The sequence below is a fragment of the Ornithorhynchus anatinus genome, chromosome 3 (genome assembly GCF_004115215.2).
Source record: "Ornithorhynchus anatinus isolate Pmale09 chromosome 3, mOrnAna1.pri.v4, whole genome shotgun sequence".
Classification (NCBI taxonomy): domain Eukaryota; kingdom Metazoa; phylum Chordata; class Mammalia; order Monotremata; family Ornithorhynchidae; genus Ornithorhynchus; species Ornithorhynchus anatinus.
In genome coordinates this window covers 20349146-20471785 of record NC_041730.1, presented here as the reverse complement: position 1 = coordinate 20471785, position 122640 = coordinate 20349146, and the positions used below count along the sequence as shown (strand labels likewise).

Sequence of the window (122640 nt, the reverse complement as noted above, 5' to 3'; positions counted from 1 at the left end):
ATAAACTAATGAAATGGGGGCTGGGGGCGGGGAGGGCTGGGGTTGGTTTGTGTACAGTACTTCACAAGCATTTTCACAAGCATTTTAAGAGAGAAAGGGAAGAATTTTAGGTGGCTATCTCTTCATTTGAGGTGGTTTTGGGGGAATACGGAACTCTGAAAGAGAAAGAAGAACACTTTGTTACCTATGAACTGAGCCTTCAGAGTATAAAGTGAGTGGAATCAGGATCTGATTTAGCTAGTATTATTAGTTGGACTAGGGTTTAGGTTATTTTTAGGATTAGATTTCAGATTAGTGGTAATGTTAGGGATAGGTCTGGGGCCAGGTGAGCATCCATATTCTCCTGCTGTTCATTTATTCATTCATTCATTTACTTGTATTTATTGAGAACTTACAGTGTGCAGAGCACTGTACTAAGCACTTGGGAGAGTACAGTCCAACAGTAAACACACATTTCCTGACCACAACAAGTTTACATTCTAGACAAGGAGACAGACATTAATGTAAATAAAGAAATAATAACAATGTTGGTATTTGTTAAGCACTTACTATGTGCAGAGCACTGTTCTAAGTGCTGGGGTAGATACAGGGTAATCAGGTTGTCCCACTTGAGGCTCACAGTCTTAATCTCATTTTACAGATGATGTAACTGAGGCACAGAGAACTTAAGTGACTTGCCCACAGTCACACAGCTGACTAGTGGCAGAGCTGGAATTCGAACACATGACCTCTAACTCCCAAGCCCGGGCTCTTTCCACTGACCCACATTGCTTCCCTCAAATTACAGATATGTACATAAGTGCTGCAGGGCTGGGACAGGGGAAGGATCAAGGGAATAAATCAGGTTGACACAAAGGGAGCGGGAGAAGAGGAAAGCTATGATCGTGAGCCCCATGTGGGACAGGTACTGTGTCTCACCTGATTATCTAGTTTCTGTCCTAACGTTTCATACAGTACCTGGCACATAGTAAGCACTTAACAAGTACCATAATGATCATACCAGATTTTGGTCTGACTTTCTGCTTTTGGGGTGTGGTGATTCTAATTTTTGAAATTTCAAGTTAGGGACCTGATTTTTAACCCTCAAGGTGTAAAAGGTGTTGATTTAATCTGATATCTTGAACAGCATATCAGGGAAAATAAGGTTTCAGGGAAAAAAGGGGAAAACCCAGCCCCAAACTCTGTAGGAATGTACAAGAGACCCAGAAGTCCCCTGAGGTTGCCTGCCAAGAGCTGGAGCTTACTGGGATAACCATCAGGAGCTTGTCAGAGAGAGACTAAGGCCAGAAGGAAAATAGAGAAGAAAATAATCATTAAGTGAGTGGAGGAAGATAAAGAGAGGATAGAGAGAGCAAAGAAGGCTAGGGAGGAATTCTAATTTTTACTGTTACTATTTATTCTGGTTGTACTTGAAATAAAGAGCCTGGGCTTTGGAGTCAGAGGTCATGGATTCGAATTCCGGCTCTGCTACTTGTCAGCTGTGTGACTGTGGGCAAGTCACTTAACTTCTCTATGCCTCAGTTACCTCATCTGTAAAATGGGGATTAACTGTGAGCCTCATGTGGGACAACCTGATTACCCTGTATCTAGCCCAGTGCTTAGAACAGTGCTCTGCACATAGTAAGCGCTTAACAAATACCAACATTATTATATCACAGTGAGGGGAGTTTCATAAATTTGCATAGTAGAGATTAACAAAATCATGTTGAAAAACTGATTTTAAAATAATTTTTAAGAACTTTGTATATGGTCTCCAAAATGTCCTCAATATAATCACTTGGGTGGGTCTCTGAATTTTATTTTCCTCATGTTTGTGTCTCGTTCTGGTAGAATGATAGTAGCTTAGGGAGGAACAATATTTCTCTGACACCTGTAGGGTTGTAGCTAATCTATTGACACAGGGTGAGAATAAAGAGGAAGAGAAACAAACTTTGCTCTCTAAAGTATGACTGAATTTCCTCTTGAACCTAGTTTAGCTAATTAGTGGTGCAATACTTGTTCATTGGAGCGTAAAACATTTTCTGGTAATCAGAAAATTCAGATCTCAAATCCGATTTCCTGCACCAATATCTAACTAAACACTCATCTCAATAACTAACTTGTGTAAAGCTCTATACCAAGCTCTAGGGAGAATATAAGAAAAGTCCATTTACATCTGGTCCGTACTTTGCAAGTGGCTCACAACCACAATCTGACACACTCAGCAGAAGTTCAACATATTCAAATTTAAAATGTCAAGGCGACAATCAATCGATGGTATTTACTGAGCCCTTCCTTGTGTGCTGTGTACTGTACTAAACATTTGGGAGAGTACAGGACAATGGCCTTGGTAGATGTGATCCCTGACCCCCACAAGGAGGTTACAGTCTACAGGAAAAAGTTAAAAATTCAACAATTCTAAGCTCTGAAAAGAAGATGACCTGGCAGTACAATCCTGCCTAGATCAATCAATCAAGTGATCAGCTTGTATGTACCCTAGCACTTAGTACTGGATTTGCATGGGTCATCAACTTCTGAAAAGCAGCATGGCTCAGTGGAAAGAGCACAGGCTTGAGAGTCAGAGGTCATGGGTTCAAATCCCGGCTCTGCCACTTGTCTGCTGTGTGACTGTGGGCAAGTCACTTAACTTTTCTGTGCCTCAGTTACCTCATCTGTAAAATGGGGATTAACTGTGAGCCTCTCGTGGGACAACCTGATTACCCTGTATCTACCCCAGCACTTAGAACAGTGCTCTGCACATAGTAAGCACTTAAATGAAGTGAGTTGACCAAGGTCATACAGTAGACATGTGGTGGAACCTGGATTAGAACCCATATCCTTATGACTCCCAGGCCCGTGCTCTATCCACTAAACCACACTGGTGGAGATGGGATTAGAACCCAGGATGTCTGACTCCCAGGTCTGTGCTGTTTCCCATAGGATTTATTGCTTCTCACTCCCTTTCCAGAGTTGAAGTCATGGAAAATGAAAGGCTTTTCTTAAAACAATGAGATAAACAGATGAGACCTGTGGACATGTTTTAGGGGGTATGTTCTGGCTTCTTTCACCATCACCCTGTATGCACAACTCTGTTTATCCTGAAAGGATTTCCAAATAGTTAATGGAGTTTTGGATTTGGAATTCAGGAAACTGTTTGACCAATGTAATAACTTTAGGCAAATTATCCAACGGCTTTCTGCCTCAATTTCTCAGTCTGTAAAATGGAGATTAAAGCTGACCTCTCTGTCTCTCTTTTCCCCTTCTGGTCACACTGTTTCCATCTTCTCTGCTTTTGGGCTTCCCCTCCTTCCCCCCACCCACACCTCTACACATACTAGTGGCCCCACCCCCTGTTCTGTAGACTGTTCTCAGTTCCTTTGGAAGTATGTGTCAACCTACTTTGTTACAATGTACACTTTCAAGTGTTTAATGCAGTAAGCACCCAGGATATTCAATAAGTATGATATTATTTATCCTTTGTCATTGTCCTCTAGAAAATATGGCCACCGAAAAGGACACACAGATGGTACCTCATGTATGTGAGAAGTCTGTGTTATCCAATCAGTCAATCAATCACCGTATTTATTGAGCATTTCCTATGTGCAGAGCACTCTCCTAAGTGCTTGGGAGAGTACAACAGAATTAGTAGACAAGTTTCCTGTCCATAACGGGCTTACAGCTTAGGGTTTACAGTATGGCTGGGACTATTGAACTTGTGTATCATTAGTGTGCTTGTGAGAAACTCACCCTCATTTCTAGAAGTCAGGTGGTGTGCAAAATGGGCTTTGCCAATGGAGCATTAGGTGTGGGGCTAGATTAATTATGACCAGGTGAGAACCTAGAATTTGGCTTGTGCAGTACTCTGCCTTGAGCACCACAGAATCAATTCTTCCATTTAGTCACATTGGAGGATCCTTGCTAGACGGTGAATGTCTTGTGGACTGGGATTATGTCTTCTCTCTCGATTGCAATCTCCCAAGTGTTTAGTACAGTGCTCTGCCCTGAGCAAATGCTCAGTGAATGATATCGCTTGATTTGCGATCCACTACACAAGTTGCTCCTAAAGTACTCTTCAGCCCGGATTGGATAAAATGTGCCAACCCAGAAGATCACTGACTTGAGTGACCCTAACCAAGTCTAGAACAGTGGTCTCAGGGGCAGCCCTGGGCACCTCTTTGCCCAGGTGTGACTCCTGGGAGCCCACATTGCCTCAGAGAGGGGGTATCCTATGGGAGAGAGGAGGAAGGGTGTGGTTTGCAAAAGAAAGGTTTGACTGGTTTACAGATGTAACTGGGCCTCCTATCTGATCTACCCACACTTAGTAGAAGGGGTTGAATTAAGACTACCAGTAAATCTTACTGTCAGTCATATGATGCAATCTGATCCCAGCCTGGCAAGGATCCTTCATTTGCCGCCCCACCCCGTAGACTAATTACAAGGCCTACCCCACCTTTTCTGTCCCCTCTCTCCAAGACTGTTGTAGGGCTGTCTCTTGGGAGACATCTGGTAGAATTTCCAAGTTTTCTCAGAAGTGCCATTCATTCATTCAATAATATTTATCGAGAGCTTACTGTGTGGAAAACACTGAACTAAGTACTTGGGAGGGACAACAACATATAGATATATTCCCTGCCCCACTCAGGAGATCTGGGTTTTCTAGCCCCTGTTCGGCCGGGAGAGGAATAACATGGGCAAAGATAGTGCTTTATAATGTTCTGTACCCCTGCCTATTTCCTTGCTTGTTGCATTTGGTGCTCCAGAGAGACCACAATAAGGGAGGGATGAGAGACTATGGATGATGCTGTGCAAGCCATGAGCACCACAGACAGCACTTGACAGAAGTGTTTGGGTCTGGAGTGCTCATCCATTGTTCCTGATCAGTGACGGAGGAATTTAGCATAATTCTCCTGCACTACAGCAAAACTCCCTGAACCTAGTCCTAGAGAGAAGCTGAGAAGAAAAGTAAAACAATTCACCTGATGCAACATTCGAGTTCCATTCCTGTCCAGGGAGAAATGGAAATGAAATCTACTTCTTGGCTTGTGACACTTTGGAAGTAATCTGTTTAAAATGCCTCTGGAGAATTGTTCCCCAGCTCGCTGTGAGGACCATAAATATTCCTGCTCTCAGCTCAATCCTTTTCAATGCATCATTTCCAACATTTCTTTCATATTTACAGAGAGATTAACTGAATGTGTTTCTTTGTCATACTAGCAGTGACACATTTATTTCTTGCGGTCTCCTGAGCTGTGGATGAAAAGATGACTTAGCTCTTGGGAGTCCAGCAGAACAAACAAATTCTCAGTAAATCTGAGAATCGTGTAAACTGGATTCATCAGAGAGAAGAGAAGTTTAACTCGAGGTTAGGGATGTGTGAGATCCAACCATTGCAAATCAAGATGGTTAGAACCAGGCAGGACTGAAGAACTTCACTTGGCTGGTTGGTTGGAGTTGTTTTACCCCACTGGATGCTAGAAATCTACTGGATTCATGAAATATACAGGATCTATCATTCACTTTTAAGCCTTCAGCATCTAGAGACAATCTTTTCAGGTTAGTATCTGTTACAATTGGGCTGTGGAGAAAGGAGAGAGGAAGTAAGGATTGTTAAACTTCAGGCCACTCTAGAGGTGGTCAGGTAGCTAAAAGGGGAAATCAGACTGGGAAACATGAACACATCTGGGTGGAAACAACTGCCCCATTTTTTTTGTCCCCACTGCTTATCTATAGTGTGGTGTTGAGTATAGCTTCTCCATTACCTCAGTTTCCACTATTATTTGTCTCTGCACAGCCAACGCTGAGGATACTCTTCTAAACATTTGGGGATGGGGAAAGTGATGGTATTCTAAAATGGAATATGAGCCTAAATGTGAGTATTTGTATACACACACACACACACACACACACACACACACACACAAAAACACGTACCCTGTCGTTCTATTGTTGGGTTACACAAATGATAGTCTTCTTTCGCCCTGTTCCTTCTCCCTTCCCTTCTTCCTGTTTTTCTTCTAGTGGCCTCTCCCCTCTTTTTTTTTTTTTACATTTTGACATTTTCCTGCCTTTAAATACACATTCTGATTTCTGGGCAGGAGTTTATTTTTTGGTTATTGTTATTTGACTCCCTCCTTTTATGTGTTCCTATTTTGACTCCGGCATTTTTCCAAATGTTTGGGAAAGTCATTCATTCATTCATTCATTCATTCATTCATTCATTCATTCATTCATTCAGTCATATTTATTTAGTGCTTACTGTGTTCAGGGCACTGTATTAAATTCTTGGAAAGTACAATATAACAATAAAGAGAGACAATCCCTGCCCACAACTGGCTTCTTCCCAAGTTTTTCCCAAAAGTTGAGACTTTTTGCAAGTATTTTTACTTCGTTTTCGGGTACATCTGACACCCTTTTCCACTGTTTCTCTGCCTTTTCAAGTCATTTTCCTTTCTTCTCAACTTATTTCTCCCATGTCTTGGCAGTATTTTCTACTTTCACTTGTTTTTCCTGTTATATCACATACACATCTTTTTCCTCCAAATATTTCCCTCCTTCAGCTTTCTCTCTAGTTTTTGCTCTTATAATCCTACATTTTCTCTATTTATCCATTTTTCTAGTTGCTCTCTCTTTCCCCACACCCTGTCCCTTGGGATCGTACTCTCTGATTCCTTTCCAAAACCAGCAGCAGCGTGGGCAGATGAACTGGAAAAAAAAAACACCCCTTTTTTTAATGGTACTTGTTTAACACTTATTATGTGCCAAGCACTGTAGTAGGTGCTGGGGTAAATAATCAAGTTGGGCACAGTCCCTGTCCCTGATGGGACTCTCGCTCTAAGTAGGAGGGAGTAGGATTTAACCACCATTTTACAGTTGAGGTAACAGAAATTAAGTGGCTTGCCCAAAGTCACGTAGCAGGGAGGATTAGAACCCAGTCCTTTGACTCTCAGGCCCGAGCTCCTTCCACTAGGCCAGATTGCTTCCCAGCACTTTGGGTACTGTCAGTTACTCCCCTTTTCCTGATATTTATTCATTTCTCAAATTCTCCAATTTCATCCCTTCCCTTACTGTTAGCATTTATTCTTGCCTTTTACCTCTTTCCCTCCTTCCTCAGTTCTGATACTTCACCTCACTAGTAATCCTCCATTATCAGCTATTTCCCTCCTTCCTTTTGATTGTTATTATGGCATTTATTAATAAAAATGATGGTATTTAAGTGCTTACTAGGTGCCAAGCACTGTTCTAAGCACTGGAAGTGCTTGTTATTCATTCATTCAATCGCATTTATTGAGCATTTACTGTGCACAGAGCACCATACTAAATTCAATCATTCATTCAATAGCATTTATTGAGCACTTACTGTGTGCAGAGCACTGTGTTAAGCGCTTGGGAAGTTCAGCAACAGATAGAGACAATCCCTACCCAACAATGGGCTCACAGTTTAGAAGGGGGAGATAGACAAGAAAACAAATCAAGTAGACAGGCATCAGAGAAGCAGCGTGGCTCTCTTCTTCACTCCGCTGCCCGGCTCATCTTCCTGCAGAAAGGCTCTGGGCATGTCACTCCCCTTCTTAAACACCTCCAGTGGTTGCCTATCGACCTCCGCTCCAAACAAAAACTCCTCACTCTAGGCTTCGAGGCTCTACATCACTTCGCCCCTTCCTACCTCTCCTCCCTTCTCTCTTTCCACCGCCCACTCCGCACGTTCCGCTCCTCCGCCGCCTACCTCCTCACCATCCCTTGGTCTCGCCTATCCCGCCGTTGACCCCCGGGCCACGTCCTCCCGCGGTCCTGGAACGCCCTCCCTCCTCACCTCCGCCAAACCGATTCTCTTCCCCTCTTCAAAACCCTACTTAAAACTCACCTCCTCCAAGAGGCCTTCCCAGACTGAGCTCCCCTTCTCCCTCTACTCCCTCTACCGCCCTCCCTTCACTTCTCCACAGCTTAACCCTCTTTTCCCCCCATCTCCCTCTGCTCCTCCCCCTCTCCCTTCCCATCCCCTCTGCACTGTACTCGTCTGCTCAAGTGTATATATTTTCATTACCCTATTTATTTTGTAAATGAAATATACATCGCCTCGATTCTATTTAGTTGCCATTGTTTTGTCGAGATGTTCTTCCCCTCGACTCTATTTATTGCCATCGTTCTTGTCCGTCCGTCTCCCCCTCTTAGACTGTAAGCCCGTCAAACGGCAGGGACTGTCTCTATCTGTTGCCGACTTGTTCATCCCAAGCGCTTAGTACAGTGCTCTGCACATAGTAAGCGCTCAATAAATACTATTGAATGAATGAATGAATGAAAGAGCACGGGCTTGTGAGTCAGAGGTCATGAGTTTGAATCCTAGCTCTGCCACTTGTCAGCTGTGTGACTGTGGGTAAGTCACTTAACTTCTCTGTGCCTCAGTTCCCTCATCTGTAAAATGGGGATGAAGACTGTGAGCCTCACGTGGGACAACCTGATGACCCTGTATCTACCCCAGCGCTTAGAACAGTGCTCTGCACATAGTAAGTGCTTAACAAATACCAACATTATTATTATTATTATTAATAGCATCAAAACAAATAGAATTATAGACATTTGGGACAGTTCAGTATAACAATAAACAAATACGTTCCCAGTCCACAATGAGCTTCCATGTGTCAGACCCTATTCTACAATTGGGGTAGATACAAAATAGTCATGTCAAACATAGTCCCTCTACCCCATTGGACTCCAGTTTTGGTAGGAGGGTGAACAGGCATGCAATTCCCATTTTAAAGATGAGGAAACTGAGGCCCAGAGCAGTTAAATGACTTGCCCAAGGCCATAGAGCAGACAAGTGATAGAGTCAGAATTTGAACCGAGGTCATCTGAGTTCCAGGCCTGTCCTTTATCCACTAGACCACACTACTCCTCATTGGAAGACATTTTTTTTCTCAGTTCATACATCGTGTTCTCATTTTTTCACAGTGGTCACTTCCCCCCTGCTCTTTGGGGTGGTCCGGGGAGGTTGCAGTTTGTAGTAATTTGCAATGCGCTCCCCTCCAATCATTTCTAAGTACATAGGCATTTGTAACGGGGAGGGGGCAAGTTGCCCACAGGCTGGCTATCTTTTTCTATAGCTAGTTTTTATAGGTGTGTGTTGTATGTGCAAAATATTTTATACTTTCCCTGTATAGTTCTTGAGTTTGATACCTCCCAATTACATCATCCAGTGTGGAAACCATGGCATCCAACCCACGAGAAACACTATGAAGAATTCTAGTAGATTAAAATATTTATTAAGTGCTTATTTTGTACAGAGCACTGGAGAGTCCCCCCTTTTTCCTCTGCTCCCCCTCCACTCCTCTCCTCCCACCCTCTCCTCTTCTCCCTTCCCCTCCCCTCAGCACTGTGCTCAGTTGTATATATTATTTATGACCCTATTTATTTTGTTAATGAGGTGTATATCTCCTTGCTTCTATTTATCTTTATGATGTTGTCTTGTTTTGTTTTGTTCTGTTTTTCTTTGCTGTCTGTCTTCCCTGTTTAGACTGTTAGCCCATCACTGAGATGGGATTGTCTCTATTTGTTGCTGAATTGTACATTCCAAGTGCTTAATACAGTGCTCTGCACATAGTAAGCACTCAATAAATACTATTGAATGAATGAACAAATGAATGAGTGAGTGAGTGAGTGAGTGAAGGGAAAGAATACACCAGTGGAAATTAGAATACACCAGAGCCCGAGCTTGGGAGTCACAGGGCATGGGTTCTAATCCTGTTCTGCCACTTGTCAGCTATGCGACCTTGGGCAAATCACTTAATTTCTCTGTGCCTCAGTTACCTCATCTGTAAAATGGGGGTGAAGATTGTAAACCTCACGTGGGGCAACCTGATTACCTTCTATGTACCCCAGTATTTAGAACAGTGCTTGGCACACGGTAAACTCTTAACAAATACCAACGTTATCATTATTATTATTATTATTAACAGTTTAAGTGGGGAGAAGGGATTGGAGACAGAAACACCAGGAGTGAAGATTCATTAAAACACAACATAAAAGGATGAACAAAATAATCTCAAAGTTTTGGAGGCGATGGAGGGAGCGGCTTTTATCCCTTGCCCCATGTGAATGGGATATGCCGGGAGCCGGGACCCTGGGTGGTGGGAAGGAGAGGAGCAGTTACCCCAGAAGCTTTTCTCTGTGGCAAAGGAGGAATGGAGTGCGAGCAGGAGAAGCTTTTACCCCGATCCTGGTGCATACAGATAACGCTGACAGCAAGGACCCTCAGTGGAGGGAGGGAAGGTGGCGGTTACCATGTGCTTTTCTCAGCGGCAATCGAGGGGTCCGAGAGAATGCGGGAGCCGCTTTTATCCCCGGTGTACAGATCAGACTGGGAGCAGGGACCCTTGGTGGAGGGAGGGTAGGTGGTAGTTACCACAGTGCTTTCCTCGGAGAAGATGGAGGAAACCTGAATTGAAATAGCAGTGGAAGAAATCAAAATTAGGAAACATCTTCCATCTTCTGTCAGTTGTAAAAGCTTTTACAAGTCGAAGGATCTGCATCCCTTTCTGTCTTTCTGCCTCTCTCTCTACTTGTTAATTTCGATGTGTCTATATTTCTCAATTTCAAGATGGCCCCAGTAGAAAATACCAAAATAACTAAGATTTAATAAGACTTTGGTTGAAAACAGAGCTTTTACAATTCTGACCAACTGCACTGATCACCTCTGTCAGAGAGATAATCTTTCCAGGTACACTGCCTGGCAGAGGGGTAGCACGGTTGTGAACATTTACCTGGATGGAGACATTTAAAATAAATAAAACCTTTACTCGAGGCATCTCTGGACTTGTAGTTCTTCAATCTTATCACTATTGTTCAGGTTTCTCCCAATTGTTCAGGTTTCTCCCACCAACCCTAACGAATATGGATTTTGGGAAGGGTAGAGGCAACTCTTGAGGGAAACAGAATCTGGAGTTTGTATTTCAGAACCCTTTAACTCTTTTTACTGATCAACTGAATTAATGTTTACAGAGGCTGGGCTCTTGGATTATTTTGTTAATGAGATGTACATCACCTTGATTCTATTTATTGCTATTGTTTTAATGAGATGTACATCCCCTTGACTCTATTTATTGCTATTGTTTTTGTCTGTCTGTCTCTCCCGATTACACTGTAAGCCCGTCAATGGACAGGGACTGTCTCTATCTGTTGCTGATTTGTACATTCCAAGTGCTTAGTACGAGTGCTCTGCATATAGTAAGCGCTCAATAAATACTATTGAAGGAATGAATGAATGGATCAATATAGTTAAATCCCAATAAAACATGTTTTTTTTAAAAAATCATTTCAGGCACATAGCTCTTGGTGTGTCACCACCTGCAAAAAGTCAATGGGAAATAAGAAAAATGTCACCGAATTCAATCTCTTGGGACTTTCGCAAGACCAGAACGTTCAGATATTTTGCTTTGTGCTGTTTTCGTTCTGCTACATTATCCTCTTAATGGGAAATCTTCTCATTCTCATCACCGTTGGATGCAGCCATCTTATCAACCAACCTATGTATTATTTACTGGCTCACTTGTCTTCCGTAGACATGTGCTATACTTCTACCGTTACACCCAAACTGATCGGGGACTTACTCACTAAAAAAAAAGTCATTACTTTCGACAACTGCATGTTGCAACTCTTCAGCATGCACTTCTTTACGTGCATCGAGGTCTTCATTCTTACGGCAATGGCCTTTGACCGGTATGTGGCCATCTGCAGACCCCTACACTATGTGGTCATCATGAGTAGGAAGAAATGCAAACTCCTGATCTTGGTTTCCTGGGTGGGTGGGGCCATCCATGCGTTTCCCCAGTTGTTCATGGTTTTCCAGTTGCCCTTCTGTGGTCCCAATGAGGTTGACCACTACTTCTGTGATATCTTTCCCTTGCTGAAAATCGCTTGCGTGGATACCTACCTTGTGGGCGTCCTGGTTGTGGCAAATTCGGGGATGGTGGCCTTGGTCACTTTCGTCGTCTTGTTGGTTTCCTATGCCGTCATATTGTTTTCCCTAAGAACCCATTCAGCGGAAGGGCGCCGCAAAGCCCTCTCCACCTGTGGATCTCACATCGCGGTGGTCTTCTTATTCTTCACACCCTCCATCTTCACCTACCTGCGGCCCCCCTCCAGCTACTCTGAGGATAAGGTCTTTTCTCTCTTTTACACCATCATCGCGCCCATGTTCAACCCCTTAATTTACACGTTGAGAAACACAGAGATGAAAAATGCCATGAGAAAAGTCTGGTGTAGAAAGGTGTCTTCAGAAGGGAAACTTAATTAGAGACATTCCTTCACTGGGAGTCCACTCGAGAAAGGGAAAGCGAATCCTGATTGAACCTAATTAACCAGATGAAACACCCCTTTGTGGTCCAGTATGTTCAATCGACAATATTCAGTGGAAACAAGGTTCCCAGACTCTCTGTATTCCATATATGACTAATTTGCTTTTTATGGATTCTTAATGAGAAGTGAAAGTGGATATGCCTCCCCCTCTAGGCTGTAGGCTCTTTGTGGGCAATGAACATGTCTATCAACTTTGTTGTACTCTCTCAAGGGCTAAATACAGTGCACCACAGACAGTAAGCGCTCAATAAATACCATCTATCAATTGATTTGGGGAACGTGATGAAACTCTTGGACTATTATCTGGTGTGCATTATATTCTGTGTGATTCTCATTCACTTGGGGAAATTCTCCTTTGGTGCTAAAGTGGTATGAATGGACTTGATTGTAATGTTTTACTCTCCCAAGCATTTAGTACAGTGCTCTGCACAGAGGAAACACTCAATAAAAATGACTGAATGAATTAATTTTCTGCTCAATAGGAAGAATTTTTATCTAAGTAGGTTGTCTTCACCTTCAGAAATGCTTTACTACTCAGAAACTTATCTTCCTCAACAAGCCCCATTTCAAAAGGCTTACCCACTGGTAAAGTAACATGTTTCACAATAGGACTGGAGCGGATACTTGCCTCGAACTAATGCCTTCCTGAATGTTAATTCTCTTACTCAAACCTTAACTCCCTAGAGGGACAGAGAGCTCATAACCATTTTTATGTTTGGACTCTCTACCATTCTCTGGACTGCGATAATAGAAATGCTGGTGGGGAAAAGGGGATGGTCTCAGAGTGTCCCACTGAAGGGCTTCACTAGGTAAAATGTGTGTCTCGCATTGATTAGAGTTAAATTTATAATGTGGCACTGGGATTTTTATTCTGGCTTTCTCTGCTAGACTGTGAACTCCTTAAGGATGGGCTGGTGCTTAGTCACTTTTGCTGTATCCCCATGTGTCTAATTCAGTGCTCTCTGCAGAATATACACTCAATAAATCACTTTCCTGATGATGAGCTTCGTCTCGGTGCCATTGTTGAGTTTCAGGATCTCAGTGCTCAGGACCCCCTTTTACCATTTGATTCTGGCTCATCTAATGCTCTGAAAACTGCTGGAAAAGCTATGTGTGCTTCCTCTAGTAGGATCATGTCTTATAACTACCTAGAGAGTTGGTCAGTTACTCTAGTTTTACTATTCTATACTAGTTTGCTATATTGTATACTGTACTAGTATACTATAATTTACAATACTAGTATACTGTAGTATACTATACTAGTTTTAGTATATAGTTTTACTATGTATAGTTACTATAGATATTTAGATTAGTATGAAAATTGACTGCTCTTAGTGTCACTTTGAAAAGCAGCATGGCCTAGTGGGAAGAACATGAGCCTTGAAATCAGAGGACCTGGGTTCTAATCCTGGCTGTTCCACTTAGCTCTATGAGCCAGGTCAAGCCACTTAACGTCTCTGTGCCTCAGTTTCTTTACCTGTAAAATGGGGATTCGGTGCCTGGATTCCCTTCTACTTAGACTGGGAGCTCCATGTGGGACAGGGATTGTGTCTGACCTGATTATCTTGTATTTAACCCAACATTTAGGGTTGTGCCTGATACGTAAATGCTTAACAAATGTCACAGTTATTACTATTATTATTATTGTCATTAGAAGGAGTAATAATGGTATTTATTGAGAACCTAGTGAGGACAGAAGCACAAGGAATAGTCCCTGTCCATGAGGAGCTAACACTAAAATGGAAGAGATGGATCTGGGGATATTTACCAACAGTAGATTCAAGGGAAATAAAGTGAATGTAAATGCATTGAATTTTGTTTTGTTTTGGTTGTTTTTATGGCATTTATTAAGCGCTCACTACATGCCAGGTACGGTACTAAGCTCTGGCTGGACACAGTCTGTATTCCACATAGGGCTCACAGACTTAATTCCCCTTTTACAGACCGGGTAACTGAGGAACAGAGAAAGTGAAGTGATTTGCCCAAAGTCATATGGCAGAAAATGACAGAGCTAGGATTCAAATCCAGGTCCTTCTGACTCCCTGGCCTGTGCTCTAACCACTAGGCCACGATAATTATATGAATGTTCAGAGGAATATACAAATAATGCTATATGGATGTGTCCAGATATTGTGAAAGTATTTCATTCTCGCATTGGATTTGCCACAACGAGATTTAGGATGGAGTAAGCCCTTTGGAGATGGGTGTTCTAGAGGAGTCCATGTGGTCTCCAAAAGAGGCCTCCAACCTTTGGCCAATAAAAAATGTGTCACCCCATTTCCAGCTAGTTGGAAAAATGCCCTAGGGAGATTGAGGTCCACCAAAGCTCTACCCACCTCTACCCAGTATTCCTCCTTGTCCAGATCCATGAGATCTTGTTATTAACTAGGGAACAGATTGTCCTGAGAGGGAACAATATTACTTCCTGCTCCACAGCTTGGACTCCTTTGCCTGATGTATACAGAGAAGCAGCATGACGTAGTGGAAAGAGCACGGGCTTGGAAGTCAGAGATTGTGGGTTCTAATCCCGGCTCCACCACTTGTCAGCTGTGTGACTTTGGGCAAGTCATTTAACTTCTCTGGGCCTCAGATACCTCACCTGTGAAATGGGGATTAAGACTGTGAGCCCCACATGGGATAATCTGATGACCTTATATCTACCCCAGTGCTTAGAACAGTGCTTGGCACATAGTAACCATCTAATAAATACCTTCATTATTATATATGTATATGTATATTTCACCTGAGGTTCACATTGTACCACTAAAGAAAAAGTACACAGTCTACTAATAGAATAATTAAATTGTCACTTTGATTTTCTGCTCTACTACCAAGTTTTGGATGAATTTCCAGGGTGAGTCATAGGGATGGTGGATCATTCAAGGGCGACAATACTGATTGCTGTAGGAATCCAGAGAAGCGACACTCTTGGTGATATCATTTTACTAATCAATTCCTGGAAAAAAAAGGTGATCTCAGCCTTCTCCCCAGGAGATGAGGATAATGTGTCCTGCCAGGTTGTACTGTGGGTGAATTAGATTTAAATTGCAATGTGAAATGCTATGTAATTAGAACCTAATTGAATTAAAAAACAGATTATTTCTGAGGTTAATTCATGAATGGTATATGGCAAAAACTAGATGAGAGCCTTTAATAAAAATAAAACGAGTCATGCACAAAAACTAAGGTAATTCCTTTTTCTGAAGACTTTACAACTAAGTTCAGCTCCATCACAGGATCAGAACAATTTATGGGGTTTTACTGAATTTAGGTTATCTATGATTTAGACTGTTCCAACCCATCACACTGTGTGCATCATTAAAAGTCTTTGAAACAGTCACCTAGGGGTTGTTAAATACAGATGATTATGCTCTTGGGGCATACCCATGAAGATTTACAAAAGAATTGAAAACCCCTTTGGATGAATGATTATGAATTGCTTCATAGAGTCAGCACAATGGGTTGACAAAATTCCTGAAGAAAAGTGAGGTGATTTAATAGTCTATCAATCAATCAGTCGATTGATTATATTGTTGCATTGTGCTCTTCCAAGCATTTAGTTCAGAGCCTGGCACACAGTAAGTGCTCAAATATAATTGAATGAATGAATTAATTAATGAGTGCTTACTCTGTGTAGAACGCTGTAGTAGGTGCTTGGGAGAGTACAGTCAAAAGAATAACGATCTCTGCCATTGAGGAGTTCCCCATCTACCAGTTTACAATCTATAATATAGCCTACACCTATCAGGTCCATATCTTATTTCCTTTTGTGTACTCTTTTTCGGTTCTTAGTGCTCTGCACATTGTCAGCACTTCTCTAGGCCTTAGTTCACTCATCTGTAAAATGGGGATGAAGACTGTGAGCCCCATGTGGGACAGCCTGATTTCCCTGTATTCACCCCAGCGCTTAGAACAGTGCTTGGCACATAGTAAGAGCTTAACAAATACCAACATTATTATTATTATAAATATTATTGCTATTACAACTATTCTTACTATGACAACTAACTACCACAACTACTGGCAACTCACAAATTATGAGATGAATTTTCTGAGCTAGCTGAGGTTCCTATCAAATAACTAGGTTAATTATTAATTAACTAGGTTACTGTTACTAGTAACTTAGGGTATCCTGGCTCTACCACTTGCCAGCTGTGTGACTGTGGGCAAGTCACTTAACTTCTCTGTGCCTCACTTACCTCATCTGTAAAATGGGGATGCAGACTGTGAGCCTCACGTGGGACAAGCTGATTACCCTGTACCTACCCAAGCACTTAGAACAGTGCTCTGCACATAGTAAGCACTTAACAAATACCAACATTATTATTACTTAGGTTACTATGAGAAGGAGCGTGGCTCAGTGGAAAGAACACAAGCTTGGGAGTCAGAGGTTATGGGTTCAAATCCCCTGTCAGCTGCTAGTCAGCTGAGTGACTTTAGGCAAGTCACTTCACTTCTCTGTGCCTCAGTTACCGCATCTGGAAAATGGGGATTAAGACTGTGACCCCCCACTTGGGACAACCTGATCACGCTGTATCCTCTTCAGCGCTTAGAAGGGTGCTTTGCACATAGCAAGCACTTAATAAATGTCATCATTATTACTATTTAAAATAGATTTCCATACCACTCGATAGAGTGATTTCTACAGTGTTACAGTGGCACAGTGAAAGCATTGCTGTGGTGGGAAAATTTGATGGAGACAGTGGAAAGCGACTTAAATTTGTCAGGGCCGATTGGTTCTCTGCTGGAAATGACAATGTGGCCTGCCCCAGGTATAAAGTACGTCAGCACCATCTGGTGGCCTTTTAGTCACTACTTTGTACTGTGTAATGTCTATAAGGACAATTTTACAATGGGGATTTATATTAAGAAAAAAAATAAGTAACTAGAAACCTACTCTTCTCTACCTTTTTTCCAGACTGAGGTTTAAAGGCAAGGGATGGAAATGAGTACCTTACCAATCAGTGGTGTTTACTCAGTGCTTCTGGGTGCTGGGGGGTCAGCTGTGTGACTTGGGGCCAGTCACTTCTCTGTGCCTCAGTTACCTCCCCTGTAAAATGGGGATTAACACTGTGAGCCCCACGTGGGACAACCCCATTACTTTGTATCTACCCCAGCGATTATGGTGCTTGGTGCATAGTAATGTTGGTATTTGTTTAGCACTTACTATATGCAGAGCACTGTTCTAAGCACTGGGGTGGATACAGGGTCATCAGTTTGTCCCACGAGAGGCTCACAGTTAATCCCCATTTTACAGATGAGCTAACTGAGGCACAGATAAGTGAAGTGACTTGCCCACAGTCACACAGCTGACAAGCGGCAGAGTTGGGATTTGAACCCATGACCTCGGAATCCGAAGCCCGGGCTCTTTCCACTGAGCCACGAGTAGGCACTTAACAAGTACCATCATTATTGACTAAGTGCTTGGGAGAGTACGATCCCTTGTATGGAAAATATGACAGTTGAGAAAAAAATGTATGAGGTGAAAATCTCTTTGCATTTCAGTGACTATTTTATTTAACATCTTCCTTGTTACAGTGCATTTGCAATATTTATGGTTTAATAGGTCAATGGATTGCAGCTGTCCAAATCGAGGGAATTTGAAAAGCTTGGTATTTTTAGAGTAATTGGGACTGACATTTTGTCCCAATTGTCTCAAATTAGGGTAAATCTCAGTCAAATATACATTTTTTATGGTATTTGCTAAGCTCTCAGTGTGTTCTGGGCGCCATACTAAGCACTGGGTTAGATACAAGTTAATCAAGGTGAACACCGTCCCTGTCCCACATGAGACTCACAGCCTTAATCCCTATAATAATAATGTTGGTATTTGTTAAGCCTTACTATGTGCCAAGCACTATTTTAAGAACTGGGGTAGATATAAGGTAATCAGGTTGTCCCACTTAGGGCTCACAGTCTTCATCCCCATTTTACAGATGAGGTAACTGAGCCCCAGAGAAGTAAAGTGACTTGCCCCAGGTCACATGGCAGACAAGTCGTGGAGCCTGGAATTGGAACCCAGATCCTTCTGTCTTCAGGCCTGTGCTCTATCCACTAGGCAATGCTGCTTTTTTGTAATATGCTTTTCATATAATTAGAAATATGGACTATATTGAGATGCTGTGGGAGCTACATGGATTCTCATTATTCCCATTACACTGAAAGAGAAAGACCCGAAAGGCCAGGTGTAAGGATGGATTTGTCAGGCCTAGTGGTGGGGCTGAGACCGAAGAATCCAGAGGGATTTTTGCATTCTTTTTCACTAGGGATTCTGTGGATAATTCTCCAGGGTAGAGACTGAGCCCCAGGAGGCAGTTGGTGGAGTTTTTTGAAACAATAAATTCTTAGCTCCTCAAATGGTTAGGAAAGGATGAAATGTCAGTGTGGACAGGTAAGCAGATTTTATGCATTGTTTTCTTGAATGGGTAGTCCTAACTGTACAGTTCTAGTAGCTGTTAGCTCATTGTGTGCAGGGAACACGTTTACTGACTCTGCATTGTACTTTCCTAAGTGCTTAGTACGGTAAGCACTCAGTAAATGCTATGGATTGATATGAGAACCAATGCAGATTCCAGTGTTGACTCTAAAGAGGATTTGCTCTAAGGATGGTATTCACACACCCCTTACTTTCAAAATGATTTTAATATTTAAATACTTTAACCTTAATCCAATTTCTTCCTTTTTGAGTTTGAGTCCCATTTATTTTATTGCTGAAGAAGCCACAAATGAGAAACGAATTAGAACTCACTTAAAAGTTTCAATATGTTCATGCTTCGGGTTAGATGCATGTGCTTGATGATCTTAGTGCTACCTAACTATCAAAAGTCAGACAGACTGAAGAGGGAACAGCAAATCAGTCAATCAATCAATGAAAAGTATTTACCCAGGGCTTATTGTTTGCAGAGCATTTTACTAAGTGCTTGAGAGAGTATTATACAATAGATTTGGCAGATATGCTCCCTGCTCACAGGACCTGCAAGTGAAAACTAGACGGACACAAACATCAGGGATTCAGGCACAAGATATTTTTATAAGTTCAATAGAACACATTTAAATGAAACAATTTTTTAATTGTTTAACGGTAAAATTCACCATTTTAAATCACTAAAACATTATGACTCTCTGCCAATTGAAAAATTTGGCTGATTTAGTGACATAGCCTTATTTGAGTGAAGAGGATTTGAAAAATAAGATGACAAGAGCTTGGAAGAAGTAGGGGAGACCTGTATATGGAAGAACAGAATTGGAAGAATCCTCAGATATTTCCTGAGGAAAAAAGATTTTCGTTAGTGCAAAGGTGAGACAGTCTTTCCGTTGAGATAATAGGGGAAGCGATTTTCAATACTAATAGAGACTCAACTCCTTAATCAGTTGGCAAACTGAAATCACTGTAATGGGCCTGAGATGCTGCTGAATGTAGTTTTTAGTTTCAGCGCTGTCAGTTGCAAATTCATTTTGGGTGAGGGAACATGTATGAAACATTTGGAAAAATGCCTATAAGCAGCATCATACATTGCATAATGAATCTTGGCGTTATTTAGAATCAATTACTCTTGGAAGGTTGACTAAGATCATATAGAAGTGACAGGTCAAAAAATTGAAGGGCTCTTGCAGAAATATTTTCTAAATTAAAATTCAAACAGAACCTGTCCTCACATCTTAACTGGCAAACTAATTTGGTAGAGTCAAAAGGAAGACACTTCTAAGATATGTCCCATTTCAATTATGTCCAGTTGCATTAAAACAACCACAACAACAACAACAAAACTCCTGGAGACAGAGAGTATCTCAAAGGTAGAAACCATGCTTTGAATGCCTTTTGGAATATCTCTCTGAATACCTTTGAGCCCCTTTACCCATTTGTTGTTCAACAAATGCTGTTGACAGACTATAATCGTATCAGTTCCTTAAAAGAAACTTTCTAGGCCTAAAGAAAGTGCTACTGGGCTGTGGGGCCAAACAAAAGTTGAACAGTCGTAATGAGACTTATGTTCTTAAATAAATCCACTACCCCTCTTTCCTGAAATACAACTGAATCTTCTTCCCTTTTTTTTTTTTTGGTATTTGTTAAGCACTTATTATGTGCCAGCCACTGTACTAAACACTGGGGTAGATACAAGCTAATCAGATTGGACACAGTCCAGGTCCCACGTGGGACTCATAATCTTATTCCCCATTTTACAGATGAGGTAAATGAGACACAGATAGATTAAATGACTTGCTTAAGGTCACACAGCAGACAAGTGGAGGAGCTGGAATTAGAACTCAGCTCCTTCTGACTCCCGGCCCATGCTCTTTCCGCTAGACAACACCGCTTCCTTGGAGGAGAAAGGTAAATGAGCATTGATTTAAAAACCAAATAGCCTCCTGGCTACCTGATTTTCCTAATTCGATCAGAATTAGTGATGGAAGTAGAGAGAGGATCATGAATAAATATCAAGAAAAACAGAGCGTATAAATCTTTACATTTGTACCTCTTTATGTATTCATTAAGCTATTACTATGCGTCAAACAGTGTATTAAACCCTGGTATAGATACAAGGTAATCAGGTCACGCACAGTCTCTGCGTCATATGGGCTCTCAGTCTAAGCGTGGAATCCCCATTTTAAAGTTGAGGAAACTGAGTCACAGAGAAATCAAGTGAGTCTCCCAAAGTCACACAGCAGAAAGTGAAAGAGATGGGATTAGAACCCAGTTCCTCTGTTCCTAGGCCTGTGGTCTTTCCACTAGGTCATGACGCTTCTCTATTTTGTGGTGAAAAGCTAATTTCTAGGCAGTTGCTTGTTTCTAGAATAAGCAGGGACAGAGACACTAGACTGTAAACTTGTTAAGGGCAGGGAAGGTAACTACCAACTCTTTTATATTGTATTCTCCCAAGCGCTCAATGGTAAATGTTCAGTAACGATTGAATCAATCACTGAACTAGATATTTTATCTTATTATCATTGTTTTCTTTATGGAATTTGTTAAGCTCTTACTATATGCCAGGTACTGTACTAAGCGCTGAAGTCATCAGACTGGACACAATCCGTGTCCTACATGGGGCTCACAGTCTTAATCTCCAAGTGTGGCTCAGTGGAAAGAGCCCGGGATTGGGAGTCAGAGGTCATGGGTTCTAATTCTGGCTGCACCACTTATCAGCTGTGTAACTTTGGGCAAGTCACTTAACTTCTCTGTGCCTCAGTTACCTCATCTGTAAAAAGGGGATTAAGACTGTGAGCCTCACGTGGGACAACCTGATTACCTTGTATCTACCCCAGAGCTTAGAACAGTGCTCTGCACATAGTAAGTGCTTAACAAATACCAACATTATTATTATTATTATTCTCATTCAGTTCCCTTGTCTATAAAATGGAGATTAAGACTGGGAGCCCCATGTGGGACAACCTGATCACCTTGTATCCCCCCAGTGCTTAGAACAGTGCTTTGCACATGGTAAACACTTAATAAATGCCATCATCATCAGTAAGCGCTTAACAAATACCATCATTATTATTTTACAGATGAGGTAACTGTGGCAATGAGGTAACTGTGGCACAGAAATTAAGTGACCTACCCCAGGTCACAAAGCAGTCAAGTGGCCGAGTCAGAATTAGAACCCAGGTCCTCTGCACGTACTACCCATGCCGAATAAATAAAATAGAGCTTTTGTCATTTCTTTTACTTTTTCCTTGGGACATTCCTCCTTTCTCACCTTTATAGAATCTCAATTTCCACTTCAATTAATCAGTCAGTGGGATTTATTGAGAGTTTATTATGAGCAGGGCACTATACTAAGCACTTGAGAGAGTACAACACGACAATAAATATGTTTCTGTTGGGTGGCAATCTTTTGCTGTTTGATCTTGGGCAAGTCATTTAACTTCTCTGCGCCTCAGCTACCTCATCTGTAAAATGGGTATTAAAACTGTGAGCACACGTTGGACTACCTGATTACCCTGTATCTACCCCGACGCTTAGAACAGAGCTTGGCACATAGTAAGCACTTAACCATCATCATTATTATTACCTGTAGATTTGTTCCAACAGATCGCAGCTTTTGAATGGCTGAGGACAATCACACAGTTGTGAGGGAGTTCATTCTTCTGGGCTTCACCGAGTCCCCAATGTCGAAGAGAATACTTTTTGTGCTATTTCTCGGCATCTACTTCACCACACTAGTGGGCAATCTGGGGATGACGGGGTTAGTCAGGGTGGAACCCCATCTTCACACCCCAATGTACTTCTTCCTCAGTAACTTATCTTTTGTGGACGCATGCTACTCCTCGACCATAGCCCCCAAGATGCTGGTTAACTTCTTAGCAGAAAAGCAAACCATTTCATTTGGGGGATGTGCTACCCAGCTGTGCTTCTACATTGCTTTTGCCACGACGGATATCCTGCTCCTGGCTGTCATGGCTTACGACCGTTACGTCGCCATCTGCATACCACTGCTCTACCCAGTGATGATGTCGAGGAAGATGTGCTTCCGACTGGTGGCGGGTTCCTTTTTAGGAGGGAGCCTGAGTTCTCTGATCCACACCAGCTTCACCTTCCAGCTATCCTTCTGTCACTCCAACATCATTGACCATTACTTCTGCGATATCCCTCCTCTGTTAGCCCTCTCCTGCTCTGACACCCGCATCAACGAAATCCTGATTTTTGCTCTAGGGAGTTTGGAAGCGGCAGTCTCTCTTTCAACCATCTTCTTCTCTTATTTGTTCATACTCCTAACCGTCCTGAGGATCTGCTCGGCCGAGGGCAGACGTAAAACCTTCTCCACCTGCACCTCCCACCTGACAGCTGTCGTTCTATTGTATGGGACGCTGACCTTCATATACTTGCGTCCCAGCTCCACCTCTGTGCTGGATCAGGAGCCGGCGGTGTCTGTCTTCTACACGACGGTGATCCCTATGTTGAACCCTCTGATCTACAGTCTGAGGAACCGGGAGGTAAAAAGTGCCCTGAGAAGAGTCCTGGAGCGAAAACTGGTGTTTTGGTCTAGGTGCCGATCTGACTCATCTGTGATGCCCAGATGATGAGTATAGGGAATGTGTATAGGGAATGTCTTCTAGATAATTTTCATTCTGCAACCTGAGACTTCCTCTCGAGAAGACCCATGAATACTCCCAGAGACACCCTGTTGATGGCGATGGTTTGGGAAAACAGGATGCTTTGCAAAAATACAGTGGAGGGATTGATTCGTTTATTGATTCAACATTACTGATGGTATCGTTGTTCTCTGAGATGCCGATCACAAATAGGTATGAGACAGAAGTGCCCCAAGCACTTTAGTATGACTAATTGTTCCTCTAAACTCACTTTCTTTTATTGGCAAGAGCATTAGCAATATTGCCTTCACTTCTCCTACTCATGGTACCATCGATTTAATAGGCAAAAGGGTAATTTTTTTGTAATGCTGGATTAACAATCCAAGTGGGCAAGAGTGAGCAGATGGGGGCTTTGATAAGGCAGTTTAAAAGGAGGCAGCTACAGTGTGCCAACCCTGCTGCCTATAACTGGAAATGACATTATTGTGAAAGTTCTCAACTGGCCAAAGTAATAATGGATTAATAATAATAATAATGGACTAATAATAATGGTAATAATGGACTGTGAGTCAGCGCACAGCAGAATCATTTTGGAGAGTTGGACCAGTGCTATGAACTGCTGATTAGCCTGAAGAAAACCAAGGATATGCATCACTGTACACATAGGAAACCCCCATAATAAATATAATGATTACGGTATTTGTTGAGTGCTTACTATGTGCCAGGCACTTGACTAAGCCCTGGGGTGGGTGGATTGAAGCAAATCAGGCTAGATACAGTTCCCCTGTCCCACGTGGGGCTCACAGTCTCCATCCCCACTTTACAGATGAAGTAACTGAGGCATAGGGAAGTGATGTGACTTGCCCAAGGGCATACAGCAACCAAGTGGGGGGGCCAGGTTTGGAACCCATGACCTTCTGACTCCCAGGCCTGTTCTCTATCCGCTACGTCAGGTTGCTTTCCTACACACAACTTAGTAGAGAGAGAACTGAACACGTGGGTTCTAGAGTCTGGAGTTTAAGCTCGTTGTGGACGGGGAATGCGTCTGCTTATTGTTATATTATACTTTCCCAAGAGCTTAGTACAGTGCTTTGTACACAGTAAGTGCTCAATAAAAACAATTGAATGAATGAATGGAACGTGTCTGTTATATTGTATTCTCCCAAGCACTTAGTGTGGTGCTCAGCACACAGTAAGAGCTTATTAAATATGATTGATCAATTAATACTCATCCTAACTCTGCCATTTGCCTGCTATGTGATGCTGGACAAGTCACTTACCTTCTCTGAGTCTCAGTTCCCTCATCTGTAAAATAGGGATAAAATACCTGCTCTAATTTTCTCTTAGCTGTGAGCCCCATGCAATAATGATAATAATAATGTCATTTGTTAAGTGCTTACTATGTGGCAGGCCCTGTACTAAGTCCTGGGATGGATACAAGAAAATCTGGTTGGACACAGTCCCTTGTTCCACTTGGGGCTCACGATCTCAATCCCCATTTTACAGATGAGGTTACTGAGGCACAGAGAAGTTAAGTGCCTTACCCAAGGTCACACAGCAGACATTTGGCGGAGCCAGGATGAGAACCTATGACCTTCTGCATCAGAGGCCCGTGTTCTATCTACTATGTCATGCTGTGGCTGGTTTGATTACATTATATTTGTCTTCATTCTTAACACTGTGCTTCGTGCATAGAGAGAGCTTAATAAATACCATGAAAAAACAAAAACAACAAAGATTTTCATCAGTAACACCTAATTTTACATTGTGTCCAAATTCTGAATCTTAGGAAATACACTAACCAACAACACATAGGTAGCTAAGTAGAATGTGAGCCCATTGTTGGGTAGGGATTGTCCCTATTTGTTGTGGAATTGTACTTTCCAAGTGCTTAGTACAGTGGTTTGCACAAGGTAAGCACTCAGTAAATACAGTTGAATGAAAATGGCATCAAAAAGGAACAGCATGGCTTTGGGATATTGGCAGTCCTCAGATTTATGATACATTTGGTCTCTGAAAACTTTCTCTTTTTAGTGGTATTTGTTAAGCACTTACTATGTTTCAAGAACTCTTCTAAGCTCTGGGATAGATACAAGTTAATCACTCTGGATACAGTCCCTATTCCACCTAGTGCTCACAGTCAAATAAGAGGGAGAACAGATACCGAATCTCCACTTTTCAGTTAAGGAAACTGAGGCACAGAGAAGTTAAGTGATTTGCCCAAGGTCACACAGCAGGCAAGTGGGGTTAGAACCCAGATCTTCTGGTTCCTGGGCTTGTATTTTTTTGATTACACTATGCTGCTTCCCAAAATGAGCCGGAAACAGTTTTCTCTCAGAAAAAAATGTTATCAACAAAAGGATGGTTCCTGAATCAAGTAACAATATTAATAATGATGGTATTTGTTAAGCGCTTACTATGTGACAAACACTGTTCTTAGGGCTGTGGTGGATACAAGCTAATCAGATTGGACACCGCCATGGGGCTCAGAGTCTCAATCCCCATTTTACAGATGAAGCAACTGAGGCCCAGAGAAGTGAAGTGATTTGCTCAAGGTCACATAGCAGATAAGTGGAGGAGCAGGGATTAGAACCAGGGTCCTTCTGACTCCCAGGCCGCTCTATCCGCTAAGCTTCATTTATAAAATGGGGATTAAGACTATGAACCTCATGTGGGACAACCTCATTACCTTGTATCTACCCCAGCGCTTAGAACAGCGCTCTACACATAGTAAGCGCTTAACAAATACCAACATTATTATTATTATTATTATTAAGCCATGCTGCTTCTCTGGTCGGACTGGGTTGGGGGCCCTATTTTTACCCAGGAAGGTAAAGGTGGAAGTTTCTAGATGATTGTAGTCTGAACGTTCAAATAAAAATGTCTCTGAAGTTTTTCTCCAACTAGATTCGGGGCCCTCTTTGTTCCACCTAATGCTCATTGCTTGTATTGGAGCTTCAAGTTGAAATGGACAAAACATAAACTCTGATTCCTTAAAAATGCGTTGGCTTTAGGACAACCCTCTGTGATTCCAACTCATCAGCTATTAGCTCCTGAAGGCCAGAGTTGTATCTACCAACTGCATTACACTCTCTCAGGCCCCCACTACAGCACCCAGCAAATGCTCAGTAAATACCATGAATTAATTGAACTCTTCCCCTACATTCCCCACTGCTTGGAACTCCTCCCCCAGATTACAGATGTCCTTATTTTCGAAGTCCTTCTGAAATCCCATCTCTCCAAGAAGTGTCCTCAGTTCATTTCTAATCTCCTTATTTACATCCCTCGGCTTCCCCATCAATACTTTCCCACCACCTATTCACAACTCATTCTTATTCATTCATTCAGTGGTATTTATTGAGCCTTTACTGTGTGCAAAGTGCTGGTCTAAGTGCTTGGAAAGTCCAATTCGGCAACAGATAGAGACAATCCCTACCCAAAAATGGGCTCATAGTCTAGAAGGGGGAGATAGACAACAAAACAAAACAAGTAAACAGGCATCAATACCATAAGAATAGATAAAATAGAATTATAGATATGTACACTTCATTAATAAAATAGAGTAATAAATACGTACAACTATACACAAGTGCTGTGGGGAGGGGAATAGGGTGGGGAAGAGGGAGGGAGTGGGGAGATGGGGCGGGGAGGAGGAGGAGAGGAAAAGGGAGGGCTCAGTCTGGGAAGGCCTCCTGGAGGAGGTGAGCTCCCAGTAGGGCTTTGAAGGGGGAAAGAGAGTTTGGCAGATGTGAGAAGGGAGGGCATTTCAGGTCAGTGGTAGGACGTGGGGCCAGGGGTCGATGGTGGGACAGGAGGGAACGAGGCCCAGTGAGGAGGTTAGTGTCACCAGGGGAGCAGAGTGTGTGGGCTGGGCCAGGGTGGAAAAGATGAAGTTTTTGGCTGTGTGGATCTCCAGGACTCTCTGGTTGTTGTATCACCATTGGTTGTACTTGGTGAATTCTTGGATGAGTTTGTTTAATTCTCTCCGGACTCCCAGTCGGAAATCCAGCTCAGGGAAGGAGGGTTTGCTGCTGCTTCCTTCTCCTCCTCCTCCACCACCAGACCCTGCCTTGCTGGCATCTGCATGCAAAACTCCACCAGAATATCAGAGTGCCATCCCCTTACCCCCGGCTTCTTCTCCACTCTGGGGGCCTCTCTCAGCGCACCTTTGCTGCTGGATAGAACGTGGGCAGGCCTTGCAGCCTCCCTGGGCAGCAGTGCTCTCACATGAGTGTGCCTGTGTATAGGGGCATACTTCACTTTTCTGTGTCTCAGTTACCTCATCTGTAAAATAGTAATAATGTTGGTATTTGTTAAGCGCTTACTATGTGCAGAGCACTATTCTAAGTGCTGGGGTAGATACAGGGTAATCAGGTTGTCCCACGTGAGGCTCACAGTCTTAATCCCCATTTTACAGATGAGGGAACTGAGGCACAGAGAAGTTAAGTGATTTGCCCAAAGTCACACAGCTGACAAGTGGCTGAGCCAGGATTTGAACCCATGACCTCTGACTCCCCAGCCCATGCTCTTTCCACTGAGCCACACTGCTTCTCTAAAATGGGGATTAAGACTGTGAGTCTCATATGGGACATGGACTGTGTCCAACCTGATTAGCCTGTATCTACTCCACTGTTTAGAACAGTGCCTGTCACATAGCAAGTGCTTAACAAATATCACTTAATAGTGTTTAGCACAGTGCCCTACACACAGTAAGTCTTCAATAAATGCTATTGAATACTTGATTATATGCAAGGTCTCTTTCAAGAGACACATATAAGGCTTCTTTTTAAAAGAGACAGAATGAAGAGAGGAGTTTGTTAGCATCAGGAAAGGTCGGGCCCGGGGACATTGTGCTCCCCAACCGCTCCCCCACTCCGCCCGAGGCGGCCATTTTAGGAAGCCCCCACTCTGCCTGAGGCAGCCATTTTGAGAAGGCCTCACTCCCTCTTCCCTCTTGAGGTGATTCATCTCTCCCGCCCCCGCCCCGGGCGACGACGTCCTTGTTCTCACCATGTTACCTTACCTTAGCCGCCGCCTACGGCCGCCACCCACCCCGGACAACCTCAGGGCCCCCCCCGCCGCCACAGGGTTATTTGGTCATGAGCTCTGGGACTCTCTCGGCCGCTGGCCGCTTGACTTTGAGTCTGATCGGGTAGGGTCGGCTCGTCCCCCGACCCTGGCCATCGCCTGCTTATTAACACTATTGTAGTGTGCCTTACTGTAGCATGTTGCTATATTTGCGATCTCACTTTTTATTGTTTATTGTCGTCAGATTTTGAATTTGATCAGGGCACCCCTTAATCGAGTCTACCCCCGACCCTGGTCATCACCCCTTTTATTAACACGACTATATTGTATCATACTGTATCATGTTGCTATATTAGCACCACTGTATTGTATCATATTGTATCATGTTGCTATATTACCGATTTCGTTTATTACTGTTTATTGTTGTCAGTGCTGCCACCCACCTCTCTGGCCTCTCCATGTCCCTCCTCCCTCCCTCCCCCCTCCCGCCCCTTCCTATCCTCCCCTTCCCCTCTCTCGCTCAGCTCTTTCCCGCTCTCTCCTCTGTCTCCTCCCCCCCTCCTCTCTCCCGCCCTAGAACCCCACTTTACCAGCGCTACCCCTCTTCCCCCTCCCCCTACTCTTCCCCCCACCAAACCCCCTCTTCACCCCCTCCCCCCTTCTCTCTTCCCCACCCATGCCCCATCCCAGTCCTCTTGTCCCACCGCCACCCCTCATCCCCCTCTCCCCGTCCAGGCCCCGCCACCTCCTTCCCATCCAAACCCTCCCCTCCCCTCGCCCTTCCCCCCCTCCTCCCCTTGCACCCACAGCTACTTTCAAGTGTGGCCTCTGGAACCCCCGCTCTATTACAGGCAAGCTACCTTTCATCCATGACCTTTTCCTCTCCCGCTCTCTCCTCCTCCTCGCCCTTTCGGAAACGTGGCTCTCTCCCGAAGACACGGTCTCCACCGCCGCTCTCTCCGGCGGAGGCCTCTCCTTCTCCCACTCCCCCAGACTCACCGGTAAGGGAGGAGGCGTCGGCTTCCTCCTCTCGCCCCGATGCCGCTTCCGCACTATCCCTCCTCCCCCCTCCCTCTCCTTCCCCTCCTTCGAAGCCCATATCATTCGCCTCTACCACCCACTCTAGTTACTTGTCGCCGTCATCTACCGCCCTCCCGGTCCCACCTCCGACTTCTTCAACCACCTTGACCCCTTTCTCACCTTCCTCCTCTCCTTCTCTCTGCCCACTCTGATCCTTGGAGACTTCAACATCCATACGGATGTACCCGACGACTCCTCTGCCGCCCGCCTGCTATCCCTCCTCGACTCTGCCGACCTCCTCCTCCACCATACCGCGCCCACTCACCGACTCGGTCACACCCTCGATCTCGTCATCTCCTACCGCTGCACTATCTCCTCACTCACCAACTCTGAAATCCCTCTCTCTGACCATAACCTTCTCACCTGCCTCATCTCTCACACTCCCTCCCCCTGCAAATCTTCGCTACTGCCCCACAGAGACCTCCGCTCTCTCGATCCCATCCGTTTTTCCAATAGCATCTCGCCTCACCTTGCCGCCCTGTCCTCTCTTCCCACTCTCGACGAGCGGGTCTCCGCTCTCAACTCCACCCTCTCTACTCATCTCGACTCTCTCGCCCCCCCTTTCCCTCCGCCGCTCTCGCTCCACTAACCCACAGCCCCGGATCACCTCCTCCGTCCGCCTCCTACGCTCCTATGCTCGAGCTGCTGAGCGCTGCTGGCGAAAGTCCAAGTACCAAGCCGACCTCACACACTTCAAATTTATCCTTTCCTGCCTTAACTCTGCCCTCTCCTCCGCCAGGCAAAGCTTCTTCTCCTCCCTCATCGACACCCATGCCTGTCACCCCCGCCGATTGTTCCGGACCTTTAACTCTCTCCTCAGGCCCCCTGTTCCTCCCCCTCCCCCATCTCTCACCCCTAATGATCTGGCCACCTATTTCCTCACGAAAATCAACACGATCAGGTCTGAGCTCCCCAAAGTCACCCCTCCGCCTCTCCCCTCCCCCCCAACAACCCCCTCCCCTACTTTCCCATCCTTCCCTGCAGTATCCTCAGAGGAGATCTCCTCCCTCCTCGCAAGTGCCACCCCCTCCACCTGCGCCTCGGACCCCATTCCCTCTCACCTTCTTAAAACCATCGCCCCTGCCCTCCTCCCTTCCTTAACTTCTATTTTTAACCACTCAATCTCCAAGGGCTCCTTCCCCTCTGCCTTCAAACATGCCCACGTCTCCCCCATCCTAAAAAAACCCGCTCTTGACCCCACTTCCCCCTCCAGTTATCGTCCTATCTCCCTACTTCCCTTCCTTTCCAAAATCTTAGAACGAGTCGTCTACAATCGATGCCTAGAATTCCTTAACTCCCATTCTCTCCTAGACCCCCTCCAATCTGGCTTCCGTCCCCTCCACTCTACCGAGACTGCTCTCTCTAAGGTCACCCATGACCTCCTTCTTGCCAAATCCAATGGCTCCTACTCCGTTCTGATCCTCCTTGACCTCTCTGCTGCCTTTGACACTGTCGACCATCCCCTCCTCCTCCATACCTTATCTCACCTTGGCTTCACGGACTCTGTCCTCTCCTGGTTCTCCTCTTACCTCTCTGGCCGATCATTCTCGGTCTCCTACGCTGGAGCCTCCTCCCCCTCCCATCCTTTAACTGTTGGAGTTCCTCAAGGGTCAGTTCTTGGCCCTCTTCTGTTCTCCATTTACACTCACTCCCTCGGTGAACTCATCCGCTCTCACGGCTTTGACTACCATCTCTACGCAGATGACACGCAGATCTACATCTCCGCCCCTGTCCTCTCCCCCTCCCTTCAGGCTCGCATCTCCTCCTGCCTCCGGGACGTCTCCACCTGGATGTCGGCCTGCCACCTAAAACTCAACATGAGCAAGACTGAGCTCCTCATCTTCCCTCCCAAGCCCGGTCCGCTCCCAGACTTCTCCGTCACCGTGGATGGCACGACCATCCTTCCCGTCCCGCAGGCCCGCAATCTCGGTGTCATCCTTGACTCGTCCCTCTCGTTCACCCCACACATCCTATCCGTTACCAAGACCTGCCGGTTTCACCTCTACAATATCTCCAAGATCCGCCCTTTCCTCTCCACCCAAACGGCTACCTTACTATTACGGGCTCTCGTTATATCCCGGCTAGACTACTGTGTCAGCCTTCTCTCTGACCTCCCTTCCTCCTCTCTCGCCCCGCTCCGGTCTATTCTTCACTCCGCTGCCCGGCTCATCTTCCTGCAGAAACGATCTGGGCATGTCACTCCCCTTCTTAAACAACTCCAGTGGTTGCCTATCGACCTCCGCTCCAAACAAAAACTCCTCACCCTAGGCTTCGAGGCACTCCATCACCTTGCCCCTTCCTACCTCTCCTCCCTTCTCTCTTTCTACCGCCCACCCCGCACGCTCCGCTCCTCTGCCGCCCACCTCCTCGCCGTCCCTCGGTCTCGCCTATCCCGCCGTCGACCCCTGGGTCACGTCCTCCCGCGGTCCTGGAACGCCCTCCCTCCTCACCTCCGCCAAACTGATTCTCTTTCCCTCTTCAAAACCTTACTTAAAAATCACCTCCTTCAAGAGGCGTTCCCAGACTGAGCTCCTCTTCTCCCTCTACTCCCTCTGCCATCCCCCCTTTACCTCTCCGTAGCTAAAGCCTCATTTTCCCCTTTTCCCTCTGCTCCTCCACCTCTCCCTTCCCATCCCCACAGCACTGTACTCGTCCGCTCAACTGTATATATTTTCGTTACCCTATTTATTTTGTTAATGAATTGTACATCGCCTTGATTCTATTTATTTGCCATTGTTTTTACAAGATGTTCTTCCCCTTGACGCTGTTTAGTGCCATTGTTCTTGTCTGTCCGTCTCCCCCGATTAGACTGTAAGCCCGTCAAACGGCAGGGACTGTCTCTATCTGTTGCCGACTTGTTCATCCCAAGCGCTTAGTACAGTGCTCTGCACATAGTAAGCGCTCAATAAATACTATAGAATAAATGAATGAATACCATGTTGTATAAATATGTTTTCACTATCCACTCTTTTCTGCTCTGAGTATTTGTAGTTGTATTCATGTTAAATAAAAGATACATATACAGTGAATGGTTAGCTATTTTCTAATGACTGGGGGGAAAGAGAGGCAGATTTGAAAACAGCCTTAAATTTTGTAAATATCATCAGAATGGAACAGATTTATCAATCTTTTAACCACACACATTTATGGATGTCACACCATTACTGGTGTGGGAAATTACTGTGATGGGAAAGTCGGATGGAAGAAAGGATTTAGGTTGTAAACTAAGGTGTTTAGTCTTGGACACACTGAGTTTAAGGGACTGGTGGGATTAACCATACACAGATGTCCTGGAGGCAAGAGGAAATGTAGAATTCCAGAATAGGTGAGAGGACAGGGCCAGCAAGTTAACTTTGGGAGTGATCTATATAGAGGGGGTAATTAAAGCCACAGAAGTAGATGAGCTGCCTCTAAAGAGTGAGTGTAAATTGGGAAGAGAAGGGACTGAGAACAGGGCCTTAAAGGATTTTCATTCATTTGATTGTACTGAGCACTTACTGTATGCAGAACACTGTCCTAAGCACTTGGAATGTACAATTTGGCAACAGATAGAGACAATATCTGCTCAACAATAGCATAAGAGGCATATACAGAGCTACAGAAAGAGATTGAGAAGGTATGGCCAAATAAGTAGGAGTAAAACCTTGTAAGTGAAATGGAGTCATGTTAGTTTTTTTTCTGGAGGAAGTTTCATATGTTTCAAGAAGTTTCAAGAAGCAATGTGGCTTAGTGGAAGGAGCATGGGCTTGGGAGTCAGAGGTTGTGACTTCTAATCCCAGTTCTGTGTGACTTCTCAGATTCTCAGTTTATCAGCTGTGTGATTTTTGGGAAGTCATTTCACTTCTCTGTGCCTCAGTTACCTCATCTGTAAAATGGGGATTAAGACTGTGAGCCCCACATGGGACAACCTCATTACCTTTTATCTACCCCAGCACTTAGAACAGTCCTTGGCACATAGTAAGCATTGAATACCATCATTATTATTATTATATGAGATTTTTTATGACATTTATTAAACATTTATTATGTACTAGGTTCTGGGGTAGATACAAGATAATTAGGGTGGACATAGTGCCTGTCCCACATAGGGCTCATAGTCTAAGTGGGAAAAAGAACTGGTACTGAATCCCCATTTTACATATGAGAAAACTGAGGCCCAGAGAAGTTAAGTGACTTCCCCGAGGTCCCACAGCAGGCAAGTGATAGGGTTGAAATTAGAATCCAGGTCCTCTGAATCCCAGCTTTTTGCTCTTTCCACTAAGCTACACAGCTTCATTGCACAGAACCTAGTATATTTATCAAGGAAGAGGTTTTTTTGTGACTTTCTCGAGTAAGGTCTTGTAGAGGGTTAGGGAGGAGCAGAGGGAAGGAAGTGTGTGTGTGTGTGTGTGTGAGTGAAGTACATGTATATACCTATTTGAGAGGTTTGGACAGGAAAGGGGACAGGGAGAGGGATTAACAGGTGGAAAAAGCGAGAGAATATAGACCTATGAACAGAATGAAAGAAAGAGATTAAATCGGTCCTGTTGGTTGCTTCTCCCCATTTTATGAAACAGCTGATTCCCTGAGAGGAATCAACTTCTTGAGTTCTAATACAGGTCAGCTGTGGAGACTGCCTCTGGGAGAAGCTATAAATTTGTGTGGCCACTCCTCTTCTCATGTTTGAGTTTATCAGTTGGAAGAGAGAGCAGATATCTCCTATGTGAGGTAAAGTCAAGCAGCTCACACTGGAGCAACTTCTGCAGGTGTCCCAGGTAATTACTAAGCTCACTGTGTCACTAAGAGAGAGGGGAAGAAAATATATTGTGCAAGCAGGGCAATATAATCAATCAGTTGCATTTATTGAGCACTCTCTATGGTTAGAACACTGTTCTAAGACCTTGGGAGAGTATAACAGCAGAATTAGTAGACAGATTTCCTGCCCAGAGTGAGTTTCTATTTTAGAGGTGAGCTTAAAGTCTAGAGATCTACTGAAAAGAGCCTGGGATTCAGAGGACCTAGTTCCTAATCCTGGATCTACCACTTGTCTGCTGTGTGACCTTAGGCAGTTATTCCACTTCTCTGGGCTTCAGTTTTCTTACTTGAGACTCCATAGATACACCCTCTGCAGAACATCCCATCTTTGGTTATAATGTTGTTGTGGTATGTGTATCCAGTAGAGTTTTCTTGGTAAGATACAGAAATGGTTGGCCACTGCCAACTTCCACGGAGTAAGAACTGAGGTCTCTACCATTGTCTTTGATTACTTTATCATCTGCCTTTGACTCTTTGACTCTTTCCCATGCAGCTGCCGTCCAGCACAGGTGAATTTAGCTTAGACCTTCTCACAGTGGGTAACCCTATTTGGCATAGCTGTAAGTTTCATCAGGGTATGCCAACTCTCCTGTCATGGTAAGGTCTCAATTCTCTAAAATAGTGATTAAAGCTGTGAGCACCATGTAGGACACGTACTGTCTCCAACCTGATTTGCTTGAATCTACCCCCACATTTAATACGGTGCCTGACTCGTAAATGCTTAACAAATCTCATTTAAAAAAAATCAGAATATCTTGTCAACAAATCATCTTAATGGGGGACCAGATGTCTAGCCAATGTTAAATTTTTCAAGGTGGAGTATGTGTAGCATGTACATTCCCAACAACATTAAATCCATCTTGCAACCTCATTCATTCATTCAATAGCATTTATTGAGTGCTTACTATGTGCAGAGCACTGTACTAAGCACTTGGAATGTACAAGTCGGCAACAGATACAGTCCCTGCCCTTTGACGGGTTTACGGTCTAATCGAGGGAGACAGACAAGAACAATGGCAATAAATAGAGTCAAGGGGAAGAACATCTCATAAAAACAATGGCAACTAAACAGAATCAGGGTGATGTACATATCATTAAACAAAATGAACAAAATAAATAGGGTGATAAAGATATATACAGTTGAGCGGATGAGTACAGTGCTGAGGGGGTGGGACAGGAGAGGGAAAGGGGGGAGAAGAGGGTTTAGCTGCAGAGAGGTGAAGGGGGGGTAGAGGGAGCAGAGGGAAAAAGGGGGAGCTCAGTCTGGGAAGGCCTCTTGGAGGAGGTGAGCTTTAAGTAAGGATTTGAAGAGGGGAAGAGAATTAGATTGTCGGAGGTGAGGAGGGAAGGCATTCCAGGACCACGGGAGGACGTGGCCCAGGGGTCAACGGTGGGATAGGTGAGACTGAGGGACGGTGAGGAGGTGGGCGGCAGAGGAGTGGAGCGTGCGGGGTTGGCAGTAGAAAGAGAGAAGGGAGGAGAGGTAGGAAGGGGCAAGGTGATGGAGAGCCTTGAAGCCTAGAGTGAGGAGTTTTTGTTTGGAGCGGAGGTTGATAGGCAACCACTGGAGGTGTTTAACAAGGGGAGTGACATGCCCAGATCATTTCTGCAGGAGGATGACAAATCTGAGGTGGTAAATCCCCATACTCCACTGTAGTTACTGCCTCCCCTCAAATTTGAAGTTATTTTGAATTATCTGTGTAACCACTTGCCACTACAGACATAGATAATCTAAAATTGACTAATTTTCATTTATTAGATGAAACCTGAAAGTTATAGGGGAAAAGCAGCAGTCAGACAATCATATTTAATGAGCATCCACTGTCAGCAGAGCACTGTTTTAAGCACTTGGGAGAGTACAATATAACAGTATAACACATTGCCCACAGTGAGCTCCATGTTTGAGACTGTTCTGTGTAGGTGGGCACCACCGATTGATACTGGCATTAGGATGACTATATAATCATGATTGTGGTTTTCCATGTTTAGATGTAGTAATGTCTTCATCCCTAGAATTCAATCTGATGGGAGGAATTACTGAGACTCTAAAACAGAACAAGCTAGGAATTAGTTTCAGTAGACTAGAGGGGAGAGTTTTCTTTCATTCAGGTGAACAATAAAGAAGGATTTCAAGGGCTGGATCGGTGCACTGCTTAATTTTTGTCTCGTGAGAAGTATAATTTCTTTCGCCTTGGGAAGCGACACTGTTTATTAGGATGGCACACTGAAAGCTTTGTGATGCTAAATGTCTACCTACAGAGCCCACTCTTGTGGACATTATAATCCAAATATTACTTGTGATTTCCATAAGAGTTTTGCCTGCAAAAATTAGAATTCCAAAATCAATTAGTAGTTTTTATTGATCAGGTACTCTGGACAGAGCACTGTACCAAGTACTTGGGGAAAGTACAAATCAGTAGAATCAGGTAGACACTATCCCTGCCCAAAAGGAACTTACAACCTACAGGAAAGTTGAAGTCTGTCCTTAATCAACTAAAGGAAAGTTCAGTAGTGAATGAACAGCTAATATTAAATCTAATACTCAGAAATCTACAATGCTTCACAAACTCTGAGAAATTTTTATTTTACCAAGTCACCAAAGACAGGTGTGAAAATAGTACCATAAAAACACCTATCAGTGATCCAGTTTTGTAATGTACAGGGTATGTCTAAAATGAATACAATGAAGAATTCCCACAGTTTATTAAATTTAGGCAACAATTTAGGTAATGTTTTTCTCTGAGGTGAGCAGGCTTTGAAGGCAGTGCTTTTGAAAAATCCAAATCCCTAAAAGTTTAGGCAAACACATTTTTCACTTAATTCCCGATGTGCACAATTAAAAATTCAGTGATTTCACATATTTCACGTAAAAAATCCAAGCATCCCAAGGGTATACCTTATCCTAATAAAGCTTTCCATATTTCTATAAAGAAAGATAAACAGAAGAATAATGAGCTATCCATTGTTTCCTTTGTTTAAGAAATGGCCTGGGGACTACCTCTCAGGGGTCACCCCAGAACTTTAAAGAGACCTAATTATCAAGAACACAAGTTTTTTAAATCAACAAGGCAAGAACTATCCTCCTTCAAGAGGTAGGTAAATTTCTCAATAAAGCATTCACCATGTGTTAGTATATAGTGGAGAAAGGACACCTGTCTAGAAAATGGCAGATTTGGCTCCTGATCCTGCATTCTCCCCCCTTTTTTTCCTCTTTCCTATATTTTGAGCACTCTTGAATCTCACAGGGATGTAGGGAGGATGAATGAGACAATACTAGTAAGCTCCTCTAGACTAAGCATCTGATGGGCAGGAGACATGCCTTCTAAGTCTGTTATATTGTACTCTACCAAGTGTAGTTCTCTGCTCCAAATAAGTGCCTAATGAATATGGTTGATTAGCAGCAATGTTTGATGAGTTTCAACTATGAGTAGTCCCCTTTTCTAGGCACTGTATGTGGAAATATAAAGGAAGGATAAAACGTGGTTCTTTCCTTCCAGGAGTTTGCAATCTAAAGAGAAAAAAATACGTCCAATATACAAGCATGAGCATCTTAGAATATGAGATAAGATGAACGAGGTGTTCAAAATAACATATACAACTAGCAGAATTGCACAAGAATACAAATCTGAAGGTAGTTGGTGGAGAGTGATGGAACGAGTATTGTGGGAAGAGTTTGTGCAGAAGTTGGAATTTGTAGGGCTTGAAGAAGTGGCGGAAGTCTGATTTGGGAAAAGTGTTGCTTGATGGGGAAATAAAGTAGAAAGGGTTGTGACAGTGAACAGGTTTCCTGGGGTTGAGTGGAGAGAAGGACTTTTGGAGGAAGACAGTTGGCAGAGCTGTAAATTCCACAAGCAAAAGATTTTAATTGATATTATTGGCAACAAGCGTTCCTGCAGACTTTCAGTGATAGAGAGCCACCATCCAGTGTGGTGAAGAAAGAAATTTGCTGTTTTGTGTAATATATGAATGGACTGGGGACAGAGGGATAGTAGGGGGTGAAGCATTAAGTTGCTAAAATGATCCAGTCTCTAGGGGATAAGGGCTCTTTCTAGGGTAAAGAATGGTGAGAAGGAGGCAGTTATGTGAAAATTTTCTTTCCAAATCTATTTTATGGCCAATAAAATGAACTATTCCTCATGGCAAGTGAACAGAAAACATCCTAATACTTTTGGAGGATCAGATTAAACTTCCCAGGGCTTTTAGTTTGGTGGCCTACCATCCACTTGGCCATTTGATTAGTGGAAATAGTTCTGAAGTTTTGGAAACTGTTTTAAAGTTTCAAATACCCAAGAACAGGTAAACTGTTCCTCTAACGGAATTGTTCCTGACACACCACACATTTTATCATAGTATGGAGTCTCAAGATAAATTTGGCCTTTTGTTTTCTTCTTCTTTCACTTCACTGAAGTTATTCAAGAGTGAAATCCTACATTAAAAGCAGAGACAACAGTAAACTTTTATTAGGAAAGGAGTAAGACTCTTGGGAGTTTAGATGATTTTCTTTATTCCCTGGTTCTCAAACTATTTCTCCCCTCCCCGTGATCCTCTTATAGCACCCATCCTTCTTGTCTTTGATGAAAGTGAAGAAAAGAGGATGATGGAAGGATTTCCAGGTTGCTGAGAAGGGACAGACAAATATTGTATTGTCTTTTGGGACCATCTAGTTCTAACCATCTGTTACTAGTCTGCTGTGTGCTCATGGGCAAATCATTTCACTTTTCTGTACCTCAGTGGACCTCATTCTTAAATGAGGGGGATTAAGACAGTGAACCCCATGTTTGACATGGCCTATGTCCAACCTGATCAACTCGTATCTTCTCCAGAGCCTAGAACAGTGTCTGCCACAAGAAAAGTGCTAAACTGTACAAGAAAACCCTCACAGAGCTAAAATCTTTATATTACTTCCCTAAGGATGGGTCTTGAGAGAGTAAAGGAGAAAAGGGGGCTAGATTTGTGTGTGTGTGTGTGAAAAATTTTCATCCAGTCACTTTTGGGTGCATAAGCACCCAGCTTGTGTGCATGTGTGTAACTGTGTGTGTATGTAGGTGGATGTGTGGAGGTTGTGAGCCAGGATTGTCTCTATCTGTTGCCAAATTGTACATTCCAAGCGCTTAGTACAGTGCTCTGCCCCCAGTAAGCACTCAAATATGATTGAATGAATGTGCCCTTGTGTGTGACTGGGCACTGAGGAAATGTCTATGTGGGGCTCATGAACTGGGGAGCTCTGTTCCCGGCAGATTAGCTGAGATTATTTCGTCTCCCTAACAGATTTTGGGCCTATAAAGGGGATAGGATGTAGGGTGGAGGGGAAAACTGTGGGTTCAATAATGATAACATAAAAAGCAAGTGATGATAATTTGAACTCTCATTCCTTTGCAGAATTTGTATTATTGGCTTACCTCACTACTTCCTCAGTCTCTTGAACTTGCTTCTGGACACTGAGAACCTGGACACCATAAATTTCATGCTAGGATCAACTCCTTGATCCTTGACCAAACAAGTTACTCAAGTTGATTCTGAGAAATTTTAGTAGGTAAGACCTGGACTCTGAGAATGTTGCTACTGCTTTTTTTCCTGGACATAGAAGTCGTATTTTGGCCCCAGGAATTTCTGCACTTACAATGCCAGAAAAAAACATGCCCATGAGGGAAGGCAATCAGTCATATGTAACTGAATTCATTCTTTTGGGTTTCTCCAATCTCCGTGAATTTCAAGTCATTCTCTTTATGACTTTCCTTGGGATATACTTAGTAGCCTTGGTAGGAAACTCCCTCTTAGTGTTGGTCTCCATGGTGGACCCCAGTCTTCAAACCCCCATGTACTTTTTCCTCAGGAGTCTGTCCCTTATGGATATCGGTTACACCACTGTCGTCAACCCCAAAATGCTCATCAATTTACTGTCCAAGGATAAAAGTATTTCCTTTGGTGGCTGTGCAGCCCAGATGTATTTTGCCTTCCTTTTCGGGCCTTCAGAATGTTGGATCCTGACAACGATGGCTTATGACAGACAGGCCGCCATCTGTGACCCACTCCGTTATTCCCTCATTATGAACCGGAGACGCTGTCTGCATCTGGCCCTGGCTTCCTGGCTAGCAGGGATTCCCGTGGCAACAGTAAAGACTACACTGATGTTTACACTGACCTTCTGTGGGCCTAATGTCATTAACCACTTCTTCTGTGATAGCCCTCCTGTCTTAGACCTGGTGTGCACGGACACCTTTGCGCTTGAGGTATACAGTGTAACTGGCACTGTTATTGTCCTGATGCTCCCCTTTGGATTGATCATTGTATCTTACATCCGCATCCTCGTCACCATCCTGAAGATGTCCTCCGCCGAGGGCCGCCGCAAAGCCTTCTCCACCTGCTCGTCCCACCTCCTTGTGGTCTCGTTGTTCTTCGGGGCCGCGGGTTCGACCTATTTCCGAGTCAAATCCACCTACTCACCTGAGACCAAGAAGCTCCTTTCTCTCTCCTATACAGTCTTCACTCCTATGCTAAATCCCCTGATCTACAGTCTGAGGAATCAAGAGGTTAAATGTGCCCTGAAGAGAATTCTTGGTAAAAAGATATCTTCCTAGCATTTGAGAGGCTCTGAATTGTGAAGGTGACTTTTTTTTTTTTAAAATAAGGTAGAAATCAATGACTTTGCCTAGGCACCAGCACCTGGCACATTCCCACCTTTTATTTCCTGAGGGCTCATTGTATGGATAGGATATTCTGGGCTCATGGAAAGTCCACAGAAGAGTGTCAAAGACCCATTCCTTGTTTTCAGACATAAAATGGACAACACTAGCACAAATCCAGAGGGTAAAAGGCTAGGAAGAGATGAGGTACTAAGACCTCGAGACAAAAAATTAGGCATTTTATTAAATAATTAGTGGTACTTATTGAGGGCTTATTGTTTGCAGAGCATGAGGCCAAAGTTTTGTAGCTTTATATATTCACATGCATTAATGTCTATTATTTTAAAAGTTTGAAGAGAAGATGGGAAAAGAATGCTTTAGGAATTCCTGGGAGTTAAAGATTGGGTTGATTTATTTTTTATTTTTAGTCTGACAAGTTCTTTTGCTCCAGATCTACTCCTGTTTCCAAGACCACTACCCTGTTCCTTTAGGGAATATTCCCTCATTTTTATTTAAACAGATGCTGGCCATGTCTGAAAATCCAATGATCAGTCCTGATTTTTTTTAAAAAAAGCCATAAGTGAAGTGACATTTTATAATTATACCCAACAGAGAATAAAGAAAGTAGTCTAATTCCAAAGGAAAAAAAAATCAAGCTCCTTGAATAGTAATATCTAGAGATCTACCATTTATTCAGTTCCTATTATTAGAATTTTAAAAATGGTATTTATTAAGTGCTTCCTATGAGCTAGGCACTGTACTAAGCGCTGGGGTAGGTAATCAGGTTGGGCAGTCCATGTCCCACATAGGGCTAGAAGTCAACCCCATTTTACAGGTGAGATAACCAAGGCACAGAGAAGTGAAGTGACTTTTCCAACGGCACACAGCAGACAAGTGGAAGAACTGAGATTAGAACCCAGGTCCATCTGACTCCCAGGCCTGAGCAGCTTGTCCACTGCTTCTCATTTCAGTTTATCAGATCTGGTTGTGCATGTAATGCTTTGTGTGTGGTTACCATTTGGTAAATTGAAATAGAATTGAAGGTAAGATTGATCCTTTACAAAGTGTTTCATGAAAAACAGAAAAAAAATTCAAGAAGGATTAAGGGAAAGTAGCACATGTAAGGACAGAACCTGGACAGATAATCAAAGTCCCATGGAGCTCACAGTCTGAGGAGGGAGAACAGGAGTTGAATCCCCATTTTGCAGATGTACAGAGAAATCAAGTGACCTACCAATGGTCACAGCAGCTAAATGTGCAGAGCAGAAATTAGAACCCAGGTTCTCTGGCTCCCAGACCTATGCTCTTTGAACTAGGCCACGCTGCTCCCTATAATGAAAAGTCTTTCTTGGTCTGAATGCTTGGTTAGGATTTCAGTTGGTTATTGTATTAGTTTAAATGTTGTGGTCCCCTCCTGTTTTTTCAGGCTGAATATCAGACGGTTAAACGTAGTAGTGGGGAAGAGGGAGAGCAGCTTGTCCAAATCACCTGAGTGGCTTGACTTGGCCAGAGAATACGTGATGATAGGAGATCCAAAGACCCAGGGAATGACAGTGAGGACCTTGGGAATGACAATGAGGTGGGAAGGGCAAGTGGAGTAGACTTTCTATCTTCTCATGGCCTGAGGGCAGTTTCTGGGGAGGGAGATGATTTTGACATAGGATACCAGTATCAGCAGGAAAGGAACCATCACAGTCAGCAGGATCACATCTTATGCCAGAAGCTTACTGGGGAAGATTTCCCCATAGGTCAGCTTCAGTACTGGAAGCAAGTCACAGAAAAAATAATTAATTTTATGCAAATCCCAAAGGGTTGTGTGAAGAGTCAATATATTTGCCCTTTCTGGACTGGAAGGAGACTTAACCACATAGCAACCACTAGCTGAACACACACTCTGTAGCTCATGATAAGTGGGTAACTCTAGGGGTTACGTATGGTTACGTAACAAGAGCTGCTTCATGGCCTAGTGGATAGAGTATGGGCTTGGGAATCTGAATGAACTGGGTTCTAATCCCAGCTCTGCCACTTGTCTGCTGTGTGACCTTGGGCTGGTTACTTCTCAAGGTTTAAGTTCTCACATTTGAAAAATGGGGATGAAAACTGTGAGTCTCCTGTGGCATATGGCCTGGGTCCAACCTGACTAGCTTAAATCTATGACTATACTTAGTACAGTGCCCGGCACATAGTAAGTGCTTAAATACCTTAAAAGAATCATAGACCATCATTGCCAGAACACATTCTGTAGCAAGAAGAAAAATCGAAGTAAACAGCAGAATAGCTCAAACAGGGAAAGTAATTGTTCTGTCCTATGTCCAGAGCTTCACCATCATTCTGGAGAGAGTAACTATGGGTAACAGATATCTAAGGAAAAAGTATAAGGGGATGTGGAGAGTTTGATTGGCCTTGATTATTATAACTAAAAAGGCATTTCCTGTAGTAATGGTCATGTAAATAACCAAGAATAACACTCCCCCCCACAAAGTTCCTGCAGTTTGGGGACATATGAAAATACCATGATAATTAATTCCATCACTTTGGTGTGATTTTTCCCTGTCAACATATCTTCAGAGTATTTCATCTGCAAAATTGAACAGCTATTTAGGAAAAGAATGGTTGAATTGAGGGTCAATTAGAAAAGAAATATTCTTAATTCTTTACTATTAGCCCTTAATACATTTCATATACTTTTACATATAATTTCTGTCATTAAATTAATTAATAATTGCCATGTAACTTACACATTTTCGAAGGCATCTTGGTTAAGTGGAAGTGTTTAGACAACCCCGGAGGAGTCATCCATTCCATCCTTTCCAGGATTTATGCAAATCACTCTGGAATATTTGATATTTCTATGCATATTCTATGTCATTATCCACACGTCCTCAGGAACAGGGGTGATAGTTGTAAGCTCACCGTGGGCAGGGAACTTGTCTGCTAACTCTGTCATAATATACTCTCCCAAGTGCTTATGACAGTGCTCTGTGCCTAGTAAGTGCTAAATAAATACAATTGACTGATGTTAAATGTCACTTAGGCGTTGACTCCCAATGTTCGACCAAGATTAGTGTCTGATTTATATTAACGTCCTTTTCCTCTTTACACTGTAAGCTTGTTGTGGACAGGAAATGTGACTACCAACTCTGTTGTACTGGACTCTCCCATGTGCTTAGAACTGCGCTCTGAACATAGTAAGTGTTCAATAAATACTACTGATGATGATGGAGAAGCAGCGTGGCTCAGTGGAAAGAGCCTGCGCGTCAGAGGTCATGGGTTCTAATTCTGGCTCTGCTGCTTGTCAGCTGTGTGACTTTGGGCAAGTCACTTAACTTCTCTGTGCCTCAGTTACCTCATCTGTAAAATGGGGATTGAAACTGTGATCCCCAAGTGGGACAATCTGATCATCTTGTATTCCCTCCAGCACTTAGAGCAGTAAGTAAGTAAGCACATAGTAAGTGCTTAACAAATACTACTATTATTATTATGATTTGGTCTACATCAGTGCCTCCTTATACCTTGCTTATGTTTTGACATACTAAATGAATACCATAACTAAGATCCACGGAGGTTGCCTGATATAACACTATGAAAACTTCCCCAGTGAAGCAATACTTAAATCAGTTCAGTTAATGTATTGATGATGAGCGTGTTCTTAGATGACTTATTTATACTGGCCAATTCACTTAGACTGCAAGATCCTGAATGGGCAGGAAACAAGTTTACCAACTCTCTTGTTCTCTCCCAAATGCATAGTATAATGCTCTGCACTCAATAAGCACTCCAGAAATATGACTGATTAATAAGAAATATAATGTGTGATATTTAACCACTTATGAGCCAGGAACTATACTGAGCACTAGGGTAGATAGAAGATAATCAGGTCAGGCATTGTCCCTTTCATTCATTTGATCGTATTTATTGAGCACTTACTGTTCTAAGTGTACTAAGTGCTTTCCCACATGGAGCTCTCAATCTGTCAGAGGGAGGAAGATTGAACTCCTCTTTTTCAGATGATATAACTGTGGCACAGAGGAAGTGAAATGACTTGGCCAAGGTCATACAACAGACAAGTGCCTGCATGCAGAATTAGAACTCAGATGCTCTGACTTTCCATTAGATCATGCAGCTTCCCATAGACTTGGGCTTCCGGTGGTGTTCCTGAATCTCCTGTCACTTGCTGTGATTCAGACTGCTTTCACAATTATCAGTCTTCCTTGGGCTCACCTCTTCTTCTCCAAAAGGTGTGCACTCTACCTTCCACAACGGACATCATTTCACATCGCATCTCCTCCTGCCAACCCCACCTCTCAGTCCAGTAAGGTGAGGAATGTACAAGCACATCAATTGTTTTCTGAAGGCAACCTAAAAACTTTGTGATTGCTCAGAATATCAATTGATCAGAGGCTGAGTGAGATCATGGTGAAAGTGTATTCCTTCCTAAAATATCTGCTTGGGCCTCCAATTCATCATTATTACAGCACTTTATTCTGAAGAATTTACTCATCATTAGTATTAATTTCTCTGGTGATCAATTGGTCGTATTCAATGAGCACTTACTGTGTAAAGATCATACAGTACTTGGGAGAGTACAATATAACAATATATAAGATTTGGTGGACACATTGCCTGTCCACAGTGAGCTTTCAATCTAGAGGGGAAGACAGATAATAGTATAGATAAATTGTGGGTACGTATAAAGGTGCTGAGGGTTGGGGGAGGGAGGTATATTAGTTATATTGCTTTCTTAGGGCTATATGAATTGCGTAGGGTGATCTTCAAATTACAGTTTTACTTATTCAGAGAAAATCTCAGAGAAGGAAACAACAGGTTAAAGTTCATGGTGACATAAGAAAACTGCAGGAGGTAAATCTAAATGAGAGAAGTCAATCAAATGGGCCCAGTGAGAGACAGGGAAAAGGACATAGACTAGTCATTATTCAAATTTTACATTTCTCCTTTTCTGTGTGTACAGTCTTCAGAATTCTGACAGCAGTAACAGTTCTGAGAACTTAGAACTGTCTGAGACCTCAATTCTCCCAGAGTTTAAGGTGGCTCATTGGAATGAGGTGGGATGCAACACCTGAAAGGGTTTACAACAAATTCAGAGAAGCAGCAGTGGAGAGAGCAGAGGTCTGAGGTTCTGGGTTCCAATCCTGACTCTGAAACATATTTTCTGTGTGACCTCGGGCAAGTCATTTCACTTCTCCATGCCTGGGTTGTGTGACCGAGTTGGATATTGATGCCATTCAAAATAGGAAGATGAAGTTCAGTATATTGGAATCCAAGAGAGAGCTTCAAAATGGCAGGCACACTGACCAGTCACCTTTACGTAATGAAATAGTTTAGAGATACTACCTATGAACTTGGTCTAGATAATGGACTGTCTGTTACGCCTGTGTCATACCTGATGTTATAAAGAATGATGTTTTTGTTACCATTTTTAGGAGAGAGAGGAATGTTTCTATTAGACAATAGTGTATGTGTTGTGTGTGTGTATAATACATATGTGCAGTATTATTATATTGTACTCTCCTAAGTGCTTAGCACTGTGCTCTGCAAACAGTAAGCGCTTAATGAATATGACTGACTGGCAGATGTGTTTTTGGTAATAACCTCTGGGACATGCTCTGTGCATTATTTTCCAGTGTTAATTGAAAGAATGAATTGACCATCTCATTGAAATGGCTACTTTATTCAAAATATAATATGGTAATTTATTTCCAGTAGATTTGCTAAATAAATCTAAGAGTTGTATTTCTGATTTTGATATGGAGAAGTATAATGAGCCATCAAAAGTACAGAAAGTAAAATTAGGTAGTCAAAAAATGAGATGATTGAAAATTCAACGAAGAGATTTCAGTTGTCACCCAAACCAATCCCATTGTCTCTTTACATTTAATTACAATTACTTTACATTTAATTGAGGAGCAAATAGAGGTCAAAGCAGGTTCCCACATACTAGATATCTGGCCCCTTTTACACGTAAAAGAGTTTTTGGTCAGGGTAAAGATTCCATATTTTAACACAATATCACCCTGAATATAGGAACCTGAGTATTGAGGGATATCTGTATAATCTTGGGGTGACTGTGGTAGCCAGAAGGTGACTTCCTAAGGGACCAGGAATAGAATTTCTTGGAATCAATACATGATGAGCCAATAGGAAAACAGCTTCCTTCATTCAAGTGACTTTAAAATTGTTGTAATAGAAATTTTTTCAGGGCAACAGTCACCTCCTTGTTTCTCAGACTGTAAATTATGGGGTTAAACATTGGGATTACAGTTGTGTAAAACAAAGCCAGAAATTTATCGACATCTGCTGAATGGCTTGACTGGGGCCATAGATACGTGACGATACCTGATCCAAAGAACAAGGTGACAACTATAAGGTGGGAAGAACAGGTGGAGAAGGCCTTGTGCCTCCCCGTGGCTGAGGGTAACTTCAGGATGGTGGAGATGATTTTGATGTAGGATATGAGTATCAAGACTAATGGGGCTGTCCCAAAGAGCAGGGCTACGGCATAGACTGAGAGTTCATTCATAGCTGTGTCCCCACAGGCCAGTTTGAGAACTGGTGCAATATCACAGAAAAAATGGTTCAGCTTGTTGGAATCGCAGAAGGGCAGGGAGAATATCTGATACGTCTGCCCTATCTGGACTGGAATGCCACCGATCCAGGAACCAGCTGTCATCAGGAGACATGTTTTGTCATCCATGATTATTGAATACTGTAGGGGGTTATAAATGGCCACGTAACGATCGTAGGCCATCACAGCCAGGAGGAAGCACTCTGTGGCTCCAAACGTAAGAAAGAAATACATCTGGGCAGCACAGGCTGCCAAAGGAATCGTTCTAGTTTGTGTCCAAAGGTTTGCCAGCATTCTGGGGAGAGTCACGGAAGTGTAACCCACTTCTAAGAAGGACAAATTCCTAAGGAAAAAATACATAGGGGTGTGGAGAGCTCGATTGGTTGTGGTTATTAAAATGATTAAGCTATTTCCCATCAAGATTGTCATGTAAATGACTAAGAATGTTGCAAAAAGAAAAGTCTGAAGTTTGGGAGCATTGGAGAATCCCATCAGAACAAACTCGGTCACGGTGGTGTGATTTTGTCTTGTAAGTTTCATCTGCAGAAATAGCAATGTCAAAGAATGCAAGTCAGGATAAAGCTTTACTAAGTGATCCTCATTAGAAGAAGAAACCTAATCAATCAATCAATCAATGGTATTTATTGAGTGCTTGCTATATGCTGAGCACTGTACTAAGCATTTGGAAAACTACAACAGAATCAGTGATTATGATCCCTGCTCGTATCAAGCTTACAGTCTAGAGGGAGAGACAGATATCTACAGAAATACATGATTTATAATGCAAAATATAAAGATAGGTGTTGAAGGTGGGGTGAATATCAAAAATCCAAAGGTCACAGATCCCACCCAGTGCATTGATGTAAATAATTGGAATTGCAATAAAATACATATGAAAGGAGATGAATCCTTTCATGCATTCAACTTGGGAGGAATTATTAGTCACCTTTATTTTATCAGTCATAGTCACATACTGTATGTTTATGTGTAAGCATACATATTCAAATTAGTACAATTCCATAATGAAAATGTCCTCAAATGAGACTGGCTAAGGGTAAAGATTCCTCATATATTTTCTGAGTTTATAAAGTCTGATTAAAGGAATTGGAAAGATGAAGCAGAAAATATCAAATGTTGGAGAATATTTCCAAATTAGGTAGAAAATGTAATGGCAAGACTCTTGAAGTTGAGTTACTTTTCAAGTGTATTTCAGAAGAAATAGAGTCAATCAATCAATTGGATTTAATGAGTGCTAACTGTGTGTAGAACACTGTACTAAGTGCTCTGGAGAGTATAACAAAATGGAGTTGGCAGACATCTTCCCTGCCCCAAAGTAGCTTCCAGTCTAGAGGCGGAGACAGCCACTGATATAAATAAGTTATGAATGTACACTCCCTTTTTTCTCCCTCTCTCAGCTCCACAGCACTTATGTACGAATCCTTAATATTTATTTTAATGTTTGTCTCCCCTTCTAGACTCTAAGCTCATTGGGGCAGGGAGCATATCTATCAGGTCTGTTGTATTGTACTCTCCCAAGCACGTTGTATGGTGGTTTGCATATATAAGGGTTCAATAAATATGTTTTATTATGTACATAAGTGCTGTAAAGCATTACTGAGAATCTTGATGGGCTACATGATGTATTATAAATGTTCAGTATCTCCTCACACAAGAGCTAGTTAATAAAAGTTATCTGCTTAAGTCCTTCTATAGGATAGTTTTACACACTTCTGTGGTGGGGATTGAATAGGAGTTGCATTGCACAAAATAACCAAAGAACAGTGCATCAAGAATAATAATTATAATAATAATGGTATTTGTTAAGCACCTATTACATGTCAAGCACTGTTTTAAGCGCTGGGGGTAGATACAGGGTAGTCAGGTTGTCTCACATGGGGCTCACAGTCTTAATCCCCATTTTACAGATGAGGTAAATGAGGCCCAGAAAAGTGAAGTGATTTTCCAAGGTCACATAGCAGACAAGTTGCCTAACTAGGATTAGATACAGTACCTGGATAGCTATTGCTACAGATTTTTGAGGAAATCTAATTTGACCTGGTAAGAGGACTTAAAGATCAGAACAATTTACACTCTAATGACCTAGCTATAGAGAAGGAAGAAAAGAAGAAGATGAGAATTAGATCTAGAATGAGATAAATTGAAAAATGGCACTGGAGATTGAAGTTAGGTTGATGGAAAGTTATCAATGGAACACATTTGAAATGGTTAAAATAAAGCAACTTTTACTGGGTAAAGAAAAATTTCCCCAGTAAAATTCCTTTAGAAACTTCCCATGTCCACAATAGCACTGTCACTGGGTAAATAGGATTTCTGATGTCAAAGCAACCTGCTCCAGATTCTAGGGATTTGGGGGGAATGGTTGGTGTTGAAGGGTTTAGGAAAATAGAAACAGAGCCAGGTCAGAAAACATCTCATTTGAGCAAGGACTGAAAAAAAAGTTTTGTTTTAGAATGCCTAAGTGAGAGGAAACTGACCAGCATTGTTCTGATACCTACTAATAATTGTGGTAAATGCTCAGTGCTTACTGTGTGCTGAACACTTGGCTAGCTGCTATGGAACATACAGTGGGAGCACAGATCTTGTTTCAGTCGGTGCTCTCAGTCTGAAGACTGTAGTTGTTTCAGATTTCTCTCTCATAGGGAGAAATTTGTCAACCTGGGGTGGATATGTTTTGATTTGTAAACTCCTAATGACGATAGCAAAAGCAAATTGTTCTTGAACTTGGCTGTCAATTCTGAAATGGTGGTTATGTAATGTTGCTAGTCTAAAAATCCTTACAGTTACTTGGACTTGCCCCTCTACAGTGTTTTAGCATCTTTCCCCCAGTGTAGCCACTTCACTGACTAAGCCTGCTTGGGTATCCCAGTTTGAATACATTGAGTTGCTTGATGGGGTTGTCTCAAGTTTTGGGGTTGTCTCAAGTTTTTCCACCTGTCAGTTCTTGTCTTCATCCTTACTCCTAGCCTCGGTGGTCTCAGGCCACTCCCAGAGTCCAGAGAAGTAGGCCAGCAATCAGGGGAAAGGTAAGAGAGCATCCAGTTGGTTAATCTTTTCCTGCTGTCTATCATCTGTCCATCAATAATCCCCAAGGTGAGCTGTTTTCATTTTGTTTCATGGTATTTGTTAAACACTGACCATGTGTCCAACACCATTCTATGTGCTGGGTTAGATACAATTGAATTAGGTTATACACAATCTCTGTCCCACTTGGGGCTCACAGTGTATGTAGGAGGGAAAGCAGGAGAACCAAGGCATGGGGAAGTTACGGGCCTTGTCCAAGGTCACACAGCAAGCATTTGGATAACCTGTGATTGGAATCCAGGTTCTCTGACTCCCAAGGCCATGCTTTTTCCACTAGGCTATGCTGCTTTGCTAATAAGAATGAGAGCTCACTTCCTCCAGGATGCCTTCCAAGACTGAGCCCTCCCTTTCCCTCTGCTCCTCCTCCCCTCCCCATTGCTCCTAGTCCCTCCCTCTGCTCTACTCTCTTCCCCTCCCCAAAGCACTTGTGTAAATTTGTACATATTTATTGCTCTATTTTTTAATGATGTGCATTTATCTATGGTTCTGTTTATTTTGATGGTAATGATGCCCGTCTACTTGTTTTGTTGTCTGTCTCCCCCTTCTAGACTGTGAGCCTGTTGTTGGGTAGGGATTGTCTCTGTGGCAGAATTGTACTTCCCAAGCGCTTACTTAGAACAGTGGTCTGCACACATTAAGTGCTCCATAAATACGATTGAATGAATGAATAATCAACCAATTGTATTTATTGAGAGTTTACAGTGTGGAGACCACTGTACTAAGTACTCAGGAGAATGCAATATAAAGCTGGGGGGGACATTCTCCCGACTTTGTATGACTGTGTATTTGAAATTTTTCTTCTGTCCACCTTTTTATACTCCTTGCATTTTATTACCTCAGGTTGAGATTAGGCCTGCTCTGGTTTGGTGCCTTGCTCAAGGCTGCCCAGGACCACAGATTCCAAAATTGTTCCTAACAAGGTGGCCAGGCATCTTGTTGTATACCAGGATGTCCAGTTTTTGACTAGCCTGTCCTCTGCCCTGTACAGAAAAGGAACCCATTGCCTTTGTGGCTGACTGGTAGCTTCAACCTCACAGACATGGAAAGGGAATGTGAGAGGTCTGAATCAATGGGGAAGCAGTCAGGAGTGCCCTTGGCATAGCTCTTTTGGTTGATGGGAAAACTGCAGAGCTTGGCAATATGGTTCATGTGACATCATCACAATACCTTATGTGCCCAGGGTGGCATCCGTCTTCTTGAGAAGGCTCATGGTCTAGTGGAAAGTGCAAAGCCCTGGGAGTCAGAGGATATGGGTTGGAATGTCAGCTTTACCAGTTGCTTTCTGTGTTTCTTGGGCAAGTCACTTGATTTCTCTGTGCCTTGGTTTCCTCAACTCTAACATGGGGATTAAATATCCATTCAGCTGGCTCCTTATACTGCTAGCCCCATACAGGACAGGACCTCTGTCCAATCTCATTAACTTGTATCTACCCCAGTGCTTAGAAGAGTTCTTGACACACATTAAATGCTTAAGAAGTACCAAAATCATCATCTCTTTATCTGGAATTCACTACATCTCACAGTGGCTGCCCTAGTTCCATGCCTCAGTTGAACAGGGGTGACCTGGGCCCCTTTTCCTGAGGACGTTTGGCCAGGGAACGTTTCTACCAACTCTGTTGTACTCTCTCAAACATTTAGCACACTGGTCTGCACACAGCACTCAATAAATACGATTGATTGATTGTTGCCACTCATACAAAGGGGCTTAATAAAGTTGGTATTTGTTATGCGCTTACTATGTGCAGAGCACTGTTGTAAGCTCTGGGGTAGGTACAGGGTCATCAGGTTGTCCCACGTGAGGCTCACAGTCTTCATCCCCATTTTACAGATGAGGGAACTGAGGCACAGAGAAGTTAAGTGATTTGCCCACAGTCACACAGCTGACAAGTGGCAGAGTTGGCATTCGAACCCATGACCTCTGACTCCCAAGCCCGGGCTCTTTCCACTGAGCCACGCTGCTTCCCATTAACATTAACATCTGCAAGGTGCTTCCACCAATCCATGGAGGCCTCTGTGCTGGTGTCACTCATCACACAGCTTGGCAGCATTCAGGCCTCTGTGGCCAGCCTGTAGACGTGAGGATGTGGGAGACTCAGCTGGGGGAACTGATTCTCCGCCAATATCAATATGAACCAATTCGGTGGGGAGGGCCCCTCTTGGGGATCAGATGATAAGCAACATGGCTCAGTAATAATAATAATGATCACTAGCATCATCAGTGCATGCCTATTTCTTTTGGCTTCACTAGCTGTAAAACACAAATCTCAGTCTTAGTCTTTCTCTCTTGGTTATGGGAGAAGTTAAGTAATAATCAGTATTTTGGAGATTCTTATGGGAAAGATGTAATTATTAGAAAATGGACAGGAACATCGTAAAAATGAAAACAAATCAAAGGGCAAATGGATAGCAGCTAATTTCTTTTTTTATCATTGTGAAGTGTTTATAAAAAGACACTCCCAGAATGCTTGCTGAGAAATACGATTTTTAAGGTTCTTCTCTAAAATTTGACTTTCTCGAGAACAGTGGTAATATAATCACGCTTAGGTACCTGCAGTAGAGCTGATAATGCTTTCAGGAATCTCAACTGCAGGAGTTAATTCAGACATTAGACATGAAACATATCTGAAGGAGATTAAACGAGCAAGGTGGCTAGTTCCTTCTGTCTCTACTAATTCAGCCCTTGCAGTGCCTTTCCATGGATCCATATTAACTAAGGAATATATTTAAAGGTAAATTTATAAATATCTGCTAGAAAATTGCTTCCCCCACCCAAATCTAACCAAATAGCTGAAAAAATAGAGCATCTTGGTGTTTTTTAAGACTCAAATGGAGCCACTGAGGAAAAATTCTGACACATGGCTCCGACTATCAATAACATGAATGTTAAAATAGTTCTTAAATTAAAAAAGAATAATCCTGTAAATTAACTATATGCTCCATTAAATAGGTAGCTGTGCTTTAATATTTAATCTGCAAACAATTTTCTCAGACAGAAATCTGACATGATTTGATTTTCAATAATATTTTATTAAAAAAAAAAAGCTTCACTAAACCTAAAAATTAGAAAGAATGTTTACTACTGCAACCTCTGGAAGGAGGCAAGCAAGTCTCTAAATATTGATTCCTCAGTGGTGCATACTTTTTGATCTCATCCACTCACCTCAAAGAAGGGGAAAGAAGGATTCCTCTCTGAGTTTCTAGGTTTGCTCTGTGGATCCATTAAGCCGAGAAGTTTAGGTTATCTCCCATACTGTGGTGAGTGGGTCCCTACCTGTAGAGACAACATGGCTTTTTAAGCATAAGATCCATACTTCATTCCAAGCACAGCTAGCGGTAGTATAACATACTTTAAAAATCTTTGATTCTCATTTTGGTCAGAACTGATGCTTGGTAAGGTGGCAGACTGATATTACTTGTAGTAATTTTGAAAAAAAAAATGACCCACTTAACTCCAAAAGGTTGGCATTCAATTGCAGCATTCCGTATATTTGTGAAGCTCTTACCTTTGGAGTGGATCTTCCCCAAGAAAGACTGAATCAAGGCAATGTATGATTGCCACTAAGAAGCTTATTGGGTGACTTTTTCTATTTAGAATAACATTGCTTTTTAGCTGATTACTCTGTAAAAGTCACTTCAAAGAAATGTAGGTGGAGAATTCACCCTTCATTCTTATAGCTCTTAATTAGTATAATATCTTCTACTTCAGCTGAATATATAGAACTATCTCATTCGAAGTCCATGGTATTGGCAATGAGATTGAATTCATGGATGCAGGTCATACGGAGAATGAATTGCACCCTGTGCACCTGAAAATACAATAATTTCCTGGGGGAGATAAATACAAGAGGTCAGATCAAAACATTCCCTCCGTTCCTTGGGGATGCCTCTATCCCTCTGGCATTCCTTGAACGTTTTAATGAATTAATGTTTCTCCTAGTTTAGCAGGACCATTTGCTGCCATCTATTTTTCTCTAGAAAATCTTCCAAACTTCAAAATGTACAATCCTTATTCTAGAGCAACAAATCAAGAACCAGAGTGTTTACTGTTCAATTTTATCTAGGCTCACTGATAAGGTTACTCCAGTCACGTTTAATCTACTTCTGAGTGATCTACGGGACACAGTCTTTCTGCTCTAAACTAATTAGCTTGAAGGCTCCTAGATGGTAGCCATCATGTCTACTTACTCTAGGGTGTCTTCCCAAGTTCTTAGCACCATGCTCTTCACAGAGTAAGTGTTCAGTGAATACTACCGGTAGATCAGTTCCCAAGTGCATCAAGGAAAGATTAACTTCATTTTCAGTGGTAGGTGAAGCAGGCTTTGCCAAAATTAAGCTGAGCAGCCAGAATGATGAAAAGATACAATCATCTGAATCTTGGATGGATGAAGAGTTTCACCCTAGAATAACCACATTTCCCTGAAGTAAGAAATGATTGTATTAGTTTTACCAAAAGCCCATAGACTGGGAACAGAATGGTCTCTAATTTCAGTTCCCAAACTGAAACTTTTTCTGGCACTCCTAAGAGTTTCATTTATTTTATAAACTTTAACTTTACAGAGTTTGCTGCATTCCCATGGGGTCAGTGGTCTCTGCTTGTAACCAGACAATAGTAATTATGGTATTTGTTCAGTGTTTACTGTAGGCCACCAATTTTACTAAGAGTTGGGGTAGAACAGATAGTTAATCCGCTGTTTTATAGATGAGGAAACTGAGTCACAAAGAAGTTAGGTGACTTTTTGGGCTAAGAATCCTGGTACGCTAGCTCCCAGGCCTTTGGCCTCACCACTAGACCATGTTGACTTCAAAGAGGAGGTGGGAACTTAAAGATGCTTAAGAAAGGGAGGGAGGGGCACATAATCATTATTCTATTAATTTTATTAATGATGTGTATATATCTATAATTCTATTCATATTGATCCTATTGATGCCCGTCTACTTGTTTTGTTTTGTTGTCTCCCCCCTTCAAGACTATGAGTCCATTGTTGGGTAGGGATTGTTTCTGTTGCTGAATTGTGCTTTCCAAATGCTTAGTACAGTGTTCTGCACATAGTAAGCGCTCAATAAATACTAGTGAATGAATGAAAGTCAATGGCACTGATGTCAGACCAACTTGCCGGGCTCCCAAATACCATCTGGTGTGCACCGAAGGAGGCAGTCAGGGAGGGTAACTTAGAGAAGCAATATGGCCTAGAGGCAAGAGCATAGGCCTGGGAGCTGGAAGCCCTGAGTGGTAATCCTGGCTTGCCTGCTGGGTGACCTTTGTAAAGGCATTGAACTTCTCTGCGCCTCACTTTACTCTGTAAAATGGAAGTTCAATTTCTGATCTCCCTCCTACTGTTGACAACCCCATTCTCCTTGAAAAATTATCCTACCTTGGCTTCACTGACACTGTCCTCTCCTGGTTCTCCTGGGAGGGACAGGGATTGTATACAAACTGATTTTCTTGTATGTTGCCAAGCATTTAGTACAGTACTTGCCACAATGTAAATCACAATTATTATCATTATTATTACTACTGGCAATAGAAGTATTCCCATGAATCCACATGAATTCTCTCATGTACTGGTAACCACTTTGCTTCTTACCTGCTGAAGTTTGCAGCCTCAAAATAGGCGGAGGATGGGGCAAGAACCACAGGCCACATGAAGCTTTAATTCTTCGACTGACAAGTGAAACCAGCAAGAGTTTTTCTGTCATCCTTTTAAAGTTGTTTCAGCCTTGGTGATTTTCCCTTGTCTCTGCACTGCTGCGATATATCTACAACATATACAACAGATTGGAGGTCTATAACATGTGCACTAAGCTAAACTTTTTTGTGGCTCATAAACTCAAGCTGAATATTGCTGGTACTATTCAAAGAAAACACTCTTCCCCTCAATAATGAGACTTCTTTTCAACTAGAACCATGTAGAAAACATCTCAAATTTCCTGTTCAATGTGCTTCTTAGTAGAGGGTAAAATGCAAATGACTCTTCTCCCAGTCTTTTAGATTCTCTTCCCTCTCTATCCAGCTTCTTGTTTATTGCACAATGACATTTTATTAGGAGATTAGATAGAACACTAGGGAAGAATCCATTTTGACTTAGTGATGATTTAAATAATGGCAAAGTGATCACACTTTGTGATAAATTCATTCAGTTTACTAAATCGATCAAGTGTACTTATTAAGCACTTACTGTGTGCAGACCACTGTACTAAGTACTTTGGAGCATTCAATATAACAACATAAGATATATTCCCTGCCCACAATTAGCTTACAGTCTAGAGGGGGAGAGAGACATTAATGTAAATAAATTACCAATATGTTCGTAAGTGCTGTGGAGCTGAGGTGGGAAGGTGAATAAAGGGAGCAGATCAGGGTGATGCATAAGGCATGGGAGAGGAGGAAATGAGGGCTTAATCAGGGAAGCCCTCTAGGAGGAGATGTGACTTCAATAAGACTTTAGAGGTCGGGAGAGTAGTCATCACCTGGATATGAAGAGGGAGGATGTCCTAGGTCAGAGGCAGGATGTAGATGAGAGGTCAGTGGTGAAATAGACGAGATCAAGGCACAGTGGGCAGGTTATACCATCTGAATTGTAGTAGGAGAGTGGTGAGGTGGGGTAGAAGGGAGCCAGGTGAATGAGTGCTTTGAAGCCAGTGGTGAGGAGTTTTTGTTTGATGCAGATGTGGATGGGCAGCTATTGGAAGTTGTTGAGGAGTGGGGAAACATGGATTGAAAAGTTTTGTAGAAAAATGATCCAGGGAATAGAATAAAGTATGGACTGGAGTCGCACCAGGGTCCACCAGGGGCAAACCTCCTAAAACCTCACGTTTCTGGGAGCAGTGGGGTCTCCCCGGCCCCAGGGAGACGTTTTCGAAAAGATCGGATGTGACCAAATCATCTTCATCGTCGATGGGGTTTATTGAGCCCTTGCGGTGTGCAGAGCACTGTACTGAGCACTTAGGAGGGTCCAACACAAGAGAGTCAGTAAAGCTGTTCCCTGCCTGGAAGGAGTCCCAGGTACTTAAACCAAGGGGAGGTTTAAGGGAGATGGCAATTTTCTCAATAAAGTAGGTGGCCAGGTCATTAGGGGTAAGGGATGGGGGAGCAGGGAGAGGAGTGACTTACAAGTATGGAATAAATAGTGAAGGCAGTGGTCATGGGTGTCAATAAGGAAAGAGAAATTATTTTGCCAGGCAGAGTTAAAGCACACAAGGATGAAGTTGAGGTGGACAAGGATGGCCTGATACTTAGATTTCCTCCAGGAGTGCTCTGTGACTCTGTGCTCTGGGGCTCATATCCAGGAGCAACGGAAGTGGACCGTGGGTGATTCAGAACTGTGGGCTAGTGGTATGAGGTCAATGAAAAGACGGGAGTGAGTGAGTTGAGTTCAATAGAGAGGGTGGTTTTGAGGGAATCAATTTGGTCATCAAATTGGTAGTTTGGGTACAGAGGCTAAATGAGGCATGATGACTTGAGAAAATTGGACAAAGTCAAAACACTGGTGGATTCTAGTGGGGAACAGGACAGATTTGTTGGTATAAGGTGTGTGGGAGAGATATCAGGTGTAGATGCTATGGTCAGATAGAGAGATTTCACCTTTGTACAGTGACTAGAAGTGTACAGAGTTGATGAGATCAAGTATGTGTCCAAGTTGGTGAGTAGGTGAGGTGGGGTGGAGAGCAGGAGGTCAGTGGAGTTTAGGAGTGATAGAAAGCGGGCAGTAGAAAGGTTGTCAGGAACATCTATGTGGATATTGAATTCAATGTAGGGGTGGAGAAAAAGAGGAGTGTGAAAAAGGGATCATAATGGTTCAGAAAGTTGGAGATGGGGCAGATCTCTTTCCATGATGGTTTGTGGCCTCCCCATGGACAGATTTCAGTGTCCTTGGGCACTGGACTATATCCTGGGTGATGGCAGATGGTGTGCAAGGCTGAGGCCTCTCCAGGGAGAGATCTCAGGATCACTGGGTGGGACTCTGTCACAGGAGATGTTTGTTGTTTTGTACTGATTCACGGCCTCTCGGTGGAGAGATCTCAGTGTCCTCAGGCAGGTCTCTGTCCCGGGCAATGGTTGATATTCCACACTGGTTTGTGGCAGCTCAGCAGAGAAATCTGTGTCCTCCGACAGGTCCCTGTCCCAGGCGATGGTTAGTGGTACCCTCTGGTTTGCGGCCTCTCTGCAGAGAGATCTGTGATCTCAAATAGAACTCTGGCCCCGGGAATGATCAATGGTCTGTGCCAGTTTGTCACTTGCTAGCTTCTCAGAGTAGAGATCTCAGCATCTTCACGTAGGTCTCTGTCCTGGGAGATATTAGATGATATATATTGATTTGAGGTATCTTGGTGGAGTTACTAAGGATTTACTAAGAAAATCCATGAGTTTCAGGTAGTCCAGAAGCCTGGTACTACAGCCTGAAAAGATTGTAATTGATATTTACCATCCACTCTAATCAAAACTAATCATAAAAAGTGAAAATCCGAAAGCAACTTATCTATCATGGAACCTTACAGTGACATTGGTCAGTTGGCAAAATATAAACACACAGGCCTGAAGGGGAGGGCATCAAAGAGAGACTAGAGACCAAAAATTCAGAGGTCATCAGAATCATCAGTGTAAGAAAGAAGCCACAAGCTGATTGTTCAGGAGACTGAAAACAGACTTTGCCTGGGACCATGTAGTGGATTGATTGGAAAATGAGTGACACTGATAGGCAATGAAGCTTAGACCGTGACCAACCTGATTATTTTGTATTTTCCCTGGCACTTAGCATGGTCCCTGGCACATAGATAATGCATATCATATACCATGAAAAAAAATCAGAAAAACTCTTCATAATAAAACCATCTTAATAGGGAACCAAATGTTTAGTCAATGCTAAATTATTGAAAGTGGATTGGGTGTAGCGGGTTTCAAATTATCATCAGTGGCAACATTAACATTAACTCTATGTTGCAACTTCACAAATCTGAAGCGATAACTCCCCATACTTTGTTACAGGATTGCTTCCCCTCAGTTTAGTGTTGTCAGTTATTTTGAATTATCTGTGCAGCTGCTTGCCTCCACATGCATGGATGATCTAGAATGGACAAATTTCCTTTTTTAGATCAATCCTGAAGTTATAGGGGGGAAAGCACCAATTATGTTTAATTAGATTTACTGTGTGCAGACCACTGTACTAAACACTTGGCGGGGAAAATATAATAGTATAACAGACACACTGCCCAAAATGGGCTCCAGGTTCGAGTCTGTTCTGCTTTGGTTGGCACCACAGATTAACATTGGCATTAGGGATTATGACTAGCCAGTGTAATCATAACTGTGGTATTCCATGTTTAGATGTACTAACATCTTCAGCTCCCAAAATTCAATCTATTCGGAGGGATTAAAAACCAGAATAAGCTAGGAATTACTTTCAATGGGAGATTGGTTCAGGTGAACAATAAATACGGTATTGTTCTGTCCTTAATCAACTAAAGGAAAGTTCAGTAATTAATTAATTAATGTTGGTATTTGTTAAGCACTTACTATGTGCAGATCACTGTTCTAAGTGCTGAGGTAGACAGAGGGGAATCAGGTTGTCCCACGTGGGGCTCACATTCTTAATCCCTATTTTACAGATGAAATAACTGAGGCACAGAGAAGTGAAGTGACTTTCTCACAGTCACACAGCTGACAAGTGGCAGAGATGGGATTGAACAGCTAATAATAAATCTAATATTCAGAAATCTACAATGCCTAACAAACTTTGAGCTATTTTTATTTCACGCAGTCACCAAACACAGGTATGAAAATACCATCAGAAAAAATCTTATTGAGGATTTAGTTTTATAATTTATAGGGTGTGTCTAACATGAATACAGTAAAGAATTCCAAGAGTTATCTAACTGTCTTAAATTCAGGCAACAATTTAGATGACGTTTTCCTTTTAGGTGAACAGACTTTGAAAGCAAGGCTTTTAAAAAATCCAAATCCTTAGAAGTTCTGGCCATCACAGTTTATGCTTAACTCCCAATGTGCACAATTAAAAATTCAGTGATTTCACAACATCTTTTAAGTGTAAAAAAATCCAAGCATCCCATGGGCATGATTTATCCTAATGAAGCTTTCCATATTTCTATAAAGAAAGGTAAACAAAAGTGTAATGAGCTATCCAACTGCTCCCTTTGTTGTAAGCAATGGCCTGGGGACCACCTCTCTGGGGACACCCCAAATTTCAAAGAGGGCTTATCATCCAGAACGTGAGCCTTTCAAATCAACCGAGGAAGAAGAATCTCCTTCAAGAGGTAGGTAAATTTCTCAATAAGGCATTCGCCATGTGTTAGTAAAGAGTGGAGGAAGGGCACCTGTCTAGAAACTGACAGATCTGGCTCCTAATCCTAGATCTCTCATTCCCCTTTTTCCTATTTGTTGAACTCTCTTGAATCTCACAGGGAAGTTGGGAGGATGGATGAGACAATTCTATTAAGTTCCTCTAGACTGCAAGCACCAGGAGACATGCCTTCCAAGTCGGTAATATTGTACTCCCCCAAGCACTGTATGTTGAATAACAAAGGAAGGCTAAAATGTGGTTCTTTGCTTACAGGAGTTTGCAATCTAATAGAGCAGATAGGTCCAATAGGCAAGCATGTACATCTTACAACACTAGATAAGGTAAACTAGGTGTTAAAAATTACATCTAAAAACTAATGAAAGTGAACCAGTTGAGTTGACAGTGAGGAGAGGGGTATTGTGGGAAGAGCTCATGAGGGTTTGGAATTTGTAGGGTTTGAAGAAGTGGCAGAATTCTCGTTGGGGAAAAAAATAAAGGGGGAAGGATTGGAATAGTGCACAAGTTTCCTTTGGTTGAGAGGAGAGAATGACCTAGGAGGAAAACAATTGGCCGAGAATTGTGAAGTCCACAAGGAAAAGATTTCACTTGATATTATTGAGAAGTGGTCCTGTCAACTTCCAGCTATTCATTCAATCATATTTATTGAGCGTTTACTGTGTGCAGAGCACTGTATTAAGTGCTTGGAAAGTAAAATTGGGCAACAGATAGAGGCAATCCCTGCCCAACAATGGGCTCACAGTCTAGAGGCAATAAAGTGCCTCCATCCAAAGTATTGAAGAGAAGAGACTTCTTGTTCTGTGTAATATGTGATTGGATTGGGGACAGAGAAAATAGGGGATGATGAATAAGGTTGTTAAAATGATCTGGTAATCAGGTCATAAAGGCTATTTCTAGGGCATAGGGAGGCAAGAAGGAGGCAGATACATGTTAACATTCTTCCTGAATCTATTTTATACCCAATAAAATAAACCATTCTTAATGTCAGGTGAACAGAAAGCATCCTAATAATTTTGGGAACTCCTTCATTTTGGAGGGCCAGATAAAACTACCCAGGGCTTTTAGTTAAGTGAGACTTGTACATAGTTGGCCACTTGATTAGTGGTCTCATGTTCCAAATCATAAAAACAGCTAATCTGCTCCTAGAAAACAGAACTGATCCTTATGCGCTACACAGTTATCAAGGGAAGGGGTCTCAAGGTACATTTGGGCTTTTGTTTTATTCTTCTCTTTCATTTCACTGAAGTTATTCAAAAATGAAATCCTACATTAAAAAAATAAATCAAGGCAACAATAAAACTTTGTTATGGAAAGAGTAAGACTGTAGGGAGTTTAAATAATTTTCTTGGTTCCTGGGTTTTGAACTATTTCTCCTCTCCCCACAATCCTGTTGATAGCATCTGTTCTTCTTGTCTCTTAGAAAAGTGAAGAAAGGAGGAATATAGAAGGATTTCCAGGTACCTGAGAATGGGAAGAAAAATATCTTTTTTCTTTTGGGACCATCGTGTTCTAAATCATCTGTCTATGTGATCTTGGTCAAGTCACTTCACTTCTCTATATCTCAGTTACTTCATTTGTAAAATGGGGATTAAGAAAGTGAACCCCATGTGGGACATGGACTGCATCCAACCTGATTAGTTTGTATCTACCCCAGATATTAGAACAGTGCCTGACACAGTGTTTAAATACCATACCAAAAATCCTCAAATTGCTAAAATTATAATACTACTTTGCTAAGGATGGGACTTGAGAAAGAAGAGGTGGTACGGATGCGTGGGTAGACTTTTGGTGGTTGTATTTGTGTGAAAAATTTTCATCCAGTCCTTTTGGTCATGTGAGCACCCAGGCTGTGTGCATGTGTGTAATTGTGTTTGTGTGCAGACTGTTATTTGTGTTGCAGGTGTAGGTTGGTGTGTGGAGGTGTGTTTGTGTGACCAGAAGTTGAGGAAATTTCTATGTGGAAGTCATGGATTGGGCTGCTTTGTTCCCTGCAGAGAATCTGTGATTATTTAATTCCCCCAGCAGACTTAGGCCCTCTAAAGGTGATAATGTCTAGTGTGGTGGGAAAAATGTAGGTTCGATAATGAAAAGCATTAATAGCAAGTGATGATAAAATGAAACTCTTTATTCCTTTGCAGAATTTGTATTATTGGCTAACTTCACTACTCCCCCAGGCTCCTGAACTTGCTTCTAGGGACTGAGAACCTAGACAACATATATTTCATGGTATGATCACCTCCCTGATCCTTGACCAATCAAGCTACCTCAGTTCATTCTGAGAAATGTTAATAGGGAAGACTTGGACTATGAAAAAATTGCTCGTTTTTTTCTTCAACAGAGAAGACATATTTTGGGCCCAGATATTTCTGTACATACATTGCCAAAAAAAAACCAAAACATGCAAATGAGGGAAGGCAATCAGTCACTAGTGACTGAATTCATTCTTTTGGGATTTTCCAATCTCCATGAATTTCAGGTCATCCTGTTTATGCTTTTCCTTGTAGTATACCTAATAACCTTAATAGGAAACTCCCTCTTAGTGTTGGTCTCCACTGTAGATCCCAGCCTTCAATCCCCCATGTACTTTTTCCTCAGGAGTCTGTCCCTAATGGATATCGGCTATACGACTGTCATCATCCCCAAAATGCTCACCAATTTACTGTCCAAGGATAAAAGTATTTCCTTTGGTGGCTGTGCTGCCCAGATGTTTCTCGCCTTCTTTTTCGGGCCCTCGGAGTGTTGGATCCTGACAACGATGGCTTATGACAGGCAGGCCGCCATCTGTGACCCGCTCCGCTATTCACTCATCATGAACCGCAGGTTCTGTCTGCAACTGTCCCTGGCTTCCTGGCTAGCAGGGATTCCCGTGGCAACAGTAAAGACTACATTGATGTTTACGTTGACCTTCTGTGGGCCTAATGTCATTAACCATTTCTTCTGTGATAGCCCTCCTGTCTTAGACCTGGTGTGCACGGATACTTTCGCGGTTGAGATATACAGTGTAACCGCAACTGTGATGGTCCTGATGCTCCCCTTTGGAGTGATCGTTGTGTCTTACATCCGCATCCTCGTCACCATCCTGAAGATGTCCTCCGCCGAGGGCCGTCGCAAAGCCTTCTCCACCTGCTCATCTCACCTCGTTGTGGTTTCGTTGTTCTTCGGGGCAGCGGGTTCGACTTATTTCCGAGTGAAAGCCTCCTACTCTCCTGAGACCAAGAAGCTGCTTTCCCTCTCCTATTCAGTCTTCACTCCCATGCTAAATCCCCTGATCTACAGTCTGAGGAATCAAGAGGTGAAAGGTGCTCTGAAGAGAATTCTGGGTAGAAAGATATCTTCCCAGGATCTGTGAGGCTCTGATTTGTGAAGGTGACTTTTTTTTTTTTTTACTGAAGTATGAAGTCACTGACTCTGCTCAGTCACTATTACTTGGCACATTCCCATCTTTATCATTTCCTTTGAGCTCACTGTGGGCATCGGACATTCTGGGCTCTTGGAAAGACCATGGAGAAGTGTCAGAGGCCAATTCCTTCTTCTCAGAATTAATATAGACAACACCAGTAAGAACTCAGGCTAGAAAGAAAAATAAATACCAAGACATCAACTTGTAAAATTGGACATTTTCTCCATCAATTAATGATATTGATTGAGGGCTTATTGTTTTAAGAGCATGAGGACAATCTTTTGTACCATTACAGAATTACTGATATATATTAATATTCTATTGTTTTATTTTAAAAGTTTGAAGGGAAGATCCAAAAAGAATATTTAGTAATTCCTGGAAGATGGTGGTTAGGTTGATTTTGCATCTCGTGGCTTAGTGGAAAGAGCATGGGCTCGGGAGTCAGAGGTCATGGGGTCTAATTCCGACTCCACTTTTTTAGCTGTGTGACTTTGGATAGGTCATTTACCTTCTCTGTGCCTCAGTTACCTCATCTGTAAAATGGGGGCTAAGAATGTGAGCCCCACATGGGACCTGATTACCCTGTACCCCCCCCAGTGCTTAGGGCAGTGCCTGGCACATAGTAAGCGCTTAACAAATGTCATCATCATTATTATCTCACAGACAAGTTCCTCTGTTCCTCATCCACTCTTATTTCCAGGATCACTACCCTGTTCTCCTAGGGAATACTCCCCCATTTATATTTAAGCAGATGCTGGCCATGTCTGAAAATCGAATTATGGGTTTGATTTGTGAAGCAAAACCATAAGTGAAGTGACATTTAGCAATTGTCTGCATCCAACAGAGCTCAAGGAAAGTATTCTCATTCCAAAGGGAAAAAAATAAGCTCCTTGAATAGTAACACCTAGAAATCTGCCATTTATTCAGTTCATTTTATCCAACTGTTTTTAACATTACTAAGTGCTCACTATGAACTAGGCACTTTATTAAGCACTGGGGTTGATATGAGTTAATCAGGTTTGAATAGTCCATTTCCCACATGGGGCTAACAGTCTTAATCCCCATTTTACAGATGAGACAAGCTGAGGCACAGAGAAGTTAAGTGGCTTGTCCCAGGTCACACAGTAGACACCTGGTGGATCTGAGATTAGAACCTGGGTCCTTCTGACTCCCAGACCCATGGTTTAACCACTAGGTCACAGTGCTTCTCAGTTCAGTTTGTTTAGACTAGGTTGTTCATATCATGTTTTGGGTGGGGTTATCATTTGGTAGATGGAAATAGAGTTGAAGGTAACCTTGAATCTTTGGAAGGTTTTTCATGAACAAGAGAAAGAAATTCGAAGGGATTAGAGCAAAGTAACACTCTTAAAGAAAGAGCCTGGACAGATAATCAAGTCTCACATGGGGCTCACAGTCAGAGGAGAGAAAACAGATGTTGAATCCCCATTTTGCAGGTGCACAGAGAAGCTCACAGTAACTAAGTGTGCTGAACTGAGATCAAAACCCAGGCTCTTTGACTCCCAGACCCATGGCCGTGGTTGGGCAGGGATTGTCTCTCTCTTGCTGAAATGTACATTCCAAGCGCTTAATACAGTGCTCTGCACACAGTAAGGGTTCAATAAATGTGACTGAATGAACTTTGATATGCTGCTACATATAATGAAAATTATTTTTTTGGTTTGGAGTCTTGGCTTAGGAATCCACTTGTTGATATTTTAGCTGCGGTCCCCTCCTGTTTTTTCAGGCTGAGTATCAGCTGGTTAAACGTCCGAGTAGAGAAGAAGGAGAGCACCTTGTCCAGTATCAGCTGAGTGACTTGGCCAGAGAATTATTTAGGATAGCAGATCCAAAGATCAAGGTGATGACAATGAGGTGGGAGGAGCAGATGGGGCAGGCTTTGTGCTTTCCCATGGCCTGAAAGAAAGAGAGATGATTTTGGCATAATACAGGAGTATCAATGGGAAAAGAACCATTACAAACCGCATAGTCATATCTTATGGCAGAAGCTTACTCGGAAAGGTTTCCCCATAGATCAGCTTCAGTACTGAGGCAAGTCACAGAAATAATGGTTAATTTTATCCCAATCACAGAGGGCCATGTGGAGAATCAATATATTTGCTGTATCTGGACTGGAAGGCCCTTTCACGAAGCAGCCTCCAGCTGGACACACACTTCGTAGCTCATGATAGGTGGTTAACTCAAGGGGTTACATCCACATAACAGGAGCAGTCTCATGGCCTAGTGGAGGGAGTGTGGGCTTGGGAGTCTGAAGGACCTGGGTTCTAATCCCAGCTATGCAACTCATCTGCTTGTGTGAGCTTGGGCTGGTTATTTCACTTTTAGGTGTCTCAGTTCTCACATCTGAAACCCATTGTTGGGTTGGGATTGTCTCTGTTGCTGACTTGTACTTTCCAAGCACTTAGTACAGTGCCCTGCATACTGTAAGCGCTCCATAACTATGATTGAATGAATGAATGAATGAAAAATGGCGGTGAAAAGTATTAGCCCCATTTGGGACACGGATTGGGTCCGACCTGATGAGTTTGTATCTACAACTATGCTTAATATGGTGCCTGGCACATAATAAATGCTTAACAAATACTCTAAAAAGTCATACACCATCACTGCCACGAGAGGACATTCTATAGCACCTAGAAAAATCAAAGTATACAGCAGAGAAGCCCAAGCAGGGAAAGTAGTACTTCTGTCCTGTGATGAGAGGTCCACCAGCATTCTGGGGAGAGTGACTGTGGGTAACAGATTTCTAAGGAAAAAGTATAGATGGATGTGGAGTGTTTGTTTGACCTTGGTTTTATTCCTATAGTAATTCCTATTCCTATAGTAATAGGACCCCACTTCCCCTGCCAGTTATCATCCTATCTCCCTCCTACCCTTCCTTTCCAAACTCCTAAAACGAGTCATCTACTTTTTGCCTTGAATTCCTCAACTCCAATTCTCTCCTGAACCCCCTCCAATCTGACTTCCGTCCCCTCCACTCCACCAAAACTGCCCTCTCTATGGTCACCAGTGAACTCCTTCTTGCCAAATTCAAAGGCTCCTATTCTATCCTTATCCTCCTTGCCCTCTCAGCTGCCTTTGACACTGTTGATCATCCTCTTCTCCTCAGCATTTTATCCAACCTTGGCTTCACACACTCCATCCTCTCCTGGTTTTCCTCTTATCTCTCTGGCTGTTCATTCTGAGTCTCCTTCATGGGCTCCTCTTCCCTCTCTCATCCACTAAATATAGGGGTCCCTCAAGGGTCAATTTTCTTGGCCCCCTTCTGTTCCCCATCTGTTCTCATTCCCTTGGTGAACTAATCATCAGTTCTTGGCCCCTTCTGTTCTCCATCTATACTCACTCCCTTGGTGAACTTATTCGCTCCCACGGCTTCAACTATCATCTCTATGCAGATGACACTCAAATCTACATCTCCTCCCCTGTTCTCTCCCGCTCGCTCCAGGCTCCTCTCCTCCTACCTTCAGGACATTTCCACCTGGATTTACGCCCGCCACCTAAAACTCAACATGTCCAAGACTGAGCTCCTTATTTTCCCTCTCAAACCTTGTCCTCTCCCTGACTTCCATGTCACTGTGGATGGCACTACCATCCTTCCCGTCTCACAGACCTGCAACCTTGGTGTCATCCTTGACTCTGCTCTCTCATTCACCCCACACATCCAATCCGTCACCAAATCCTGCCCGTCTCACCTTCACATTGCCAAGATCCACCCTTTCCTCTCCATCCAAACTGCTACCTTGCTGGTACAATCTCTCATAATATCCAGACTGGATTATTGCATCAGCCTACTCTCTGATCTCCCTTCCTCCTGTCTCTCCCCACTTCAGTCTATACTTCATTCTGCTGCCTGGATTATCTTTCTCCAGAAATGCTGTGGGCATGTCAGGCCCCTCCTCAAAAACCTCCAGTGGTGGTTGCCTATCAATCTTCTCATGAAGCAAAAACCCCTCACTCTTGACTTCAAAGCTCTCCATCACCTTGTCCCCTCCTACTTCACCTCCCTTCTCTCCTTCTACAGCCCATCCCGTACACTCCAATCCTCTGTCGCTAACCTGTTCACTCTGCCTTGTTCTCGCCTGTCCCGCCGTCGACCCCTGGCCCACATCCTACCACTGACCTAGAATGCCCTCCCTCCTCACATCCTCCAAACTAACTCTTTCCCTTTTCAAAGCCCTCCTGAGAGCTCACCTGCTCCAGGACGCCTTCCCAGACTGAGCCCTCCCTTTCCCTCTGCCCCTTCTCCCCTTCTCGTCATCCCTACTAACTCCCTTTGCTCTACCCCCTTCCCCTCCCCACAGCACTTGTGTACATTTGTATATATTATTTCTTACTCTATTTTATTATGTGTATATAAATCTTTGATTTGATTTATCTATTTTGATAAATATTAGTATAGTATTAGTATAGTATTAGTAAATAGTGGAGGAAGGACACCTTTCTAGAAACTGGCAGATTTGGCTTCTAAACCTATTTTGATGATATTGATTCCTGTTTACTTGTTTTGTTTGCTGTCTGTCTCCCCCTTTTAGTTTGTGAGCCCGCTGTTGGGCAGGGATTGTCTCTGTTACCAAATTGTACATTCCAACCGCTTAGTACAGTGCTCTGCAAACAGTAAACACTCAATAAATACAATTGAATAAATGAATGAATTTATGAATTTAAAAACAGAATAAGCTAGGAATTATTTTCACTGGCCTAGAGGGGAGATTGGTTCAGGTGAACAATAAACACAGATCTCAGGGTTTAACTTTGGCAGTGTGAATATATTTGCTTATGCCTTGGGAACCAACACCGTTAATTAGAAGAGCACGCTGAAAACCTTCTGATCCTAAATATGTTGTTAATTAGGGGAAGCAGCATGGCACAGTGGATAGAGCATGGAACTGGGAGTAAGAAGGTCATGGGTTCTAATCCCTGTTCTGTCACTTGTCTTCTGGCTGACTTTAGGAAAGTCACTTCACTTCTCTGTGCTTCAGTTACCTCATCTGTAAAATGGGGAATAAGACTATGAGCCCTATGCGGGCCAGGGACTATGTACAACCCCATTTGCTTGTATCCACCCCAATGCTTAGTACAGTGCTTGGAACCTAGAAAGCAACTAACAAATGCATGGTAATTAATTATTATTATGATTATTATTAATAAATATCTACCTACAGAGCCCACTCCTGCAGCCATTGTAATCTTAGTATTACTGGTGATTTCCATATCTGTTTTGCCTCTAAAAATTAAAATTCCACAATCAACCAGTGGTTTTTATTGAGCCCCTACTCTGTGCAGAGCACTGTACTAGGCACTTAGGGAGAGTACAAATCAATAAAATTGGTGGATAAGATCCCTTCCCACAAGGAGCTTACAATCTATAGGAAAGTCAAAGTCTGTCTTTAATCAACTAAAGGAAAGTTCAGTAATGAACAGCTGATATTAAATCTAATATTCAGAAATCTACAATGCCTAACAAACTCTGAGCTATTTTCATTTCACCCAGTCACCAAACATTGAAACACAAGTATGAAAATAGCATCAGAAAAAATCCTATTGAGGATTTAGTTTTATAATTTATAGGGTGTGTCTAACATGAATACAGTGAAGAATTCCAACAATTATCTACCTGTCTTAAAATAAGGCAACAATTTAGTTGACATTTTCCTTTTAGGTGAGCAGACTTTGAAGGCAAGACTTTGGAAAAATCCAAATCCTTAAAAGTTCTGGCCATCACAGTTTATGCTTAACTCCCAATGTGCACAATTAAAAATTCAGTGATTTCACAACATCTTTTAAGTGTAAAAAAAATTCAAGCATCCCATGGGCATGATTTATCCTAATGAAGCTTTCCATATTTCTGTAAAGAAAGGTAAACAAAAGTGTAATGAGCTATCCAACTGCTCCTTTTGTTGTAAGCAATGGCCTGGGGCCACCTCTCTGGGGTCACCCCAAAATTTCAAAGAGAATTTATCATCCAGAACGTGAGCCTTTCAAATCAACTGGGAAGAAGAATCTCCTTCAAGAGGCAGGTAAATTTCTCAATAAGGCATTCACCATGTGTTAGTAAATAGTGGAGGAAAGACACCTGTCTAGAAACTGGCACACCTGGCTCCTAATCCTAAATCTCTCATACCCCTTTTTCCTATTTGTTGAACTCTTTTGAATCTCACAGGGAGGTTGGGAGGATGGATAAGACAATACTATTAAGTTCCTCTAGATTGTTAGCACCTTGTGGGCAGGAGACATGCGTTCCAAGTTGATTATATTGTACTCTCCCAGGTGCTTAGTATAGTCCTCTGCAGACATTAAAAGCTCAATAAATATAGGATTGATTAGCAGCAGTGTTTGGTGAGTTCCAACTCTGAGCGAAGCACTCTCCTAGGCACAGTATGTTGAATAACAAAGGAAGGCTAAAATGTGGTTCTTTCCTTACAGGAGTTTGTAATCTAATGGAAGAGATAGGTCCAGTAGACAAGCATGTACATCTTACAACACTAGATAAGTTGAACTAGGTGTTTAAAATTACATATAAAACTAACAAAAATGAACAAGTTGATCTGACAGAGGGGAGGGGTACTGTGGGAAGAGTTCATGAGGGTTTGGAATTTGTAGGGCTTGACTCATTGGCAGAAGTCTCATTGTGGAAAAAAAATGAAGGGGGAACGATTGGAATAGTGCACAAGTTTCCTTGGGTTGAGAGGAGAGAATGATCTAGGAGGAAAACAGTTGGTCGAGAGTTGTGAAATCCACAAGGAAAAGATTTCACTTGATATTATTGAGAAGTGTTCCTGTCAACTTCCAGCTATTCAGTTATATTTATTGAGTGTTTACTGTGTGCAGAGCACTGTATTAGCGCTTGGAAAGTAAAATTGGGCAACAGATAGGGACAATCCCTGCCCAACAATGGGCTCACACTCTAGAAGTGATGGAGTGCCTCCATTCAATGTAATGAAGAGAAGAGATTTGCTGTTCTGTGTAATGTATGATTGGACTGGGGACAGAGAGAAAATAGGGGATGATGAATAAGGTTGTTAAAATGATCTGGTAATCAGGTCATAAAGGCTATTTCTAGGGCATAGGGAGGCAAGAAGGAGGCAGATACATGTCAACATTCTTCCTGAATCTATTTTATACCCAATAAAATAAACCATTCTTAATGTCAGGTGAACAGAAAGCATCCTAATAATTTTGGGAACTCCTTCATTTTAGAGGGCCAGATGAAACTACTCAGGGCTTTTAGTTTAGCTAGACAACTAGACACTTGACCACTTGATTAGTGGTCTCATGTTCCAAATCATTTAAACAGCTAACATGCTCCTAGAAAACAGAACTGATCCTTAGGCACTGTACTGTTATCAAGGGAAAGGGTCTCAAGGTACATTTGGGCGTTTGTTTTATTCTTCTCTTTCACTTGACTGAAGTTATTCAAAAATGAAATCCTACATTAAAAAATAAATCAAGGCAACAATAAAACTTTGTTATGGAAAGAGTAAGACTGTAAGGAGTTTTAATAATTTTCTTGGTTCCTGGGTTTTGAACTATTCCTCCTCTCCCCACAATCCTGTTGATAGCATCTGTTCTTCTTGTCTCTTAAAGTGAAGAAAGGAGGAGTATGGAAGGATTTTCAGGTACCTGAGAAAGGGAAGAAAAATATCTTTTTTCTTTTGGGACCATAGTTTCATCTGGCCCTCTAAAATGAAGGAGTTCCCAAAATTATTAGGATGCTTTCTGTTCACCTGACATTAAGAATGGTTTATTTTATTGGGTATACAATAGATTCAGGAAGAACGTTGACACTTATCTGCCTCCTCTTGCCTCCCTATGCCCTAGAAATAGCCTTTATGACCTGATTACCAGATCATTTTAACATGATCTAAATCATCTGCTACATGATGATTGTGGTCAAGTCACTTCACTTCTCTATATCTCAGTGACTTCATTTGTAAAATGCGGATTAAGAAAGTGAACTCCATGTGGGACATGGACTATGTCCAACCTGATTAGCTTGCATCTACCCCAGAGCTTAGAACAGTGCCAGACACAAAGTGTTTAAATACCATACCCCAAATCCTCAAATTGCTAAAATTATAACACTACTTTCCTAAGGATAGGACTTGAGAGAGAAGAGGTGGTATGGATGAGTGATAGATTTTTGGTTGTTGTTTTTGTGTGAAAAATTTTCACCTGGTTCTTTTAGTCATGTGAGCACCCAGGCTGTGTGCATGTATGTAATTGTGTTTGTGTGCAGACAGCAGTTATAATAATAATAATAATAATAATAATGTTGGTATTTGTTAAGCGCTTACTATGTGCCGAGCACTGTTCTAAGCGCTGGGGTAGACATAGGGGAATCAGGTTGTCCCACGTGGGGCTCACAGTCTTAATCCCCATTTTACAGATGAGGGAACTGAGGCACAGAGAAGTTAAGTGACTTGCCCACAGTCACACAGCTGACAAGTGGCAGAGCGTTCTGCGGGTGTAGGTTGGTGTGTGAAGGTGTGTTTGTGTGACCAGAAGTTGAGGAAATTTCTATGTGGAAGTCATGGATTGAGTTACTTTGTTCCCTGCAGAGAATCTGTGATTATTTAATTCCCCCAGCAGACTTAGGCCCCCTCAAGGTGGTAACATCTACTGTGGTGGGAAAAATGTAGGTTCGCTAATGATAAACATTAATAGCAAGTGATGATAAAATGAAACTCTTTATTCCTTTACAGAATTTGTATTTTTGCTAACTTCACTACTCCCCCAGGCTCCTGAACTTGCTTCTAGGGACTGAGAACCTTGACACCATATATTTCATGCTATGATCACCTCCCTGATCCTTGACCAATCAAGCTACCTCACTTCATTCTGAGAAATGTTCATAGGGAAGATCTGGACTATGAAAAAATTCCTTATTTTTTTCTTCAACGGAGAAGACATATTTTAGGCCCAGATATTTCTGTACATACATTGCCAAAAAAAACCAAACATGCAAATGAGGGAAGGCAATCAGTCACTAGTGACTGAATTTATCCTTTTGGGTTTTTCTAATCTCCATGAATTTCAGGTCATTTTATTTATGCTTTTCCTTGTAGTGTACCTAGTAGCCTTAATAGGAAACTCCCTCTTAGTGTTGGTCTCCACTGTAGATCCCAGCCTTCAATCCCCCATGTACCTTTTCCTCAGGAGTCTGTCCCTAATGGATATTGGCTATACGACTGTCATCATCCCCAAAATGCTCACCAATTTACTGTCCAAGGATAAAAGTATTTCCTTTGGTGGCTGTGCTGCCCAGATGTTTCTCGCCTTCTTTTTCGGGCCCTCAGAGTGTTGGATCCTGACAACGATGGCTTATGACAGGCAGGCCGCCATCTGTGACCCGCTCCGCTATTCACTCATCATGAACCGCAGGTTCTGTCTGCAGCTGTCCCTGGCTTCCTGGCTAGCAGGGATTCCCGTGGCAACAGTAAAGACTACATTGATGTTTACGTTGACCTTCTGTGGGCCTAATGTCATTAACCATTTCTTCTGTGATAGCCCTCCTGTCTTAGACCTGGTGTGCACGGATACTTTCGCGGTTGAGATATACAGTGTAACCGCAACTGTGATGGTCCTGATGCTCCCCTTTGGAGTGATCGTTGTGTCTTACATCCGCATCCTCGTCACCATCCTGAAGATGTCCTCCGCCGAGGGCCGTGGCAAAGCCTTCTCCACCTGCTCGTCTCATCTCATTGTGGTTTCGCTGTTCTTCGGGCCAGCGGGTTCGACTTATTTCCGAGTGAAAGCCTCCTACTCTCCTGAGACCAAGAAGCTGCTTTCCCTCTCCTATTCAGTCTTCACTCCCATGCTAAATCCCCTGATCTACAGTCTGAGGAATCAAGAGGTGAAAGGTGCTCTGAAGAGAATTCTGGGTAGAAAGATATCTTCCCAGGATCTGTGAGGCTCTGATTTGTGAAGGTGACTTTTTTTTTTTTTTACTGAAGTATGAAGTCACTGACTCTGCTCAGTCACTATTACTTGGCACATTCCCATCTTTATCATTTCCTTTGAGCTCACTGTGGGCATCGGACATTCTGGGCTCTTGGAGAGACCATGGAGAAGTGTCAGAGGCCAATTCCTTGTTCTTAGAATTAAAATAGACAACACCAGTAAGTACTCAGGCTAGAAAGAAATGAAATACCAAGACATCAACTTGTAAAATTGGACATTTTCTCCATCAATTAATGATATTGATTGAGGGTTTATAGTTTTCAGAGCATGAGGACAATCTTTTGTACCATTACAGAATTACTGATATATATTAATGTTCTATTGTTTTTGTTTTAAAAGTTTGAAGAGAAAATCAGAAAAGAATATTGAGGCGTTCCTGGAAGTTGAGGGTTAGGTTGATTTTGCATCTCATGGCTTAGTGGAAAGAGCACAGGTTTAGGAGTCAGAGGTCATGGGTTCTAATCCAGACTCTGGCATTTTGTCAGCTGTGTGACTTTGGATGTCATTTACCTTCTCTGTGCCTCAGTTACCTCATCTGTAAAATGGGGGTTAAGAATGTGAGCCCCAAGTGGGACAACCTGGTTACCCTGTACCTCGCCAGAACTTAGAACAGTGCTGGGCACATAGTAAGCGCTTAACAAATGTCATCATCATTATTATTATTATCTCAAAGACAAGTTCCTCTGCTCCTGATCCACTCCTGTTTCCAGGATCACTACCCTGTTCTCCTAGGGAATACTCCCCTATTTATATTTAAGCAGATGCTGGCCATGTCTGAAAATCGAATTATGGGTTTGATCTGTGAAACAAAACCATAAGTGAAGTGACATCTAGTAATTGTCCGCATCCAACAGAGCTCAAGGAAAGTATTCTTCTTATTCCAAAGGAAAAAAAAATAAGCTCCTTGAATAGTAACATCTAGAAATCTGCCATTTATTCAGTTCCTTTTATCCAACTGTTTTTAATAGTATGAAGTGCTCACTATGAGCTAGGCACTTTATTAAGCACTGGGGTTGATATGAGCTAATCAGGTTTTGAATAGTCCATTTCCCATATGGGGCTAACAGTCTTAATCCCCATTTTACAGATGAGACAAGCTGAGGCACAGAGAAGTTAAGTGGCTTGTCCCAGGTCACACAGTAGACACCTGGTGGAGCTAGGATTAGAACCCAAGTCCTTCTGACTCCCAGGCCCATGGTTATCCGTTAGGTCACACTGCTTCTCAGTTCAGTTTGTTTAGACTAGGTTGTTCATATCATGTTTTGGGTGGGGTTATCATTTGGTAGATGGAAATAGAATTGAAGGTAACCTTGAATCTTTGGAAGGTTTTTCATGAACAAGAGAAAGAAATTCGAAGGGATTAGAGCAAAGTAACACCCTTAAAGAGAGAGCCTGGACAGATAATCATGTCTCACATGAGGCTCACAGTCAGAGGAGAGAGAACAGATGTTGAATCCCCATTTTGCAGATGCACAGAGAAGGTCACAGTAACTAAGTGTGCAGAACTGAGATCAGAACCCAGGCTCTTTGACTCCCAGACCCATGGCCATGGTTGGGCAGGGATTGTCTCTATCTCCTGCTGAAATGTACATTCCAAGCGCTTAATACAGTGCTCTGCACACAGTAAGGGTTCAATAAATGTGACTGAATGAACTTTGATATGCTGCTACATATAATGAAAATTCTTTTTTTTGGTTTGGAGTCTTGGCTTAGGAATCCACTTGTTGATATTTTAGCTGCGGTCCCCTCCTGTTTTTTCAGGCTGAGTATCAGCTGGTTAAACGTCCGAGTAGAGAAGAAGGAGAGCACCTTGTCCAGTATCAGCTGAGTGACTTGGCCAGAGAATTATTTAGGATAGCAGATCCAAAGATCAAGGTGATGACAATGAGGTGGGAGGAGCAGATGGGGCAGGCTTTGTGCTTTCCCATGGCCTGAAAGAAAGAGAGAAGATTTTGGCATAATACAGGAGTATCAATGGGAAAAGAACCATTACAAACCGCATAGTCATATCTTATGGCAGAAGCTTATTCGGAAAGGTTTCCCCATAGATCAGCTTCAGTACTGATGCAAGTCACAAAAAAAATGGTTAATTTTATCCCAGTCACAAAGGACCATGTGGAGAATCAATATATTTGCTGTATCTGGACTGGAAGGCCCTTTCACGAAGCAGCCTCCAGCTGGACACACACTTCGTAGCTCTTGATAGGTGGTTAACTCAAGGGGTTACATCCACATAACAGGAGCAGTCTCATGGCCTAGTGGAGGGAGTGTGGGCTTGGGAGTCTGAAGGACCTGGGTTCTAATCCCAGCTATGCAACTCATCAGCTTGTGTGAGCTTGGACTGGTTATTTCACTTTTAAGTGTCTCAGTTCTCACATCTGAAACCCATTGTTGGATAGGGATTGTCTCCGTTGCTGAATTGTACTTTCCCAGCGCTTAGTACAGTGCCCTGCATAAAGTAAGCGCTCCATAACTATGATTGAATGAATGAATGAATGAAAAATGGCTATGAAAAGTATTAGCCCAATCTGGGACACGGATTGGGTCCGACCTGATGAGTTTGTATCTACAACTATGCTTAATATGGTGCCTGGCACATAGTAAATGCTTAACAAATACTCTAAAAAGTCATATACCATTATTTCCACGATGGGACATTCTATAGCACCTAGAAAAATCAAAATATACAGCAGAGAAGCTCAAGCAGGGAAAGTAGTACTTCTGTCCTGTGATGAGAGGTCCACCAGCATTCTGGGGAGAGTGACTGTGGGTAACAGATTTCTAAGGAAAAGGTATAGGGGGATGTGGAGTGTTTGATTGACCTTGGTTTTATTCCTATAGTAATTCCTATTCCTATAGTAATAGGACCCCACTTGACCCCACTTCCCCTGCCAGTTATCATCCTATCTCTCTCCTACTCTTCCTTTCCAAACTCCTATAAGGAGTCATCTACTCCTTGCCTTGAATACCTCAACTCCAATTCTCTCCTGGAACCCCTCCAATCTGGCATCTGTTCCCTCCACTCCATCAAAACTGCCCTCTCTACGGAAACCAGTGAACTCCTTCTTGCCAAATCCAAAGGCTCCTACTCTATCCTTATCCTCCTTACCCTCTCAGCTGCCTTTGACACTGTTGAACATCCCCTTCTCCTCAGCATTTTATCCAACCTTGGCTTCGTGGACTCCCTCCTCTCCTGGTTTTCCTCTTATCTCTCTGGCTGTTCATTCTCAGTCTCCGGATGAGTTCTCCTCTTATCTCTCTGGCTGTTCATTCTGGCTCCTCCTCCCTCTTTCATCCACTAAATGTAAGGGTTCCTCAAGGGTCAGTTCTTGCCCCCCTTCTGTTCTCCATCTATATTCACTCCCTTGGTGAACTCATTTGCTCCCATGGCTTCAACTATCATCTCTATGCAGATGACACCCAAATCTACATCTCCTAACTGTTCTCTCCCGTTCGCTCCAGACTCGTATCACCTCCTACCTTCAGGACGTTTCCACCTGGATTTACGCCCGCCACCTAAAACTCAACAAGTCCAAGACTGAGCTCCTTATCTCACCTCCCAAACTCTGTCCTATCCCTGACTTCCATGTCACTATGGACGGCACTACCATCCTTCCCATCTCACAGACCCGCAACCTTGGTGACATCCTTGACTCTGCTCATTCACCCTACACATCCAATCTGTCACCAAATCATGCTGGTCTCACCTTCACATTGCCAAGATCCACCCTTTCTTCTCCATCCAAACTGCTACCTTGCTGGTACAATCTCTCATAATATCCCGACTGGAATATTATATCAGCCTCCTTTCTGATCTCCCTTCCTCCTGTCTCTCCCCACTTCAGTCTATACTTCATTCCGCTGCCCGGATTATCTTTCTCCAGAAACGCTGTGGGCATGTCATGCCACTCCTCAAAAACCTCCAGTGGTTGCCTATCACCCTTCTCATGAAGCAAAAGCCCCTCACTCTTGACTTCAAAGCTCTCCATCACCTTGCCCCCTCCTACCTCACCTCCCTTCTCTCCTTCTGCAGCCCAACCCGTACACTCCAATCCTCTGTCGCTAACCTACTCACTCTGCCTTGTTTTCTCCTGTCCCGCTGTCGACCCCTGGCCCACATCCTACCACTGACCTAGAATGCCCTCCCTCCTCACATCCTCCAAACTAACTCTTTCCCTTTTCAAAGCCCTCCTGAGAGCTCACCTGCTCCAGGACGCCTTCCCAGACTGAGCCCTCCCTTTCCCTCTGCCCCTTCGCCCCTTCCTGTTGTCCCTACTCCCTCCCTCTGCTCTACCCCCTTCCCCTTCACAGCACTTGTGTACATTTGTATATATTATTTCTTACACTATTTTATTATGTGTATATAAATCTAAGATTCAATTTATCTATTTTTATGATAAATAGTGTTAGTATAGTATTAGTAAATAGTGGAGGAAGGACACCTTTCTAGAAACTGGCAGATTTGGCTTCTAAACCTATTTTGATGATATTGATTCCTGTTTACTTGTTTTGTTTTGCTGTCTGTCTCCCCCTTTTAGATTGTGAGCCCGCTGTTGGGCAGGGATTGTCTCTATCTGTTACCGAATTGTACATTACAAGCGCTTAGTACAGTGCTCTGCAAACAGTAAACACTCAATAAATACAATTGAATAAATGAATGAATTTATGAATTTAAAAACAGAATAAGCTAGGAATTATTTTCATGACCTAGAGGGGAGATTGGTTCAGGTGAACAATAAACACAGATCTCAGGGTTTAACTTTGGCAGTGTGAGTATATTTTCTTATGCCTTGGGAACCAACACTGTTAATTAGAAGAGCACACCGAAAACTTTCTGATCCTAAATATGTTGTTAATTAGGGGAAGCAGTATGGCACAGTGGATAGAGCATGGAACTGGGAGTAAAAAGGTCATGGGTTCTAATCCCAGTTCTGTCACTTGTCGTCTGGGTGACTTTAGGAAAGTCACTTCACTTCTCTGTGCCTCAATTACCTCATCTGTAACATGGGGAAGACTATGACCTAGAATCCTAGAACGAGTCGTCTACAATCGATGCTTAGAATTCCTTAACTCCCTTTCTCTCCTAGACACCCTCCAATCTGGCTTCCGTCCCCTCCACTCTACCGAGACTGCTCTCTCTAAGGTCACCCATGACCTCCTTCTTGCCAAATCCAATGGCTCCTACTCCATTCTAATCCTCCTTGACCTCTCTGCTGCCTTTGACACTGTCGACCATCCCCTCCTCCTCCATACCTTATCTCACCTTGGCTTCACGGACTCTGTCCTCTCCTGGTTCTCCTCTTACCTCTCTGGCCGGTCATTCTCAGTCTCCTTCGCTGGAGCCTCCTCCCCTTCCCATCCTTTAACTGTTGGAGTTCCTCAAGGGTTAGTTCTTGGCCCTCTTCTGTTCTCCATTTACACTCACTCCCTCGGTGAACTCATTCGCTCTCACGGCTTTGACTACCATCTCTACGCAGATGACACGCAGATCTACATCTCCGCCCCTGTCCTCTCCCCCTCCCTTCAGGCTCGCATCTCCTCCTGCCTCCGGGACATCTCCACCTGGATGTCGGCCCGCCACCTAAAACTCAACATGAGCGAGACCGAGCTCCTCATCTTCCCTCCCAAACCCGGTCCTCTCCCAGACTTCTTTATCACCGTGGATGGCACGACCATCCTTCCCGTCTCTCAGGCCCGCAATCTTGGTGTCATCCTTGACTCGTCTCTCTCGTTCACCCCACACATCCTATCCGTTACCAAGACTTGCCGGTTTCACCTCTACAATATCGCCAAGATCCGCCCTTTCCTCTCCACCCAAACGGCTACCTTACTGCTACGGGCTCTCGTTATATCCCGGCTAGACTACTGTGTCAGCCTTCTCTCTGACCTCCCTTCCTCCTCTCTCGCCCCGCTCCAGTCTATTCTTCACTCCGCTGCCCGGCTCATCTTCCTGCAGAAACGATCTGGGCATGTCACTCCCCTTCTTAAACAACTCCAGTGGTTGCCTATCGACCTCCGCTCCAAACAAAAACTCCTCACTCTAGGCTTCAAGGCTCTCCATCACCTTGCCCCTTCCTACCTCTCCTCCCTTCTCTCTTTCTACCGCCCACCCCGCACGCTCCGCTCCTCCGCCACCCACCTCCTCACCGTCCCTCGGTCTCGCTTGTCCCACCTTCGACCCCTGGGCCACGTCCTCCCGCGGTCCTAGAATGCCCTCCCTCCTCACCTCCACCAAACTGATTCTCTTCCCCTCTTCAAAACCCTACTTAAAACTCACCTCCTCCAAGAGGCCTTCCCAGACTGAGCTCCTCTTCTCCCTCTACTCCCTCTACCACCCCCCTTCACCTCTCCTCAGCTTAACCCTCTTTTCCCCCCATTTCCCTCTGCTCCTCCCCCTCTCCCTTCCCATCCCCTCAGCACTGTACTCGTCCGCTCAACTGTATATATCTTCATTACCCTATTTATTTTGTTAATGAAATGTACATCGCCTTTATTCTATTTAGTTGCCATTGTTTTTACGAGATGTTCTTCCCCTTGACTCTATTTATTGCCATTGTTCTCGTCTGTGCGTCTCCCCCGATTAGACTGTAAGCCCGTCAAACGGCAGGGACTGTCTCTATCTGTTGTCGACTTGTTCATTCCAAGCGCTTAGTACAGTGCTCTGCACTTAGCGCTCAATAAATACTATTGAATGAATGAATGAATGAATATGACCCTTATGCGGGCCAGGGGCTGTGTCCAACCCAATTTGCTTGTCTCGACCCCAGTGCTTAGTACAGTGCTTGGAACCTAGAAAGCAACTAACAAATACCATGGTAATAATTATTATTATGATTATTATTAATAAATGTCTACCTACAGAGCCCACTATTGTGGCCATTGTAACCCAATATTACTGGTGATTTCCATATCTGTTTTTCCTCTAAAAATTAAAATTTCACAATCAACCAGTGGTTTTTATTGGGCATGTACTCTGTGCAGAGCACTGTACTAGGCACTTAGGGAGAGTACAAATCAATAAAACTCGTGGATATGATCCTGGCCCACAAGGAACTTACAATCTATAGGAAAGTCAAAGTCTGTCCCTAATCAATTAAAGGAAAGTTCAGTAATGAACAGCTAATATTAAATCTAATATTCAGAAATCTACAGTGCCTAACAAACTCTGAGCAATTTTTATTTCACCCAGTCACCAAACATTCAAAGATATGACAATACCATCAGAAAAAATCATATTGAGGATTTAGTTTCATAATTTATAGGGTATGTCTAACAAGAATAAAATTAAGAATTCCAACATTTAACTACCCGTCTTAAATTCAGGCAACAATTTTGATGACATTTTTCCTTTTAGGTGAGCAGACTTGAAGGCAAGACTTTTAAAAAATCCAAATCCTTAAAAGTTCTGGCCATCACAGTGTATGCTTAACTCCCAGTGTGCACAATTAAAAATTCAATGATTTCACAGCATCTTTAAGTGTAAAAAATGCAAGCATCCCGTGGGCATGATTTATCCTAATGAAGCTTTCCATATATCTATAGAGAAAGGTAAACAAAAGTGTAATGAGCTATCCCACTGCTCCCTTTGTTGTAAGCAATGGCCTGGGGACCACCTCTCTGGGGTCACCCCAAAATTTCAAAGAGGCCTTGTCATCCAGAACATGAACATTTCAAATCAACCCAGGAACAACAATCTCCTTCAAGAGGCAGGTAAATTTCTCAATAAGGTATTCATGTATTAGTAAATAGTGGAGGAAGGACACCTTTCTAGAAACTGGCAGATTTGGCTTCTAATCCTAGATCTCTCACTCCACATTTTCCTCTTTCCTATTTGTTGAACTCTCTTGAATATCAGAGGGAGGTTGGGTGGATGGATGAGACAATTCTATTAAGTTCCTCTAGTCTGTAGGCACCCTGTGGGCAAGAGAAATGCCTTCCAAGTCTGTTATACTGTACTCCTCCAGGTGCTTAGTATTGTCCTCTGCAGACAGTAAGCGCCCAATAAATATGATTGATTAGCAGCAGTGTTTGATAAGTTCCAATTCCGAGCAGTGTCCTCTCCTAGGCACTGTATGTTGAATAACAAAGGAAGGTTAAAATGTGGTTCTTTCCTTACAAGAGTTTGCAATTTAATGGTCCAGTAGACAAGCATGTACATCTTACAACAATAGATAAGGTGAGCTAGCTGTTTAAAATTACATATAAAACTACGAAAATGCTCAAGTTGAGTAGACAGTGAGGGGAGGGGTATTGTGGGAAGAGCTCATGAGGGTTTGGAATTTGTAGGGCTTGAAGAAATGGCAGAAGTCTCATTTAGGAAAAAAATGAAGTGGGAAGGATTGGAACAGTGCACAGGTTTCCTTGGGTTGAATGGAGATAATGACCTAGGAGGAAAACATTTGGCCAAGAGGTGTGAAGTACAGAAGGAAAATATTTCACTTGATATTACTGGCAAGTATTCCTGTCGACTTCCAGCAATTTATTAATTTATTCAATCGTAATGATTGAGCATTTATTGTGTGCAGAGCACTGTATTAAGCACTTGGAAAGTACAATTCGGCAACAGATAGAGACAATCCCTGCCCAATAACGGGCTCTCAGTTTAGAAGTGATGGAGTGCTGAAGTTCTCCAATGTGTTGAAGAGAAGAGCCTTGCTCTCTGTGTAATATGTGATTGAACTGGCAACAGAGGGATAATGGGGGATGATGAATAGAGTTGTTAAAATGATCTAGAAATCAGGTCATAAGGGTTATTTCTTGGACATAGGAATGGCGAGAAGGAGGCAGATGTGTCAATATTCTTCCCGAATTGATTTTATGCCAAATAAAATAAACCATTCCTCATGGGAGGTGAACAGAAAGCATCCTAATAATTTTGGGAACTCCTTCATTGTGGAGGTCAGATAAAATTACCCAGGGCTTTTAGTTTAGCTAGACTTCTACACAGTTGACCATTTGATTAGTGACCTCATGATTCAAATCGTATGAACAGCTAAACTGCTCCTAGAAAACAGAACTGATCTTTACACACTTTACAGTTATCCAGGGAAGGGGTCTCAAGGTACATTTGGGCTTTTGTTTTATTCTTCTCTTTCACTTACTAAAGTTATTCAAAAATGAAATCCTACATTAAAAAAATACATCAAGCCAACAATAAAACTTTGTTATGGAAAGAGTAAGACTGTAGGGAGTTTAAATAATTTTCTTGGTTACCGGATTTTGAACTATTCTTCCTCTCCCCACAATCCTTTTGATAGCACCTGTTCTTCTTGTCTCTTAGAAAGGCGAAGAAAGGAGAATTATGAAGGGATTTCCAAGTACCTGATAAGGGAAAGAAAAATATTTTTTCTTTTGGGACCATCTAGTTGTAAACCATCTGCTATTTGCTATGCGATCATGGTCAAGTCACTTCACTTCTCTATATCTCAGTGACTTCATTTGGAAAATGGGGATTAAGAAAGTGAACCCCATGTTGGACATGGACTATGTCCATCCTGATTAGTTTGTATCTACCCCAGAGATTAGAACAGTGCCTGACACAAAGTGTTTAAATCCTCACAATGCTAAAATTATAACACTACTTGGCTAAGGATGGGACTTGAGAGAGAAGAGGTGGTACGGATGCGTAGGTATATTTTTGGTTCTTTTGTGTGAAAAATTTTCACCCGGTCCTTTTGGTCACGTGAGCATCCAGGCTGTGTACATGTGTGTAATTGTGTTTGTGTGCATATGCTTATGTGTACTGGGGGTATAGGTCTGTGTGTGGAGGTGTGTTTGTGTGACCGGAAGTTGAGAAAATTTCCATGTGGAAGTCATGGATTGAGTTGCTTTGTTCCCTGCAGAGAATCTGTGATTATTTAATTGCCCCAGCAGACTTAGGCCCTCTAAATGTGATAACGTCTAGTGTGGTGAGAAAAATGTGGGTTCATTAATGATAAACATTAATAGCAAGTGATGATAAAATGAAATTCTTTATTCCTTTACAGAATCTGTATTATTGGCTAACTTCACTACTCCCCCAGTCTCCTGAACTTGCTTCTGGGCACTGAGAACCTTGACACCATATATTTCATGTTATGATTACCTCCATGATCCTTGACCAAATTAGCTACTCAAGTTCATTCTGAGAAATGTTCATAGGGAAGACCTGGCCTATGAAAAAATTGCTACGTATTTTTTTCCTGAACAAAGTGCACATATTTTGGGCCCAGATATTTCTGTACTTACATTGCCAAAAATATAACATGCGAATGAGGGAAGGCAATCAGTCACTTGTGACTGAATTCATTCTTTTGGGTTTTTCCAATCTCCATGAATTTAAGGTCATCTTATTTATGCTTTTCCTTGTAGTGTACCTAATAACCTTAATAGGAAACTCCCTCTTAGTGTTGGTCTCCACTGTGGACCCTACCCTTCAAACCCCCATGTACTTTTTCCTCAGGAGTCTGTCCCTTATGGATATGGGCTACACCACTGTTATCATCCCCAAAATGCTCACCAATTTCCTGTCCAAGGATAAAAGTATTTCCTTTGGTGGCTGTGCTACCCAGATGTATTTTGCCTTCTTTTTTGGATCCTCGGAGTGTTGGATCCTGACAACGATGGCTAATGACAGACAGGCCGCCATATGTGATCCACTCCGCTATTCGCTCATCATGAACCGGAGGTTCTGTCTGCAGCTCTCCCTGGCTTCCTGGCTAGCAGGGATTCCCGTGGCAACAGTACAGACTACATTGATGTTTACATTGCCCTTCTGTGGGCCTAATGTAATTAACCACTTCTTCTGTGATAGCCCTCCTGTCTTAGACCTGGTGTGCACGGACACCTTCGCACTTGAGATACATAGTGTAACTGCAACCGTTATCATCCTGATGCTCCCCTTTGGAGTGATCGTTGTGTCTTACATCCGCATCCTTGTCACCATCCTGAAGATGTCTTCCGCCGAGGGCCGTCGCAAAGCCTTCTCCACCTGCTCGTCCCATCTCGTTGTGGTCTCACTGTTCTTTGGGGCTGCGGGATCAACTTATTTCCGACTGAAATCCACTTACTCTCCTGAGACCAAGAAGCTGCTTTCCCTCTCCTATTCAGTCTTCACTCCCATGCTAAATCCCTTGATCTACAGTCTGAGGAATCAAGAGGTGAAAGGAGCTCTGAAGAGAATTCTGGGCAAAAAGATATCTTCCCAGGATCTGTGAGGCTCTGATTTGTGAAGGTGACTTTTTTTTTACTGACATATAAAGTCACTGACTCTGCTCAGTCACTATTACTTGGCACATTCCCATCTTTATCATTTCCTTTGGGCTCACTGTGTGCACTGGATATTCTGGGCTCTTGGAAAGACCATAGAGAAGCGTCAGAGGCCCATTCCTTGTTCTCAGAATTGAAGTAGACAACATCAGTAAGAACCCAGGCTAGGAAGACATGAAATATCAAGAGATCAACATGTCAAAAAGGACATTTTCTCCATCAATTAATAGTATTGACTGAGGGCTTTTTGTTTGCAGAGCACGAGGGCAATATTTTATAGCATTATAGAATTACTGATATGTATTAATGTTCTACTGTTTTATTTAAAAAATTTGAAGAGATCAGAAAAGAATATATAGGGGTTCCTGGAAGTTGAATGTTAGGTTGATTTTTCATCTCACAGACAAGTTTCTCTGCTCCTGATCCACTCCTATTTCCAGGATCACTACCCTGTTCTTCTAGAGAATACCTCCCTGCCCCCCATTTGTATTTAAGCAGATGCTTGCCACGTCTGAAAATCCAACTGTGGGTTTGATTTGTGAAGCAAAACCATAAGTGAAGTGACATCTAATAATTGCATCCACCAGACCTCAAGGAAGGTATTCTTCTAATTCAAAAAGAAAAAAAAAGTCCTTGAATAGTAACATCTAGAGATCTACCATTTATTCAGTTCCTTTCATCAGAGTTTTTTAAGGGTTCTAAGTGCTTACTATGAGCTAGGCTAGATCTGATTAATATCTACCTGCAACTATGCTTAGTACAGTGCCTGGCACATAGTAAATGCTTAACCAATAGCATAAAAAATCATATGCCATCACTGCCAGGATGATACGTTCTGTAGCACCTAGAAATATCAAGGTCTACAGCAGAGAAGCCCACACAGGGAAAGTAATAGTTCTGTCCTGTGTCCAGAGGTCCACCAGCATTCTGGGGGGAGTGACTATGGGTAGCAGATTTCTAAGGGAAAAGTAAATGGGGATGTTGAGTGTTTGATTGGCCTTGGTTTTATTCGAGTAGTAATAAACATGTAAATGATCCAGAATAACCCAAAAAGATGCCCCTGCAGTTTGGGGACACTGGAAACATCCCAAGAGAATAAATTCCATAACTTTGGTATGATTTCCCAGCAACATAATAATAAAATTATAGTATTACATGCTTACTATGTGCTAATCAGTGTTCTAAGTGCTGAGGTAGATACAAGATAATTGGGTTGGACACAGTCCCTTGATCCACATAGAGCTCACAGGCTTAATTTCCATTTTGCTGATGAGGGAACTAAGCCACAGAGAAATGAAGTGACTTGCCCAAGGTCACACAGTAGAGAAATGGTAGAACCATGACCTTCTGGCTCCCAGGCCCATGCTCTTTCTGTATTTCATCTGCAAAATGGAACATACTTAGGTACTTAGTACTGGTACTTAGGAAAAGAATGCTTGAAGTGAGAGTCAATGAGAACAGAAATATTCTCAATTCCATATGATTAGACCTTAATATTTTTTACATGCAATTCAAGGTTTCTGTCATTAAATTCATTAATAAATGTCATGTAACTTATTCAAGTCATCTTGGTTCATTGGAACAGTTTTACATAGCCCTGGACCAGTCATCCACTCCATCTTTCCTAAGGTTTATGCAAATCACTCTAGAATATTTCTGCACAAATTCTATAGCAGTATTTATCCACACATTCCCCGGGAACATGGGTGAAAGTTATAAGCTCATTGTGGGCAGCGAACCTTTCTGCTAACTCTGTTGTATTAAGCTCTTAGTATGTCTAAGTGATTATCACAGTGCTTTGCACATAGTAAGGGCTCAATAAATACCATTGATTGATGTTAACGTAGTAACTTAGTAGGTGCTGAGTTTCATATTCGACAAGGATTAGTGTCTGATATTTATTACCGTGTGTCTCCCCCTCTACTCTCTATGTTCGTTGTGGGCAGGGAATGTGTCTGACGACTCTCTCATGTGGTTAGCAGAGTGGTCTGCACACAGTAAGTGCTCAATATATAACATTGGTGGTCTTGATTTGGTCTACTTCAGCGCCTTCTTAGGCTTAGCTTATGCTTTGACATAGACTAAATGAATACCCTAATTAATATCTGTAGAGGTTGTCTGAAATAACTCCATGAAAACTTCCCCAGTGAAACAATACTTAAAGCAGTGAAGTTGATGAGTGTTGATGAGGATCTTAGATGCCATCTTCATATTGGCCAAATCACTTAGACTGAAAGCTTCTTATCACTCCAAATCACTTAGACTGAAAGAACTTGTCTACCATTTCTGCTAAACTGTATTCTCCCAAGTGCTTAGCACTATGCTTTGCACACAGTAAGCGCTCCAAAAATATGTTTGAGATTAATAACAAGAATTATACTGAAAGTGGTATTTAGCCACTTATTATATGCCAGGCACTGTACTTAGCAGTGGGGTAGATAGAAGACAATCAGGTCAGACACGGTCGCTGTTGCACATGGAGCTCTCAGTGTATCAGAGGGAGGATTAGTGAACCCCATTTTACAAATGAGATAACTGTGGCACAGAGAAGTCAAGTGACCTGCCCAAGGCCCTACAGCAGATGAGTGGTCAGGGCAGGAGTAGAACCCAGATCCAGACTTGGGCTCTTTTCATTAGACCATGCGTCTCCTTTGGACTTTGGCTTCTGCTGTTGCTCTTGAATCTCTTGTCCCTTGTTGCGGTTCAGGCTGCTTTCACTGTTTTCAGTCTTCCTTGGGCTCAGCACAGTTCACACCCCTGCTTCTCCAGAAGGTCAAAGCTCTCCAGTATGCACTCTGCATTCTACAGGTGGTGACCAGAGCGGCTTGATTCTTGACTCTTCTGCCTGTGGTCAGTATGTATCGAACATCACTTCACATCACTTAACGCTTAATAGAAGCTCTTAGTACACTGCTCTGCACACAGTGAGTGCTTAATAAATGAGATCTAATGAATGATTGAGTGAATGAATGAATTGCATCTCCTCCTGACAATCTCACCTCTCAGTCCAGTAAGGTGAGGAATATCCAAGCACATCAACTGCATTCTGAAAGTAACCTAAAAAACTTTGTGATTGCTTAGAATTTCAGTTGATTAGAGGATGGGTCTGATAACAGTGATCATATATTTCTTCCTAAGATAATTGCTTGGGCCTCCAATTCATTGTTAGTACAACTCTCCAGAAAAATTTGTTCATCATTAATATTCACTGTCCTGGTAATTGGGTGCTTGGGGAAGTCTGATATAAAAATATAAAAAGTTGGTAGGTACATTCCCAGCCCACAGTGAGCTTACAGTCTAGTGGGGAGACAGACACTAAAATAAATAAAAGAATAAATTACAGATAGGTACATAATGGCTGTGGGGCTGAGGGTCTGGGAGGGATTTACATTAGGTTTATTGCTTTCTTAGGTTTATATGAATTATATAAGGGGGTCTTCAAATTGTAATTCTACCTATTTGGAGAGAACCTCCGAGAGGGGAGAAACAGGCTAAACTTCATGGTGACATAAAAGTACAGGAGGCAAATCTAAAGAAGAGAAGCCAATCAAATGGGTTCAGGAGATACATGAAAGAGAATAAGGGTTAGTCATTATTCAGTTTTTACATTTCTCCTTTCTCATATGTACAGTCTTCAGAACTCTGAAACACAAGTAACAGTTTTGAGAACTTAGAACTGTTTGGTACCTCCATTCTCCCAGAGTTTAAGGTGGCTCATTGGATTTAGCTCTCTCATTCACCTGACACATCCAATTCGTCACCAAGACCTGCCGGTCTCACCTTTATAATATCGCCAAGATCCACCCTTTCCTCTCCACCCAAATGGCTATCTTACTGGTATAGGCTCTCATAATATCCCGGCTGGATGATTGTGTCAGCCTTCTCTCTGATCTCCCTTCCTCCTGTCTCTCCCTGCTCCAGTCTATTCTTCATTCCGCTGCCTGGCTCATCTTCCTGCAGAAATGCTCTGGGCATGTCACTCCCCTCTTCAAAAACCTCCAGTGGTTGCCTATCAACCTCCGCATGCAACAAAAACTTCTCACTCTAGGCTTCAAGGCTCTCCATCACCTTGTCCCCTCCTGCCTCACCTCCCCTCTCTCTTTCTACTGCCCACCCCGTACACTCTGCTCCTCTGCCGCTCACCTCCTCACGGTCCCCCGTTCCCGCCTATCCTGCCATCAACCCCTGGCCCACGTCCTACCGCTGTCCTGGAATGCCCTCTCTCCTCACATCTTCCAAACTAACTCTCTTCCCCTCTTCAAAGCCCTACTGAGAGCTCACCTCCTCCAAGAGGCCTTCCCAGACTGAGCTTCCCCTTTTCCCTCTGCTCCCTCTGCTGCCTCTCTGCCTGCCCCCCCTTCACCTCCCCTCAGCTAAGCCCTCTTTCCCTTTGCTCCTCCCCCTCTCCCTTCCTCTCCCCTCAGCACTGTGCTCGTCTGCTTATTTGTATATATTTTTATTACCCGATTTATTTTGTTAATGAGATGTACATCCCCTTGATTCTATTTATTGCTATTGTTTTTGTTTGTCTCCCCCGAAAGCCCGTCAATGGGCAGGGATTGTCTTTATCTGTTGCCGAATTGTACATTCCAAGCACTTAGTACAGTGTTCTGCACATAGTAAGTGCTCAATAAATACTATTGAATGAATGAGGTGGGATGCAATACCTGAAATAGTTTACAACTTCAGAGAAGTAGCCTAGTCTAGTGAAAAGAGCAGAGGCCTCAGAGTCAGGGGATTGGTATCCTAATCCCAGTTCTGCCAGGTGTCTGTTGTGTGACCTTTGGCGAGTCAGGAAGACATAGTGGATAGAGAACAGTCCTGGGAGTCAGAGGATCATGGGTTCTAATCCTGACTCACCCACTTGTCTGTCATATGGCCTTCAGAAAGTCACTTCTCTGTCCTTAGTTATCTCATCTTAAAAGTGGTGACTGATACTGTGAGCCCCACATGGGAGACAGTGTCCAACACGATTTCCTTATATCCACCCCAGCGCTTAGTACAGTGGCTGGCTCATTTTAAGCCCTTAACAAATACCATCATTATTATCATTATTATTAAGTCACTTCTTTATATCTTAGTTACCTCATCTGTAATATAGGGATTAAGACTATAAGCCCCAAGTGGGATATGGATTGTGTTCAAACTGATTAGCTTGTATCTACCCCATGCTTAGTATGTCACCTGGCAGATAATAAGCACTTAAATACTATTAAAAAAACAAACAAAACCAAAAGGTTTTGCCCTGGACCATGAGACTGAGCTGGATGTCATGGCTATTCAAAATAGAAGAGGATCTAGCTCAGTGTATTGGAATCCAAGAGAGTCTCACAAAACATTGGCAGGCAGGCACATCAAACAGTCCTCCTTAAGTAATGAAATGGTTAGAAACATGACTCTAGAAATTAGTTGAGATAATGAACTGTCTCCCCTCTCAGGATTGCATCTGGAGAGTTTCCAGTACTCTACTAGTCTTGGCTATGGGAGAGAGAGTCATGCAGAAGCATAACCATTCCATTCCTAGCTTGGACAGTGGCTAACGAGTGGAAGGCAATCTGTTGCAAGTCAAAACTCATCTGTGCTGGGCAGCAACAGCATGGGAGAGAGTGGAGGGTGGAGATTCAAGGAAGAAAGAAATGGTAAACCACTTCCATAATTTTACCAAGAAAACTCTATGGATATACTACCTGAATGATTGCAGATGGAGGTGGGGTGTCCTGGAAGAGATGTGTCCATGGAGTCGCTATGGGTTGGAGATGACTCGACAGCATAAGACAGACAATAAACTCTCTGCTAAGCCTGCTTCAAAACATTTAGCATACGTGATGCTATAAAGAATGATGGTTTTGTCACCATTTTTAGGAGATATAGGAATGCTTCTACAATAGATGTGTTTTTGGTAGTAACATTAAGGACATGCACCATATAATATTTTCCACTGTTAATAATGATAATGGTTTCGGCTAAGCGCTTACTATGTGTCAAGCACTGTACAAACTGCTGGCATAGATGCAAGCTAATCAGGTTGGACACAGTCTCTGTCCCACATAGGGTTCACAGTCTTAATCCTTATTTTTAAAGATGGGATGACTGAGGCCTAGGGAAATTTATGTGACTTGCCCAAGTTCACCCAGCAGACAAGTGGCAGAGTTGGGATTAGAATCTAGGTCATTCTGACTTCCATGTCTGTGCTCTATCCACTAAGCTAAATGAATTGAACATCACATTAAAATGGCTGTTAAAAATGTAATATGGTAATTTATTCCCAGTGAATTTGCTAATTAATTCAAATTGCTGTAGTTCTAATTCTGATACATAGGGGTATAACAAGCCATCAAAAGGGCAGAAAACAAAATTAGGTTGTCAAAATTAGATGATAAAAAATTCAATGTAGAAATTCCACTGTCACCAACCAATCCCATTATCGCTTTCTCTCTGATTCAGATTTTCTTTCCTACCTTTTTCTCACCCTCCCCCTAATTTTGGATCATTGGCCTGGGAATATGGGACTTTAACTGTTTAGGTAGATCTAAACTATTGGTTTGAGACTCTAGAAACTTTAGTTCTGTCTTCAAAATTCAACTCCTGCAACCAGCCACTTGATACTTGAAATATTTGTGAGGATTCAGATCCCAAATTGATTTTTCTTTTGAAAAAAAATCCTTTAAGAAATTATATCTGCCCTAAGCAGACTTGGCAATAAAATAATCATATTTAGTTCATGGGACTAAATCAAGAGCGTAAATCTGTAGATATTTTTCTATTTATTTTATTAATGATGTATAGATATCTAGAATTCCATTCATTTATATTGATGCTTCTGATGCTTGTCTACTTGTTTTGTTTTGTTATCTGTATCCCCCTTCTAATAATAATAATAATAATGGTATTTGTTAAGCACTTACTATGTGCAAACCACTGTTCTAAGTGCTGGGGGGATACAGGGTGATCAGATTGTCCCACATGAGGCTCACAGTTTTAATCCCTATTTTACAGATGAGGTATCTGAGGCACAGAGAAGTTAAGTGACTTGCCCAAAGTCACACAGCTAGCAAGCAGTAGAGCCGGAATTTGAACCCATGACCTCTGACTCCCAAGCCCAGGCTCTTTCCACTGAGCCACACTGCCTCTCTAGACTCTGAGCCTGTTGTTGAGTAACAATTGTCTCTATTTGTTGCCAAATTGTACTTTTCAAGGGCTTAGTACAGTGCTCTGCACAAGGTAAGCGCTCAGTAAATACAATTGAATGAATGAAAGTATAAAGTTATGTAAAATATGAGAAGCCATACTCTTTTGCTCCTTAGTCCATTAATGATTACATTTAATTTCTGTTTACTTGTATTGCTTTCTGTCTCCCCACCCTGCCCCCCCAAGACTGTGAACTCCTTCTGGGCAGGGATTTTCTCTCTTTATTAATGTATTGTACTTTCCCAAGCACTTAATACAATGCTCTGCACCAAGTAAGTGCTCAATGATTACAATTGAAAGAATATAGAATAGAAGTAAAAGCAAGTTTCCACATACTGGATGTCTGACCACTTTTGCATGTGAAATAGGCAAAGATTGCATATTTTGACACAATGTCACCCTGGACATAAAACAGTGAGTATTGAAGGCATACCTATATTCTTTCTGAGTGATTAAAGGAACTAGAGTGTGGCTTCCTAAGGAACCAGGAATACCCATGCATGGTGACCCAGTAGGAAAATAACTTCCTAATTCAGGTGACTTCAGAATAATTGTGACAGAAACTTTTTCAGGGCAACAGTCACCTCCTTCTTTCTCAGACTGTATATCATGGGGTTAAACATTGGTGTTACAGTGGTGTAGAACAGAGACAGAAATTTATCGACATGCACTGAGTGGCTTGACTTGGGCCGTAGATAGGTGATGATAGCAGATCCAAAGAACGAGGTGACAACGATGAGGTGGGAAGAACAGGTGGAGAAGACTCTGCGTTTCCCCATGGCTGAAGGTAACTTCAGGATGATGGAGATGATTTTGACGTAGGACACGAGTATCAAGAGAAATGGGGCTGTTACAAGGAGCAGAGCTACGGCATAGACTGAGAGTTCATTCATAGCTGTGTCCCCACAGGCCAGTTCAAGTACTGGTGGGATATCACAGAAAAAATGGTTCAGCTTGTTGGAATCACAGAAGGGCAGGGAGAATATCTGATAGGTCTGCCCTAACTGGACTGGAATGCCACTGATCCAGGAACCAGCTGCCATCTTGAGACATGCTTTATCATCCATGATGATTGAATACTGTCGGGGGCTACAGATGGCCACATAACGATCGTAGGCCATCACAGCCAGGAGGAAGCACTCTGTGGCTCCAAACATAAGAAAGAAATACATCTGGGCGGCACAGGCTACCAAAGGAATTGTTCTAGTTTGTGTCCAAAGGTTCGCCAGCATTCTTGGGAGAGTCACGGAAGTGTAACCCACTTCTAAGAAGGACAAATTCCTAAGGAAAAAATACATAGGGGTGTGGAGAGCTCGATCGGTTTTGGTTATTAAAATGATTAAGCTATTTCCCATCAGGATCATCATGTAAATGACTAAGAATGTTGCAAAAAGAAAAGTCTGAAGTTTGGGAGCGTTGGTGAATCCCATCAGAACAAACTCGGTCACGGTGGTGTGATTTTGTCTTGTAAGTTTCATCTGTAGAAATAGCAATGTCAAAGAATGCAAATCAGGATAAAGCTTTGTGAACAGATCCTCATTAGAAGAGGAAACATAATCAACCAATCAATGGGATTTATCAAGCGCTTATGATATGCAGAACACTGTACTAATCAATTAGGAGAGTACAATACAACTGAATCAATGGACACATCCCCTGCCCATAACGAGCTTACAGTCTAGAGGGAGAGACAGATAGCAATATGAGTAAATAATTTATAGTACAAAATTTAAAGATGGGCACATAAATGTTGTGGGATTGGGGGTGGGGTAATTATGAAATATCCAAAAGTCACAGATCCACGTTCATAGACATAAATAACAGGAATTTCAATAAAATACCTATGAAAGGAAATGGGATTAATTACATTAGGTTAAAGGATGTTACTGGAGGGTTGGATTTTTAGAGTATGGCTTTTTTCTCCCCTTTTGCCTGGGTGAGAACTAGGCTATAAGCTTCCTTTTGAGTGTGAAAGTGAAAATAAACCTAACACAGCAATTCCTTTCTTCAGGTTCCCTAGTTAATTTTCCAGCACTGAAGCAATGATGAACACTTCATGCCTTGAGCTGGTTAGACATGTGCGAAGCAGTGACAGTAGGAGCTCTAAACTGAGGTAAAAAACCAAAATATTTTAAAGATGCAGTGAAGCAAAACCTCATAGAGGGTATTGATGAAGGACAGTTAAGAGGAAACTGGAGGACAGATCAGATGAGTGTCAGACATTTAAATGTGGTGACTCTAAAAGGAGAGGTTTCAAGAAACCCAGGGCACAGAGGGTGAAAGTAAACTAAGGCCGCACTCTATACAGCAAATGCACCGATGTTTCCAGGAACAATCTTTTCATGTACTCAATTTAGGAGGAATTAATAGTCCCTCATACTCATGTAGTGTAGGTATATTTGTAAGCATTAATATTCAAATTAGCACAATTCCGTAATGAAAATGTCCCTAAATTTAACCGGTTAAGGGTAGAAGTTACACATTTATTTTCTGAGTTCATAAACTCTGTTTAAAGGAATTGGAAAGATGAAGCAGAAAATGGGTTGGAGATTATGTCCAAATTAAGTAACACATGTAATGGCAAGAATCCTGAAGCAGAGTTATTCTTCCAGTGTGTTTAAATGCACAGTGAAAACATAGGCTCAATCGATTTTGTTTTTATTGAGTGCTTATTGTGTGTTGAGCACTCTACTAAGTGCTTGGGAGAACACAACATAATGGAATTGGCAGACACATTCCCTAGCTCAGGGTAGTGTACAGTGTCGAGGGGAAGACAGCCACTGGTATAAATAAGGTATAGATATGAAACAATCTCTCTCTGAAACAACTGTCCGTGGATCCATATTAACAAAGAAATATATTTAGAAGTAAATTTACAAAGATCTGCTTGAAATTGCTCTGTCTCTTCCCAAATCTAACCAAAAATCAGAAACAATAAAGTAACAGTGTTTTTAAGACTCAAATGGAGAAATTGGGGGAAAATACTGACACATGGCTCAGATGATCAATATTGTGGAGATCAAAATGAATACTTTATACAATAAACTTAAAAAGCATAATCCAGTAGATCTGTGGGAAGGGAATGTGACTGTTTATTGTTGTACTGTACTTACCCATTCAATCAGTACAGTGATCTGCACAAAGTAAGTGCTCAATAGATATGATTGAATGAATGAATGAACTGTATGCTCCATTGATTAGCTAGCTGTGCTTTAATCTCTTCCCTCTGCGAGAAATTTTCTCAAAAAGAAATTTGTGTGACATGATTTATTTTCCATAGCATTTGATCCAAAAAAAGAATATGAAACTGTAATAAAGCTAAAAATTAGAATAACTGTTTACTATTACAACCATAGAAAGGAGGCAAACAAAAGTCTCTAACATGCTGAACAGTCAATAGTGCATACTTTTTTTTTGATCTATCCACTCACCTCAATGAGGAGGAAAGAAGGATTCCTCTCTGAGTCTGGAGGTTTACTCTGCTGATCAATTAAGCCAAGAAGTTCAGGTAATCTCCTGGACTTTGGTACGTGGATCTGTAGCTGTAGAGATAGTGTGTCCCTTTAAGCATAAGATCCAAACTTCATTTCAAGTGCAGTTAGCATATGTATAACATACTTTAAAGATCTTGGACTCCCATTTTGGTCAGAGCTGATATTTGGTAAGGTTGCAGACTGATTTTACTTGTCCAAGTAGAGACGATGCTAAGCACTGGAGCTTCAATTTTGAAAAAAAAAAGTGACCTTTAATAACTCCAAAAGATTTGCATTCAATTGCAGCACTCCATATATTTTTGAAGCTTCTTACCTATGGAGTGACACTTCCCCTGAAAGACTGAACAAAGGCAGTGTATCATCTAGTTATTGGGTAACTTTTTCTATTAGAATCGCACTTCCTTTAACTGACTACTCCATACAAGTCACTTCAAAGAAATCTAGGCGCAGCATTCACCCTTTGTTCTTGTAGCTCTTAATTAACATAGTGTCTTCAATTTCATTTGAATATATAGAACTACCCCATTCAAAGACAACAGTGTTGATGATGAGATTGAATTTGTGAGTGCATGTCACACACTGAGAATGAATCGCACCCTGTGCACCTGAAAATACAATAATTTCCTGGGGGAAATAGAGGTAGATTTCAAATCTGGGAACGTTTAAATAAGACACGTTAGGTCAAAAAAATTCCCTCTCTTCCTTAGGGATGCCTCCACCCCTCTGGCGTTCCTTGAACGTTTTTATGAAGTAATGTTTTTCCTGGTTTGGCAGGGCCATTAGCTGCCATCTGTTCTTCTCTAGAAAATCTTCCAAACTTCAAAATAAACAATCCTCATTCTAGAACAATAAATCAAGAAGCAAGGGTGGTTACTGTTTGATTTAATGTGGGCCCAATAATACAGTTCCTCCAATTGTGTTTTGTCTTCCTCCTCTAAAGGAGACAATCTTTTCGTTCTAAACTAATTAGCTTGTAAGCTCCTAGATGGCAGAGATCATGTCTACTTACTCTAGTCTATGCTCCCAAGTGCTTTGTAGAGCACTCTTCACAGAGTACGTGCTCAATTAATCCCACTGATGGCTTGATTCCCAGTAAGGCTTTAAGTGTTTCAGGGAAAGATTAACTCCAACTTCAGTGGGAGATGAAGCAGTGATTGCCAAAATTAAGCTTAGCAGCCAGAAGGACGGAAATACCCGGTCATCTGAATCTTTGATGGATGAAGAGTTTCACCCTAAGATAACCACATTTTTCTCTTGTGAGAAATGATGGTACTAGTTTTTACCAGAAAGCACATAGATATGGAACAGACTGTTCTCTAATTTTGATTCTCAAATGGAAACTTTTTCTGGCACTCCTAGGAGAATTTCATTTTTTTATAAAGTTTTACTATAGAGTTTGCCAAATTCACATAGTGCTAGTGGTCTTTGCTTGTAATAGAACAATAATTGCGACATTTGTTCAGTGCTTACTATAGGCCAAGGCCTCTACTAAGAGTTGGGTAGAACAGATATCTAATCCCCTATTTTATAGATGAGGAAACTGAGACAAGGAGAAATTAGGTTACTTGCCTGGGGCCTCAAACAGGCAAGGGACAGAGTTGGGATTAGAACCCTGGTGTCCTAGCTCCCAAGCCCTTGCTCTCATCACTAGACCATGTTACTTCTGAAGATAAATAACTCTTTAAATGAACCCTACAGGGTACCATTTTCTGACCCATCAGTACTCCAAATCTTTTTAAATGTTGAACCACCTCTTGCATGTATGTGCCAAATTATTATTTAGTTATTTATTTAGGGCAACTCTCATGTCTTGCAACATATTTGAAAAAAACCTTTGCCTTTGTTATTACAAATTATTGTTTAAAACATCTATGATTTTCTTGGAGGCTGAAAGTTTTCTCTGGTTTCACTGAAGAGAATTTACTTTTTGACTAATATTTAATTATACTATGTTCTTATGAAATGAGATTTTTGTAGCTATGGAGCAAGTAAAATTAGTGAATGAAGGAATACATCTATTACCGGGTATTTGGTAAATGTTTTTACAAAGCTGGAAGGTAAGTTGGTAAAAAGTTGAGCTGGACTCAACTTTCAGAAATGACTTCATAGAGATGGTGGGAATTTAAAGATGTTTAAGAAAGGGAGGGAGGGAACAAAATCTATGGCAGTGATCTCAGACCAATTTGCCAGGCTTCCAAATGACATTGTGTTCACAGACAGAGGCAGTCAGGGAGGGTAATTTAGAGAAGTAATGTGGTCTAGAAGCAAGAGCACAGGCCTGGGAGCTGGAGGCCCTGGGTTATAATCCTGGTTTGCATGCTGGGTGACCTTGGGGAAAATCACTGTGCCTCACTTTACCCTTTAAAATAGGAGTTCAGTTCCTGATCTCCCTCTTACTGTCAACTACCCCCTTCTGGAAACATTATACTACCTCAGCTTCACTGACACTGTCCTCTCCTGGCTCTTCTGGGAGGGACAGAGACTGTATTCAATCTGATTTTCTTGTATATTCCCAAGCGTTTAATACAGTACATGGCACATAGCATGTCACAATTACTATTATCTTTATTATTACTATTAGTAATAGTAGTCCCATGAATCTGCATGATTTCTCTGGTGTACTGGTAGCCACTGTACTTTTTCCTTGCTGAAGTTTGCAGCCCCCAAATAAGAAGACGTTGGTGGGCAAGAGCCAGAGGCCACATGCAACATTAATTTTTCTTCTCGACTGACAGGTGAAATCCAGCAAGAGTTTTACTGTCATCCTTTGAAATTGCTTCAATCTTGATGATTTTCTCATGTCTGTGCACTGCTGACATATATCTACAACAGATAAAACAGTTTGAAGGTATAGAACATGGACATTCACCTTGCCTTTTTTGTGTCTCATAAACTCAAGCTGAATATTGCTGATACTATTGGGAAAAAAAAATACTTGGCCCCTCAATAATGAGACTTCTTTTCAGCTGGAACCATTCGGAGAGCATCTCAAATTTCCTGTTCAGTGTGGTTCTAAGTAGAGTTGGTGAGTTTCAGTTTCGAATTAGGAGGTTGGTGAGGTGTGGTAGAAGGAAACAAGGCCAATGAGTGCTTTGAAGCCAATGGTGAGAAGTTTTGGTTTGATGGGATGGGCAACCCCCAGAGATTCTTGCAGAGTAGGGAAACATGGCCTGAGTGTTTTTGTAGAAAAATGATCTGGGCAGAAGAGTGAAGTATGACCTGGAATGGGGAAAGACAGGAGGCAGGGAGGTCAGCAAGGAGGCTAATACAGTAATCAAGGTGGGAAAAGGTAAGTACTTGGTTTAACATGTTAGCAGTTTTGATGGAGAGGATAGGACAGATTTTAGCAGGGTTGTGAAATTTGAACTGGCAGGATTAAGTGACAGGCTGAATTTGTGGGTTGAATGAGAGAGAGAATTCAAGAATAATACCAAAGTGACATCCTTATGAGAGAGGAAGGATGCTGGTGCTTCTTAAAGCTGTGTGACCTGAGGGAAGCACTTAACCTCTTGGTGTCTCAGTTACCTCATCTGAAAATGGGGATTAAGACTGTGAGCCCCACGTGGGACAACCTGATTACCTTGTATCTACCCCAGTTCTTAGAGCAATGCTTGGCACATAATAAGTGCTTAACAAATTCCATTATTATTATTACAGTGATATGAAAATCAGGGGGAGGACAGGTTTGGGTGGGGAGATAAAGAGTTCTCTTTTGGATTTAAATTCAAGGTGATGGCAGGATATCCAAGTAGAGATATCTTGAAGGCAGAAGGAAATGTGAGACTGCAGAGTAGGAGAGAGATCAGGGCAAAGGATGTAGATTTGAGAATCATTCAAATAGAAGTAGTAGTTGAAACCATGGGAACAAAATGGTTCTCCAAGGTAGTGGGTGTAGATGGAAAATAGAAGGGGACCAAGAACTGAACCCTGAGGGACCTACAAAGTTAGGAGGTAGAAGGCAGAGGAAGCATCCACAAAACAGACTGAGAATGAGTGACCTGAGAGGTAGAAGGAGAATCAGGGGAGAACAGCATCAGTGAAGCTGAGGAGAAGGGAATGATCGACATTGTCAAATGTAGCTGAGAGGCAGAGAAGGATTAGGATGAGATAGAGGCTGTTGGATTTGGCAAGAAGGAGATCATTTGTCATCTTTGAGAGGGTGGTGAAGGGGCAGGAGCCAGACTGGAGGGGGTTAAAGAGGAAATTGGAGAAGAGAAATTTGAGACAGGGTGTATACAGTGCAATCAAGGACTTTGGAAAGGAATGTTAGGAAGGAGATGGGGTGATAACTGGAGGGAGCAGTTAACTGGAGGGGTTGAGGGAGGGGTTTTTAGGATAGGGGAGACATGTATAAGCATGTTTGAAAGCAGTGGGGAAGAAGCCACTGGAGAGTGAACAGTTGAAAATAGTCAGGGAGGGAAGAAAGGAGGGAGCAAATACTTTGATAAGGTGCAAAGGGATAGGGTCAGATATGCAGGTGGAGGGGTTGGATTTTGATAGAAAGCAGGAGATCTCCTCCTGAAATATGACTGGGAAAGATGTGAAAGTTGAAGATAGGGCAGGGGGGATTTCATTCATTCATTCAATCATATTTATTGAGCGCTTACTCTGTGCAGAACACTGAATTAAACAGTTGGGAAGTACAATTCAGCAGCAAATAAAGAAAATCCCAGCCTACACCAGCTCACAGATTTAAGAGAGTTCACAATTTTCTCAATAAAGTAGGTGACCAGGTCATTAGGGGCAAGGGGTGGGGGAGGCAGGGGAAGGAGGGAGTTCAACATCTGAAATAACTGGTAAGGCAGTGGGCATGTGTGTCAATAAGGAAGGAGAAATTATTTTGCTAGGAAGAGTTAAAGCACATAAGGATGAACTTAAGGTGGACGAGGTCAGCCTGGTATCTAGATTTCCTCTAGGAGTGCTCTGTGACTCTGTGATCTGGGGCTCATAAACAGGAGTGATGGAAGTGGACTGTGGGTGATTCAGGGCTGTGGATCAGTGGTATGAGATCGATGAAAGGATAGGGGAGTGAGGAGTTAGGTTCAGTAGAGCGGGTGGTGTTGAGGGCATCGATATGATAGGGAAGGCAGTTTGGGTATGGAGGCTAAAAGGGGCATGATGACTTGAGAAAAATGATCAGAGTCAAATAATTGGAGGCCTCTGTTGGGAGGCCTCTGTTGGGGAAAAGATCTGTGGGTAAGAGGTGTATAGGAGATAAGGATGTTGATGTGGTTAGGGTCAGATTAAGGGATTTAAGAGTTGGTGAGTGTAGAGATTGAACAGTGACTAGAGATGATGAGAGATCGATTAGGTGTCCTAGTTGGTGAATGGGTCAGCTGGGGTGAAGCAGGAGGTCAGTGGAGTAGAAGAGTGATAGAAAGCGGGCAGTAGAGGGTCATCAGGAACATCTCCCCAGATAGTGAATTCCCCAGGGATCAATGTAGAGATGGAGGAAGAGAGAAGGTATGTGAGAATGGGATCATAATGTTTCTGAAAGTTGGAGGTCCCTATCCCAGGTGATGTTCAATAGTTCATGCCAATTTAGGGCCTCTCGGCAGAGAGATCTCAATGTCCTCAGGCAGGTCTCTGTACCGGGTGATGGGCGATGGTCCATACCAGTTTGTGGTCACTCAGCAGAGAGATCTCAGTGTCCGCAAGCTGGTCCCTGACCTTGGCAATGGCTGTTGGTCCATACTGGTTTGTGGCCTCTTGGCAGTGAGATCTCAGTGTCCTCAAGCAGGTCTCTGTCCCGAAGTGATCCGTGCCAGTTTGAGATTTCTCTTAGGAGGAGTTACTGAGGATTTAGTAAGAAAATCCATGAGTTACATGGTAGCCCGGAAGCCTGGCATTACTGGCTGAAAAGATTGTAATTGATATTTACCATCCATTTTAATTAAAACAAACTACTAAAAAAGTGAAACAACCAATTGCAACTTATGTATCATGGAACCTAACACTGATGATTGGTCGGGCCTAAAGAATAGGGTACCCAAGGAAGACTAGAGACCAAAGATTCAAAGAGACCAAGAATGTAAGAAAGAAGCCACAAACTAGTTGTCGGGAGACTGAAAACAGTCCGCTGGAGACCATGTAACAGGATGATTGGATAATGAGTGATGTTGATAGGCAGTCAAGCTTGGACTATGTCCTACATAACTATTTTGTATATTCCCCAGCACTTAGTACAGTGCCTGGCATATAGGTAACGTTTAACAGATATCATGAAAAAAACTTAAAGTATATTTATCACCAAATAATCTTAACTGGGGACTAAATATCTAATAATAATGTTGGTATTCATTCATTCAGTAGTATTTATTGACTGCTTACTATGTGCAGAGTACTGTACTAGGCGCTTGGAATGTACAATTCGGCAACAGATAGGGACAATCCCTGCCCATTGACGGGCTTACAATCTAATCGGGAGAGACAGAAAAAACAATAGCAATAAATAGAATCAAGGGGATGTACATCTCATTAACAAAATAAATAGGGTAATAAAAATATATACAAATGAGCGGACGATCACAGTGCTGAGGGGAGGGGAAGGGAGAGGGGGAGGAGCAGAGGGAAAGAGGGGGAAAAGGGGACTTAGCTGAGGGGAGGTGAATGGGGGGCAGAGAGGGAGCAGAGGGAAAAGGGGAAGCTCTGTGCAGAGCACTGTTCTAAGCACTGAGGTAGATACAGGGTAATCAAGTTGTTCCGCGTGAAGCTCAAAGTTAATCCCCATTTTACAGATGAGGTAACTGAGGCACAGAGAAGTTAAGTGACTTGCCCACAGTCACACAGCTGACAAGTGGCAGATCTGGGATTCGAACCCATGACCGCTGACTCCCAAGCCCAGGCTCTTTCCACTGAGCCACACTGCAAGGTGGATTGGGTGTAGCAGGTTTTCAAATGATCATGAACTGCAACAGGCACATTCCCATCAAGTTTAACCCCATGTTTCAACCTGACAAATCTGAAGCAGTAACTCTCCATTCTCCATTGTAGAGCTGCCTCCTCTCACTTTTGCCCTGCCAATTATTTTTGCCTATCTTTGCCACAGCTCAATCTAGAGCAGATTAATGCTAATTTCTTAGATGAAAGCTAAAAGTTTTATAGGAAAAGCACCATCCAGGATTGAATCTGATCAATTCTGATTTATGGCAATGATTGACAGCATTAAGGATTAGGACTTGTCAATGTAATAGCAATCACTATATTACATGTTTAGATATACAAAGTCTTCATCTCTCGGAATTCAATTGGAGGGGAGGAATTTGTGAGACCTTAAAACTGAATAAGCTAGCAGTTACTATCACTGGCTTAGGTGAGTTTTACTTGATTCAGGTGAACAATAAACATGGACTCCAAGGCTGTATGTGGGGCACTGTTGCACTTGTGCCTTTTGAGAGCTATAATTTCTTATGCATTGGGCCCCAATTCTGTTTATTAAGAGAACACAATGAAACATTGGTGATCATAAATTTTTACCTAGAGAGCTCATTCCTCCTGCCAATTGTAATCTGAGAGATACTGTTGATTTCTGTATCTATTTTGCTTGTAAAATACTAAAATCAATCAATGGTTTTTGTTGATCAAGTACTGTGGGCGGGGCACTAAACTAAAGAGTTGGGAAACTCTTGGAATTGGAAAACATGATCCCTGCCTTCCTAAGAGTCTACAATCTACAGAAAAGTCAGTCTGCCCTTAATCAACTAAAGAAAAGCTCAGTACTGAGTGAACAGCTAATATTAAATCTAATATTCAGAAATAAATCTTCTACCACGCCCACCAAATTCCTAGTGTTTTTATTTCACCCAGTCACCAAACATTTGAAGACAGAGATGAAAATGATAACATCATAAAAAATCCCACCAAGGATTCAGTTTTATAATCTAAACGATATGTCTAACATGAATACAATTGAGAATTCCAAGAGTTATCAACCTGGCTTAAATTCAGGAAACAATTTAGGTGACATTTTCCTTTTCCATGAGCAGACTTCAGAGGCAAGGCTTCTGAAAAAGTGAAATCCCTAAAAGTTCAGGTAAACACATTTTACACTTAATTCCCAAAGTGTACAATTAAAAATTCAATGATTTCACAACATCTTTTAAGTGTAAAAAAATCCAAGCATCTCATGGGCATGATTTATCCTAATGAAACGTTCCATGTTTCTATAAAAAAAAGGCAAACGAAAGAATAATGAGCTATCCCACTGCTTCCTTTGTTGTAAGCAATCATCTGGGTACTACCTCTCCGAGGTCACCCCAAAATTTCAAAGAGGCTATATCATCCAGAACCTGAGTCTTTCAAATCAACCAGGGGAGAACAATCCTTCAAGAGGCAGGTAAATTTCTCAGTAGTGTTCACCATGTACGATCAAATAGTGTAGAAAGGACACCCGGCTAGAAAATGGTAGATTTGACTTCTCATCCTGGATCTCTCAATTCCCCTCTTTTCTCTTTCCCAGTTATGAAAGGAACATACTACTTCTTTAACTCTTTAGAATCTCACAGTGATGTTGGGAGGATGGAGGAGATAATACTAGTAAACTCTGCTAGGCTGCAGACACCTTGTGGGCAGGAGACCTTCCTCCCAAATCTGTTATATTGTACTCTCTCAAGCTTTTAGTACAGTTCTCAGCCTCAGTAAGCACTCAATAAATATGACTGATTGAATAGCAGCAGTATTTAGCAGCAGAAGCAGCAAGGCTTAGTGGAAAGGGCCCGGGTTTGGAAGTTAGAGGACTTGGATTCTAATCCTAACTCTGCCACTTATCTGTTGTGTGACATTGGGCAAACCACTTAACTTTTCTATGCCTCACTTACCTCATCTGTGAAATGGGGATTAAGACTGTTAGCCCCACATGGGACAAACTGATTACCCTGTATCTACCCCAGTGCTTGGCACTTAGTAAGTGCTTAACAAACACCATTATTAATATTATTATTATTTGATGAATTCCATCTTTGAGCAGTACACTCTGTGGAATTATAAGGGAAGGATAAAATGTGGTTCTTGCTTTCCAGGAGTTTTCAAACTAGTGAGGGTGATGGGTCCACTAGAAAAGCATGGACATCTTACAAGTGATGGGTGCAGTAGAAAAGCATGGACATCTTGCTACACTAGATAAAATGAGTCAGGTGTTTAAAATAACATATACAAGTAATAGAAATGCCCAAGAATATAACCAAATCTGAAGGTAGTTGAGCGGACAGTATGGGAATGGGTATTGTGGGAAGAGCTTGTGACAGGGGTTGGAATGTGTAGGATTTTAAGAAGTGGCAGAAGTCTGGTTTGGGAAAAAAATGTTCTTCGTGGGCAAATAAACTGGGGAGGGTTGGAACAATTAATAGGTCTTCTTGGGTTGAGTGAAGAGAATGACTTAGAAGGAAGACAGCTGGCAGTGAGCTGAGAAAAGATTTCATTTAATATTATTGGCAATAAATGTCCCTGCAGACTTTCATGGAATTGAGTGCCGCCATCCAATGTATTGAAGAGAAGTGTCTTGCTGTTCTATGTAATGTATCATTGGACTAGGGATAGAGAGACAATAGGGAACCAAGAATAAAGTCATTAAAATGATACAGTCCCTGGATGATAAGGGCTCTCTCTGGGGTAAAGGAATGGCAAGAATGAGGTAGATAAGTGGAAATATTCTTCCCAAATCTATTTTATGGTCAGTAAAATGAACTATTCCTTATGTTAAGTGAACAGAAAACATTCTAATATTCTTGGATAATACCTCCATTTTAGGGGGTTAGATAAAACTACACAGGTCTTTTGGTTTAGTTAGACTTCCACTCAATTGACCACTGGACTAGTGGAAATTGGTCTAATATTTTAACTATATATAACCAGGTCAACTACTCCTAGAAAACAAAAATTGTCCTTACCCACTACACAGTTATAATGATATGGAGTCTTGAGATAAATCTGGAATTTTGTGTTCTTCTTCCCTTGCATTTTATTAAAGCGATTCAAAAATTAAATCCTACATTAAAAAGAAAAACAAAATATTAGAGAAAACAATAAACCTTTGTTAGGAAAAAAAGAAAGACTTCAGGGAGTTCAGATGGTTTTCTTAGTTCCCTGCTTCTCATACTATTCCTCCTCTTCCACCACTGGGATCCTCTTGCATCCTTCTTGACATTTTCAAAATTAGAAAGGGAGAGTAGAGAAGGATATCCAGGTTTCTGAGAAGGGAAAAACCAATCATTTTTCTTTTTGGAACCCATTTCACAAAGCTTAAATCACAGTACTACTTCTCTAAGAATGAGCCTTGAGAGAGAAAAGGGATAAGGAAGAAGGGATGGATTTGTAACAGTGTGATCCCAGGAAGACTGGGGGAAGAGGTGGGGCAGGGAACCAATTTGAGGATCCTGCATGTTGCTAAGAAGCACAAGTTTTGTTATGTTTTGTTTTTTTGTGCATGAAACTTTGACCCTGTCATTTTTGGCACATGAGCACCCAGACTATGTGTATGAATCTAAGTGTGTTTGTGTATAGGCAAGTTTTTGTGCGTGGTGTAGGGGTGTATGTGCTTGTGTGTATATAATGGCAGTTGAGGAGATTTCTATGGGTGAATCATGCATTAGGGTATTTTGTTCCCTGCCAACAAGCTGTGATGTTAAGTCCTTAACAAATACCATTATTATTATTGTCCAGACCTATGAAGGTGATAAGATGCGGTGGAAAAATGTGGGTTCACTAATGCTAAACATTAGTGATGAAAAATTGAAACACTTTCTAATCATTTCTTTGCAGAAATTGCATTATTGAATAATGACACCACTTCCCCAGTTACCTGAAATTGCTTCTAGCCATAGAGAAGCTAGACACCATATATTTCACATTGTGATAACTTTCTTCGACCAAACAAGCTACGCAAGTACATGCTGACAAACGTTTAGAGAGAAGACCTGGACTCTGAAAATGTCACTACAGATTTTTTTTCCTGAACTAAAATGACAAAATTTGGGCCCAGATATTTCTGTACTTGCATTACCACCCCCCCGCCCCCCAAAAAACAAACAAACACTGCAAATGAAGGAAGGCAATCAGTCATATGTGACTGAATTCATTCTTTTGGGTTTCTCCAATCTCCATGAATTTCAGGTCATCCTGTTTATGGTTTTCCTTGTGATATACCTAATAGCCTTGATAGGAAACTCCCTCTTAGTGCTGGTCTCCTCGATGGACCCTGCCCTTCAAACCCCTATGTACTTTTTCCTCAAGAGTCTGTCCCTTATGGATATCGGCTACACCACTGTCATCATTCCTAAAATGCTCACCAATTTCCTGTCCAAGAATCAAAATATTTCCTTTGGTGGCTGTGCAGCCCAGATGTGTTTCTCCTTCTTTTTTGGGCCCGCAGAGTGTTTGATCCTGACGACGATGGCTTATGACAGACATGCCGCCATCTGTGATCCGCTCCACTATTCTCTCATCATGAACCGGAGGTTCTGTCTGCAGCTGGCCCTGGCTTCCTGGCTATCAGGGATTCCCGTGGCAACAGTACAGACTACAATGATGTTTACACTGCCCTTCTGTGGGCCTAATCTAATTAACCATTTCTTCTGCGATGGCCCTCCTCTCTTAGAGCTGGTATGCACAGAAACCTTCGCTTTTGAGGTATACAGTTTAACAGCAACTGTGATCGTCCTGATGTTCCCTTTTGGAGTCATCATTGTATCTTACGTCCACATCCTCATCACCATCCTGAAGATGTCTTCCGCCGAGGGCCGTCGCAAAGCCTTCTCCACCTGCTCGTCCCACCTCATTGTGGTCTCGCTGTTCTTCGGGGCTGCAAGTTTGACCTATTTCCGAGTCAAATCCTCCTACTCTCCTGAGAGCAAGAAGCTGCTTTCTCTCTCCTATACAGTCTTCACTCCCATGCTAAATCCCCTGATCTACAGTCTGAGGAATCAAGAGGTGAAAGGTGCCCTGAAGAAAATTTTAGGTAAAAAAATATTTTCCCAAGAGCTGGGAAGCTCTGATTTGAGATGGTGATGCTTTTTGTTGAGGTATCAAGAAGTCAATGACTTTGCTTAGGCGCCATTACTTGGCACATTCCCATCTTTATTATTTACTGAGGGATTCACTCCAGGGAATATTCTGGGCTCTTCGAAAAACCATGGAAGAGTAATCTTGTTCTCAGAATTTAATTGGTCAACACCAGTATGAACTCAGAAAGTAGAAGCCTAGCTAGATATGAGACACTGAGACCTGAACACCCATAAATTTAGACATTTTCTCAAATAGTGGTATTTACTGAGGGTTTCAGGTGTGCTGGGTGTGAGGCCAAAGTTTTGTACCGTTAAATAATTAATGATATGTTTTAATGTTCTATGGTTTTATTTAAAAAGTGTGGAGAATGGATCAGAAAAGTATGATTTAGGAATTCCTGTGATCTGCAGCTTAGGTTGATTATTCATCCATTAGACAAATTCCTCTGCTCTTGATCTGCCCCTCCTACCAGGAGCACTATGCAGTTCTTTTAGGGAAAACTCCCTCATTTAATAATAGTTATGGTAGTTGTTAAGTGCCTATCATGTTTCAGGCACTGCACTAAGCCCTGGGTGGATATAAGCAAATCGGGTTGGACACAATCCCTGACCTACGTGGGGCTCACAGTCTCAATCCCCATTTTACAGATGAGGTATCTGAGGCACAGAGAAGTGAAGTAACATGCCCAACGTCATGCAGCAGACAAGTGATGGAGCTGTAATTTGAACCCATTACCTTCTGATTCCAAGGCCTCTGCTATATCCACTCGCATTCTAAAATCCAATTACCAGGCCTGATTTTTGAAGCAAAGCCATAAGTGAAGTTACATCTAATAATTTTCAGCGCGAAACAAAGCTCAAAACAAGTACGTCGTGTTCCAAAAGAGAAAAAAAATCTCTTTGAATCGTAATGCCCAGAAATCAGCTGCTTATTCAGTTCTTTTTATCAGGCTTTTTAAAAATGGTATTTGCTAAGTCTTTACTGAGATCTAGGCATTGTACTAACTACTGGGATACATACAAGCTAATCAAAGGAGATACAGTCCATGTTCCACCAGGGGCTAAGTCTTAATCCCCATTTCACAGATGAGGTAACTGAGGCACAGAGAAGTGAAGCGCCTTTCCCTGGTTCATAGTGAACACATTTGGTAGAGGTGGGAATAGAACCCAAATCCTTCTGACTCCCAGGCCCTGGGGTATCCACTAGGTCACATTACTTCTCAATTAAGTTTTTTAAACTAGGTTGTGTCTATCATGTTTTGGGTGGGGTTATCAAATGGTAGATTGAAATGTGGCTGCTCAGCGGAGAGATCTTGATGTCCTCAGGCAGATCTGTGTCCCGACCAATGGTCAATGGTGTGCACCAGTTTGTGGCCTCCCAGCAGACAGATCTCAGTGTCCTCAAGCAGGTCTCTGTTCCCCACGAGTTTGTCACCTCATCATCACTGGGCTGGACTCTGTTTTGGGAAATATTAGGTCATCCGTGGTGGTTTGAGGTTTCTTGGAGAAGGAGTTACTAAGGATTTACTAAGGATTTCTCTCTGATCTCCCTTCCTTCTCTCTGATCTCCCTTCCTTCTCTCTGATCTCCCTTCCTCCTCTCTCACCCCGCTCCAGTCTATTCTTCACTCCGCTGCCCGGCTCATCTTCCTGCAGAAACGCTCTGGGCATGTCACTCCCCTTCTTAAACAACTCCAGTGGTTGCCTATCAACCTCCGCTCCAAACAAAAACTCCTCACTCTAGGCTTCAAGGCTCTACATCACCTTGCCCCTTCCTACCTCTCCTCCCTTCTCTCTCTCTACTGCCCACCCCACACGCTCCGTTCCTCCGCCGCCCACCTCCTCACCGTCCCTCGGTCTTGCCTATCCCGCCATCGACCCCTGGGCCACGTCCTCCCGTGGTCCTGGAGTGCCCTCCCTCCTCATCTCCGCCAAACTATTTCCCTTCCCCTCTTCAAAACCCTACTTAAAACTCACCTCCTCCAAGAGGCCTTCCCAGACTGAGCTCCCCTTCTCCCTCTACTCCCTCTACAGCCCCCCCTTCACCTTTCCACATCTTAACCCTCTCTTCCCCCCATTTCCCTCTGCTCCTCCCCCTCTCCCTTCCCATCCCCTCAGCACTGTAATCGTCCACTCAACTGTATATATTTTCATTACCCTATTTATTTTGTTAATGAAATGTACATCGCCTTGATTCTATTTAGTTGCCATTGTTTTTACAAGATGTTCTTCCCCTTGACTCTATTTACTGCCATTGTTCTCGTCTGTCTGTCTCCCCCGATTAGACTGTAAGCCCGCCAAAGGGCAGGGACTGTCTCTATCTGTTGCCGACTTGTTCATTCCCAGCGCTTAGTACAGTGCTCTGCACATAGTAAGCGCTCAATAAATACTATTGAATGAACTTATTAGGAAAATCCATGAGTTAAAAGGTAGCCCGGAAGCCTGGTATTCCAGGCTGAGTATTGCTATTGATTTCTATGTCTGTCTTGCCTGTAAAATAGCAAAATCACTGGGTGTTCTGTTTCTGAGCAAATACTGTATGCAGAGCACTATTCTAAATGCTTAAGAAATTACAATTCAGTACAACTGGGAGACATGATCCCTTCCCACAAGGATCTTGCAATCTATAGGAAATTCTTTCTATCTCTCTTTAATCAACTGAAGAAAAAGATAGTATCAAATGAACAGCTAATATTAAATATAATAATCAGAAGTAAATCTTAGACCATGCCTAACAAATTCTGAGCAGTTGTTTTTTATCACCCAGACACCAAACAGTTGAAGACAGAGATGAAAATAATAACATCATAAAAAATCTCACCAAGGATTCAGTTTTATAATCTATGTGGTATTTCTAATGTGAATACAATGAAGAACCCCAGCAGTTATCTACCTGGCTTAAATTCAGGCAAAAATTTAGATTATTTCCTTTTAGATAGACTCATTCATTCATTCACTGACTCTAGAGGCTAAGCTTTGGAAAAATCAAAATCCCTAAAAGTTCAGGTAAACATATTTTATACTTTTCCCCCAGTGTGCACAATTAAAAATTCAATGATTTCACAACATCTTTTAAGGGTAAAAAATATAAGCATCTCATGGGCACGATGTATCCTAATGGAGATTTCTAGACTGTCCCATGGCTTCCTTTATTGTAAGCAATGGCCTGTGGACCATCTCTGGGGGGAGGGAGGGCAGTCACCCCTAAACTTCAAAGAGGCCTTATCATGCAGAACCTGAGCCTATCAAATCAACCAGAGCTGAACATTCCTCCTTCAAGAGTGTCACCCATTGCCTAGGGACAAGTTCATTCAGGAATTGGTGCTCAGAAAGAGAGAGGGAAAGAGAGAGAGAGAGAGAGACCATGAACAGAAAGCCTGAATTTTGCACAAACTTTATTCCGCTAGGTGAACTGAATTATTTGATTATTTGAGGCATGGCAAATTGAACCTCCCTTTTGGGAAGAATATGGTTAATGATGTTAGAGCTTCCCTAACAGGAGGAATATAATTATGAGTTACTGGCACGAGGCAAAAAACCCCAGGTCCCACCCAGGAGGTATTAATTTATGGTTTGTTTTCAGGAGGGGACTAGCTCTCACCCACGTGTACTTTCCACTCATGAGGAATCCACTTATGCATTACACACCTGTGGCGAAGCTTCCAGCTCCACTAATGTTCAATGGGATGGGACACTCACCAACTAAAACAAATTTTCAGCAGGTTTTTTTTCTTCACCAAGTCACCAAATATTTGAAGATAGAGTTGAATATAATGTTTTAAAAAATTCCACCAAGGATTCAGATTTATAATCTTTATGGTATTTCTAATGCGAATGCCATGAAGAATTTCAACAGTTGTCCATCTGGCTTAAATTCAGGCAAAATTTTAGATGAAATTTTTCTTTTAGATAAGCAGATTTTGGAGGCAAGGCTCAGATCCTTCTGACTTCCAGGTCTGTGGACTGTCAACTAGGTCACACTGCTTTTCAAATCACTTTATTAGATAGTTTTGGTTGAGGTTATCAAGTGTTGTTGATACAACAACAGACACATTCCCTGCCCACAAGGAGCTCACAGTCTAGAGGGGGAGACAGACATTTATATACCTAAGTAAAAAAATGAGTAAATGGCAGATATATAAATTTGTGCTGGGAAGATGTGAGGGAGGATGAATGAAGTGGTGATGCAGAAAGGAGTGGGAGAAGAGGAGAGGAGGCAAGACATCGATTTCAGGGTTGGGTGTGGAGCACTGTTTAACTTTTATCCCTTAAGATATAATTTATTATTAATAATAATAATAATAATGATGATAGTACTTGTTAAGCACTTACTTTGTGCCAAGCAGTGTTGTAAGGACTGGGGTAGAGAGAAGCTGAGAGAGTTCCTGTCCCATGTTGTACTCGCACTCTTAATTCTTATTTTTTACAGATGAGGTAACTGAGGTCGAGAGAAGTTCAATAGCTTGCCCATAAGTAACTTGCCCAAGGTCACACAGCAGACACGTGGTGGAGTGAGGATTAGAACTCATGACCTTCTGACTCCCAGACACATACTCTATCCACTATACCATATTGCTTCTCATGCTTGCTTGCTGTTTTGACTTGAGAACCAAACCTGTTCATTAGAAGAGCACACTGAAACCTTTGTGATTATAAATATTTAGCTGCAGAGCTGCAGAGCTCAAACTATTCCTCCTCTCCCACCCCTATGGTTCTTTTGATAGCATCTGTCTTTCATGTTACTTCCAAAAGAAGAAAGGAAGAGTACGGAAGGATTTCCGGGTTTCTGAGAAGGAAAAGACCAATATTTTTTCTTTTTGGAACCTGTTTCACAGGACTAAAATCATAGCTCTGTTTTCCCAAGTGTGGGAATTGAGGGAAAGAAAGGTGATAAGGAAGAGGGGGTGAATTTGTAACTATATGGTCACAGCAAGGTTGGGGGAAGAGAAGGAGCAGAGAAACAGGAAATCAATTTGGGGAGGTTCCACGTTGCTAAGAAGCACATTTGTGTGTGTGTGTGTGTGTGTGTGTGTGAGAAAGAGAGAAAACCCTTAACCCTGTCATTTTTAGGCACATGAGCATCCAGCCTATGTGCATGTGAGTGCATTTGTATAGAGGTGGGTTTCTGTGTGTGATGTGCGTGTGTGTGTGTGTTGGGATGTTGTGGAGATTTCTATGTGGGAGGCGTGCATTGTTCCCTGCAGACAAGCGGTGATTATTTAATTAAATTAAATTCCACTGTTTCAAAAATGAAGGTGATAGGATGTCGTATGGTGGGAAAAAACTGTGGGTTTAATAATGATAAACATTAGTAACAAGTGTTGATAAAATGAAACACTTTCTGATCATTCCTTAACTTCTATTTTTAACCACTCAATCTCCAAGGGCTCCTTCCCCTCTGCCTTCAAACATGCCCATGTCTCCCCCATCCTAAAAAAACCCGCTCTTGACCCCACTTCCCCCTCCAGTTATCGTCCTATCTCCCTACTACCCTTCCTTTCCAAAATCTTAGAACGAGTCGTCTACAATCGATGCCTAGAATTCCTTAACTCCCATTCTCTCCTAGACCCCCTCCAATCTGGCTTCCGTCCCCTCCACTCTACCGAGACTGCTCTCTCTAAGGTCACCCATGACCTCCTTCTTGCCAAATCCAATGGCTCCTACTCCATTCTGATCCTCCTTGACCTCTCTGCTGCCTTTGACACTGTCGACCATCCCCTCCTCCTCCATACCTTATCTCACCTTGGCTTCACGGACTCTGTCCTCTCCTGGTTCTCCTCTTACCTCTCTGGCCGATCATTCTCGGTCTCCTATGCTGGAGCCTCCTCCCCCTCCCATCCTTTAACTGTTGGAGTTCCTCAAGGGTCAGTTCTTGGCCCTCTTCTGTTCTCCATTTACACTCACTCCCTCGGTAAACTCATCCGCTCTCATGGCCTTGACTACCATCTCTACGCAGATGACACGCAGATCTACATCTCCGCCCCTGTCCTCTCCCCCTCCCTTCAGGCTCGCATCTCCTCCTGCCTCCGGGACGTCTCCACCTGGATATCAGCCCGCCACCTAAAACTCAACATGAGCAAGACTGAGCTCCTCATCTTCCCTCCCAAGCCCGGTCCGCTCCCAGACTTCTCCATCACCGTGGATGGCACGACCATCCTTCCCGTCCCACAGGCCCGCAATCTCGGTGTCATCCTTGACTCGTCCCTCTCGTTCACCCCACACATCCTATCCGTTACCGAGACCTGCCGGTTTCACCTCTACAATATCGCCAAGATCCGCCCTTTCCTCTCCACCCAAACGGCTACCTTACTATTACGGGCTCTCGTTATATCCCGGCTAGACTACTGTGTCAGCCTTCTCTCTGACCTCCCTTCCTCCTCTCTCGCCCCGCTCCGGTCTATTCTTCACTCCGCTGCCCGGCTCATCTTCCTGCAGAAACGATCTGGACATGTCACTCCCCTTCTTAAACAACTCCAGTGGTTGCCTATCGACCTCTGCTCCAAACAAAAACTCCTCATTCTAGGCTTCAAGGCTCTCCATCACCTTGCCCCTTCCTACCTCTCCTCCCTTCTCTCTTTCTACCGCCCACCCCGCACGCTCCGCTCCTCTGCCGCCCACCTCCTCGCCGTCCCTCGGTCTCGCCTATCCCGCCGTCGACCCCTGGGTCACGTCCTCCCGCGGTCCTGGAACGCCCTCCCTCCTCACCTCCGCCAAACTGATTCTCTTTCCCTCTTCAAAACCTTACTTAAAAATCACCTCCTCCTAGAGGCGTTCCCAGACTGAGCTCCTCTTCCCCCTCTACTCCCTCTGCCATCCCCCCTTTACCTCTCCGCAGCTAAAGCCTCATTTTCCCCTTTTCCCTCTGCTCCTCCACCTCTCCCTTCCCATCCCCACAGCATTGTACTCGTCCGCTCAACTGTATATATTTTCGTTACCCTATTTATTTTGTTAATGAATTGTACATCGCCGTGATTCTATTTATTTGCCATTGTTTTTACGAGATGTTCTTCCCCTTGACGCTGTTTAGTGCCATTGTTCTTGTCTGTCCGTCTCCCCCGATTAGACTGTAAGCCCGTCAAACGGCAGGGACTGTCTCTATCTGTTGCCGACTTGTCCATCCCAAGCGCTTAGTACAGTGCTCTGCACATAGTAAGCGCTCAATAAATACTATTGAATGAATTTGTATTACTGGCTAACTTCACCACTTCCCCAGTTTCCTGAACTTGCTTCCACACAAAGGGAACGTAGATATATATTCCACAATCACTACCTTGATCACCAAACTACCTGAGTTCATCCTGAGAAATGTTTGTAGGGAAGACTTGGACTCTGAAAGTGTTGCTACTGATTTTTTTTTCCTGAACAGAGAAGACTCATTTTGGGCCGAGTTATTTCTGTACTTCTATCGCCCCTAAAAGCACCATGCGAATGAAAGAAGGCAATCAGTCTCATGTGACTGAATTCATTCTTCTGGGTTTTGCCAGCCTCCCTGAATTTCAGGTCATTCTGTTTATGATTTTCCTCATGATATACCTAATAGCCGTGATTGGAAACTCCCTCTAAGTGTTGGTCTCCACTGTGGACCCTGCCCTTCAAACTCCCATGTACTTTTTCCTCCGGAGTCTGTCTCTCATGGATATCAGTTACACCACTGTCATCATCCCCAAAATGCTCACCAATTTCCTGTTGAAGGATAAAAGTATTTCCTATGGTGGCTGTGCAGCCCAGATGTGTTTCTCCTTCTCTTTTGGGCCCTCAGAGTGTTGGATCCTGATGACAATGGCTTTGACAGACAGGCCGCCATCTGTGACCCGCTCCACTATTCACTCATTATGAACTGGAGGTTCTGCCTGCAGCAGTCCCTGGCTTCCTGGCTAGCAGGGATTCCTGTGGCTATAGTACAGACTGCAATGATGTTTACATTGCCTTTCTGTGGACCTAATGTAATTAACCATTTCTTCTGTGATAGCCCTCCTCTCTTAGAGCTGGTGTGCATGGACACCTTTGCGAATGAGGTATACAGTGTAATTGGGACTGTGATCATCCTGATACTCCCTTTTGGAGTGATCATTGCATCTTACATCCGCATCCTCGTCACCATCCTGAAGATGTCCTCCGCCGAGGGCCGTCGCAAAGCCTTCTCCACCTGCTTGTCCCACCCCATTGTGGTTCTTCGGGGCTGCGGGTTCAACTTACTTCCGAGTCAGATCATCCTACTCTCCTGAGAGCAGGAAGCTGCTTTCTCTCTCTTATTCAGTCTTCACTCCCATGTTAAGTCCCCTGATGTACAGTCTGAGAAATCAAGAGGTGAAAGATGCCCCGAAGAGAATTCTAGGTAAAAGGATAGTTTCCCAGGATCTTAGAGGCTCTGATTTTTTTACTGAATTATAAAGTCAATGCTTAGTCATCGTTACCCGGCACATTCCCATGTTCATTATTTGCTGAGGGTTCACTGTGTGCACAGGATATTCTGGGCTCTTGGAAAGACCATGGAAGAGTATCAAAGGCCCGTTCCTCATTCTGGGAATTAGAATGGACAACACCAGCCCAAACTCAGACAGTAGAAAGCTAGCAAGAGATGAGATGCCAAGACATCAGCACATAAAACTTGAAATTTTCTCAATCAATTAATGGTATTTATTAGTACCATAATTTATGTGTGCAGAACATGAGGCCAAAATTTTGTGGCATCACGGAATCAATCATATGTATTAATGTTCTATTGTTTTATTTAAAAATTAGGGAGAGAGGATCATAAAGGAATACTTTAGGCATTCTTGGGAGTTGAAGACAGGGTTGATTTTTCATCCTATAGACAAGTTCTTCTGCTCCTGTTTGGCTCCTGCTTCCAGGACAACTACTCTGGTCTTGTGACAAATGCTCTCACATTTGTATTTAAACAGATTCTGGACATGTCTTCAAATCCAATCAGTCAGTCATATGTATTTAGCAATTACTGTGTGCAGAGCACTGCAACAAACATTGTGGAGGATACAATATAACAATAAACAGACATATTCCCTGCCCATAGCACGCTGACTGTCTAGCGGGGAAGACAGACATTAATATAAATAAATGAATTACAGATATGTACACAAGTTCTGTGGGACTAAATGGGTGGGTGAATACAGGGAGCAAATCAGAGCGATGCAGAAGGGAGTAGGAGAAGGGGAAAGGAGAGCTTAGTCAGGGAAGGCCTCTTGCAGGAGATGTGCCTTCAATAATGCTTTGAAGAGGGAGGAGAGTAATTGTCTGTCAAATATGAAGGGGGAGGGTTTTCTTCAAAGATGCCTTGAAGAAAATTCTGTGTAAAGGGATATTTTCCAAGAGTCTGAGAGGCTCTGATTTGTAAAGTGTTTTTTTTTTAAATTGAGATATAAAGTCAGTGACAATGCTTAGGCATTATTACCTGGCACATCCCCATCTTTATTATTTCCTGTGAGCTCTCTGTGTGCACAAGATATTCTGGGATCTTGTAAAGACCGTAGAGAAGTGTCAGTGGCCCATTCCTGGTTCTCAGAATTACAATAGACAACACCAAAACGTACTCAGAAGGTAGAAGGCTAGCAAGAGATGGGATACCAAACATCAATACATAAAATCGGACATATTCTCAGTTAATGGCATTTCTTGAAACCACCATTAAATGAGAATATGTCCAATTTTATGTACTGATGTCTTGGTATCCCATCTCTTGCTAGCCTTCTACCTTCAATGTAGAGTTACAATGACTAGCCAATGTAATAGTGATCGCACTATTCTGTTTTGGACATACTAACACCTCCATCTGTCAGAATTCAATCTGATGAGAAGGATTTTTGGGACTCTAAAACAAAATAAGTTAGGAATTACTTTCCCTGGCCTAGTGAGGGGAGTTTGCTTTGGTTTGGTGAACAAAAAGTATTGATTCATTCATTCAATAGTATTTATTGAGCGCTTACTATGTGCAGAGCACTGTACTAAGCGCTTGGGATGAACAAGTCAGCAACAGATAGAGACAGTCCCTGCCGTTTGACGGGCTTACAGTCTAATCGGGGGAGATGGACAGATGAGAACAATGGCAATAAATAGAGTCAAGGGGAAGAACATCTCGTAAAAACAATGGCAACTAAATAGAATCAAGGCGATGTACAATTCATTAACAAAATAAATAGGGTAATGGAAATATATACAGTTGAGCGGACAAGTACAGTGTTGTGGGGATGGGAAGGGAGAGGTGGAGGAGCAGAGGGAAAAGGGGAAAAAGAGGGTTTAGCTGCGGAGAGGTAAAGGGGGGGTGGCAGAGGGAGTAGAGGGAGAAGAGGAGCTCAGTCTGGGAAGGCCTCTCGGAGGAGGTGAGTTTTAAGTAGGGTTTTGAAGAGGGGAAGAGAATCAGTTTGGCGGAGGTGAGGAGGGAGGGCGTTTCAGGACCGTGGGAGGACGTGGCCCAGGGGTCGACGGTGGGATAGGCGAGACCGAGGGACGGTGAGGAGGTGGGTGGCAGAGGAGCGGAGCGTGCGGGGTGGGCGGTAGAAAGAGAGAAGGGAGGAGAGGTAGGAAGGGGCAAGGTGATGTAGAGCCTCAAAGCCTAGAGTGAGGAGTTTTTGTTTGGAGCGGAGGTTGATAGGCAACCACTGGAGTTGTTTAAGAAGGGGAGTGACATGCCCAGATCGTTTCTGCAGGAAGATGAGCCGGGCAGCGGAGTGAAGAATAGACTGGAGCGGGGCGAGAGAGGAGGAAGGGAGGTCAGAGAGAAGGCTGACACAGTAGTCTAGCCGGGATATAACGAGAGCCCGTAGCAGTAAGGTAGCCGTTTGGGTGGAGAGGAAAGGGCGGATCTTGGCGATATTGTAGAGGTGAAACCGGCAAGTCTTGGTAACGGATAGGATGTGTGGGGTGAACGAGAGAGACGAGTCAAGGATGACACCAAGATTGCGGGCCTGAGAGACGGGAAGGATGGTCGTGCCATCCACGGTGATAAAGAAGTCTGGGAGAGGACCGGGTTTGGGAGGGAAGATGAGGAGCTCAGTCTCGCTCATGTTGAGTTTTAGGTGGCGGGCCGACATCCAGGTGGAGATGTCCCGGAGGCAGGAGGAGATGCGAGCCTGAAGGGAGGGGGAGAGGACAGGGGCGGAGATGTAGATCTGCGTGTCATCTGCGTAGAGATGGTAGTCAAAGCCGTGAGAGCGAATGAGTTCACCGAGGGAGTGAGTGTAAATGGAGAACAGAAGAGGGCCAAGAACTGACCCTTGAGGAACTCCAACAGTTAAAGGATGGGAAGGGGAGGAGGCTCCAGCGAAGGAGACTGAGAATGACCGGCCAGAGAGGTAAGAGGAGAACCAGGAGAGGACAGAGTCTGTGAAGCCAAGGTGAGATAAGGTATGGAGGAGGAGGGGATGGTCGACAGTGTCAAAGGCAGCAGAGAGGTCAAGGAGAATTAGAATGGAGTAGGAGCCATTGGATTTGGCAAGAAGGAGGTCACGGGTGACCTTAGAGAGAGCAGTCTTGGTAGAGTGGAGGGGACGGAAGCCAGATTGGAGGGGGTCTAGGAGAGAATGGGAGTTAAGGAATTCTAAGCATCGATTGTAGACGACTCGTTCTAGGATTTTGGAAAGGAAGGGTAGTAGGGAGATAGGGCGATAATTGGAGGGGGAAGTGGGGTCAAGAGCGGGTTTTTTTAGGATGGGGGAGACGTGGGCATGTTTGAAGGCAGCGGGGAAGGAGCCATTGGAGATTGAGTGGTTAAAAATAAAAGTTAAGGAAGGTAGGAGGGCAGGGGCGATGGTTTTAAGAAGGTGAGAGGGAATGGGGTCCGAGGCGCAGGTGGAGGGGGTGGCACTTGTGAGGAGGGAGGAGATCTCCTCTGAGGATACTGCAGGGAAGGATGGGAAAGTAGGGGAGAGGGTTGGTGGGGTGGAGGGGAGAGGCGGAAGGGTGATTTTGGGGAGCTCAGACCTGATTGTGTTGATTTTCGTGAGGAAATAGGTGGCCAGATCACTGGGGGTGAGAGATGGGGGAGGGGAAGGAACAGGGGGCCTAAGGAGAGACTGAAAGGTCCGGAACAATCGGCGGGGGTGACGGGCATGGGTGTCGATGAGGGAGGAGAAGAAGGTTTGCCTGGCGGAGGAGAGGGCAGAGTTAAGGCAGGAAAGGATAAATTTGAAGTGTGTGAGGTCGGCTTGGTGCTTGGACTTTCGCCAGCAGCGCTCAGCAGCTCGAGCATAGGAGCGTAGGAGTCGGACAGAGGAGGTGATCCAGGGCTGTGGGTTAGTGGAGCGAGAGCGGCGGAGGGAAAGGGGGGCGAGAGAGTCGAGATGAGTAGAGAGGGTGGAGTTGAGAGCGGAGACCTGATCGTCGAGAGTGGGAAGAGAGGACAGGGCGGCAAGGTGAGGAGAGATGCTATTGGAAAGACGGATGGGATCGAGAGTGCGGAGGTCTCTGTGGGGCAGTAGCGAAGATTTGCAGGGGGAGGGAGTGTGAGAGATGAGGCAGGTGAGAAGGTTATGGTCAGAGAGAGGGATTTGAGAGTTGGTGAGGGAAGTACCAATTTCAGGGTTGGGTGTGGGGCACTGTTAAACTTTTGTCCCTTGATAGGTATAATTTCTCATTCCTTGAGAACCAACACCGTTCATTAGGGGAGCACACTGAAACTTCTGTGATGATAATGTTTAGCTACAGAGCTCACTCTTGCAGCCATTGTAATCTGAATATTACTGTTGATTTCTATATCTGCTTTTGCTGTAAAAATTTGAATTTGAAAATCAGTCAGTGGTTTCTTTTGAGGGGCCACTGTGTGCAGAACACTGTACTGAACATCTGGAAAAGTACAGTTCAATAGAATTTGGAGACATGATCCCTTCCCACAAGGATTTTACAATCTGCAGGAAAGTCAGTCTGTCCTTAATCAACTAAAGAAATATCCAGTACTGAACAGCTAGTATTAAATATAGTAATCAGAAATAAATCTTCCACCCACCCAAACAAATTCTCAGCAGGTTTATTTTTCACACAATCACCAAATATTTGAAGATAGAGATGAATATGATGTTTTAAAAAATCCCACTAAAGATTCAGATTTATAATCTGTATGGTATTTCTAATGTGAATGCAATGAAGAATTCCAACAGTTGTCTACCTGGCTTAAATTCAGGCAAAAATTTAGATGAAGTTTTCCTTTTAGGTAAGCAGACTTTGGAGGCAAGGCTTTTGAAAAATCAAAATCCCTAACAGTTCAGGCAAACACAGTTTACACTTTATCCCCAGTGCGTGCAATTAAAAATTCAATGATTTCACAATACTTTTTAAGTGTAAAAAATACAAGCATCTCATGAGTATGACTTATCCTAAAGGAGCTTTCCATATTATCCCATTACTTTCTTTGTTATAAGCAATGGACTGGGGACCATCTCTCACGGTCACCCCACTACTTCAAAGAGGACTTAACCTCCTGAACATGAGCCTATCTAATCAACCAGGGAAGAATAATCCTCCTTCAAGAGGCAGGTAAATTTCTCCATAAAGCCTTCACCGTGTATTAGTACGTAGGGCAGAAGGGACAACTATCTAGGAAATGGCAGATTTGGCTTCTAATCCTAGGTCTCTTGCTTCCCATTTTTCCTCTTTCCCATTTAAAAGAGGAACATACTTCTGCTCAAGCTCTTTTGAATCTCACCGTGATTTTGGGAGGAGGGATGGGACAATACTAGGAAGCTCCTCTAGACTGTAAGCACCTTGAGTGCAGGTGACAGGCCTACCAAATCTCTTATACTCTACTCTCCCAAGCAAATAGTACAGTGCTCTGCACACACTAAGCGCTCATAAATATGATTGAATGAATGAAGTGCTCAGTGCAATGAAATTGATTAGGGGCAGTGTTTGGTGAATGCCATCTTTGTGCTATGCACTATTCTAGACACTGTTAAACTTTAGCCTTTCATACTACTGAGGAAGATTGGTCCGAGTATAAAAGCCTGACTATCTTATAATGCTAGAAAAATGAGCCAGGTGTTTAAAATAGCATCTACAGCTAACAATTGCACAAGAAGGATACAACCAAATATGAATGTAGTTAAGTGGACAGCATGGGAAGCGGTATTGTGGAAAGAGGCCATGAAGGAGTTGGAATTTATAGGGCTGGAAGAAGTGGCAGAGGTCTGGTTTGGGGAAAAATATATTTGCTCCTGGTCAAATAAAGTGGAAAGCGTTGGGATGGTGAACCTGTTTCCTTGAGTGAAGAGAATGACTTAGAAGGAAGGCAGCCGGCAGAGAGCTGTGAAGTCCACACTCAAAAGACTTCATTTGGTATTATTATAATAAGTATCCCTGAAGACTTCCAGGAAATGGAGTGTCACCATCCAATGTTTTGAAGAGAAGTGTCTTGCTATTTTGTATAACGTATCATTAGGCTAGGGACAGACAGGCAATAGGGAATGAAGAATAAAGTGGTTAAAGTGATCCAGTCACTGAGTGATAAAGGCT

The 122640-nt window shown here is 42.7% G+C and overlaps 9 protein-coding genes, 1 non-coding gene and 1 pseudogene across 10 annotated transcripts; 9 read left to right on the top strand and 2 right to left on the bottom strand.

Annotated features, from left to right (window-relative positions):
• The first annotated feature begins 11329 nt into the window (after positions 1–11329).
• LOC100681826 (olfactory receptor 4P4-like) lies at positions 11330–12265 on the top strand. The gene has a single exon (XM_007657310.1). It carries the CDS (start codon positions 11330–11332, stop codon positions 12263–12265), a length of 936 nt encoding a protein of 311 aa, XP_007655500.1.
• A 10106-nt stretch (positions 12266–22371) lies between these two features.
• Positions 22372–23346, top strand: LOC100681852 (olfactory receptor 1052-like). The gene has a single exon (XM_007657311.1). The coding sequence runs from the start codon at positions 22372–22374 to the stop codon at positions 23344–23346; it is 975 nt and encodes a 324-aa protein (XP_007655501.1).
• Positions 23347–39896: 16550 nt separating this feature from the next.
• Positions 39897–40838, top strand: LOC100083292 (olfactory receptor 10A7-like). Its single transcript, XM_001513820.2, has one exon. The coding sequence runs from the start codon at positions 39897–39899 to the stop codon at positions 40836–40838; it is 942 nt and encodes a 313-aa protein (XP_001513870.2).
• A 6232-nt stretch (positions 40839–47070) lies between these two features.
• LOC100083312 (olfactory receptor 10AG1-like) lies at positions 47071–56265 on the bottom strand. The gene is made up of 4 exons (XM_001513842.3): positions 56154–56265; positions 53117–53278; positions 49478–49521; positions 47071–48006 (listed from the first exon to the last, which is right to left on the bottom strand). The coding sequence occupies exons 1-4, from the start codon at positions 56263–56265 to the stop codon at positions 47071–47073; spliced, it is 1254 nt and encodes a 417-aa protein (XP_001513892.3).
• A 7020-nt stretch (positions 56266–63285) lies between these two features.
• Positions 63286–64485, top strand: LOC103170092 (olfactory receptor 10A7-like). Its single transcript, XM_007666586.3, has one exon. It carries the CDS (start codon positions 63286–63288, stop codon positions 64228–64230), a length of 945 nt encoding a protein of 314 aa, XP_007664776.2. The 3' UTR covers positions 64231–64485.
• Positions 64486–73264: 8779 nt separating this feature from the next.
• On the top strand, positions 73265–74223 carry LOC100083353 (olfactory receptor 10A7-like). Its single transcript, XM_029059078.2, has one exon. The coding sequence runs from the start codon at positions 73265–73267 to the stop codon at positions 74207–74209; it is 945 nt and encodes a 314-aa protein (XP_028914911.1). The 3' UTR covers positions 74210–74223.
• A 10286-nt stretch (positions 74224–84509) lies between these two features.
• On the top strand, positions 84510–85454 carry LOC100680627 (olfactory receptor 10A7-like). The gene has a single exon (XM_007666587.1). It carries the CDS (start codon positions 84510–84512, stop codon positions 85452–85454), a length of 945 nt encoding a protein of 314 aa, XP_007664777.1.
• Positions 85455–90934: 5480 nt separating this feature from the next.
• LOC114810435 lies at positions 90935–91072 on the top strand. The gene has a single exon (XR_003758135.1). It is a non-coding gene; the product is annotated as a small nucleolar RNA SNORA7 (small nucleolar RNA).
• A 2164-nt stretch (positions 91073–93236) lies between these two features.
• LOC107547817 (olfactory receptor 10AG1-like) lies at positions 93237–104549 on the bottom strand. Its single transcript, XM_029059209.2, has 4 exons — positions 104477–104549; positions 101781–101968; positions 96126–96236; positions 93237–94172 (listed from the first exon to the last, which is right to left on the bottom strand). Exons 1-4 carry the CDS (start codon positions 104547–104549, stop codon positions 93237–93239), a joined length of 1308 nt encoding a protein of 435 aa, XP_028915042.2.
• Positions 104550–107222: 2673 nt separating this feature from the next.
• LOC100087207 (olfactory receptor 10A7-like) lies at positions 107223–110907 on the top strand. Its single transcript, XM_029059203.1, has 2 exons — positions 107223–108136; positions 110790–110907. The coding sequence occupies exons 1-2, from the start codon at positions 107223–107225 to the stop codon at positions 110905–110907; spliced, it is 1032 nt and encodes a 343-aa protein (XP_028915036.1).
• Positions 110908–115605: 4698 nt separating this feature from the next.
• On the top strand, positions 115606–116574 carry LOC114810005 (annotated as a pseudogene).
• The last annotated feature ends 6066 nt before the right edge of the window (positions 116575–122640 follow it).

What these genes read in the sequence shown, in the direction of transcription:
- LOC100681826 (XM_007657310.1), top strand. Translation starts at nt 11,330, where the DNA reads ATGGGAAATAAGAAAAATGTCACCGAATTCAATCTCTTGGGACTTTCG.
- LOC100681852 (XM_007657311.1), top strand. Translation starts at nt 22,372, where the DNA reads ATGGCTGAGGACAATCACACAGTTGTGAGGGAGTTCATTCTTCTGGGC.
- LOC100083292 (XM_001513820.2), top strand. Translation starts at nt 39,897, where the DNA reads ATGCCCATGAGGGAAGGCAATCAGTCATATGTAACTGAATTCATTCTT.
- LOC100083312 (XM_001513842.3), bottom strand. Translation starts at nt 56,265, where the DNA reads ATGACAGAAAAACTCTTGCTGGTTTCACTTGTCAGTCGAAGAATTAAA. An exon ending in GAGGCTGCAAACTTCAGCAG is followed by an intron (nt 53,279 to 56,153) that starts GTAAGAAGCAAA and finishes TATATTCCTTAG; the next exon opens with TTAATATGGATCCATGGAAA. An exon ending in CTGTAGCAATAGCTATCCAG is followed by an intron (nt 48,007 to 49,477) that starts GTACTGTATCTA and finishes CTATTTCTGCAG; the next exon opens with ATGAAACTTACAAGACAAAA.
- LOC103170092 (XM_007666586.3), top strand. Translation starts at nt 63,286, where the DNA reads ATGAGGGAAGGCAATCAGTCACTAGTGACTGAATTCATTCTTTTGGGA.
- LOC100083353 (XM_029059078.2), top strand. Translation starts at nt 73,265, where the DNA reads ATGAGGGAAGGCAATCAGTCACTAGTGACTGAATTTATCCTTTTGGGT.
- LOC100680627 (XM_007666587.1), top strand. Translation starts at nt 84,510, where the DNA reads ATGAGGGAAGGCAATCAGTCACTTGTGACTGAATTCATTCTTTTGGGT.
- LOC107547817 (XM_029059209.2), bottom strand. Translation starts at nt 104,549, where the DNA reads ATGGTGAACACTACTGAGAAATTTACCTGCCTCTTGAAGGATTGTTCT. An exon ending in GGACCATCGCCCATCACCCG is followed by an intron (nt 96,237 to 101,780) that starts GTACAGAGACCT and finishes CTATCTCTACAG; the next exon opens with CTACAGATCCACGTACCAAA. An exon ending in CTTCTTTCCTCCTCATTGAG is followed by an intron (nt 94,173 to 96,125) that starts GTGAGTGGATAG and finishes CTATTTCTACAG; the next exon opens with ATGAAACTTACAAGACAAAA.
- LOC100087207 (XM_029059203.1), top strand. Translation starts at nt 107,223, where the DNA reads ATGAAGGAAGGCAATCAGTCATATGTGACTGAATTCATTCTTTTGGGT. An exon ending in GGTGCCCTGAAGAAAATTTT is followed by an intron (nt 108,137 to 110,789) that starts AGGTAAAAAAAT and finishes CATGATCCCTTC; the next exon opens with CCACAAGGATCTTGCAATCT.